The sequence below is a fragment of the Chiloscyllium punctatum genome, chromosome 19 (assembly GCF_047496795.1).
Source record: "Chiloscyllium punctatum isolate Juve2018m chromosome 19, sChiPun1.3, whole genome shotgun sequence".
Taxonomy (NCBI): domain Eukaryota; kingdom Metazoa; phylum Chordata; class Chondrichthyes; order Orectolobiformes; family Hemiscylliidae; genus Chiloscyllium; species Chiloscyllium punctatum.
This window is the reverse complement of record NC_092757.1, coordinates 51,532,678-51,676,856: the sequence shown is the minus strand read 5'-3', so window position 1 is coordinate 51,676,856 and position 144,179 is coordinate 51,532,678. Positions and strand designations below refer to the sequence as shown.

Sequence of the window (144,179 nt, the reverse complement as noted above, 5' to 3'; positions counted from 1 at the left end):
TTAATTGTTTGAATCAGTCAAGGAACAGATTTCTCCATACTGGCCAAAAACAAAAGGACATTGTCAGCGTATAGGGTGATCTTATGCTTCCCCCATTCCTACCTTTGGCGCTACTATTTCAGGATCCCTCCTGGTAGTTTCAGTTAATGGTCCAATCACCAAGGTAAGTAACAGCGGTGGTACAGGACACCCCTGTCGACTACCTCTTCCAATATTAAAGTTATTTGACTTAATACCGTTTGTAATGACTACCGCCTTAGGATCATACAGGACCCATCTGGCAAAGAATCCCTGCAGACCAAAATGCTCTCGGACCTCAAATAGATACGGCTATTCTATCCGATCAAACCCCTTTTCTGTGTCTAGGGAGACCACAAAAGCCGGAATCAATCTTTGCTGGCATAACTGCACTGTGTTCAGTACCCTCCTGATATTGTTGGAGGAGCTACAACCCTTAACAAAACCTCTCTGGTCTTCTTTTATAATATGGAGCAAGACCCTCTCCAACCTCAGAGCCCCCATCTTGGATAAAATTTTGAAATCTACATTCAACAGCGAAATTGGTCTATATGAAGTACATTCTTCGGGGTCTTGCTGTTTCTTTAAAATGAGGGAGGTACAGTATGAGCCTCCCTGAGAGAAGGTGGCAGACAATACTATGTGTAAGAATAGTTGTATTTCTCCAGGAGTGGCTCCACTAACATGTTTATGAACTCCTTATAGAATTCAGTTGGGAATCCATCTGGCCCCGGTGTTTTGCCACTCTGGAGATGCCTTATTGCTTCCTGCACTTCCTGTACCATTATAGGCACATTCAAAAGGGAAGCCTGCCCCATACTTATATTGGGGAGGGCCAGATTTTCAAAAAAGGACTGCATTCCCATTGTGCCATGTTCGCCCCCCCCCTCCGATTGATCCAGCTCTGCAAAGTATTCCCTAAACCGAACATTGATCTTCTTCAATTCCCGGGTAATCATACCAGCCTTCTCCCTAACAGACATAATAGATTGGGAAGCTTTTTTTCTCCTAGTCAAATAAGCCAGATATCTACCAGGCTTATCTCTGAATTCAAACCGTCCTTGTTTGGTATTGGAGATCTCTTTTTTAGCCACTTGTGTTTGTACTGAGTTGAGAGTCCTCACCTCCTCGCTTTCTGGGAGACCCACGATTTGTAAGCTTTTCCTTTTGTTTTTGTTTTCCAGGTCATCGACTTGATCCTGAAGGACCCGAACCTGGCCTTCCAGCGTTCGGATCCTTCCTCCCGAGACCACTGCCACGGTCTCCGATGCCACGGTCCTTTCCTCCACCGCCTCCAGTCTTCGTTTCAGCAGCTGGATTTCCTGCGTATGCTTTTTTAGGATGACAGACGGTGGCTCAACTGCTGCTTGAATCCACTCTCAGAGTTTGGCAAACTCCGACAGTACATGCTGCTGTCCTGCTGGATCCAAAGGGGCCATCTGGGAGTCTGAACCCTGGCTGCAGGCATCCCTGATGCAGGAGGGGAGCACCCTGGCTGGTGTGCTCGTTTAGGCCACTTTCCTCTACTGGACTTCATCCTGGCCTTAAAGCTGTCCCAGACAATTTCAGCAGCTCCAAATAGTCAGTAAGTTTAAATTAATACTTTCTTTCTCCTGGGGGTGGTTGATAAGGAGGGGTAAAGGTCCGCCTTGCCCGGGGATATGGCACAGAGACCAGCACAGCAGACCACTCAGACTGCAGCCATCTTGGATCTCCCTCTTCACTTTTTTAGAATGGCTGGAAGGTGGGAGGGACAGGTGGCTTGCTGGGTTGCTGGGTTGCTGGGTTGCTGGTGGGGGGGGGGTCTGTATCTTATGCACTTTTTTTTCTGTAATTAGACTGTCTTGTAAGTGCTTGTCATTGTTACTGTTTTGCAATGTTTGAAACTGGGATTTGAGGTTTGTCTCATTTCCCTGAAAACTAGTTGAATGGTAGGATTTGGGGCTTGGCCTTGCTGCCCCTCTCCCTTGTAAAGTTATTCTTTTCTTTTACTTTGGGAAAAGGACAATGATGATTTTGTGGCAGGGCTTAGGTCTTGGACTCTAGTTTTTTTTTGTTTTTTGTATGTGTCTTCATTGTTTTTTGGTGTTTGGACTGAGCCCTTGTGAGAAAATACAAGTATCCAGATGAGCTGCTCCTGTGGGGAGGCTCAGCCCTAGGACCAGGCCTCTGTAAAGTCTGAACACCTGTGTGTGTGCTGGGAGGTGAGCACTTGTTGCATCCTGGAGTTCAAGAGTAGAACCCTGCCTTCGAGAGTGGACCAAACTCCCGTGGGTTGACTGCACCTTTACAATGTACTGTGTTCCTGTGAGTAGGCCTGGTTCTCTATGGTTGGGCCAGGACTCTATGGAGACTGGACACCTGCTTGCGGTGGGGTGTGCATTTGCTGCCTTCAGGAGTGGACTCTGCCCTCAGTTGTGGACTCTGTTCCTGAGAATAGACTCTACATTTTGAAGAGAACTGTTTGTCGTAATGAACTCTGCACTAGAAGGGACTCTGTTTGTTGATAATTGACTTTGTCTTGTTGCTTGTTGAGTTTATCACCTGCACTGTCTTCTGTGTCCCTGGGTCTGGCAGGCCTTGCTGGGAGGCTCGTAGGTTGTCCTGAAAGCTGTTATCCCGATAGCTGGAGGGTGGGTAGGCTGTCCTGTGAACCTGAAGGTGGGTAGGCTGCCCTGAAAGCTGAAAGGTGAGTTGGCCACCCCTATGTCAGTTGCCCTGAGGTAATCGGGTGGCCGGAAGGTGCTGGAAGGTGCGAAGGGCAGTCCACAGGCCGGGTGGCGCGTCGGGTTGGGTGAGAGCCTGATGGTACATGGAGCAGACCGAGAGCTGGAAGGTGGGTAGGCCGTCCTCACCGCTGTCACCCCGGGCAGGTACTGGGACGGTCTGTCCTAGAGGTGGCCGGAAGGTGCGAAGGGCAGTTAGGGAAGCCAGAAAGTGGGTAGGCCGTCCTCACCGCTGTTGTCCTGGGGGGGGGGGGGGGGCTGTCCTACACGTAATCGGAAGGTGTGTCGGGGCGGACTGAGAGCCGGAAGGGGCATGGGGCTGACCAAGAGCTGGAAGTGGCGTAGGAGCGGGCAGCCTTAGAATGGCCAGAAGGTGGGAGGGACAGATGGCTTGCTGGGTTGCTGGGGGTGGGGGGGGGAGGGTGCTCTGTATCTTATGCACTGTGTTTTTATATAATTAGGCTGTCTTGTAAGTACTTGTCATTGTTACTATTTTGTAATGTTTGAAACTGGGATTTGAGGTTTGTCTCATTTCCCTGAAAACTGGTTGAATGGTAGGATTTGGGGCTTGGCCTTGCTGCTCCTCTCCCTTGTAAAGTTACTGTTTCTCTGTATACAGCTCTTTATGTTAACTGTTTGTAAACTGTATTGTTTAACAAAATAAAAAAAGATAAACAGGCAATAATAATAGATCCCATTCCAACTCTATTTTGAATTAGTCCCTACCCTCCCCTTCACTGTTTGATCACACAGCATTGCCCTTTGAGAAGGGCACTGCTTGTCACTGGCCACTTAGGTGTTTCCGTTTTTCCTGCTGGTGGAAATTGAAAAAAGATTTGTACACCTGTTGTCTTTCACTGTCTCACACCTACACACACACACATAACGTGGGAGCTGGGGGGAAATATAAGCATTACCGCTTATTAGTAGGTGTTAATGGAGTGCTTTATTTCCTCTTCCAATTCTATTTTGATTTAGTCCCTACCCTCCCCTTCACCTTTTTCACATAAGCATTGCTCACTCTAGGCTTTGCTTGTTACTGGTTCATTGGTCATACAGGTGTCTTTTCTGGTGGTGGAATAAAAGAAAAGAAATACATTAACAGGCGATTTAGCTTCTCGTCAGTTCAGGGGGCTAACTCCAAGCTGGCGAGCCACAGCCTTGGTACACTGCACAGGTAAACATTGACATGGTGACGGGATACCAGCTCGGTCCAGTTATTTCACTTTGCATCATCCTTCTAACTCACAATCCTACCTAATTTAGTTTTATCCACAAACTTGGAGACATCACTTTTGGCCTTCACATACACATCATCGGTGTAGATTGTGAACGTCTGGGGCCACCACCAGCCAGAACCTGAAAATGACCCATTTATTCCTACTCTCTGTTTTCTATGTGTTAACCAACTGCCAGTTTCATGCCAGTGACTCATTACTCTATCCCAGTACAGAGGAACCTCGATGATCTGAATATCAATTATCCGAATTTCGGATTATCCAAAGGAGATCTCAAGGTCCCAATAGAAACATTACATCAAAGAGGTGTTCCCAACATTGATCGTGCCTTTTGCTTGCAATGATTAAAAACGAACTCGGCTTATTGAAATGCTGCTGAGAACAGTCCTGGCTATTGATGGGAGTCCAGGCACTGTGTCCAAATGACTGACCACCCGTTTTCTCTCTCTCTCTCTCTCTCTCTGGCGCTCTACACAGTCGTGTCCACTGAACCCCCCCCCTTCCCCAGGTAATCTCTCCAACATTGTCCTGTAGAGGGCAAAAGTGAAACCTGTCAACAACATGCAGTAAAAAGTTTGTGTGTGTATGTGTGTGCGCGTGCTATTTGGAGACTCCCCCCCCCCCCCCCGCCCCCACCCCACCCCACCCCCAAAGGCAGCAGCAGTCTTACTGTTGGTATCCAGTCTGGCTGCCCTGGTGGGGGGGACAGGGGAATGGGTGTGCATGGGGATGGATGGGTGCAGGAGGGTGGAATGTGGGTGGGGTAGGGGTGGGAGCAGGAGCAGGAGCAGATGGGGGCAGGGTTGGACAGGTTTGGGAGTTTGGATGGGGGTGGGGTTGGAGAGTTTGGGGGGTGGGTGGGGGCGAACTGGGCGGTGCTGTTGGACTGGGTTGGGGTGGACGGGGAGCAGGGTTGGACATAGTTTGGGGGGTCAGATGAGGGAGGCAGAGTTGGGGGGGAGTTGAACAGGGGGCAGGGGCTCGCGTGCAGTGTGCTGCTGCCTAGTCTCCTGAATTGCGGGTGGACTGAGCAAGTACTCGCTCTGTCAATCCCATTGAACTGATTGGCGAGGGGGTGGGTATGGGGGGCTTCAGCAACGTTGCAGGTCCCTTACACACAAGTGTGTATCTGCTCAGAAACAAACCCTGAGACAGAGAAAGGGAGCAAGGCAAGCAAAGCAAGGAAAAAGGAAACTTCCGAAAACTCCAAGTCCCAGAGGAAAGGCATTGAATCAATTAACTGAATAATCAGTTATTCGAACAAAATGGTGTCCGCCCATCTCGTTTGGATAATCGAGGTTCCTCTGTATTACCTTATCCCACATGTTCTCATTTTCTTTATTAGCCTCTTGTAGGGACCTTATCAAAAGCCTCCTGAACATCCAAACATACTTCCCATTGATCTACGTTGCTAATAGCATTCTCAAAAAAACTAATTTGTCAAACATGATTTTCCTTTCATAAATCCATGCGGACTTTGCCAGTTAGATTATTGGTCTCTTATGGTCCCTATGCTTTATAATGCATTCCTGTATGTCCCTACTACTGGTTTTAGGCTAACGGATCTGTAATTTCCAATTTTCTCCATCCCTCCTGTCTTAAATTGCATCTTCAACTTTCCAATTTGAAGGCATCATTCTTGAATCTGTAGAACTTTGAAAAATGATTAACAATGTATCCTCTTTCTCTATAGCTACCTGTAACAACACTCTGAGATGTAGATCATCAGCTTCTGTTGATTTGTTAATTTTCAGTTCCATTGTGTTCTCCAATATTATTTTCTATGAATGCTAATTTATTCCAGCTCCTTATTCTCAGTAGCTCAATAGATCTCTAATATTGCTGGGAGATTTCTTGTGTAATAGTGAAGGCAAATGGACTTTTAGTATTTCTTGCTAAAGGAATAGAGTACAAAAGTAGGGAAGAGTTACTGCAACTGTACAAGGCATTAGTGAGACTGCACCTGGAGTATTACATACAGTTTCAGTCCCCTTACCTAAGGAGGGATGTGACTGCATTGGATTCAGTTCAGAGGAAGTTCACCAGATTGACTCCAAGGATGAGAGGCTTGTCTTATGAAGAGAGATTGAGCAGTTTAGGCCTATATTCTCTGGAGTTTTGAAGAGTGAGAAGAGATCTAATTGATGTATAAGATGCTAAAGGAGACTGATAAAATAGATGTGTTTCCTTGTGTGGAGCAAACTAGAACAAGAGGTCATAGTATTAGGCGAAGCAGTGGCAGATTTAGAGATGAGGAGAAAGTACTTCTGTCAAAAGGTCGTGAATCTGTGCAATTCCCTCTCCCAGGATGTGTTAGATGCTGGGACTCTGAGTAAATTGAAGGATGTGTTGGACTGAGGTGGACAAAGTCCGAAGTCACACGGCACCAAGTTATAGTGCAACAGGTTTATTTTAAATCACGAGCTTTCGGAGTGCTGCTCCTTCATCAGGTGAAGAGTGGGTTGAAGTGTTACAGAGGGCAGGCAGGAAAGTGGAGTCAAGGTCGAGATGAGATCAGCCATGCTAGTATTAAATGGTGGAGTGGGCTCAATGGGATGAATGGCCTACCCCTGCACCTCGTTCTTATGTTCTTAAGACAGACATAAATTAATAGAGTCATAGAATAGAACAGTATGAAAACAGACTCTTTGGTCAATCTCGTTTGACCAATCAGAAATCCTAAATTAATCTCGTCCCGTTTGCCAGCACTGGGCCCATAACCCTCTAAACCCTTCCTATTCATGTACTCATCCAGATGCCTTTTAAATCTTGTAGTTGTACCAGCCTCCACCATGTCCTCTGGCAGCTCATTCCATACACGCACCACCCTCTATGCAAAAAATTACCTGTTAGGTGCTTTTAATATCTTTCTAGCCACCTAGCCTGCACATCGCTGGACACTATGGGCAATTTAGCATGGCCAATCCACTTAACCTGCACATCCTTGGACAGTGGAAGGACCCGAAGGACACCAACACAAATATGGGGAGAACATGCAAACTCCAATCAGTCTTCCCAAGCTGGAATTGAACCTGGATCCCTGACACTGTGAAGACAGCAATGCTAATCACCATTTGGCCCATAATGTACAGACCATATCTCCTCATCAAGTAGGTAGGATGTGTGCTGATGTAACTACTAATTATGCATGGAGACATGATACAAGGAAGCAAAAAGAGATTGTGAAGCATGATAGAGATAGAGGATATGTGACAGGGTTACACCTTAAACTAAACCACAGAAACAAAAGAATAGGGAACAAGGCTGCAGTAAGTGTGTATACATCTCCTAATACAATATTCACTCTATTTATTGGCAACAAAATGTCGGGCAGAACTTACCATAAATCAGCTGAGTGTAAATTTTGGGGAGTTTCATGGAGACTTTCTTTCCAAAGCTCACCTCAATAGTAACACACCAAACCCTCTACAGCACTGCGCTATTTTCTGTTCATCAGTGCTGTCTCCTGAGATTCCTGGTGCCAGTGTCATTTTTAAATCACAGCCTTGCACCAGGTCTAGCACTGTCAGTCAGGATCTACCCTTCATGGTTGCAGTGTTGGAAGAATTGAACTTCAGATGATTTAAAACAAGGAACCGGCACTCGTTGTAAGCACTGTTTACACAGCTGCTGGTTCAAGCAGTAGTAGGGGAAGGTGAAGCCAAAGATTGTACAGATGGGGGCTTCTTGACAACAAATAGTGGTTTGATCTGTGGGCTAGTCATCAGTTATCAGTGATGAAGGCCTTCTGCCTGCCAACAACTTTGTGGTTAGTTCTCAGGTAGCGAACAGCTTGGGGCTATTAACAAGATCGGGAAAAGACATTAGATCTCCACTAGCTAAGGAGGTCTCTTTGTTTTCCACTGTAAAAGCTACTTTAAACCTGAAGAAAACCAGTTGGTGTAAGTTGTGACTTTTGATCAATAGGTCAGAGTGTGACTTTTCCCAAGTGTAAACCAGCCACCTCGTGCCTCCTGCAAACCAGTGAAAGCGTCTTGAGAAGGAAGACTACGAATCAACATTTTGATCATCATAAGCACTACCTTAGCAAACCTTGTGAACAAAAACCATTAAATTGTTTTCCCAGTTTTACCCTCTGTCTATAACACCTATGTATTTTGTTACATGCCTGCGGTGTGTGTATTTGTACATGTGTACTGGGTAGCTTATAAGGGATGAGAGTTTTAACTAGTAGTGTTATAGTTGACAGTTCATCCGTGTTTACCCATAGCTAGAGTCTATTTACTAACAAATAGTAATTCTGCTTTAGCACCGAAGCCTGGTCTGTGCTTTCTGTCATCATGGGTCTAAAAGAATGGTAAATTGGGAATTTTGCATATTGTTTAAAGAGCTTTATCCTTTTTGATAACTGTGCGAATAGTGGGACTTCATTTCCAGTGTGCTAACCTGATGAGGTGTGACGAGAGATAGCTTTGAAAGTCTGCCATAAAGGAGAGTGAAATGGAGAGGCAGGGAGAGTTAGGGAAGCAATTCCAGACCAGAAGGCACAGCGAGCAAAAGGAAGGAGGGGAGATTCAAAGGAGGCCGGAATCAGAGGGGCAGTAAGAGGCCTGTGGTGATGAAAGAGTTTACAGAGATAGGAAGGAGTAGGACCATGGGGGATTAAAAATTTTAAACTTCAGCTAATTAAATTGCATTGGTTTATAAGAACCTCTGACATGTACTGGCGATAGGGCAATGGTGATGACAATGAGTATTGCAGTTGGTTGCACTCTCTTCTCCTCTTATTTGGCCGTGCTTTCAGGCTGCCATCATGGGATGGACCAACCCAAATTTGATTGCATGTGAACTCACAGCAACAACGCTTCCCACACTTTGGCATATTGACAATTTGGCAGGTTGACTCAGAAAGGCCAAAAGGTTGGCCCTGGGAGACTGAGAAGCACTCATAGCCTTGAATAGATTAGGCAGTTCTGTGAGCTGTGCAGATGACAGCAGGATGGTGTGAAGGGACTTTGAGGTTTTACTGAGAGGGCAACACTGTGGAAGGTGGAGTTCAACACAGACAACATTCCTTTGGAACGCTGGAAAAGTAGGGGACAACGAGACTGATGGTAGCACCACACTGAAGATGGAAAAGGCATGCTTCTTTTTTAAAACATTAGAATCAAAGTGGAAGGAGAGTGTGGCTGTCAGTGAAATGTAATGGGAGTGTAATGGAGTGGGGTTGGAAGCAAAGGTCAGGAGAGAAGTGCAGCCAGTAGCCAAAGACAACCAGAGCCCAAGGGAAGAAGGCACATTATTTAAAAATTAATTTTACCTTCTATAGGATTACTTTGCACAGGGTAAAACAACAGGTCATTTAGCCCGACAAGTTTATATTGGTGTTGATGCTCCATTCAAACTCCTCCTCTATCTCATGGCCCTCGATTGCAATGCTTCCCAAAACCTTTTCCCACCATGAGGCAAACTGTCACATCCTTTGGGGAGGACTGAGAGAGCAGGGCCTTAGGGAGGACTGAGAGAGCAGGGCCTTAGGGAGGACTGAGAGAGCAGGGCACTATTCTAACTCAGTCAGGGCTCCAATGGCAGCTATTGCTACCTCAGAGCTCATGACCCCAAGAGTTCAGCTCATGATCCCACTGCAGGTCCCAAATCTTACTTTAATTCCTCCCCTATTCCTTTCATTGCTTGTCCAGTTGCCCCTGTGTTCAACCATTCCATTTAGTAGCAAGGTCCACATTTCCACCACTCTCTGAGAAAGCAGGTTCTTCTGAATTGCCTATCTGATTTCTTGGTGACTATCTTATCTCGATGTTACGCACATCCTCAGAAGTAGCAATTTCTCCCTATGAAATGATTTGTAGCTCGGATTGTGGATGAGGTCATAGATTCGTTCGCCGAGCCAATATGTTTTTCTACAGATGTTTTGTCACCTCGCGAGGTGACACCGTCAGTGTGCCTGGTGAAGTGTTGGTGGTTTGTCCCGTCTAGTGTTTTTGGTGGTAAACATATTGAACTGGACACTATAAAAACCACTCAGATACAGAACTGGAAGTACCAGAAAACAGAGACACATAAATACCAGGCGCTTCAGACTATCGCTTCACCAGGCGTACCTGATGATGTCACCTAGCGAGGTGACGAAACATCTGCAGAAAAACATATCGGCTCAGCAAACGAGTCTACCAGCTTATTTCTCTCTATATCCTCTTTTGCATAGTTTTAAAGATGTCTATGAGGCCATCCCTCAGCCTCCTTGTTTTTCAAGAGGAAAGAAACCCTGTTGATTCTTTCTTTTCCCAAAAACATACTTAAATTTGTAAACAAAGACAAATGCAAATGTTTTTATTTCAATGCAAATATTTCAATTTGGATATTGTGGAAATTGCAAATAAATGGTACAACTGTAACAGTCTTTGTATTTAGCAAATGCATTCCATAACAGATAAGCAGCCTGAGGGCGAGTATTTCAAAATACAAATTACTGAAAGTGCAATCACTATGAAGTCTTCTATACAACGTGTTCCACTCTGAGGTGCCTCAATACATTTCTGATACACTTACTTGTAAGGTGCACAGTATGAGGAGTATTCCTGTTCCCCGCTCCTTGGTGTACCATGACCTTTCCTTCATGGAGTCTCTGTACTGGCTGCCCCAAGCTTTAGTACAGCCCTCAACACATGCCAATATGCCACAGTCAGTCAAGAACAATTCCATCCACTGGAAGATCAACATGCTTCCAGCAATCACAGCCTGTTCATCTTTTATTAGAAAAAAATTACCTTATTTATAAATATCTATGAATACATTTCAAAACAGTTATAGAAAATACAATAAAAATATCACTGTTTCATTTGAGTCATACACTGTCAGGTGCCTTGCTCTAAATGCAAAATTGGAACATTAACATTACTATTTACATTCGAATACAAACTACAAGGAGTTTTATGTGTAAACAGGCCTTTTTTACATTATGGAAGCCAGGATGAGGAGGTGCTGGTGTTGGACTGGGGTGGACAAAGTTAAAAATCACACAATACCAGGTTATAGTCCAACAGGTTTATTTGGTGTTGCGTGATTTTTAACTATATTATGGAAGAAAAACCTTAGATGGTGACCTTTCCTCACTGCGCCTTGGCAGAGGCTGCTCCACAATCTAGTGTGTCCCTCGGCTAATAGCCCTGGACCTTGGAATGTGCCAATCTGCAAAACTTGGTTAAGGGTCAGCTCCTTGCTCTGGAAGACCAATAGGTTTTGAGAAGACCAAACAGCGTCTTTCACCAAGTTGATAATCCTCCCCAGGCACAGTCAACATTCCTCTCAGTGTGCTTCCTGGGGAACAGTCTGCGGAGCACACAGTCCTGTGCCACGGAGCTGTTCAGGACAAACCTCAACAAAAACCACTGCATCGCTCTCTCCCTCCAGGCCTTCTTTACTAAGGCACGTTCCAGAAGGAGAGGTATATCGGTCTCTTTTGGCAAATGGAATTAATAGGAAGTAAAACATGTCACTATGTTGCCATTGCCACAATTATAGTTGAGGATAGGATGAGGAAAAAGGTCTATTTTAATCTTGCATATGTTTCACACTCTGTAAATCTCCTATGTAAACAATTTCAATCGGAATTCTAATGTTAAACTGTCACTTACCTGGAATGGTTCCCTGTTATGCCACTGAAGGGTGTGCCAACCGGATGTCGGATGTTAACAAGATCCCTCACTTGTAAAACTTTCCTGTGGAATCTCCCCATGACTGTAGTAACACTCAAGAGATCTTCTGTTGCTGCTCAGTATGCCTGGTTCAGGAAGACATCCTCTGAAAGCAAAAAGGTTATATTAAACCTCACACGGCCACTTTGAGGGCAGTGTGTGGAGTGGAAAGAGTCTGGATGTGCATAAAACATTGACAGGTAGTGCACTCCTCACCACCAGCCAGTACTTGTTAGAAAGTTCTGGCGCTAAGGCATTCTGCCAAATGTCCTGACCCAGCATTCTCAAGCTGATGAGTGATCTAACCCTTCTAAGTTTTCCCTGTACCTCTATATTCTTTTTATAATAATGGTGACTACAACCGCACACAATATCTGAACTGTGGTCTTACAGAGGTCTCATACTCTGAGGTATAATATAACCTTTTTGCCTTCAGAGGATGTCTTCCTGAACCAGGCATACTGAGCAGCAACAGAAGATCTCTTGAGTGTTACTACAGTCATGGGGAGATTCCACAGGAAAGTTTTACAAGTGAGGGATCTTGTTAACATCCGACATCCGGTTGGCACACCCTTCAGTGGCATAACAGGGAACCATTCCAGGTAAGTGACAGTTTAACATTAGAATTCCTATTGAAATTGTTTACATGGGAGATTTACAGAGTGTGAACCATATGCAAGATTAAAATTGACCTTTTTCCTCATCCTATCCTCGACTATAATTGTGGCAATGGCAACATAGTGACATGTTTTACTTCCCATTAATTCCATTTGCCAAAAGCATATTGAATTTCATTTACTGAATGTATTTCCTGAATGTGACAAGCCACTTTAATCGTGACAGCCTGAAGAGAGATGTTTCTTGCTTGCAGACAACTTCCTTCTTTTCCCTTTAATAACGTTAGAATCATCCTTTTGACCCCTCACTTCCCTGTTTATTTTGAACAGTGACTGTAGTTCACATTATTTCTCAGTTCAATCCTCTCCCTGCTTTTTCTCTTTCAAAAGGAAAGTCCTGCCGTCTGAGTTGAGTGATTTGCTGCTCACTGAGGAACTATAAATAATTCTCACGGTCAGAGGTCCTGAAGTGAAAATGATGACTCGATACACTTATCAGATGGACAATGTTTCAGTCTGATAATGTGCCGGGAAGACAGGGACAGTCAAAACAGCAATGCAATAGATGTGCGTGGCGGAAATAATATTATCATTAATAAAGTGACATACTAATTTGAAAATGCTTTTGCACAACATGGATGAAAGAATGTATGCGGAAGATGAGAAATTCACTTACAATTTGAAATGTTATTAGACTATTATAAGGACAAGGATTCATTTCTGTCTCCCCTCCCTTGCAATTCTCTGTTCAACCATCTAGCTTTGAACTCAAAATCCATCAGCCATTCCTTAATGATTTAACTTCAGTTATTGTATTTCATTCCATTTCCAGATGACTGCAGGGCACAAATAAATTAGCTTCGCACGTTCAGGAGCTCCAAAAAAGTGACCCAGAAAGCACACTGGCATTCTGGAACTTCCAGTCATCTCAAATGTAGAGTTCTTCTGCCTTGAAACTTAAAGGCTTGAAGTAATATTCCCTTGACTAGAGCTCAGCACCTAACAGCAATTAATAAAATGGAAAAACAAGAAATTGACCCATTTGACCAAGGTGCTTATCAATAAGACCTTTATTGTCAGCACATCACTAGGTGATAACAGTCTTGACAACGTACATTTACCAAGCAAACTAACCTCAACAACGTCCAGTTCAGGTGTCTACAACGTGTCCTTGGTGTCACAACAAAAGACAAAGTCACAGAACATAAAACATAGAATATTACAGCACAGCACAGGCCCTTTGGCCCGTGATGTTGTGCTAACCTGTGAAACCAATCTAAAGCCCATCCAACCCATGCTATTCCATTATCATCCATATATTTATCCAATGACCATTTAAATGCCCTTAATGTTGGCGAATCCACTACTGTTGCAGGCAGGGCATTCCATGCCCTTACTACTCTCTGAGTAAAGAACCTTCCTCTGACATCTGTCTATCTATGTACCACCCCACAATTTAAAGCTATGTCCCCTCACGCTAGCCATCACCATCCGAGGAAAAAGACTCTCACTGTCTACTCTATCTAATCCTCTGATCATCGTGTATGCCTCTATTAAGTCACTTTTAACCTTCTCTCTGATGAAAACAAGCCTCAGATCCCTCAGCCTTTCCTCATAAGACCTTCCCTCCGTACCAGGCAACATCCTGGTAAATCTCCTCAGCACCCTTTCCAATGCTTCCATATCCTTCGTATAATGTGGTGACCAGAACTGTACATAATACTCATGAAGCAGTCTGTTCGGAGTCAAACATACCATGTACGCTCGTGTTAATCAAGAAAAGGCGGTTTCACTGGTTTTGACAGGACTTACGATAGCTACGTCACCAAAGCTATGCTTTATGGTGAGGTAGCTGCAAGCAGGGTGCCCAAAGCTCTGATTCAAGGAGGCTGTCAGAGACAGTAAAGACTTCAACATCCATCTTGCCAGCTGACAATGATACAAGTGGACAATACCAACTGTGGGCAGCAATTCCCCAACCATTGCAAATTTTTTTTGTCTCTCATTCGGTCACATGATGAGGGGGTATCACTGGCTGGGCCAACATTTATTACCCTTGATGAGCTGACTTCTAGATGCTGAGGTAACTCTCAATGCCATTATTTCGGAATTCCAGGATTTTGACCCAGCAACAGTGAAGGGATGGTGATATATTTCCAAGTCAGAATGGTGAGTGGCTGTGGCTGTGAGGAGAACCTACATGGTGGTGTTTGCATGTATCTGCTGTCCTTGTCCCTCTAGATGATAGAGGTCACAGTTTGGAAGGTGCTGTTGAAGGAATTTCGGTAAGTTGCTGCAGTGCATCTTGTCGAGGATGCCAGCAGACCCAGAGCAGATGCCAGCCCTGCAAACAAGGTGTCAGCAGCGATCCTCAGCAAGAGATATCCTCACGTGTGGCACTTGTTGCAGCCTTGTCTTTCCAGAGTCAACCTGTTCAGCCTCTGAAGGAGTGCTACAGCTCACCCTCTCCAACCTGACCAAAGATCCAAGGCTGCATTTCTATCATCTCTCATGGAAGGATCTCAGACAAAGAAAGTTTCCCATACCTCTTCATTAACAACTATATGATTTATTCTTTTAAAAACAACTGTTTACTGCTCCCACTTAAATCAATACATAAAGTGAATAAAACTGCTATCATTACTGCACACAGACTCACTAGATCTCCTGCTAAAGGTGATTATCTGAGTAATGGAAAAGCTGTTATGAATCAGCCACATAAAAGTGTAATAAACAATGTACTAAGCTGTTCTCACTTAATATCTAGGTAATTAAAATCTTCTACGATTTGTTGAACCAAGACAGCATCCTCTAGATATTCTGGCTCTGGCCATTGACAGCGATTTCCAGTGCTATTTTCTGACCCCAGTTACCCACAGTGAACACCCGGATTGTTTCCTTCTCTTAGCACAGGGTCCTGTCTGCCAGGATGCAGTTTGTGGCGCAAAATTCATCCTTCTCACCTCCAGCTGCATAGTCAAAAGTTGGATGTTTTCCATTTACAAACAGAAGGAGAATGAAGACTTGCATTTAACTAGCATCTTGCACACATTCAGCATGTCCTAAAACATTTGGCAGGCAATTCCACATTTTGTAATCGCTCCTGTCATGTAGCTGGCCCAACCACTCAGTTTCAAACAAAACAGAGATTATTTACACACAAACAAAAGAAATCCGAATTTAGAATAACATAACTTATCTGAAAACCCAACCGACTATCGCAATTAATAATGCTGTTCCAAACACCTGCAACAATCCCCATAAATACCCCCTTGACAAAAAGGTAAAATCAGACAGAGGTTCTTACAGGAGAGAGAGAGAGGGCAGAGAGATTTAACATGGAACCTCCTTCCAGTGTAGCTGTTTCTTTGGGTTCGCCAACAGCTCCTGAACAGGCAGGCTGCTAAAACCAAACCAGAGAATTGCTGAGCTGGGAGAACTGGCCACTCCTCTTTCATTGTACAAGTGTATTTTGTAAAACGTAAAAGCTTCTTCAAGTAGATAAACACAGACATATCAGAAGCTGTGCATTTACGACCCCTCTGAAAAAAATCCAAGGACAACTTAACCTTGTTAATGGAACACCTCACCCCTTAAAAAAAACCATCAATATTCAAATATGGTTTCATTTCAAAACCCCCTAACCTTACACTGTTAGTGCACTACAACACCCATATACATTACATTGACTATAAACATGCAAACATGAACTACTACGTTAAAAATCACACAACACCAGGTTATAGTCCAACAGATTTAATTGGAAGCACACCTGTTGGACTATAACCTGGTGTTGTGTGATTTTTAACTTTGTACATCCCAGTCCAACACCGGCATCTCCAAATCATGAACTACTACATTCTGTTCCAGTCTGTTTACTCCTGCCACCGATTGCCTCCATTTCTCATCCAAGTCTCGACAATACGTCAGCAATCACCTTTTCTCCTCCTGCCACATGCACAATTGTCAAATTGAATGGCTGTAACAACAAGCTCCATCTAAACAGTCTGGAATTTTTGTCCTTAAATTTCCCCACAAAAGTCAATGGGTTATAATCAGTGCAAATGATTGTCTCAGATACATTACTGGTAACATAAATGTTGAAATGTTGTAACGCCAACACCAAGCTCAAAGTCTCCTTCTCAACTGTTGAATATTTCTACTGATGAATGTTCAACTGCCTGGAGAAATACCTGATAGGTCTTTCTATTGTCTCGTCGTGTTCCTGTAAGAGCACAGCACTGACATTCATATCACTCGCATCAATAGCCACCTTGAATGACCGGGGCAATGGTTAACACAGCTTTCAGTCTGTCAATGCCTTCTGACAGTCGGCCGTCCACTGAAACCTTTTGTCTTTCTTTAGCAATTCAGTGAGTAGAGCAGCCACACTGCTAAAATTTGGTACAAATTTCCGAAAATACCCCATTCAATCCCAGGAAACATAGTACTGCTCTTTTTGTCAATAGTATGGGAGACTTCTCAATTACCTTTGTTTTTGTATTCTGTGGGGCCATTTGTCCATATCCAATAACATGGCCCAGGAACATGACTTGGGCTTTGGCAAATTCACTTTTAGCTAGGTTTACCTCCAAGCCTGCCTTCCAAAATCGATCGAACAAATCTGATAAATGTTGCAAATGTTCCTTCCATGTGTGACTAAAAACCATCAGGTCATCTACAGAAATGACACAATTGGGTAATCCAGAAATGATCTTATTGGTTAGTGTTTGAAATGTGGTTGGCACATTTTTCATTCCAAATGGCACGACTTTAAACTGATACAATCCATTCGGGTGTTATGAAAACCAAAATTGATTTCACTCTTTCAGACAAAGGCACCTGCCAGTATCCTCTGAGCAAGTCCAATTTAGAAATATAAGTTGCTTGTCCCATCTTTTCAGAACAGCTTTCCAAACATGGAATTGGATATGCAACAGGCTTTATAACTGCATTGACTTTGCAATAGTCCACACATAACTGTTGGGTACCTTCTGGTTTTGGCACCATTACTAAGGGCAAGCTCCACTCACTGTAACTCACTTTGACTATGTTGTCTTAGAGCATGTGTTCAATCTCCTTTTGAACTTGTGCCAACTTTAGAGGGTTTTGCCTATAAGGATGTTGCTTAATTGGAACAGCATTTCCTATATCTATATCATGCATAATTAGGTTAGTACTTCCCACCTTATTTCCAGATATCTCTCCATGTGATAGCAATAACTCTTTCGGGTCATTTTGATTTTCCTCTGGCAGATAACTCAATAATTTATTCCAATTTTTGACAACTTCTTCATTGTCCAATTTAATTTGAGGAATGTCCAATTCAGAATCCTCTGAACTTGGTCCTTCCCTTTGTGCTGTAATCAATAACATAGTCTCCTTTGGCTTTCCTTCCCTGTCAAAAATACCTTTTGAGCAGATTCACGTGACACACTCTGTGAGATTTCTTTCTGTCTGAAGTCCTTATCAAATAGTTCACCTCACTCAATCTCTTTTTGCCTTGATAAGGCCCATTAAACCTTGCATTTAAATGTTCATCTCTCACTGGAAAGAACCTTATTTCTGATAGCAAAATTGTGAGTTTTAAATTTTTGTCGGCTTCATGTTTCATTGTATGCTGTGATATTTTTAAATGTTGTCCAGCCAACAGTATTTAACCAATCCCTAAAATTTGACACATAGTCCAAATATGTGTCTCTGAATTATGACTTACCAATTTCTCCTCAATCAATTTTAGTGGTCCCCACACTTTATGCCCAAAAGCTAATTCCAATGGACTGAATTTGGTTGATTCATTTGGTGCATCTCTGATCGCAAAAAGTACAAACAGAATTCCCTTATCCCAATCATCTGAATAGCCCTGACCATAAGCCCTCAACTTGGTCTTTAATGTCTGATGCCACCTTCCTAGTGCTCCCTGTGATTCTGGATGGTGTGCAGTAGATTTGAATTGTTTTATTCCTAAGCTGTCCATAACTTCCTTGAATAACTTTGACGTTAAGTTTGACTTTTGATCTGATGGTATATCTGTGGGTAATCCATCTCTAGTGAAAAATTTGAGTAACTCCGCTACAATCCTTTTAGCGGTGATTTTGGGTAATGGACTGGCCTCTGGAAATCTAGTGGGCACATCCATTATTGTTAACGAATACTGATTCCCACTTTGTTTTAGGCAGGGGTCCTACACAATCAATTAAGACTCTTGTAAAAGGTTCCTCAAATGCAGGAATGGGTATGAAAGGTGCAGGTTTTATTACTACCCATAGTTTTCCAATTACTTGACATGTGTGACATGTTTGGCAAAATTCAACTACATCCTTGTGCAGTCCAGGCCAATAAAAAAGTTTTTGTGTTTTAGCAAGAGTTTTTCTTGCTCCTAAATGACCCCCTACTGGTAGTTCATGCACTTCCCACAATTCCTCCTTTCTATAACCCACTGGCAATACAATTGGATGAACTTCTGCCCAGTTCTCATCTCCCTGAATATATGATGGTCTCCATTTCCTCATTAAGACATCATTTTTAAGATAGTAACATTCAGGGATATGTTTGGATTCTTCCTCTATGTATGCCTTTCGATACAATCACTTTAAATTTTCATCTTTTTGCTATAACTCAGTTAATTTTGCTGAACTAAAGATTTCTACTTTGCCAGCCTTTGCTCCTGTTTTGTGATAAACAGGATCCCTGCTAATTCCAATTCAACTTTATCCATATTCTTTGATCTCTCCAGTTTCGACTGGGGACTGTGCGACCTTGTTACCACACAGTCAGGAAAAATCCCAGAAGTACGTCCTGTAAGACCTCAGTTTCCACTGGCTTTTCAACCACAGTAGGCAGCACTCCTACTTGTGAACCAACTCTATTATTCGCGTAGACCAATTTGTATTCCTGGAACGGAGAGCTTTTCCAGTATTCCTACTATGACTTCTCCACTCCTCACTGGACACTCTAACCTCACTTTATATAGTTGAGCACTTCTTGTCTCACTGTGAACTCCTGTTACTAGCACTTTTTCCAGCAACAATCCTTCAAAGGTACATATCTCCTCATCTTTCAACATCAGAGATTGAGAGGATCCTGTATCTCTTAATATTGTAACCTCTCTACCTGCTGGTCCTTGCCTATGCGAGTAATCTTTACCTTCACAGATACATGGTTTAAGAAGATCTGGTACTTCTTCCCTAGGAGAAAGTGAGGACTGCAGATGCTGGAGATCAGAGCTGAAAATGTGTTGCTGGAAAAGTGCAGCAGATCAGGCAGCATCCAAGGAGCAGGAGAATCAACGTTTCAGAAGAAGGGCTCATGCCGGAAACGTTGATTCTCCTGCTCCTTGGATGCTGCCTGACCTGCTGCGCTTTTCCAGCAACACATTTTCAGTTACTTCCTCCTTAACCAATCTCTGACCAGGTTGTACATTCTGGTACAGCTTTCTAGCCTCCACTCTGCTTTCCTTTACCACTCCAACAAAATTCACTGGCTTATCCTGTTTTCCTACATCTATATTCCCAGCGCTTTTCATAACCCACCAATCCTGTGATTTCACGTGGCCTACTTTATTGCAGTGAGAATACCAGAGCTTTTTAACTTCTTTTTCCCCTTCGAGGGTTTCCTTTTTACTCTGTGGTAAGTTATCCTTATTAACTTCATTGAGATCTACCTTTTCCCTTCCATGTGAAGATTTCTCTTTTCCCCAATTTCTACCCCTCATGGACTGAAATTGATGTTGGAAGTCAAAGTTTGATTTATGGATCACCTCATAACCATCAGCCATTTCAGCTGCTAACCTTGCTGATTTAACTCTCTGCTCTTCCACATGACTTCTCACCACCTCAGGAAGTGAATTTTTGAACTCTTCCAAAGTAATCATCTCTCTCAGAGCATCATAGGTTTGCTCTATTTTTAATGCCCTTATCTACCTATCAAAATTACTTTGTTTGATCCTTTCAAACTCAATGTAGGTTTGACCAGGGTTCATATGATTCCTGAAATGCTGTCTGTAGGCTTCTGGGTACAAGCTCATATGCACTTGAGATGATTTAAGACTTCCTTCACCTCCTCATATTCCCCAGATACCTCCTCTGATAGTGATGCAAATACCTCACTTGCTCTACCTGCAAGTTTTGTTTGGATCAACAAAACCCACATGGTCACTGGCCACTGCATTTGTTTAGCCACCTCCTTAAGTGAGATGAAAAACGTTTCCACATCCTTCTCTTCATCAATGCTTGAATATATTTTAACAGTTTCTCATTGGGCCTTTGGCTACCATGGGTTTGCTCACCCTCACTCTCTCCCTCACTAAGCTTACCTTCAGCCTTCACCTCCATCCTTTTAAGCTGACTTTCCTGTCTAATTGGGAGAAAGTGAGGACTGCAGATGCTGGAGATCAGAGCTGAAAAATGTGTTGCTGGAAAAGCGCAACAGGTCAGACAGTATCCGAGGAGCAGGAGAATCGACGTTTCAGGCATGAGCCCTTCTTCAGGAAGCTTATGCCCAAAACATCGATTCCCCTGCTCCTCGGATGCTGCCTTTCCTGTCTAAGTACCAATTTCTAAAGTTCAAATTCCCTCTCTTTCTTCTTTTCCTCTCTCTCCTTTTCTAGGTCTTCTCTCTTTTTCTTTTTGTTCTGCTAAAGCAATTCATCTTTTCCTCTTTCCTCTGTTTTTAATCATAATTCAAACAGTTTAATTTCTTTTCCCTTTCCCTTTCTGTTGCCTCTTATTCAAGCTGCTTCACTTTCAATTCAATTTTAGCCATCTCAATAGACAATAGACAATAGGTGCAGGAGTAGGCCATTCTGCCCTTCGAGCCAACACCACCATTCATTATGATCATGGCTGATCATCCTCAATCAGTGTCCTGTTCCTGCCTTATCCCCATAACCCTTGATTCCACTATCCTTAAGAGCTCTATCCAACTCTTTCTTGAAAGTATCCAGAGACTTGGCCTCCACAGCCTTCTGGGGCAGAGCATTCCACACAGCCACCACTCTCTGGGTGAAGAGATTTCTCCTCAACTCTATTCTAAGTGGCCTACCCCTTATTTTTAAACTGTGTCCTCTGGTTTAGGACTCACCCATCAGCGGAAACATGCTTCCTGCCTCCAGAGTGTCCAATCCTTTAATAATCTTATATGTCTCAATCAGATCCCCTCTCAGCCTTTTAAACCCAAGCGTATACAAGCCTAGTCACTCCAATCTATCAGCATAAGATAGTCCCGCCATTCCGGGAATTGACCTCGTGAACCTACGCTGCACTCCCTCAATAGCCAGAATGTCTTTCCTCAAATTTGGAGACCAATACTGCGCACAATATTCCAGGTGCGGTCTCACCAGGGCCCCGTACAGCTGCAGAAGGACCTCTTTGCTTCTCTACTCAAATCCTCTTGTTATGAAGGCCAACGTGCTATTAGCTTTCTTCACTGCCTGCTGTACCTGCATGTTTGCTTTCATTGACTCCAAAGATTCTGATGGTATCTCCAGCAGATTTAAAGGCTGAGCTATTTTTGTAATTATCTCTCCTTTCCTCACGGAAGGAGGCAGCTCCAACTTCAGTTTGACTGCCAATTCTGGCAACTTTTCCTTGTTCACCTTTTGGAAAGCTCCCAATGTCACTTCTTCCACCCCCAGAAAACTCTTAGTGACTAAAAGGGCCATTACTACACCAAGCACTTTTAAACCAACTGAATTTAACACTCAGAACAAAAGACACTAACACCTACTGCCTTTGAGTCCAACAACCCTAATCCCAATTTGGAATTAAAGAACAAATCCCGCAAAGAGATCTGTTATGGACCAGGTCAGATCCTCCTCAAAACATTTCAAGAAGGTAGCCCAGACCCTAACTTTTCTAGTTTTAAGCAGGTGTAAAGTGGATATTCCAGGAGTGATGCAGCTGGTCAAACCACTCAGTTTTAAACAAAACAGAGATTATTTATATACAAGCAAAAGATAACTGAATTTAGAATAACATGACTTATCCAAAAACCTAACCGACTATAGCAATTAATAATGCTATTCCAAATGCTTGCAACAGTCCCCATAAACACCCCCTTGTGCAAAAGGTAAAATCAGACACAGGTTCTTACAGGAGAGAGAACCTTCAGTACTGCATCGCACTGTTGATGGTGTTATGCAAGGAAATGGATCTGAAAAAGGTAATTTTGGAGACTGCATTGAGCTCCATCGAATCTGATGATGTCCTACAGGTAAGGTAGAGAATTTTAGGACCCCATGGAATGCACAGTCTTCTCTTAGACTGACCAACAATGTCTAAAGAATGAATGCAACTTATACCTAATTGCTATCATTTCATAAATTGTATCTTGTTCAGATTGGAACCTCTTCTCGTTAAGACTCATTAGTGGTAGATCATTGACCATTGTAAAGCAAATTGGCCCTTAGATCCAGTCAAGGAAAGATGATTAATGACACTCTTTCTAACACAAACTGGAGATATCTTTGGGTATGCCTTGTCATCAGTTTATAGTTTAAAGCCTGTTGCTTTAAATGTGCAAGGTTGCTGTCAGCAACAATAAGATATTTAGCATGTTTCACATATCCGCAGTATTTTTTTTTTTTTTTACAAAAACAGTTTACAACAAACAGTTACATTTACAGCTGCATACAAGAGACAGCAATTTTACAAGGGAGAGGAGCAGCAAAGCCAGGCCCCAAACCCTACCGTTCAAACAGTTTACAGGGACATGAGGACAAACCTCAGTTTCACATAAAAATACAAAGAGACATCAACAATGACATTTGTACATTAGACAATACAGATCCAGCAAGCCCCCGCCCCTCCCATATCCACAGTATATAGTTAAGGTGTCTAATTGAAATTAATCATGTCACCCAGCACTGCGCCAGAGATTAAAGCACTGCGTCTCTGATAGAGTTAACAGTGCAGACAACAAATGATCCAAAACACTGATGCCTTCAAGTCACGAAAGCATTTTCATTTGATCTACTTTTTCTTCCCTCCTCTGTAAAAGACTAACTCCTTGCTTCACTGATTCCATCCAATGCCAGTCAGAGCACGGGCCAATGTCCAGGAGTGGGAACCTAAGAGAACTTACTACCCAAAAGCAGCTCTTGAGCACTCCACAAACTGAACTAACTTGAACCAGACTAAGAATTGTAGTTGGGCCTTCTTGTTGCCATCACTCAGCTACAAATGGTCAAAGCTGAAAATCAAGTTCTACAGCACTTCCAACAAACAGAGGGGTAGTCCTGGGCACCTGCATAGGCCTGGGTCTTTGTTGGATACATAGAACAGTCCCTCTTCGGTAGCTACACTGGCACCAACCCCCACCTTTTCCTCCACTACAGTGATGACTGCATCAGCACCAATTCATGCTCCCACAAGGAAGGTAAACAGTTCATCAACTTCACCAACATCTTCCTCCCTGACCTCAAGTTCACATGGAATATCTCTGACACCTCCATCCCCTTCCTAGGCATCTTCGTCTCTGGCAACCAACTCAACACGGGACATCTATTTCAAATCCATCGACTCCCATAGCTACTCAGACTCTACCTCCTCCCACTCCCCCTCCTGTAAAAACATGATCCCTTACTCCCAATGCCTCCGCCACCACCATATCTGCTCCCAGGAGGAGCAGTTCCACTCCAGGACATCCCAGATGGCTTCATATTTCAAGGACTGCAATTTCCCCTCCCACGTGATCAACAAAGCCCTCAATCGCATCTCCTCCACTTCCCGTCCCTCCACCCTTAAACCCCAACACCCCCTCCCAACTGCGTCAAGGATAGAACCCCCCCCCCGGGTCCTCACAGTCCATGCCATCAATCTCCAAAAACAGCCATTATCCTCCGCCATTTCCGCCACCTACAGTCAGACGCCACCACCAGCGATATAGTTCTCCCCCCACCCCTATCTGCATTCCACAGAGACCATTCCATCCGCAACCCCCTCGTTAGGTCCATAATCCCCACTAACCCACCCTCCACACCGGCAACACCCTTACTACCACAAGAAGTGTAAAATGTGCACACACACCTCCCCCCTCATCTCCATCCAAGGCCCTGAAGGAGCAGTTCAAATCCAGCAGAGATTTTCTATCACATCCACCCACCTCACTTACTGCATCCATTGCTCTCGATGTGGTCTTCTCTACATTGGGGAAATAGGACGCCAACTTATGGAGCGGTTCAGGGAACATCTCTGGAACACACACCAACAGCCCCACCACCCTATGGCTGACTATTTCAACTCGCCCTCCTACTCTTCCAAAGACATGCAAATCCTCTACCTCCTCCACTGCCAAGTCAAAACAACTCGCTGACTGGAGGAAGAATGCCTCATTTTCTGCCTCAGGACCCTTCATCCACACAGCCTCAACACTGACCTCACCAGTTTCCCAATCTTCTCTCTCCCCACCTCATCCCAGATCCAACCATCCAACTCAGCACCACCCTCTCGACTTGTCCTACCTTTCCATTTTCCTTTCCACCTATCCACTCCACCCTCCCCACCCACCTATCACAATCACCTTTTACCTGCATCTATCTATTACCACCCCACCTAGACCCACCCCCATCCCTCTATTTATCTCTCACCCCTTCCCTCTCCACATTCCTGATGAAGGGCTAATGCCCGAAATGTTGACTCACCTGCTTCTCCAATGCTGTGCTTTTTCCAGCACCACACTTTTCAACTCTGACTTTTCATCATCTGCATCCTCACTTTCTCTCTGAAATGGCAAATCACAAATGTTAGCACAGAGTTCAATTCCCTGAGTCCTAGAGGTCAAAGGGCTGTGTCTGATCAAAAACCAAGGATAGGGAAATTCAATTTTCATTAATAGCTGAGAATTTTTACCAGTAACAGACAGGAAGCAATGGCCAAATGGCTAAAAACAGATAGTCCTGGAAACTGCTCCAGGGATATATACATATACACTTCAGAGTGAAGATTGCAGACAGTATTGAAACTCTGTTATTTTCCCTCTGAAATAATGTTTCAATGGACCCACGTAAGACAATAGCTATATATGAACTTGTGTGTGTATATACATATGTCTGGTGGGAGACATTAATTGAGTCGTGATCAGTTCATAAGCCTCTTCAACAACCCATCTGATTTTATACCACATTGGAGTCAGGGTTAGATTCTAATTGGGCCACTTGTCTGCCTTCAATTAGTTAGAATTTCCAGTGCACTAAACATTTCCTGTTAGTACTGAATGTGTACAGGCCATTGCACTCCAAAATAGATTGACCACTTCTGTTAGTTCTGAAAGTACCCATGACCAGATTTGATTTTGATCTATTTTCTGTTATCCTGTTCCTGTTCAGTGGCGTTTCTAAATACCACGGTGTGTCTACCATATAGTTGTCATTATTATAATAAAGTGACAGGGGCAGATACCAGTGACTTCCCCACACTGCTTTAGAGATAAAAAAGAAAATCAATGCAGGCTGTACTAATGCTGAGCCACTTCTAACTGCTGGAATGAATAGGGGCATAGTGACATAGGTGGTTTTGGGCAGCAGATCCTGCGCTGAGGGCATTAGGTGATACAGGACTAATGATATCTCTCACACATGAATTACCTATGGCATCTCAATATTAGAAATTGGAAGAGGCCATTCTGCCCCTTTTGGGCCACTCTAGAGGATCAATAGGCTGAAGGGCCACATACATTTGGTCAGCTGTTGAAGATTGTTCACTTAAAACCGTGTTAGAAACATAGAAAACAGGTGCAGAAGTAGGCCATCTGGCCATTCCAGGCTGCACCACCATTAAGTAGGGGATGGCATAGTGGTTAGCACTACTGCCTCACAGCCCCAGGGACTTGGGTTCAATTCCAGCCTCGGGCGACTGTCTGTGTGGAGTTTGCACGTTCTCCCCAAGTCTGCGTGGGTTTCCTCCAGATGCTCTGGTTTCCTCCCACAGTCCAAAGATGTACAGGTTAGGTGGATTGATCTTGCTAAATTACCCATAGTGTCAAGGGATGTGTAGGAAATGCAGGGTTATAGGGGTAGGGGGAAGTGACTCTGGATGGGATGTTGTTTGGAGGGTCAGTGTTGATTTGTTGGGCTGAGTGGCCTGTTTCTGGATGCTGTGGAATATGATCTTGGCTGATTGTGCAGTTTCAGGATCCCACTCCTGCTTTCTCTACGTATCCTTTGATCCCTTTAGCTTCAAGGGCCACTTCCTGCTCCCTCTTGAATCTATCTAATGAACTGGCCCCAACAGCTTCCTGTGGGAGAGAATTCCACAGTTCACAACTCTCTGAGTGAAGAAATTATTCATCGTCTCAGTCCTGAATGGCTTACCCCTTAGTTTTAGACTGTGATCCCTAGTTCCGGACTTGCCCAACATCGTAAAAATTCTTCCTGCATCGAGCCTGTCTAGTCCCATCAGGATTTTATATGTTTACATAAGAACCCACTCCCCAATTCTTCTAAAAGTGTGTTAGCATGTTAATGCAGCAATTTTTAAAAAATCATTGCAGCATTAATTGTATGAAGAATCCTTGAGAGCAAGGGTTGATGAGTTGATTTTATTGAACTAGCTATCACATCTACCCCATCAGAATTATAATACTATACAATACTCATTACACAAAAATACTATGTTTAAATGTAGAGTATTTTAACAATGCCTATCAGAAAATATGCATTTACTTATATCAAATATCAAACAGATATCAAATATTCAGATTTTCCCAAAACAGGATGGAATAATGTTTGATTAATAAGAATAACTTTGGGTCTCTTAGGGGCTGAGGCAGGAGCAATTATAATGGGGAATAAGGAAATGTTAAAAGGTATTCAATGTTTTTCTTCACAGATAATAGTCAGAAGTCGGGAAGAATCAAAGGTATATTGAGAGTGAATGGCCTAATGTGATTCAAAAACAGGAACTGTAGGCCTGACAACATCTGTGGAGAGAAATCAGTGAGAGTTCTGAAGAAGGGTCACTCAACCTGAAACGTTAACTCAGATTCCTCTCCACAGATGTTACCAGACCTGCCAAGTTTTTTCCAGCAATTTCTGTTTTTGTTTTTGATTTACAGCCTCCTCCGTTCTTCCAGTTGTTATTTAGCTTAAAGTAATTGATGTTATTAAAAGTGGTTATTGTAAAAGCAATCAAACCGCCAATGTGTGTAAAGACTGGAATACAGCAGGTGGATTATCAGCAAGGAATCTAGATAGTCTTTGGGAAAAGTGCTTATGTGTGCTGTAATAATGTGTGTAAAGCCTGGAAGTGTTGGCAACCCTCCAGAGTGAGTTTTGCACTTCATGGTGCTAAGACCGGCTCTACCTATATAAACATGGAATAAACAATCAGTAACCTGATTTCCTGAGTCTTCTTATCATTCTGTCAAGTTGTCCAACAACAGAAAGTAATGGATCACTTTTGTTAACATTCCCACTGTTGGCACCAGGAAGATAAAACACTGTATCAGTTTGCATTTCTGGCTGGCTTCCCACAACAACTGGGCACCATGAATCAACACACCAACTCCCCCCAGCAGGCCCACTGATCCAGCAGAACTGTTTGTAGAGCACAAGGGCTCCCTTTACATGAATGTGCAGCTGGCGTGGAACCACAAGAAAAGATTTACACAAATCCCCAGGAAGAAGTTTTTTTCCCTGCAGCCAAACTCTTTGACTTTGTGGGAGTTGCACACAGGTTTTAAAAGTGGTCTCAAGAATGAAATACGTCCCCTGAAACTTGGGTGGTGACATCCAACCAAGGAACTCTGAAAAAAATACAATGAATGAAAAACCACGTCATGACCAGATGTGTCTTTGAACAAGCAACTGATTCACTGTGCTGCAGGTGGCTGCGCAGATGTGAAAAGGCCCTTCAGTTATTTTTATTGATTCTTTTATGCGATATTCCAACTGTACAGAGAGCCACATCTGTTGTTCAGCCATTATTGTTCTTGAGAGGTTGGCAGTGAGTGGTCTTTTTGTACTGCCGCAGCCTCCCGGATGCAGAGTGATATGGAGGTGGGTAAGTTCAGCATGTGCAACTTAATGATTTTTTGGATGATATCGCCATGGAGTTTGGTACTTTTCCAGATTTGCATTCTTGCTACCTTAAGGTATTTACCACAGCTAACAGTATGTGGTACCAGGTAAGAATTGTTTGAGGCAGTTCACTTCTACCAATCTCCTGAGTTCTGAAGAAAAGTCACACCAAGACTCGAAACCTTAATTCTGCTTCTCTCTACACAGATACTGCCAGACCTGCTGAGTTTCTCCGCACTTATTATTATGGCATGGAAACAAACCCTTTAGTCCAAATAGACCATGCTGATCATAATCCCAAAGTAAATTAGCCCCACCTACACTGTGCTTGGCCCATATCCCTCCAAGTATTTGTTATTCATGTACTTACTTAAATGACTTTAAACATTGTAACTGTACTTTGCATCCACCATTTCCCCTGAAAGTTCATTCCACACACGAACCCCTCTGTGTGTAAAGAAATTACCCCTCATGTCTTTTTAAAACCGTTCTCCACTCACCTTAAAAATATGCCCTCGAATCTTGAAGGCCCCCACTCTAGGGTAAAGACACCTGCCATTCACCTTATCTATACCTCTCCTGATTTTATAAATCCCCATAAGGTCACCTCTCAACCTCCTGTGCTTCAGTGAAAACAGATCCAGCATATCCAGCCTTTCTTTATAACTCAAACCATTTCTGGCAATATCCTGGTAAATCTCTTCTGAACTCTTTCCAGCTTAATAATATCCTTCCTATAAAAGGGCAATCAAAACTAGACACAGTACTCCAGAAGAGTGGAATAATAGGGTAGTTATGGTAGGGGATTTTAACTTTCCAAACATCGACTGGGACTGCCATAGTGTTAAAAGTTTAGATGGAGAGGAATTTCTTAATTGTGTACAAGACAATTTTCTGATTTCAATATGTGGACGTACCTGCTAAAGAAGGTGCAAAACTTGACCTACTCTTGGGAAATAAGGCAGGGCAGGTGACTGAGGTATCAGTGGGGGAGCACTTTGGGGCCAGCGACCATAATTCTATTCGTTTTAAAATAGTGATGGAAAAGGATAGAAGTTCTAAATTGGAGAAAGGCCAATTTTGATGGTATTAGGCCAGAACTTTCGAAAGCTGATTGGAGGCAGATGTTCGCAGGTAAAGGGACAGCTGGAAAATGGGAAGCCTTCAGAAATGAGATAACAAGAATCCAGAGAAAGTATATTCCTGTCAGGGTGAAAGGGAAGGCTGGTAGGTATAGGGAATGCTGGATGACTAAAGAAATTGAGGGTTTGGTTAAGAAAAAGAAGGAAGCATATGGTCAGGTATAGACAGGATAGATCGAGTGAATCCTTAGAAGAGTATAAAGGAAGTAGGAGTATACTTAAGAGGGAAATCAGAAGGGCAAAACGGGGACTTGAGATAGTTTTAGCGAATAGAATTAAGGAGAATTCAAAGGGCTTTTACAAATATATTAAAGACAAAAGGGTAACTAGGGAGAGAATAGGGCCCCTCAAAGATCAGCAAGGCAGCCATTGTGTGGAGCCACAGAAAATGCATCAGTATTTACTGTGGAAAAGGGTATAGAAGATATAGACTGTAGGGAAATAGATGGTGACATCTTGCAAAATGTCCAGATTACAGAGGAGGAAGTGCTGGATGTCTTGAAACGGTTAAAGGTGGATAAATCCCCAAGACCTGATCAGGTGTACCAGAGAACTCTGTGGGATGCTAGAGAAGTGATTGCTGGGCCTCTTGCTAAGATATTTGTATCATCGATAGTCACAGGTGAAGTGCCAGAAGACTGGAGGTTGGCAAATGTGGTGCCACTGTTTAAGAAGGGCGGTAAAGACAAGTCAGGGAACTATAGACCGGTGAGCCTGACCCCGGTGGTGGGCAAGTTGTTAGAGGGAATACTGAGGGACAGGATGTACCTGTATTTGGAAAGACAAGGACTGACTCGGGATAGTCAACATGGCTTTGTGCAAGGGAAATCATGTCTCACAAACTTGATTGAGTTTTTTCAAGAAGTAACAAAGAAGATTGATGAGGGCAGAGTGGTAGATGTGTTCTACATGGACTTCAGTAAGGTGTTCGACAAGGTTCCCCATGGGAGACTGATTAACAAGGTTAGATCTCATGGAATACAAGGAGAACTAGCCATTTAGATACAGAACTGGCTCAAAGGTAGAAGACAGAGGGTGGCGGTGGAAGGTTGTTTTTCAGATTGGAGGCCTGTGACTATTGGAGTGCCACAAGGATCAGTGCTGGGCCCTCTACTTTTTGTCATTTACATAAATGATTTGGATGTGAGCATAAGAGGTGCAGTTAATAAGTTTGCAGATGACACCAAAATTGGAGGTGTAGTGGACAGCGAAGAGGGTTACCTCTGATTACAACAGGATCTGGACCAGATGGGCCAATGGGTTGAGAAGTGGCAGATGGAGTTTAATTCAGATAAATGTGAGGTGCTGCATTTTGGGAAAGCAAATCTTAGCAGGACTTATACACTTAATGGTAAGGTCCTAGGGAGTGTTGCTGAACAAAGAGACCTTAGAGTGCAGGTTCATAGCTCCTTGGAAGTGGAGTCGCAGGTAGATAGGATAGTGAAGAAGATGTTTGGTATACTTTCCTTTATTGGTCAGAGTATTGAGTACAGGAGTTGGGAGGTCATGTTGCGGCTGTACATGGCATTGGTTAGGCCACTGTTGGAATATTGCGTGCAATTCTGGTCTCCTTCCTATCAGAAAGATATTGTGAAACTTGTAAGGTTTCAGAAAAGATATACAAGGATGTTGCCAGGGTTGGAGGATCTGAGCTACAGGGAGAGGCAGAACAGGCTGGGGCTGTTTTCTCTGGAGTGTCGGAGGCTGAGGGGTGACCTTATAGAGGTTTACAAAATTATGAGGGGCATGGATAAGATAAATAGAAAAGTCTTTTCCCTGGGGTTGGGGAGTCCAGAACTAGAAGGCATAGGTTAAGGGTGCGAGGGGAAAGATATAAAAGAGACCTAAAGGTCAATTTTTTCACGCAGAGGGTGGTACATGAATGGAATGAGCTGCCAGAGGAAGTGGTGGAGGCTGGTACAATTGCAACATTTAAAAGGCATTTGGATGGGTATATGAATGGGAAGGGTTTGGAGGGATATGGGCCGGGTGCTGACAGGTGGGACTAGATTGGGTTGGGATATCTGGTCGGCATGGACGGGTTGGACCGAAAGGTCTGTTTCTATGCTGTACATCTCTATGACTCTATGACTAAGAGACCCTCACCAACATACAATCTCAACATAACATTCAACTCCAATACTCAAAGGTCTAAGCAATGTAGGCAAGCTTGCTAAATGCCTCTTTAACTACCCTATTACATGTGATGCAAAATTTAAAGAATTATGTATCTCATCCCCTAATTTGTTGTCACTCCTTTGCCTTTGCTTTGTCTTGGGTTTATCTGTTGATCATTGTTAGAGGAAACATAGAAGAGGCTGTGTTTTTAGATAACTAGAAGGTTTATTTCATGATAGCAGTGAGTACAACTACATTTGGTCAGGTAAAATTACTAGGACCTTAGGGAGCTGCTACAGGTACACCTGATCCTTCCAAAAGCTGAAGTAGAACTCCACCCACAGATTGCGTGACATCAGTTGAATGTACGAAGCAAAGGTAACATGATTTTTAACCCTTTCAGAACCATGTTCTTCTATGTTACAGGGTAGCATAACCAAGAGAAATAGGAGAAGGCCACATATAGGTTGTTGGGGAACTCTAGAGGTGACAGTGTGAGATTAGGTAAAGAAGTCACTTTCAGCGATCCTTTGACTGCAACCAGATAGGGAGAATGGAGCCACATGTGGGGCAGTGCCATTCAGCTGGACAATGGAGAGGAGACAGACAATTGCACAGCCCACAGTGTCACAGACTGCAGACAGTTTGGGAAGGATGATAATGGATAATTTATCAAAGCAACAGTAAGGTATTGGTCATTTGCGACTTTGGTTAAGAAATGTTACAATGCACTGATGGGTTAGATAAGCAAGATTCAGTTGTGGGAAAGGTAAGCACTGGTTTGGGGATTTTGGAACTTCCATCACAGGAGGCACATAATCAGGGAATCTCACTCTGCCTGACCTGCTGTGCTTTTCCAGCACCACTCTAACCCAGACTCGGGTTTCCAGTATCTGCAGTCCTCATTTTTACATAAATGTTGCATCGCTTTAGGTTTCAAAAGAGGGGGCTGGTGAAATGCATTGCAGGGCATGATTTGCGAAACAACATTGTTCTAATAGAAGTGAAAGATTTACAGTTTCTAATTATTCATTCACGGGATGTGAGTGTCATTGGCTAGGCCAGCATTTATTTACCGTCCCTAGTTGTCCTAGAACTGAATTATTTGGTCAATTCAAAGAGCAGCTAAGAGTCAAACACATTTCGGTGGGTCTGGAGTCACATATAGGCCAGATAAGGACAACAGATTCCCATTAATCATACAGGTTTTACCACAGTGGTTACACAGACACTAGTTGACTAGCGCTTAAGTCCATACTTTATTCAATTCGAATTTCATTATCTGCCATGGTAGGATTTGAACTCATGCCCAGAGAACATTAGCCTGGAACTCTGGGTAACCAGTCCAGTGACACGATGTTACCATATGGCTGAGAAAGACAGCTTTTTAATCAATAAGGGAATCAAGGGTTGTAGAGAAAGGCTGGAAAGTAGAGTTAAGAATTTCCAGATCAGCACAGCAGTCTTAATGGGCAGAATGGCCTACTTTTGCTCCTTGGCCACTTCACCAGATTGGTTTCTCAATGATAAATGGCCTTGTAACCAAAATAAATCCTTCTCTAGGAATCTTATCCATGTGCATCATATCCTATCTCATCGAATACGATGCACACGAAGACTAAGTTAGGCTTCTATATCAGGCATGTGCTTGACATTACAAAACATTGCAATGTGTTTCAAGCATATAATCTAATCATAAAGTTTGGAAAATGACCCACTTCATCAGCATTTAAAGACTGGCTTAGATCTTTGAAGTCATTGCATGCTGGTTGTTTCGGGGTCTATTTTAATACAGTTATAAGGAGAAATCCACCAGGGGCTGGAAGATGTGTCTATTTTGGGTCATTTGGACTGTGTGTGCTTGTGGTTCAACTGGTTTCAGTGAAAGAGAAACTGAGGGGAAGAGGTCACGAAGGACAGCTGCATTGATGTTAGTTATTTTACACTTATCCAGGGTCAAAATTCAACTTTGTATTAGGCAGGAGAAAGTGAGGACTGCAGATGCTAGAGATCAGAGTCGAAGAGTGTGGTGCTGTGAAAGCACAGGCAGTCAGGCAACATCCCAGGGGCAGGAGAATCGATGTTTCGAGCATGAGCCCTTCATCAGGAAGGGCTCTTGGACTTGGTTCCAGGCAGGTATAACAGGGGTCAGGTGCAAGGAAGTTGCTTTAACACTGCCATCAGAGAACATTCGCTTACCTGTCTATTGCATTCCTTAGCCTTCCTTTTAAAGTTTCCTTGAAACAGTGTCCCCACTTTAGTATCATTTTGTGCCAAGTTATAAGGATATTTGGTGCATCTACACCCACCAGTTATAGGGGAGGTGATAGCCCCGGAATCTTATCGCTAAACTCTTAATCCAGAACCCCAGGTAATGTTCTGGGCACCCTCATTTGAATTCTGCCGCAGCAGATGCTGGAATTTGAACTCAATAAAATTTTGGAATTAAGAGTCCATTATTGAGGAAAACTCATTCACTACCCCATCCAAAAACCTAGTTCACAAATGACCCTTTGTGGAAGGAAACTGTCAAGGAAGGAAACCCACATGTGACTTCAGATCCATAGCAATGTGGTTGGCTTTTAACTGCACTCTGGACAATTAGGGATGGGCAATAAATTAGGAATGCCCTTATCATGTAAATGAATAAAGAACAACACCAACAGAAAAGAAACACAAGTTTCTCAGGACCCCCTTGAGAAATGCACAATGGGTGCATGACTTCTTGTCACTGCCAAATATTCCTTCATGCAGCAAATGGTTGGGAATTGCAAATCTACATTCTATTCCTCACACTGCTTCCGCATGCAAAGCCAATGTACATGGTGTCAGATTAAAGATCGACTCCAGATTCATCTTATAAGCAGCATCTCTCTCCACCATTGGGTCTAATGTGTTTTACAATTGATCATACCCTGTTAGTCTTTTTAAAAGATACATACTCAATCATTTGGCAGCAACGTTAACCACCAGCCGTTCACGTGAGTGGAGTTGACTGCTTTGATTTAATAGAGAGAAGTATGCAGCAGTAATTAGATCACGGGTGGTTCTGGCTTTTGAGTTATTATGCAGCTGACAGAACTACAATTAACAAATCAGTGCTGTTCCTTCATGGCTTTTGTTGCTTCTGCTACTGCTCTGGGGTCACTTCACAGCAGGGTTTTCCTTTACACAAAATCACACTGAAGTATCTTTTTAACTCCTTTGAGTGTTGATTCTGGTGTCTACTTTTAAAGCTTGTGCTGGTGCTGAACAGCTGCTGAGGTCATAGAATGGGTAAAGGGGAGAAACTCTCCATTGATTGGAGTCATACCTGGCACCCAGGAAGATGATTATAGTTGTTGGAGGTCAGTCATCTCAGCTCCAGGACATCTCAGCAGGAGTTCCTCAGGGTTGTCTCCTGAGCCCAACTATCCTCAGCTGCTTCATCACCAACCTTCCTTCCATCATAAGGTCAGAAGTGAGGATGTTCAATGATGATTGCACCATGTTCAACACCATTTGTGACTTCTCAGGTACTGAAGCGGTTTGTGTCCATATGCAGCAAGGCTGGGCCAATATTCAGTCTTGTGCCAATAAGTGACAAGTTCATGAATGTCACACAAGTGCCAGGCAATGACCATCTTAACAGAAGAGATCAGAACCACCATAAGACCATTAAGACAGGGGGAGAAGTAGGCCATTCAGCCCACTGAGTCTGCCCTGCCAATCAATAATCCACAACTTCACTTTCCTACCTTTTCCCTATAACCCTAGAATATACTTCATGAACCAGTCTTGCCAGTCCACTGGCATTAAAGAATTTCTTGGATCCACTACAAGTAGATAAGGTTGTAAAGAGGACAAGTAGAATGCTCTCCTTCATTGGCAGAAGTATAGAATACCAAAGTAGGGATATAATGATGAAACTGTATAAGTCACTGGTGAGGCCACACCTGGAGTATTGTGTGCTCTTCCAGTCACCACATTTCAGGAAGGACGTTATTGCTCTGGAGAGAGTGCAGAGAAGGATTGCGGCTCTGAGGACAGATTGGAGATTGGGGTTGATGCCTTGGAACAGAGAAGGCTAAGGGGCAAGATGGTTAAGGTATACAAAACTGTGAGAGAGTAGAGATAGAGGTTTTCCTGAGCAGATAATTCAAACACCAGGGTCATAGATTCAAGCTAAATGGCAGAAGGATTAGAGGGGATGTGAGGAAAACAGAGGGTAGTGGGCATGTGGAATTCACTGCTTGAATTGGGGGTGGAGGTCAGAGTCGAGAGTGTGGTGCTGGAAAAACATAGCAGGTCAGGCAGCAACCAAGGCGCAGGAGAAATGACGTTTCGGGCATAAGCCTTTCATCAGGATTCCTGATGAAGGGCTTATACCCAAAACGTCGATTCTCCTGCTCCTCAGATGCTGCCTGACTTGCTGGGCTTTTCCAGCACCACACTCTCGACTGTGATCTCCAGCAACTGCTGTCCTCACTTTCTCCTAGTGGAGGCAGAGAGCCTAAACCCTTTCAAAAAGTAACTGGATCTGCACCTTAAGTGCTGTAAGATGAAGGACTATGGGCCTGTGCAGAAAGATGGGATTAGAAAGGACACCTTTGGGTTGGCATATTATTTCTATGGCTTCTCCTATAAGTTTGTCAAATATTCACCGACGCTGTCATGTCTATTCTGAAAATTCACTGAGGGATTCCTCTGAGGGTTCTGTGCTACTGTACCTTATTGAATGCCTTGTATGAAAAAGAGAGTTGATGTTTTGAGTCTGATGACTTCGCATTAGTTGAAGAAAGGTAACTGGACTCAAAACATTAACTCTGTTTTCTGCCTACAGATGCTGCCAGGTCTGCTGAGTGTCACCAGCAATTTGTTTTCTTTTTGTTTCAGATCTCTAGCACAGTTCTTTGTTCCATTGCATGAGAAAAGGAGTGTTTGGCCATGAGCATCCCCCATACTCATGCCCTACAGTTTAGGAGAAAGGGGAAGGTGACAATGATGTCACGGGTAGTAGGTGCTGCAGGTGAGATGGGGCAGGAAGATGAGGTGGTCACCTTTCCCCTCTGGACAGCCCTCTGTACAGAACAGCCCTCCTTCTGAACGTCCAATGCCCACATCTGAAAACTGTGCACCCTCTCCCTTGATCTCGAAGCCACCCTGAAACATACTATCGTGTATCAGCCAGCGTTTGAGTGGAAAATCGGTTTGGCCATTCACCAGAACTTTTAGCTGGATCACATAAAGCATGGTTAGGTTATGTTTTTACTTGTCGAAAGTTCTCACTATTCCAGTATCATTCTGGAAAGGCAATGAAAACCCCAGGCTTTTTTTTCCTACTGCTAATCCACCTCTTAAAAACCTTTGCTTCCTCCACTCACTGCTGACAGCAAGCGCAAGAGGCCTATGAAATTCTTTGGTTCACTAAGATTGAGGCTCTTTATTCACTTTCCCCTGCTGTGTCCCTCTCTTCTCTGGCCCCATGTGTCCAAATTCTTCTCAGGTTCCTACCCAACTACTCTAACCCACAATTCACTGACCTTCTCCATCCATGCTGTGAGATTTATCTCCTGATCCTCCAACTCTAAAGTACATAGCACTCCACTGTGTCACCTGGTGTTATTATTGATCTTCTGTCCTCAGGTACTATCCCACTTGCCTTCAGGTTTACTGTCAGGATCACCAGCGAACCCACACAAAAACAAACCTCATTCAATCCCTTCATCCTTGCAAACTACTGCTCCAAATCCACGCTGCCTTTTCATTCTTCAGTGCTTGAACATGTTGTTATCTCACAATCCATCCTTACATTTCCCAAAGCCCTATGTTGAATCCATCCAATCATTTTCTGACCTTGTTAAAAATTATGTACAATGTGACTATATGAATGTCAATCTGTAGCTTCTCACCTTTCTTGACCTGTCCACAGCCTTTGACATGGTTTCCCACATTTCCTCATCCAATGTCTTTCTCTACTATTGTCTAAATAGGTAGGACTTCATTAACCTGGTTCATTCCCATCCATCTAATTGTAGCCAAAATCACAGCTTCATGAGCCCACCTTTCCATTTCTGCACTACTACCTTTGGTGATCCGCCCTGCCACCTGAACCATTGACACTACCATATTTATAGAGTCATAGAGTCATAGAGATGTACAGCATGGAAACAGACCCTTCAGTCCAACCCGTCCACGTCGACCAAATATCTCAACCCAATCTAGTCCCACCTGCCAGCACCCGACCCATAACCCTCCAAACCCTTCCTATTCATATACCCATCCAAATGCCTTTTAAATGTTGCAATTGTACTAGCCTCCACCACTTCCTCTGGCAGCTCATTCCATACATGTACCACCCTCTGCGTGAAAACATTGCCCCTTAGGTCTCTTTTATATCTTTCCCCTCGCACCCTAAACCTATGCCCTCTAGTTCTGGACTCCCCAACTCCAGGGAAAAGACTTTGACTATTTACCCTATCCATGCCCCTCATAATTTTGTAAACCTCTATAAAGTCATCCCTCAGCCTCCGACGCTCCAAGGAAAACAGCCCCAGCCTGTTCAGCTTCTCCCTATAGCTCAAATCCTCCAACCCTGGCAACATGCTTGTAAATCTTTTCTGAACCCTTTCAAGTTTCACAACATCTTTCCAATAGGAAGGAGACCAGAATTGCATGCAATATTCCAACAGTGGCCTAACCAATGTCCTGTACAGCCGCAACATGACCTCCCAACACCTGTACTCAATACTCTGACCAATAAAGGAAAGCATACCAAATGCCTTCTTCACTATCCTATCTACCTGCGATTCCACTTTCAAGGAGCTATGAACCTGCGCTCCAAGGTCTCTTTGTTCAGCAACACTCCCTAGGACCTTACCATTAAGTGTATAAGTCCTGCTAAGATTTGCTTTCCCAAAATGCAGCACCTCGCACTTATCTGAATTAAACTCCATCTGCCACTTCTCAGCCCATTGGCCCATCTGGTCCAGATCCTGTTGTAACCTGAGGTAACTCTCTTCGCTGTCCACTACACCTCCAATTTTGGTGTCATCTGCAAACTTACTAACTATATCTCTTATGCTTGCATCCAAATCATTTATGTAAATGATAAAAAATAGAGAACCCAGCACCGAACCTTGTGGCACTCCACTGGTCACAGGCCTCCAGTCTAAAAAACAACCCTCCACCACCACCCTCTGTCTTCTACCTTTGAGCCAGTTCTGTATCCAAATAGCTAATTCTCCCTGTATTCCATGAGATCTAACCTTGCTAATCAGTCGAACCTTGTCGAATGCCTTACTGAAATCCATATTGATCACATCTACTGCTCTGCCCTCATCAATCCTCTTTGTTAATTCTTCAAAAACTCAATCAAGTTTGTGAGACACGATTTCCCATGCACAAAGCCATGTTGACTATCCTTAATCAGTCCTTGCCTTTCCAAATACATGTACATCCTTATCTCTGGCACTAAACTATTTTTCATCATCCTTCAGTGGTATCATTCAAAATTATCAGTTTCTACATTATACAGATGACATCCAACTACACTCTCCACCCCACATGACTTTCCCAATTGTTGTTAAATTGTCAGTCTCCTTGTCCAACATCCTTTACAGTGTGAGCTGAAAATTCCTCTAACTATTTCTTGGGAATACTGAAGCCATTATTTTCAGTTCCCCAAACATATACCTCATTCATAAAATTTGTAAAAATAGATTGCAAACCATTTCAACATGAAAATTACAGAAGGTGCTCCAAAATTCAACATGTCTCCTGACAGCATGTTCCACTCTGAGGTGTCTCATTAGAATTGGCATCGTTATAATATTTACAAGATTCATTTCATGTCAGGCGTATGACACGGGGGGAAAACATTTCAAACTGAAAGTTACAGAAAAGGCATAAGAAAGAAACCTTTCTCCCAGTACCATGTTCTACACCAACATGCCTCAATACAATTTCAATATTCTTGATATTCATAATGTACATTCCTTGTTAGGTTTTCAGCTCAAGGGATTCTCCAGTTTTCAGCTCTCAGCGCATTATGGTTGAAAAGCCTTGGACAGTGATCTTTCCCTATATTGTCTCTGTGATGGCTGCTCCAAGCTTTAATGTTCCCCTCAGCACACAGTTGTGGGCCTTGGGATGTGTCAGTCTGCAACAGTCGGTGGAGGTCAATTCTTTGAACTGGCAACAAAGTAGGTTTCAGGCAGACAAAGACGCACTTGGTTTCACCAAGTTGTTGGTCCCTCAAGTGCAGTTGATGTTTTGCCTGGTGAAGAGGGAGATGGCATGGGTAGGGTGACACTAGGCACATGGACACACAAGATGGCTGCTGGGCCATCAGTTGGCCAACTTGACACACGAGATAGCCACCGCCTCACAATATGGAGAGAAACAGCAGAGCAGATACAGACATTGCCTGGGCCCACCAGAATGCCAGCACAATGCACTCACAACCCAATTGATTAGTTTAATGCGGTTGGGGGTGAGAATACACATGAGTAACAAACACTGCCCACCGAAGTGTCTGCGTCCAGCCAACACCTCTTATAGAAATGCTAACAGCTTGATACAGACTCAATATAAAGTGCTAGTAGCCAGGGCTGCAGTAATCGTCCTTCTCTGGAAGAGCAATTAGCGCCCATTACTACAGCAATGGATTTCCGTTGCAGACATTGAAACTGACAAGGTCTACACTGAAACTGACAATGACCACGCGGATATTAACAAAGGCCTGTGCTGGAACTGACAAAGACTGTATCGAAACTATCGACAATTCTGCAACAATTGCCATAAACAAACTATGTTACAAAGACAATAATCCCATCACTGACCTATTGTATCACAAGATGTATAAAAGTATCTTGACATGTGCTCCAGGTTGGGAGAAGAATCGCAGCTGACCACTGTGCTGTTGGTGTCTTTCTCTCCCTGGAGCTCTGGTATTTCCTTGTGCAATAAACTCTGTCATTGATGAAGGGCTTTTGCCCGAAACGTCAATTTTCCTGCTCCTCGGATGTTGCCTGACCTGCTGTGCTTTTCCAGCACCACTCTAATCTAAACTCTGGTTTCCAGCATCTGCAGTCCTCACTTTTGCCCCTCTGTCATTGAACCCTGACTCTGACTCCCCAGAACACCTGGTGTTTTGCCACACGGCTGCTCAGTTTGAGTTTCATCAAATGTTAATTCTGCTTTCTCTCCACAGATGTCACCAGTTCTGTTGAGTTTCTCCAATAATTTCTGCTTTATTTTTTGCAGATCTCCAGTATCTGCTGTTCTTTGCTTTGTTTTAAATGACATCCTGGTGCTTGTTCGTAAGTTCTGGCAATGAGGCAGTGAAAGTGCTTGGGATACTAACTGAGAGGATCCACCCTCTGCTTTGGCCACGGTGTCTCTGGGATGTTACATGTTGACCACTGCCTGAGGGACTTATGGTCAAAGTTATTTTCCTGTATAAATTTCAGCTACAAGGGAAAGGTGACGCAGCACAGCACTCCATGGCAATATTGCTTTTATTCACTTGTGGGATATGGGCATCACCGTCTGGCCAGCATTTATTGCCCATCCCTAGTTGCCTTTGAGAAGGTGGTGGTGAGTTGTCTTTTTGAATCGCTGCAGTCCATGTGCTGTAGGTTCACCCACAATGCCCTTAGGGAGGGAATTCCAAGATTTTAACCCAATGACAATGAAGGCATGGTGATATATTTCCACATCAAGATGGTGAGTGGCTTGGAGAGAAACTTGTAAGTAGTGGCCAGAACCATCCTGGGGACAAGTGAAATCTGCATGTGGTGTCAATTGGATGTTTGTGTACTGTGGATTTATGTACAATTTGATGCAGTGCACGCAAAAGTGGCTATCAGGATGAAGGCAATGCTGGGTATGTTGAGGCTAATACATTACCTGTGCTTGGACACTGTCCATTTTCAACCACCAGATGAGGTGGAAAGCAACAAGGGTGATTGCTGTGTGTAGCAATGGGCCAGATCTGCATCACATGCATTGAGACGACCTCACGCCTGATGACCAGCTTCTTACCTGCAGGGAGACAGAATGATGCTTTCATGTACCCAGTCTGTTTTCAGGCATCTCTTCTCACTTCCTCCTGCATTTAATGCCAGTCTGGCACATTATGATTGTAAATCTTTCAAATGTGCTTTCTCCTCCAGGCCGTATGGATTGAAAAGAATGCCAAATAGTATTCAATAAGCGCACTGATGTCCTCAAGATGTCTTGACTGCATTGCCAAGGCAACAGTGAAGACAAACCTGCTCAATGAAAAAATGAGTAGCTCAAGAGGTATTCCAATCATTGCTTCTCTCTCTTTAAACATTTGGCATCAGCTATGCAGCACAACAAAGCTAAACCTTTTAATACAAATGCAGCCCGTCGAACAAGAGGATGAGGGGATAAAAAATTTGTCACATCAAGCTCCTTTGAGAAAAATATAAACAATGTTTGACTTACTTAGACACAATGAAGCTCACAGTATGAAAGGAGATGCAAAACTTGAGTGAGAGGAGGAGGAAATCCTAACATTACTAAATCTTTGTGCTTCTAGGAATAGAGTGTAAAGCAGGAGTCAGGAAGTCAACTCTTTACATTTAAAAATCTGCAAGACACTAAGTTAAGGTAATGTTTCTGTGCATCATTCTTTCAAAATATTATAAACATGATAAGTATTCTTTGCAGCAGACTCAAAGACTGAAGCAAGATATTTGCATTGCACATTGAAAGTGTGATCAGCCTCCAGGGCAGCAGTTGCAAAACTATGTGAGGTGTTGGAGCAAGTGAAGTGGTATGATGCAACACTAAGTCCAAAGCAGTAATACTAACATGGTGTAAAAATTCTCAGAAACCTTATCTACCAGGCGGGTTTGAACTGTAAAAACAGAACAGACCAGTGAGTGAAACATTCACTAGAGGTTTCAGCAAGACTTAGAAGTTCAATGAAGCCAAATCTTGAATAGCATGCTTGGGAATGACTGTCTCATTTCAGACCAAATACATACGCCAAGTCAGGTTTACTGTGTTGAATCCACCCTTTGTCACATATATGAAGTCGATCTTGATTCTTGACTAATAAGCGTGGCAAAGCTTACCTGGTGTAGACGCACAGGGAAGTTGAGTTAAGGCAACAATCAGATCAGCCAAATCGCTTTGAACAGCGGAACAGGCTGCTCCTACTCCCTGTGTTTCCATGGCTGTTGGTCTGGCCCAGCTGCATTGAAAATAAAACCTTACATTTAGATAGCACCTTTCACACCCCAAATTTATTTGCAACAAATAAATTGCTTTCCAACTGCAATTGCTGCTGTTGAATAGGCAATTGCTGCATTCAGTTGGTGCACAGCAAAATCCCACACAGCTCTCTGAAATATTCAACAGATAATCTGTTGGTTGAGGGATAAATATTGATCAGGCCACCACGGAGGCACAGAAAAAGTGCGACAAGATCTTTCATATCAGCATGTACTGATAGATGCTACAAGTCTCAACCAAAAGAAGGCACTTCTGATAATTAATGTAGCACCCTTTCAGCACTGCACTGAAGTGTCAGTCTAAACAATGTGGTCCTAGCATTTTGAAATCCAGAATTTTCTGACTCATCCTTCATTCTGGACTGTGTCGGTGCTGCGTTGTTGTGGGGAGTACCTCCATCCCAGGGTCCTTCATCCCAGGGGAAGTCCCACCAATGGCCTGAGTGGAACAAGTTGCAGCAGTTATAGCTGTGATGAGAGGAGCGCATTGTTAATAAAGTCCAACTACTCCAATAGTCACCCCATTACTGTAAATGTACTGATTCAATTAGTAAAATAGCTGATTGATTCCTTTTTCTGCTATTATCCTGACTAAAAGAATTGAACTCAAAATAATCTGTTTCGAGCATAAGCCCTTCATCAGGAATGAAGATGAAGAGTTCCTGATGAAGAGCTTATGTTCAAAACGCCAACTCTCCCGCTCCTTGGATGCTGCCCGACTGGTTGTAGTTTTCCAGCACCACATTTTTTTTTACTCTGATCTCCAGCATCTCCAGTCCTCACTTTCTCCCTGTTTACAAGAAGACAAAGCTTATTCTTACAAGAAATGCCAAACACTGGTTAACATCTAAACTGGGCTTCCTTTACATTTTAAAAAAGTGGGCGGCACAGTGGCTAGCACTGCTGCCTCACAGCGCCAGAGACCTGGGTTCAACTCCCACCTCAGGCGACTCTCTGTGTGGAGTTTGCACATTCTCCCCGTGTCTGTGTGGGTTTGCTCTGGGTGCTCCAGTTTCCTCCCACAGTCCAAAAATGTGCAGGTTAGGTGAATTGGCCATGCTAAATTGCCCATAGTGTTAGGTAAGGGATAAATGTAGGGGAATGGGTTTGGGTGGGTTGCAGTTCGGCGGGTCGGTGTGGGCTTGTTGGGCTGAAGGGCCTGTTTCCACACTGTAAGTAAGTAATATAATCTATAATCTGGACATACATTCATATGGACATGCACACACACACAGTCAACAATCTCCTCAGAGAGGATATTTTAAAAAAGGGCTAAAGAACAAAAATACTTATGTTCGTCAAGAGTTTATAACAAAATATTATGAATTATCACAGTCCACTTTAGTCAAGGGTTTATAACAAAATGTCATGAATTATCACAGTCTACTTTTATAATGTAGTTAGAAAACATCTGTAAAACAGAAAACTTAAGTCCAGAAAGGATTGCTAACCAGACACTTCCTTAGATACATAAGAAGGAAGTGGTGAGTTTTGAGAAGACTTGTAGCTCAGGTTGAGATTCTGGATGTGGGTTTGCTTGCTGAGCTGAAAGGTTCATTTTCAGACGTTATGTCACCATATTAGGTAACATCATGATGATGATGTTACCTAGTATGTTGACGAAACGTCTGAAAACAAACCTTCCAGCTCAGTGAGCAAACCTACATCCATAAGAAGGAAATGTTTGGCTAAACCAAATGTGGGTCTATTTTGGGATTGGGAGAATTTATAATGGGAAATAAGTAACAGAGAAGCTAAATAATTACCTCATACACTTTTCACTGAGGAAGATTCAAGAAATCTCCCTGAACTAGAGATCTATGTGGCTAGGAATAATGAGGAGTTCACAGAAATTAATATTCGTACTATCAATAAAAAAATTGCAATGGAATAATTAACAGGGCAGAAATTTTATAAAGGAGGTGGTTGATCCATTAGTGATCACCTTCAAGCATTCTACAACTATTGGAATGATTCTTGTGGATTAGAAGGTAGAAAATATCACCCTAATATTTCAGAAAAGAGCAAGACAGAAAACAGGGAACTGCAGACCTGTAGTAGAGAAAATGCAAAATCTATTATAAAAGATGGGCTCAGTAGGTGTTTGGATGATAATGGTCTGGTTGGGCACAGTCAGCTCGATATGCAAATTTGAAATCATTTTTCATGAATCTGTTGGAGTTTTTTGATGTAACTAATGGAATTGATAAAGGAAAGCTGATGGATACAGTATACATAGATTTTCAGAAGGCTTTTGATAAAGTCCCCCACAGGCTCATTAGAAATATTATAGCACATGAGATTAGAAGTAGATATATTGACATGAATTAATGATTGGCTCAGACAGAAAATAGACATTAGGAATAAATGGAACACTCTCATGTTGTCAAGCTGTGACTGGTGGATTTTTTGTCCCCCTTAATGAACCTGTTCAGAGATGTTATTACACTGCTCTGGAGCAGGTTGGACTTGAACCCAGGTCTCCTGGTTCAAAGCTAAGGACGTTAGACACATGTAACACATGAACCCTGTGACTAGTGGGGTGCCCCAATGATGAGAATAGGCCCCAGTCCTCAGTATAAATCTCTAATTGTTTCCAAATCTGCAGATTTTGGACTTGTATTCATTGGATGTTAGAAGGATGAGAAGTGACCTTGCAGAAATGTATCAATTTCATAAGTGGGGGTTGACAAGGTAGATGCTGAAAGGTTATTTCTTTTTTGTGGGAGAGACTAGAAGGCATAATTCTCAGACTAAGGGATTAAGACAAAGATGAGGAAGAATGTCTTCTGTCAGTGGGTAGTGAATCTCTGGAATTCTTTACCGCAGAGGGCTGTGGTTAAGACCAGTGGGGGAATCAAGGCAGGAAACTGAAGTTGAGGATTATCACTTAATGGTGCAACAGGCATGATGGGCTGAACGGTCTTGGTCTGGTCTTGTTGAGTTTGCAGAGGGCTCTGCCCTCCAGCATAGCTGTCACCCTTCACAGCTGCCACTGCCATCACTTCCTGCTCATGTTGCGCCGTGATGTCTGCAGATAAAAACACAGTAGTGCTGTTAATTGCATTGGTGTATGTGATAGACATGCATCCTTAACTTCAATTCTCGTCTTGAATGTCCTGAAGGTTGAGAGGAGTTGGAGATAAGTTAGCAGTAAAAATGTAACCATGCCACTGTTTAACAGAATTTCACTCATTGGTGAACACAGACTTAAAAGAGATGTAAGAAAGAGAAATTTAATTCTGGGTTATTAGGCAGTTGCAAGGTCCAATTCTGTCCATCTCCAATGATCAGAAGTGCCACTGATCTCTATGACCTTTTCCTCTGCTGATGTCAGTTGCCTATCAGTTGTACTCTCCATCATGTTTTGTGCTCATTTTCCCTGGAATGGGTAACAGCAGGCCTAACAATGTCTGTACCATATGTGTATACCCAATGGAATGTATTCAATATGGGTGATTATCAGCTAGATATGTCACATTACATAAGGACTGAAGTGAACAGTTCAGAAAGAGTTCAGAAATGATTTACCAGGATGTTGCCAGGGTTGGATTGTTTGAGCTATAGGGAGAGGCTGATAAGGCTGAGGCTGTTTTCCCTGGAGCGTCGGAGGCTGAGGGATGATCTTATAGTGATTTATAAAATCATGAGAGTCATGGATAGGGTAAATAGACAAGGTCTTTTCCTTGCGTGGAGGAGTCCAGAACTAGATGGCATAGGTTTAGAGTGAGAGGGGAAAAATTTAAAAGGGACCGAAGGGGCAACTTTCTCATGCAGAGAGTGGTGCGTGTATGGAATGAGCTGCCAGAGGAAGTGGTGGAGGCTGGTGTAATTACAACATTTAAAAGGCATCTGGTTGAGAAATGAAGGAGAAGGGTTTAGAGGGATATGGACTGAGTGCTGGCAAATGGGACTGGATTAGATTAGGATATCTGGTCGGCATGGATGAGTTGGACTGAAGGGTTGTTTCTGTGCTGTACATCTCTATGACTCTATGATAGATGAAAAGGTGAAGAAATGCATTCACATGCCTGCTTTTTAAATTAGATTTTTCCAATACAAAAGGAAGCCATTTGGCCAATCATATCTGTACCAGTTCCCAGCTTGTCCCACTTTCCAGCCCTATCCCTGTAACCTTCTAAATACATTATTTTCATACATCTATTTCTCTTTTGAAACCTTCTATGGAATCTACCCCCAGCACTCTCCTGGCCATTCCAAACCCTAACAACTCTCTGAGTGAAGAAATTTCTCCTCTTCTCACTCCTAGTTCTCTTGCTGACTATCTTTAAATTGTAACCCCTAGTTTATGACACCAGAACTAATGGAAACAGAATATCCTTCTTTACCCTGTCAAAATTCTTCATAATTTTGAACCCCAATAAGATCACTTTTTAGTCTTCTCTAGTCTAAAGAGAATAAGCCCAATCTCTCTAATCTTTCCTTGGATCTAACATCCCCCATTCCTGGCATCATTCTAGTAAATTTCCTTTGAACCCTCTCCAGGGCTTTAATGTCTTTCCTTAAAAAAGGTGCCCAGATCCTGAACACAACACTCCAAATGTGATTTGTACAGGTGCAGCATCACTTCCTTGCTTTTATATTATGAACCTTCTTGAAGACTGTTTCAACTTGCCTGGCTACCGTCAAGGAATTATACTCTCGAGCCACTTTCAGAGAATTATACCCTGGACCCTTAATTTTGTGAGAATTGATGCGATGGAGTACAAAATTCAATATTTGGGAGGGGACAGCTTGTGAACTGCAGTGCACGGGTGAATTTGTAACTTACCTTTCTTGTTCTGGTTAAGTTATTAAACCACTTCAGGCATGATCTCTGTTGACTTCATCAGCTGCCTCCTATCCACAGCTCCTGGATAGATTCTCCTTGCTCTTGCTCTATACTGCACCCAGGAGTCTGTTTCAAGTGAGGTGTCATTGTAACTGAGGCAGCCTTTGAAAATCCTGAGTTCCCATCTGTTTCCAAAACTTGTCTTCTCTGAATTTCATCTTAGTGTTAGTCCTTTAAACAGACAAAACCAACGTCATCTACAAAATTCCATGCAAGGACTGCCACAGACACTACGTAGGACAAACAGGAAGAAAGTTAGCCACCAGGATACACGAACACCAGCTAGCCACAAAAAGACAGGACCCTCTCTCCCTTGTAGCCCTACACACGGATGAAAAAAACCACCAATTTGACTCGGACAACACATCTACCCTGGGACAGGCTAAGCAAAGACATGCCAAAGAATTCCTAGAGGCCTGGCACTCCAACTACAACGCCATAAACAAACACAAAGATCTAGATACCATCTATCAACCTCTCAGAAAAAGAACAAGAAGTGACATTACCACAAACCCCAGGAACCCCATCCAGGACAAACATATAAATAGAAAGCAGGAGACAACAGCTTCACTTCACTTGGAGGTCGCCACTGATGATGTTACCTAGCCAGGTAATGAAACGTCTGGATATCAAACCTACAGCTCAGCGAGCAAACCTACACCCTAAACCTCAACCTGAGCTACAAACCTTCACAAACCTTGTAAAAATATGTATTGTATTTGCTGAGTTGCACCGGAAATGAAATCTAATCCATGTCAAAATTGATTATTCCAACATGGGAATCCTTTTCTATCTTTCACAACTCCAAATGCCATCAGTTCCGAGCTCCTGGACCTTCTGCTCAGAATCGACTTCTACATTATGGTTTTGAGCTTCATGTGTTCCATTTGTTCTTCTTGTGCTAGACTAATCCCACTTCCTACAAAAATCCGTTTGCTTCAACTACTTCTACATTCGAAGTGAGCCCTAAAAACAAACTTTGTGTTGCTCTTCAATATTTATGCATTCTCACTCATGTTAAGCTTGCTTGGTATCTCACAAGAATGTCATGTTTTCTATTTCCTCTAGATGCTTATGCTTACTGTAACTCAACATGTGCACTTTGATTTTGTTAGGTACTGGATCACGAAGTACTCAAATATTACACAAATCAATTCTGAGCTCGTTGGGTACTTCCACTTTGTATGTAGTTGGTTAAAGTTCCCTAATAAAAAATAAATGTTTTCATTTCCATTTCCCTTTCTTGTTTTAATTTCAGTATTTGTCCTCTTTTGATATGTCTCATGTGGGTTTTTCATCTGTTCAGAATATGCATTCAGCCTGATTTACTTTCCCACCTTTCAAGCAATCCTTGGGTTCATGTCACACTACAGGTGACCCCAATGCACTACTCTCTCTCTCTCTCACTTTCTGTCTCACACACACTCGCACACATACGGGGTGAATTTGTACTTGCAGAATTATATTTTATTTTGCTCAAAAACTGTATGAATCCATGTAAGATTCTGTAAGTCCCTTTTTTAGAAACAGAATCAGTCTGAACATTGGGGCACAGACAGCCTCACACAGGGCAGCTCACACCTTCAATGCACTATCTGAGACAACATGGCACGTATTGTTAAAGTTCACTTGAGAATGTAACTTTAAAAAAAAAGTTCTGGGATTTACATATGAAAGAACTGAAACCAATATAGTAATTCAAAAAATGAGAGACTTAACGAGCAATCCAGGTCTTTTTCAATGTATAATTTCAGTTGCATCACATTTGCTATAAATTCTGTGTCTTACGATCTTATACTCCATAACCACTTGATGAAGGAGCAGCACTCCGAAAGCTAGTGTTTCCAAATAAACCTGTTGGACTATAACCTGGTGTTGTGTGATTTTTAACTTCCTTTAACCTTTCTGATATTACCAACATACAAGGAAAGTAATTTGTCTCTTCCTGTCTGCTTGTTCTTTCCTGAATGTTCTTTATAAGTGCATTTGGTCTTATTTATGTTTGCCATGGTTTTGATATTCCTGTAGATTTGAGCAGAAATGTGTCAGACAGTAAAAAGAATGAAGAGAATTTAACAACAATAACTTGCATTCATAGTGCCTCGAGCATAGTCAAATGCATTCCACAGTGAGCAATGGGGGAAAAGAAATTGCCATAGAACTGAAAGAAGACATATTAAGACAGATTAAGCAGAGAGGTTTGATCAGCTTGGCAGATGCAAGTTCACACAAAGCACACTTTGCTTAATACTGATCTAGACAGAGGCATTCAATGAGACCAAAAAGATTTACAAGAATGCGATCAGAGCTCAGAAATTAAAATTACAAAGTAAGACCAAAGAAGTTGAGTCTTTTTCTTTCAGCGTTGTTTTTGATCCCTGCATCAAGCTCCATTCCTTAGCCACCTGTTCAATCTCAATTCCTGGCAACAGTCTTTACTTTGTTCACGGTGATGTGGACTTTCATGGTTCAGCCAGCCTTTATAACCTCCCTGAATTTATGGACACATAATGCTATTGATGTCAAAGCAAGAAGGTCATTGTTTGGCACTTTCATCTACCAGCCCAAGTATGAATCTTGCTGCACGTTGACATAGAGTGCACGGGTGGCACAGTGGTTAGCACTGCTGCCTCACAGCGCCAGAGACCTGGGTTCAATTCCCCCCTCAGGCAACTGTCTGTGTGGAGTTTGCACATTCTCCCAGTGTCTATGTGGGTTTCTCTGGGTGCTCCGGTTTCCTCCCACAGTCCAAAGATGTGCAGGTTAGGTGAATTGGCCATGCTAAATTGCCTGTAGTGTTAGGTGAAGGGGTAAATGTAGGGGAATGGGTTTAGGTGGGTTGCTCTTCGGAGTGTCGGTGTGGACTTGTTGGGCCAAAGGGCCTGTCTCCACACTGTAAGTAATCTAATCTAATAATGACTTGTGAATAGAACTGAATAGTTGGCAGTTGTCAGTGAATATCCCCACTTCTGACCTTACAATGGAGGGAAGGTCAGGTTGAAGCTGTTGGAGCCCAGGAAACCACCGCAAGGAATTCATGCATTTTGAGATGATTGGCATTCAGCAACTACAACTTCTTTACTTATGCTGATATGTGGACTTAAGATTTCCTAGGATTCCTTGATGCCACTCTCAGTCAAATGCAGCCTGGATGTCAAGGGCATTCACTCTTACCTCATCTCTGAAGTATAGCTTTTTTTATCCATGTTTATACCAACGCTGCATTCTCCCCTCCATTCCCAAGTACTCCTCACCACTCCCAGGGCACCTTCCCATGCATTCACAGAAGGTGTAATACCTGCCCATTTACCATCTACCTCCTCACTATCCAAGGCTCCAGGTTCCAGTTAAAATGGCAATTTACCACTACTTCATTTGATCTGGTCTTCTCTGTTCACTGCTCACAATGTAGTCTCTCCTATCGCTTTGCAGAACACCTACATTCTGTCTGCAAAAATGACCCCAAGTTTCTAGTTGCTTGCCACTTCAACGCACCACTATGTTCCCACACCAACATATCTGTCACAGGCCTACTGCCTCATCACTTTTTCTGCCCTGGTCTGCTATCCATAATCTCCTTATTTACATACCCCTTCTGTATCTCTCACTCTCTGGGCTCTGTTTCCACCTATCCACTCACCATGGTCTAATACATGGTCCAGTAGTGACCACTGATCTCTGTATATGGTCCAGTACTGACTATTGATATGTGCAAATGGCTCAGTACTGACCATCAACTCGTGTATTTGGTCCAGTACTGACCACTGATATCTGTACATGATCCAGGACTGATCATTGATACCTATATATCAAATACTGACAACTGATATCTATATATGGTCTAATACTGACAACTGATATCTGTATATGGTCCAATACCAACCACAGATATCTATATATCTGTATCCAATAGTAAACATTAATTTCTGTATATAGTCCAATACTGATAATTGATCCCGTATGTATTTACTACTGACCAATGAAACCTAAAATTATCCACTACAGTAATCAAGTCTTGCATTGCGGAAACAGACCCCTTGGTCCAACTCATCTGTGCCAACCAGACATCCCAATCTGACCTAGTCCTGTTTGCCAGCATTTAGTCCATATCTCTCTAAACCCTTGCTATTCATATACCATCCAGATGCCTTTTAAATGTTGTAATTGTACCAGCCTCCACCACTTCCTCTGGCAGGTAGTTCCATATGTGCCTTATAAATCTTATTGCCCCTTATGTCCCTTATAAATCTTTCTCCTTTCACCTTAAACCTGTGCCCTCTAGTTTTGGACTCCCCCACCCTAAGAAAAAGATCTTGGCTATTCACCATATCGAGGCCCCTTGTGACTTTATAAACTTCCATGAGGTCACCGCTTAGTTTCTGATGCTCCAGGGAAAATAGTCCCAGCCTATTCAGCCTTTCCCAGTAGCTCAAATTCTCCAACCCTGGCAAAATCCATGTAATTTTTCTGCACCCTCTCAGGTTTAACAACACCCTTCACATAGAAGGACAACCAGAATTGTATGCAGTATTCCAAAAGTACTGACCACTGATACCTATATATATCCAATACTGAATATTGATTCCTGTACATATCCGATTATGGGCTGTTGATATAAGACCATAAGACAGAGGAGCAGAAATTAGGCCATTCAGCCCATTGAGTCTGCTCCGCCATTCAATCATTGCTGATAAGCTCTCAAACCCATTCTCCCACTTTCTCCCCGTAACCCTTGATCCCCTTGATACTCAAGAACCTATCTATCTCAGTCTTAAATATACTCAATGACCTGGCCTCCACAGCCTTCTGTGGCAATGAATTCCATAGATTCACGACTCTCTGGCTGAAGAAGTTTCTCCTGATCTCCACTCTAAAAGGACTTCCCTTTACTCTAAGGCTGTGCCTTCAGGTCCTAGTCTCTCCTACCAATGGAAACATCTTCCCAATATCTAATCCATCCAGGCCATTCAGTATTCTGTATGCTTCAATTAGATGCCCGCTCATCCTTCTAAAACATAGTCCCAGAGTCCTCAAACATTCCTCATGTGTTAAGATTTTCATTCCTGGGACCATTCCCGTGAACCTCCTCTGGACCCCTCCAGGGCCAGTACATCCTTCCTGAGACATGGAGCCCAAAAATGTGCACAATACTCCAGATATGATCTGACCAGATCCTTATAGACCCTCAGAGGTACGTCCCTGCTTTTATATTCACATCCTCTCAAAATAAATGCCATCATTGCATTTGTCTTTCAAATTACTGACTCAACCTGCAACTTTACCTTGAGAGAATCCTGGACCAGAAATCCCAAGTCTCTTTGCACTTCAGACTTCTGAATTTTCTCCCCATTTAGAAAATAGCCCATGTCTCTATTTTTCCTACCAAAGTGCATGACCTCACACTTTCCCACACTGTACTCCATTTGCCACTTCTTTGCCAACTTCCCTAAATCTGTCCAAATTCTTTTGCAGCCTCCCTACCTCCTCAATGCTACCTGTCCCTCTACCTATCTTTGTATCATTTGCAAACTTAGCTAGAATGCCCTCAGTCCTTTCATCTAGATCACTAATGTATAAAATGGAAAGTTGTGGTCCCAATATTGAGCCTTTTGGAACACCACTTGTCACCAGCTGCCATCTTGAGAAGGACCTTTTATCCTCGCTCTCTGCTTTCTACCAGACAGCCAAGCTTTTATCCATGCTAGCACCTTGCCTCTGACACCATGGGCCTTTAAGTTAGTCAGTAGCCTCCTGTGTGGCACCTTGTCAAAGACCTTCTTGAAGTCCAGGTAGATAACATCCATTGGCTCTCCTTGGTCTAACCTGCTCGTTACTTTCTCAAAGAGGTCTAGCAGAGTTTTCAGGCATGACCTCCCTTTGATGAAACCATGCTGACTTTGCCCTATTTTACCATACACTTCCAAATATACAGAAGTCTCATCCTTCACAATGGATTCCAGGATCTTACCCATGACTGAGGTTAGGCTAATTGGTCTGTAATTTTCCGTCTTTTGCTTTACTCCCTTTTGCTTTACTCTTTTGCTTTAGTGATCCTATATATATCCAATACAGACCATTGATTTGTGTATATAGTTGTTGTGGTTCTGTTCGCCGAGCTGGGAATTTGTGTTGCAGACATTTTGTTCCCTGTCTAGGTGACATCCTCAGTGCTTGGGAGCCTCCTGTGAAGCGCTTCTGTGATGTTTCCTCCGGCATTTATAGTGGTTTGACACAACAAACAGTGAGGAGAAAGTGAGGACTGCAGATGCTAGAGATCAGAGCTGAAAATGTGTTGCTGGAAAAGAGCAGCAGGTCAGGCAGCAATGAGCAGGAGAATCGACGTTTCGGGTATGAGCCCTTCTTCAGGAATGAGGAAAGTGTGTCCAGCAGGCTAAGATAAAAGGTAGGGAAGAAGGACTTGGGGGAGGAGCTTCATTCCCCTACGCTCTGGGATTAACGAGTTCAACACATGGCAAGACATCGAACAATTCTTCCGCCGTCTTCACCTCCACGCCTACTTCTTCAACCAGAATTCTCGCCCACCCTCTCACGACCCCTTCTCCCGCCTCCAACACACCCCATCCACCTGGACACCCCGTGCTGGCCTCTTACCTGCCCTCGCTCTCTTCATAGCCAACTGCCGCCGCGACATTAACCGCCTCAACCTCTCCACCCCTCTCACCCACTCCAACCTCTCACGCTCGGAACATGCAGCCCTCCACTTCCTCCGTTCCAACCCCAACCTCACTATCAAACCGGCAGACAAGGGAGGCGCAGTAATAGTTTGGCGCACCGACCTTTACACCGCTGAGGCTAAACACCAGCTCGCGGACACCTCCTCCTATTGCCCCCTTGACCATGACCCCACCTCCCACCACCAAACCATCATCTCCCAGACCATCCAATAACCTCATCACCTCAGGAGATCTCCCATCCACCGCCTCCAACCTCATAGTCCCACAACCCCGCATCGCCCATTTCTACATCCTGCCCAAAATCCACAAACCTGACTGCCCCGGCCGACCCATTGTCTCAGCCTGCTCCTGCCCCACCGAACTCCTCTCTGCATACCTCGACACGGTCCTGTCCCCCTTAGTCCAAGAACTCCCCACCTACGTTCGGGATACCACCCACGCCCTCCACCTCCTCCATGATTTTAGCTTCCCCGGTCCCCAACACCTTATCTTCACCATGGACATCCAGTCCCTATACACCTCCAATCCCCATCACGAAGGCCTCAAAGCCCTCTGCTTCTCCCTTTCCCGCCAACCCAACCAGTACCCTTCCACTGACACCCTCCTTCGACTGACTGAACTGGTCCTCACCCTGAACAACTTCTCTTTCCAATCCTCCCACTTCCTCCAAACCAAAGGAGTAGCCATGGGCACCCACATGGGCCCCAGCTATGCCTGCTTCTTCGTAGGATATGTGGAACAGTCCATCTTCCGCAGCTACACTGGCACCACCCCCCACCTTTTCATCCGCTCCAACGCCCCTCCCCCAAGTCCCTCCTCCCTACCTTTTATCTTAGCCTGCTGGACTCACTTTCCTCATTCCTGAAGAAGGGCTCATGCCCGAAACGTCAATTCTCCTGCTCCTTGGATGCTGCCTGACCTGCTGCGCTTTTCCAGCAACACATTTTCAACAACAAACAGTGAGACAAAGTATCGTACCTCTGATAACAAGGAAAAGACAGACACATAACCTCAACACCAAGGAGAGGGAAGCACTAAAAACACTAAGAAATGACAAGAACATAATCATACTACCAGCAGACAAAGGCAGAATGACGGTCATCCTGGACAAAGCAGACTACATCCAAAAAGCACAACAACTACTTGCAGATACCAACACCTACCAAAAGAGGGAGTTTGACCCCACCCCACAGCTCACCAATAGGATAAACAACACTGAGGAACCTACAAAACACAGACAGATAACCAAGTTTGACCTACAAAGAATGAAACCTGAAAGCAACAACACCCCCAGATTCTATGGACTACCTAAAGTGCACAAACCAGACATCCCACTCAGACCCACAGTATAACTACCAGGGACACCATCACACAAACTGGCTAAAGAACTACAGCAGAAACTCAAACACCTGATCAGCGGATCCAGACACTCTACACAGTCGACACAGGAATTCTTGGACATCATCAGAAATATACACATAGACAAGGAAGAAACTATGGTCTCATTCGATGTAACGGCACTGTTCACCTCTATCGACAAAATCCTTGCCAGAGAAACAATAGCCAACCTGCTGGACATACAGAACAGACAACAGGACGGGGAACCTATCAACAAAGACTGCATACTCAAACTACTGGACCTGTGCCTCACAACTCACTTCACATTCAACAACCAAGTATATGAACAAATCAACGGGACACCCATGGGCTCACCCATCTCTGGATTCATAGCAGAAGCGGTAATGCAAAGGTTAGAACAAACAGTCTTACCGCAAATTCAACCTCTGGGTCAGATATGTGGATGACATCTTTGTAATCATTAAAAACACAGAAATAGAGAACACACACCGGATCATCAACGCCACACTCACAGGAATCCGATTCACTAGAGAGGAAGAAAAGGACAACCAACTCCCATTCCTAGACGTGATGGTACAGAGAACACCTAATGGAGAATTCACCACAAAGGTATACAGGAAATCCACACACACAGACCAAGTCCTGAACTATGAAAGCAACCACCCCAACATACACAAAAGTAGTTGCATCAAGACACTGTTCAAAAGGACCACAACACACTGCAGTACACCAGAACTGCAAAAAGAGGAAGAACACCTCTACAATGTATTTGCCACATTACCATACATTAAAAACATTTCTGAACTGACAGCCAGACTACTGCGACCACTAGGACTCATAACAGCACACAAACCAACAACCACTCTCAGACAACAACTCACCAGAACAAAGGACCCAATATCCAACATGAGCAAAACCAATGTAGTGTACAAAATCCCATGCAAGGACTGCACAAAACACTACATAGGACAAACAGGAAGACAGCTAACGATCCACATCCATGAACACCAACTAGCCACGAAACGGCATGACCAGCTATCCTTAGTAGCCACACACTCAGATGACAAGCAACATGAGTTCGACTGGGACAACACTACTATTATAGGACAAGCCAAATAAGCCAAATAGAGACCAGCCAGGGAATTCCTAGAGGCATGGCACTCATTCACAGATTCAACCAATAAGCACATCGACCTGGACCCAATATACCGGCCACTGCAATGGACAGCTGGAACTGACAACCAGAAGCGGTAGGTACAAATCACAATAAATGCCGGAGGAAACATCACAGAAGCGCTTCACAGGAGGCTCCCAAACACTGAGGATGTCACCTAGACAGGGGACGAAACGTCTGCAACACAAATTCCCAGCTCGGTGAACAGAACCACAACAACGAGCACCCAAGCTACAAATCTTCTCCCAAATTGTGTATATAGTCACAGTAAGGTGTCATGTTAGTGATTTTTCAGCCCTCTGGGACCCTTCCTGATTCTAGTAATTCCTGAAAGGTCACCACTAACGCTCCCACTATCTCTTTAGCTATCTCCCTTAGAACTCTGGGGTGCAGTCCATCTGGTCCAGCTGATTTATCCACCTTCGGGTAATTCGGTTTTTCGAGTACCTTCGCCTTGGTGATGGCCACCATACTCATCTCTGCCCCCTCACTCTCTTGAATTTTTGGAATATTACTGGTGTCTTCCACTATGAAGTAATTATTCAGTTCCTCAGCCACTTCTTTGTTCCCCACTGCTACCTCTCCATTGTCATTCTCTAATGGCTCAATGTCCACTTTTGCCTCTCTTTTGCCTGTTATATATCTAAAGAAACTCTTACATTCTTCCGAAATATTCCTGGCTATCTTACCCCTATACTTAACCTTCTCCCTCATTTTTTTTGTTGCTCTCTGTTGGTCTTTGTAAGCTTTCCAATCTTCTGGTTTCCTACTGCCCTTCACCACATTATATGCTTTCTCTGTTGCTTTTATGCTATCCCTGACTTCCCTCGTCAGGAGTAGTTGCCTCATCCTCCCTCTACCATGCTTCTTTTTCCTCCGAATGAATCTCTGCTGTGTCTCCTGAAATATTCCCAGAAACTCCTGCCATTGCTGTTCCATTGTCTTTCCTGCAGGGCTCCTTTCCCAGTCAATTCTACCCAGCTCCTCCCTCATGCCTCTGTGGTTGCCTTTATTCAGCTGTAATAACATTACCCCTGATTCTATCTTCTCCCTCTCAAATTGCAGAGTAAATTCAATCACATTGTGATCATTGTCTCCTAAGGGTTCCTCTACCTTAAGCTCCCTCATTAAGTCTGCCTCATTGCACAACACTAAATCCAGTATTGCCTGTTCCTTAGTGGGCTCCACCAAAAGCTGCTCCTGACTACTGTTTGGTGGCCTGGACATAACTCCAACTATGTTTTTTTAACCTTTGTAGTTCCTGAATTCTACACACACAGATTCTATACCATCTGACCCTACTTTGTTTCTTACTATGGATTTAATTTCATTTCTTACTAATAAGGGAACCCCACCCCCCCTGCCCACCTGCCTATCTTTTTGGTAGTCAAAAAGTGTGGTGCTGGAAAAGCACAGCCGGTCAGGCTTCAAGCAGCAGGACAGTTGACATTTCAAACATCAGCTCTTCATCTTCCTGATGAACCAGCTATGCTTTTCCTGCTAAACTACGAAAGCAACCACCCCAACACACACAAAAGTAGTTGCATCAAGACACTGTTCAAAAGGACCACAACACACTGCAGTACACCAGAACTGCAAAAAGAGGAAGAACATCTCTACAATGTATTTGCCACATTACCATACATCAAAAACATTTCTGAACTGACAGCCAGACTACTGCGACCACTAGGACTCATAACAGCACACAAACCAACAGCCACTCTCAGACAACAACTCACCTTTTTGACTCTGATCTCCAGCATCTGCAGTCCTCACTTTCTCCTATCCTTTTAATAGGATGTACATCCTTACTCTCATTCCTGATCCCTTGCAGCCACGTATCCATGATGCCTGCTACATCATACCTGCTCATTTTGATCTGCGCCACAAGCTCATTTTCCTTATTCCTTATACTGCATGCATTCAGATATAACACTTCAGTTTTATCTCTACATATCCAATACAGACCATTGATTTGTGTATAGAGTGTAATATTGATCAATGATCCTATATATATCCATGTCTGTATATCCAATACTGACCATTGATTTCTGTATATAGCCAATACTGTGTTTTTTTATGCATTTGTGGGACTTGAGTGTCGCTGGCTGGCCAGCATTGATAGCCCATCCCTATTTGCCCTTGAGAAGGTGGTGGTGAGCTGCCTTCTTGTATTGCTGCAGTCCACTTGCTGTGGGTTGACCCACAATGCCAGTAGGGAGGGAATTCCAGGATTTTGACCTAACCACTGTGAAGGAGCGGTGGTATATTTCCAAGTCAGGGTGGCGAGTGGCTTGGGGGGAACATACAAATGGTGGTGTTCCCAAGTACCTGCTGCCCTTGTGGAAGTGGTCATGGGTTTGGAAGGTGCTGTCTAAGGATCTTTGGTGAATTTCTGCAATGCATCTTGTAGATAGTACACACTGCTGCTACTGAGCACTGGTGGTGGAGAAAGTGGATGTCTGTAATGTGGTGCCTATCAAGCAGGTTGCTTTGTCCTGGATGGTGTCAAGCTTCTTGAGTGTTGTTGGAGCTGAATCCATCCAGGCAACTGGGGAGTATTCCGTCACACTCCTGACTTGTGCCTTGCAGATGGTGAATTGACTTTGAGGTGTCAGGAGGTGAGTTACTCGCTGCAGTATCCCTAGTCTCTGACCTGCTCTTGGAGCCACTGTGTTTATGTGGTGAGTGCAGTTGAGTTTCTGGTCAATGGTAATCCCAAGGATGTTGACAGTGGGGGCTTCGGTGATGGTAATACCGTTGAATGTCAAGGGGCAGTGGTTAGAGTGTCCCTTATTGGCGATAGTCATTGTCTAGCATTTGTGTGGCGCAAATGTTACTTGCCACTTGTTGGCCCAAGCCTGGATATTGTCCAGATCTTATTGCATTTGAGCATGGACTGCTTCAGTATCTGAGGATTCGCAAATGGTGCTGAACACTGTGCAATCATCAGCAAACATCCCCACTTCTGACCTTATGACAGAGGGAAGGTCATTGATGAAGCAGCTGAAGATGGTTAGGTCCAGGGCACTACCATGAGGGACTCCCGCGGACATGTCCTGGAGCTGAGATGTCTGACCCTCCACAACCACAAACATCTTCCTTTGTGCCAGGTATGACTCTCACCAGGGGAGTGTTTATCCCCTGATACCCATTGATCCTGTTTTGCCAGGGCTCCTTGATGCCATACTCAGTCAAATGTGGCCTTGATGTTGAGGACTGTCATTCTCACTTCACCTCTGGAATTCAGCTGTTTTGTCCATGCTTGAACCAAGGCTATAATGAGATCAGGAGCTGAGTGACCCTGGCGAAACCCAAACTGGGTATCCTAATTTCAGCACGAGCTCCCAGATGTTAGTGAGGAGGACTTTGCATGGTCGTCAGGGCTGTTTGCGTTTTTGCTGTTGTCTTTTCCAGTTCTAAGGTCGATGCCAGGTGGTCCGTCCAGCATAACTTCTTTGTTGTGACTTTCTAGCTATTGATACAACTGAGTGGGTTGAAAGCCATGTCAGAGGACAGTTGAGAATCAACCATATTGCTCTGGAGTCACATGTAGGCCAGACCAGGTAAGGATGGCAGATTTCCTTCCCTAAAGGACATTAATGAGCCAGATGGGGTTTTCTGACAATTGACAATGGTTTTTAGTGAATTCAAATTCCACCATCTGCCACGGCGGGATTCGAACTCAGGTCCCCAGAATATTATTCTGGTTTCTGGATTAATAACTGAACGATAATACCACTAGGCCATCGCCTCCCCATGCTCATTTATCTCATTTCAAGTCCAATACTGACCATTGATTTCTGTATATATCCAATACTGATTATTGATCCTATATATAGTTCAATGCTGACCATTGATCCTATACAGAGGAACCTCGATTATCCAAAGGACATGGGCAGGGAGTATTTTGTTCAGTTAATCGAATTCCGGATAATCAAATGCTGGATAACATAGTTGAGCCAAGCATCGAGACCTTGCAATCGTGCTGGATAATCTGATATTTGGATAATCAAATGCGAGTTAATCGAGGTTCCTCTGTATATAGTCCAATACAGACCATTGATTTCTGTATATATCCAATACTATCACTGATCCTATTTATAGTTTAGTACTGATCATTGATCCTATATATAGTCCAATACTGATCATTGATCCTATATATATAGTCTAATACTGATAAGGGATCCTATAAACAGTCTAATGCTGACCATTGATCCTGTGTATAGTCCAATACTGATCATTGATCCTATATATAGTCTAATACTGAACATTGATCTGATATATTGTCCAATACTGACCATTGGTCCTTTATTTATATATCCAATACTGACCACTGATCCTATATTTAGTCTAATACTGACCATTGATCCTATATATAGTCCAATACTGACCATTGATCCTATATATAGTCCAATACTGACCATTGATCCTAAATATATATCTAATACTGATAATTGATCCTGGAATCTTGATCAAATGGGCCAATGAACTGAAGAATGGCAGATGGAGTTTAATTTAAATAAATGTGAGATGTTGCATTTTGGGAAAGCAAATCTTAGCTGGACTTATACACTTAATGGTAAGGTCCTAGGGAGTGTTGCTGAACAAAGAGAGCTTAGAGTGCAGGTTCATAAGTCCTTGAAAGTCAAGTCGCAGGTAGATAGGATAGTGAAGAAGGCATTTGGTATGCTTTCCTTTATTGGTCAGAGCATTGAGTATAGGAGTTGTGAGGTCATGTTGCAGCTGTATAGGATGTTGGTTAGGCCACTTTTGGAATATTGCATGCATTTCTGGTCTCCTTCCTATTGGAAGGATGTTGTGAAACTTGAATAGGTTCAGAAAAGATTTACAAGGATGTTACCAGGGTTGGAGGATTTGAGCTATAGGGAGAGAGGCTAAATAGGCTGGGGTTGTTTTCCCTGGTGTATCAAGGGCTGAGGGGTGACCTCATAGATGTTTATAAAATCATGAGGGGCATGGATAGGATAAATAGACAAAGTCTTTTCCCTGGGGTGGAGGGGTCTAGAACTAGAAGGCATAGGTTTAGGGTAAGAGGGGAAAGATATAAAAAGGACCTAAGGGGCAACTTTTTCATGCAGAAGGTGGTACATGTATGGAATGAGCTGCCAAAGGAAGTGGTGGAGGCTGGTACAATTGCAACATTTAAAAAGCATCTGGTTGAGTATATAAAGAGGAAGGGTTTGGAGGGATATGGGCCAAATACTGGCAAATGGGAGTAGATTGGGTTGGGATAACCGGTCAGCATGGATAAGTGGGACGGAAGGGTCTGTTTCCGTGTTGTACATCTCTATGACTTTAACACTGGTCATTGATCTATACATAGTCCAATACTGACCAACTGATGATGCTTAATGCCAGTATCTGCTCCAACCAGGTCCCCATGAGCATGCGCAGTGGCGCCGGGGATGGGGTTGCGCTCGCCCCCTGGCTGCGGGAACGTGCAGTTCGGGAGCGCGCGCCGACGCCAGAGCCCCAGGCGTTGAGGAGCGCGCCTTTTCCCATCGCTGATCAGACTCCGGTCTCGCGGGTGGCGGTTGGTCTCGCAGGCTCCAGCCGGTGGAGCCATGAGCTCGGAGCGGTCAGCGCCGGCTGGTTCCCCTGCCCCTCCGTGCTCAGAGCCAGAGGCTGGGGCGGCCGATTACCGGGACTGGGTGAGGCGCAGTTACCTGGAGCTGGTCTCCTCGAACCACCACTCGGTGCAGGCTCTCTCCTGGAGGAAGCTCTACCTCAGCCGGGCCAAGCTCAAAGCATCGAGCCGCACGTCGGCTCTCCTGTCCGGCTTCGCCATGGTGAGTGACCCCGGTGGAGGGGGGTTGGAGAGGGGCCTAGGGTCATCACCCCCACCTCACCCCCGCCCCGCCCTGCCCTCGCCCCCCCGCCCTCGCCCCCCCGCCCCCGCCCCCCCGCCCCCCCGCCCCCCCGCCCTCGCCCCCCCGCCCCCCCGCCCCCCCGCCCTCGCCCCCCCGCCCTCGCCCCCCCGCCCTCGCCCCCCCGCCCTCGCCCCCCCGCCCTCACCCTCAACCCCCGCCCTCGCCCTCGCCCCCCCGCCCTCGCCCCCCCGCCCTCGCCCTCGCCCTCGCCCCCCCGCCCTCGCCCTCGCCCTCGCCCCCCCGCCCTCGCCCTCGCCCCCCCGCCCTCGCCCCCCCGCCCTCGCCCTCCCGCCCTCGCCCTCCCGCCCTCGCCCTCCCGCCCTCGCCCCCTCGCCCTCGCCCCCTCGCCCCCCCGCCCTCGCCCTCGCCCTCGCCCCCCCGCCCTCGCCCTTGCCCTCGCCCCCCCTGCCCTCGCCCTCGCCCCCCCGCCCTCGCCCTCGCCCTCGCCCCCCCGCCCTCGCCCTCGCCCTCGCCCCCCCGCCCTCGCCCTCGCCCCCCCGCCCTCGCCCTCGCCCCCCCGCCCTCGCCCTCGCCCTCACCCTCACGCCCTGCCCTTGCCCTCACCCCCGCCCTCGCCCCGCCCTCACCCCCCGCCCTCACCCCCCGCCCTCACCCCCCGCCCTCACCCCCTGCCCTTGCCCTGCCCTCGCCCCCCGCCCCGCCCTCATCCTCACCCCCCGCCCTCGCCCTCACCCCTGCCCTCGCCCCTCACCCTCCCGCCCCTCCCCCCTCACCCCCCGCCCCCCCGCGCCCGCCCCTCACGCCCCCGCCCCTCACCCCCGCCCCGCCCTCACCCCCCCTGCCCTCACCCCGCCCCTCGCCCCCCTCACCCCCGCCCCCCGCCCCGCCCTCACCCCCTGCCCTCCCACCCGCCCCCGCCCTCGCCCCCCCGCCCCCCGCCCTCGCCCCCCGCCCTCGCCCCCCGCCCTCGCCCCCCGCCCTCGCCCCCCGCCCTCGCCCCCCGCCCTCGCCCCCCGCCCTCGCCCCCCGCCCTCGCCCCCCGCCCTCGCCCCCCGCCCTCGCCCCCCGCCCTCGCCCCCCGCCCTCGCCCCCCGCCCTCGCCCCCCGCCCTCGCCCCCCGCCCTCGCCCCCCGCCCTCGCCCCCCGCCCTCGCCCCCCGCCCTCGCCCCCCGCCCTCGCCCCCCGCCCTCGCCCCCCGCCCTCGCCCCCCGCCCTCGCCCCCCGCCCTCGCCCCCCGCCCTCGCCCCCCGCCCTCGCCCCCCCGCCCTCGCCCCCCGCCCTCGCCCCCCGCCCTCGCCCCCCGCCCTCGCCCCCCGCCCTCGCCCCCCGCCCTCGCCCCCCGCCCTCGCCCCCCGCCCTCGCCCCCCGCCCTCGCCCCCCGCCCTCGCCCCCCGCCCTCGCCCCCCGCCCTCGCCCCCCGCCCTCGCCCCCCGCCCTCGCCCCCCGCCCTCGCCCCCCGCCCTCGCCCCCCGCCCTCGCCCCCCGCCCTCGCCCCCCGCCCTCGCCCCCCGCCCTCGCCCCCCGCCCTCGCCCCCCGCCCTCGCCCCCCGCCCCCCGCCCCCCGCCCCCCGCCCCCCGCCCCCCGCCCCCCGCCCTCGCCCCCCGCCCTCGCCCCCCGCCCTCGCCCCTACCCCTGCCCTTACCCTCCGCCCTCACCCCCTGCTCCTGCCCTCACGCCCCCGCCCCCACTCCCTCGCCCCTCGCCCCCTGCCCGGGATCCCCATCCGCCTCGTTAGAAACAAAAGCCGCCTGTAAATTATCACCCATTAGTGTGTGTGACACACCCAGTGCTCAGCTTCACTCAACACTTTACCCTATCACTACAACCGGGGCTCAGAGGGGAAGAGATTGGGGGGGGGGGCGAGGGAGGGCATGGGGAGGATGGTCCTGGCACGGTTTGGGAGGGCATGGGGAGGATGGTCCTGGCACGGTTTGGGAGGGCATGGGGAGGATGGTCCTGGCATGGTTTGGGAGGGCATGGGGAGGATGGTCCTGGCACGGTTTGGGTGGGCATGGGGAGGATGGTCCTGGCACGGTTTGGGTGGGCATGGGTCCTGGCACGGTTTGGGTGGGCATGGGGAAGATGGTCCTGGCACGGTTTGGGTGGACATGGGAAAGATGGTCCTGGCAAGGTTTGGGTGAGGAGGAGGTGGTGGGTGTAGGGAAGAGAGACAGATGTCTGGCCAAAAGTTTTGTTTTGGGGGCCCAGGGGTAAGATGTCTGGCCATACTTTGGGGGTAGGGGAGAGAGATGTGTAGTCACCTTCTTATGTGGGGAATGGAGAGACAGGGGTGGGGGTGTCTGGCTACATTTTGCAGATGGGTAAATGTTTGGCATATAGTTTAAGAGGAAAGGATAGTTGTTCCTTTGTATGACCGTGCATGCTGTATTATGCAGACTTGAATGGCTGACAGGATTGCATAGGTAGGGGGAAATATGTGGCCATATAGTTTTAGCAATAGGTGGAAGTGGGTACTGCAGATGCTGGAGATCAGAGTTAAGATTAGAATCATTCCTGATGAAGGGCTTTTGCTTGAAATGTCGATTTTCCTGCTCCTTGAATGCTGCCTGACCTGCTATGCTTTTCCAGCACCACTCTAATTTTGACTCTAGTTTTAGCAATAGCTTGTCGGCCATGGGTATTTGATGTCCCGCATTAGATTGCTTGCATTAAATGCTCCGGTAGTCGTTATTTCACTTTGCGCTTCTGCAAATACGAAACAAAATTGTTAATTTTTAAAAAAACTATGATTTTCTGATGGTCATCTCCTGAGGGGTTGGAATGTGGTTGTTGAATAATTCATCTCTGCCTATTTGTGATTTGGTGAGTTGGTGGTGTGGCGGGTCAGCATTGCAGTTTGTGATGAATGCTGTCGATGAGTTTGATTAAGGATACCATGCTGAAGGCATACATTTTAGCCAATGCCTTATTAATTCAGCATTTTAAATTACTACACTTGGACAGTTGTGTAACCTCTCAGCCCGAGCTTTCAAAGGGCACTTGCAGAAATCTTCATTGTTATGCTACAAATGACAGTAATGTGATCAACCGGTGACATCATTGTGTGATGTATAAAATCACACAACACCACGTCATAGTCCAACAGATTTATTTGGAAGCACTAGCTTTTGTAGCACTGCTCCTTCATCAGGTAGTTGTGAAGCAGAACCATATGACACAGTGTTTTAGCAAATGATCATGTCATTTGTATGCCACTATAATCTTTTGCTGTAAATTTTGTCTTATGGTCTTGTTTCACAACCACCTGATGAAGGAGCAGTGCTCTGAAAGCTAGTGCTTCCAAATAAACCTGTTGGACCATAACTCTGGTGTTGTGTGATTTTTAACTTTGTCCATCCCAGTCCAACACCGGCTCCTTACATCATGTGTATAATGTATGTAGAAGTTTGTTTCCTTGGACTGGATATTGTGTGTTTCGGGTCAGATGACTGGCCAATAACCCTCCCTCCTATTGCCATTATACAGAGGGTAAGTGGATGCTGATCTTGGGTGGAGGATGAGCTTTGTCCATTGGGATACCCCTTGTGAAGATGTTAGCCCCCTTCTTTTGACTCCCCTTACCGAAATCCATCTGATTTGAGTCTGTATAGCCTTTGTCGTCCTGTCTGCAGTTTCGCAGTGCCTCCTGCAGAACTGTGGCTCCATGGGGACTATTGCAAATCAGCTAGCAGCTCCAGAGATCAGCAGCTATCCCATTATCCATCAATTTATCCACCGTAGTGTTATGGCTGGAAGTTAAATATCTTCTGGGCTTATTGGTTGGCTGCTGACCTTTTCTTTCCGTCTTTCCTTCTCCTGCTAGTTATGTAACTCTAAGATTTACCAGAGCTCTGTGTGACGTCGCTTAATCTGTTATCAATATTACTATCTCCTCTACAGGTGCAACTTCCCAACTAGCAAATTAAAAATCTATTTAAAGATTACACGTTATGTCTGTTTTTTGCTTTTGAACTATTCAGCGCTTTGAATTTAACAATGCAGTTAAGAAAGCAAAATAGGAATTCTTTACTGAAAATTTCAAATACCTGATCATTGACATAAATTTGGATAAGCAATAGACTGTAATTGAATTTGAATTTCTCCAGGATTCAAATGATATGTAAAAATTGCTGGTTGTTGGAAATCTGAAACTGAATCAACACCAGAAATGCTCAGCAAGTCAGGCACCAGCTTTAGAGCAAGGAAGATAAGGTTAACATTCCAGGCTGATGATCTTCTATCAAGTATTAACCATGCCTACTACTTTTCACAATGCTACTTGATCTGCTCTGTGCTTCCATTGATTTCTGCCTTCACATTTTGCCTATATTTGGTCACCTTGTGATTTGCACTGTTTCAGTGCCAGGAAATGAGTGATTTTCTCTGTCTGTACATCATAAAGTGTTTTAATATTGTCATTTCCAAAGTGCAGGTATTCCCAGCAGCAGGGTTAGGCTGCCAGCAGACCTAGTTTTAAAAAACTAGACCGTTCCTAAAGGCTTGCCTCTGCATTGAGGTTGCTTGAGAATGGCTGTGTCAGGACCATACAGTACTATCACATCATTGTTGTCATATAATTAAATTAGTCACAATCTGTATAAGAGCAGCATCAACCTCTTTCGGTGAATACATAAGTTCCAATCTTTGCAGTGTTATTTTAGAGTCAGAGATGTACAGCATGAAAACAGACCCTTCGGTCCAACCCATCCATGCTGACCAGATATCCCAAACCAATCTAGTCCCACCTGCCAGCACCTGACCCATATCCCCCCAAGCCCTTCATATTCACATACCCATCCAAATGCCTCTTAAATGTTGCAATTGTACTAGCCTCCACCACTTCCTCTGGCAGCTCATTCCATACATGTACCACCCTCTGCGTGAAAACGTTGCCCCTTAGGTCTCTTTTATATCTTACCCTTCTCACCCTAAACCTATGCCCTCTAGTTCTGGACTCCCTGATCCCAGGGAAAAGACTTTATCCGTCTGTCCGTCCGTCCGCCCGCCTCATGATCTGTAAACCTCTATAAGGTCACCCCTCAGCCTCTGACGCTCCAGGGAAAACAGCCCAGCCTGTTCAGCCTCTCCCTGTAGCTCAGATCCTCCAACCCTGGTAACATCCGTGTAAATCTTTTCTGAACCCTTTCAATTTTCACAACATCTTTCCGATAGGAAGGAGACCAGAATTGCACACAATACTCCAACAGTGAGTGGCCTGACCAATGTCCTGTACAGCTGCAACATGACCTCCCAACTCCTATACTCAATACTTTGACCAATAAAGGGAAGCATACCAAACGCCTTTTTCACTATCCTATCTACCTGCAACTCCACTTTCAAGGAGCTATGAACCTGCACTCCAAGGTCTCTTTGTTCAGCAACATCCCTAGGACCTTACCATTAAGTGTCTAAGTCCTGCTAAGATTTGCTTTCCCAAAATGCAGCACCTCGCATTTATCTGAATTAAACTCCATCTGCAACTTCTCAACCCATTGGCCCATCTGGTCCAGATCCTGTTGTAATCTGAGGTAACCCTCTTCACTGTCCATTTTGGTGTCATCTTCAAACTTACTAACTGTACCTCTTATGCTCGCATCCAAATCATTTATGTAAATAACAAAAAGTAGAGGGCCCAGGACTGATCCTTGTGGCACTCCACTGGTCACAGGCCTCCAATCTGAAAAACAACCCTCCACCACCACCCTCTGTTTCCTACCTTTGAGTCAGTTCTCCCTGTATTCCATGAGATCTAACCTTGCTAATCAGTCTCCCATGGGAACCTTGTCAAACGCCTTACTGAAGTTGGCTTATACAAAGCCCCTGTTACTTGAGTAGTGATTGGTCAGCTTCAAGTCAGTGAAACATTGTGGTGACTGATCATTTTTATGATCATCAGGCTACCTTGTTTGGTTCCTGAAGTCATAGAGTTGTACAGCATGAAATACCCTCTTTGATCCAACTTGTCCATGCCAACCAGATTGTCCACATTAATTTATGATGTGGAGGAGCCAGTGTTGCACTGGGGTGGGTAAAGAAAAAAATCACACATTACCAGGTGATAGTCCAACAGGTTTATTTGGAAGCTCTAGCTTATGGAGCGGTATTCCTTCAGGTAACCGTGCGACAGGATCATAAGACACAGAATTTATAGCAAAAGATTACAGTGTCATGCAACTGAAATGATATATTGAACAAACCTAGATTGCTTTCATCTTTTTGAGTGGGTTGCAGGTTTCAGTTCATTAATATGTAAATCCCAGAGCTTCTTTTAAGTCACATTCTCGAGATAGTTTAAGGTTTTATTTTAAAATAAGTGACATCTCAGACAATGCATTAAAGTTATGAGGTTAGAGTCTGTCTGTATCCCAGTTTTTTTAATAAATATTTTTATTGAGAAGATGATTTTGAAGTTTTTATGAAAGTATTAAAATCACTACAAACTAATATTATAATCTTGCAATATAACAACAATAACAGTAAACAAACTGCTACTCTACTCCACAACAATTTAGGAGGAAAAAAAACTCTGCACATACTACAGTTCAATAGATAACTAAATCAAAAAGAAAAAAGAAACTAAATTAAATCAAGTTGAACCAAGGCAAATTAAATAAATTAAATTACAACGCTCAGCACAATCCCACCAAAGCTCCCCTTCACCAGGAACATCAGTAGGCATACCCATATTTGTTCAGAATTCTTCTTCCCCTGGGCCCCCAGCCTGCCAGACACAGTCCCCACCGCTACACAAAGGTCCTGACCAATATAGCCGATAGGTCTGCATTTATTTGGTTCAAAGAGGGCTGCCACGTCCGAAAAAAGTTCAGTTTTCTGTCAACCATATTTGTAAGGAAGTCCAGGAGCATAACTAACCTATGCGACCCCAAGAGTCCCGGGGGATTCTCTGACACCCAGCTCATCAAGATGTTCTTCCTCGCACAAAATGAAAGAGTACTGAACAATTTCTTCCCATGCACGTCCAAAGAGGGGAGATTTGGTAAACCCAAGAGAAGGGATACCACATCTACCTTGACCTCAGTTCTCAAGACCCCTTCCAAAACACTTGGTATAGCACTTCAATACGTACGAAGCTTGTGCCATGACCACAAGCAATGCGCAAGAGTACTGACATCTATTTTACATTTAGGGCACATTGGGTACACCCCTGTCTTAAATTTCACAAGCCGCTCCAGTGCCAAATAAGCCCTGTGGCGTGCCTTCAATTGCATAGTCTGCGTTCTATTGCAAATCACAATCTTCCTTATGTTCTCTCAAATATCCTCCTACTCCTCTGGTGAGATCTCCCCCAATTAATTCCTGAGCCCAGATTCCACACAGCTGCTCGATATCCTTCGAGACACTACCTCTTCTAAATGATAGAGGGTGCTGACCGAGAGAGTGCTCGTGGACCGAAGTACCCGCCTCTCCATGTCCAACTTCTAGGGACTAACCACTAATATAGTCTTTTTCTGTATAAAGTCCCTAATCTGGAAATAACAAAAGAGGCCCCTCCTAGATAGTTCATATTTCTGGCTCAGCTGCTCAAAAGGTATCATGACCTCCCCATCAAATAAATCTCCCAAACAGGAAACTCCTCTGGACTCCCAGAGCCTAAAGCCGGAATCCATCAATCCCGGCCGGAGTTCTACCATTCCTAATATGGGAGTAAAGGGAGAAGTTTTTTTGTAAATTGCCCTCACTTTGTCACATCATTCTCCATGCTTTAACTGTGTTAAGGTCAACTGGATTTCTGCAATGGTCCATAACAGTCCTCATCTTGTTCATGAACAACAGTTTAATGAGGGGACAGTTTGCCTGGGAGGCCTTGGTATCCAGCCAAATTGTCTGTGGGTCCTGGCAGGCCCAGTCAGCCACATAGGATAGTAGGGAACCTAGTTGGTATTCCTTCAAGTTTGGAAAATACACCCTTCCTTCCCCTCATCCCCTGTAGAAGCTGCAATTCGACAAGCTTAGTAAGAGGCTGCCAGTGACGCCAGATAAAAGAGCCAAACCAACTGTTAAGCCTTCGTAGTGCTTGTCTGGGCAGCATCAAAGGGAGCATTTGCATGGGATAAAATAAGTGAGGAAGAACATTCATTTTAAGCAGAGCTGTTCTACCCAACCAGGATATTGGAAGATCCTCCCAGCAGTGAAGGTCCTGTCTTATCTTCTCTAGCAACTGCACAAAGTTAGCTTTATATAATTGATCGAAGGCAGGGTGATAAAAATGCCTACATACAAGAAACCTCCCTGTGTCCATCTGAAAGGGAAGTGGGTTCCACCCCCAAGATCAGGTCCCCAATAGGCATGGCCTCCGCTTTCATAAAATTGATTTTATAATCCAAGAAAGAGCCAAATAAATTAATTAAATGGGGCACAGATATCACTGGGTTAGTTAGAAAGAGGAGAACATCAGCTGTGTAAAGGATGATCTTATGCCTTCCTGATCCTACCTCTGGGGCAATTATATTGGGGTCCTTCCAGATGGCATCTGCCACTGGCTCAATCACCAATGTAAAAAGCAACAGGCACCCTTATCGGCTGCCTCTGCCAATACTAAAATTGTCAGACCTTATAACATTAGTGAGAACCATTGCTTTAGGGTCACTATATAACACTGCCACCCACCTAGCAAAGACCCCTCCAAGACCAAACTGTTCCAGGACATAAAAGAGGTACGCCCACTCCACCTGTTCAAAGGCTTTCTCTGCATCCAGGGAGACTACCAAGCCCAGAATTGAACCTTGTTGGCATACCTGAACCATATTTAGCACTCTTCTAACATTATTAGAGGAGCTGCGACCCCTAACAAAACCTGTCTGGTCCTCCCTTATGATGAAAGGCAAGCCTTCTCCAGCCTCAACGCCAGCATTTTCGACAAAAGTTTAAAGTCCACTTTTAATAACGATCTAGGCCTGTACGAAGTACAATCCTCTGGGGCTTTCCCTCTCTTGAGAGTAAGAGAAGTATTTGTTTCTCTCAAAGAGGGTGTGAGACAGTCCTGACTGTACAAATAGTTGTACATATCCAACATTGGCCCGGCCAGCATGTCTATAAACTCCTTATAAAACTCACTCCAAAATCTGTCTGGGCCAAGCACTTTACCACTTTGGAGCTGCCTCACCGCATCCTGTATCTCTTGGATTGTCAGAGGGGCATTCAAAAGAGATGCCTGCTCTGAAGTTACACCTGGGAGATCCAAGGTCTTAAAAAAGGACTCCACCTTCGCCAATCTGTCCTCATAGCCCTCTGACCGGCACAACCCAGAGTAGGACTTCTTGAATGTTGCTTTAATCTTTTTGGGATTGCAGGTGATAGTACCAAAACACACACTAATGGATGTGATCAATTCGGGGGCAATCTTCTTTCAAGCCAAGTATGCCAAATACCTACCCAATTTATCACCATACTCAAATAACCTCTGTTTCGCAAAGGAAATCTCCCTCTTTGCTGTCTGGGTTAATGCAGCATTCAGAGCAGCCCTGAGGCCTGTAATCTGCTGGAACTTAGTTATAGATGGTCTGTCAAAGTATGCTGTCTCAGCAGCCTTCATCTGAACCTCGAGCATAAGCTGCTGCTCTCCCTTCTACCGCTTCCGAGTCACCGAGTAAGAAATAATCAAACCCCTTGCATAAGCCTTGGCAGTCTCCCAGACCATTGACAGATTATTGGCTGTACCTGAATTAATGTCCCAAAAAATTTTTAATTCTCGCAAAAAATACTCATTAACCTTGCTATCCTTCAAGAGGAAAGGATCCAAGTGCCAGTGCCGCGAGCCTGTCTCATCATCACCGGCCTTAATCTCCATGTACAATGCCACGTGATCAGAAATGGTTATGTTCCAAATTCTGCAGGGCAGTACCAATTCAAAAAGGCTGATGGGGCAAAAAATATGTCAATTCTAGTATAGCACTTATATGAGTTAGAAAAAAAGGTGAGTCCCTACCCTCAGGATGAAGACATCTCCACACACCACTAACCCCAGCTCCCTGTTCAGGTGCACCAACTGCCTGGATTGTATCCCAATCTTGAATAAGACTGATTCTATTTTCAAAACAGAAATTTATAAAATATTTCATGGATTGACTGCCTGCAGTTTGTGTACTTTTTGAGCAAAAAATAGAATGCATCTGTAAATATAATTCTGCAAATGCAAATTCATCCCATAAACTTAAATGTGTGTGTGCATACATGAGAGAAAGAGTGTCTGCGTGTTCCTGTGCAGGAGTTTGTATGTGTACATGCTCGATAAGAGATGTGTGTCATGGAGTATAAGCCTTTGAGAGGGTGTGAATTGAGAGTGTGTGTGTGTGTGTGTGTGCGCGCGCACACGTGAGAAAGAACTTGGCTATCAGCTTCTGCTTGGCTGATAGCCAAGTTCGGAACCTATGAAGGTGGCCTCAACGGGGACCTTGGGTTCATGTGAAACTAAAGGTGACCCCACTACACTACACAGACTTACGGATTGACGCACGCATTTACAGACTGTCGCACACATGTGGGTGGCACGGTGGTACAGTGGTTAGCATTGCTGCCTCACAGTGCCAGACACCTGGGTTCAATTCCCACCTCAGGCAACTGTCTGTGTGGAGTTTGCACATACTCCCTGTGCCTGCGTGGGTTTTCTCCGGGTGCTCCAGTTTCCTCCCACAGTCCAAAAATGTGCAGGTTAGGTGAATTGGCAATGCTAAATCGCCCGTAGGCTTAGATGTAGGGGAATTAAATGGGTACTTCAGATCTGTGTTCACTGGGGAAGACACAAGCAATCTCCCTGAGGTAACAGTGGCTGAAGGACCTGAACTTAAGGGAATTTCTATTTGCCAGGATTTGGTGTTGGAGAGACTGTTAGGTCTGAAGGTTGATAAGTCTCCGGGACCTGATGGCCTGCATCCCAGGGTACTGAAGGAGGTGGCTCGGGAAATCGTGGATGCGCTGGTGATTATTTTCCAGAGTTCAATAGAATCGGGGTTGGTTCCTGAGGATTGGAGGGCGGCTAATGTTGTGCCACTTTTTAAGAAGGGTGGGCGGGAGAAAGCAGGAAATTATAGACCAGTTAGTCTGACCTCAGTGGTGGGAAAGATGCTGGAGTCTATTATAAAGGATGAAATTACGGCACATCTGGATAATAGTAACAGGATAGGACAGAGTCAGCATGGATTTATGAAGGGGAAATCATGCTTGACTAATCTTCTTGAATTTTTTGAGGATGTAACTCGGAAGATGGACGAGGGAGATCCAGTGGATGTAGTGTACCTGGACTTTCAGAAAGCTTTTGATAAAGTCCCACACAAGAGGTTAGTGAGTAAAATTAGGGCGCACGGGATTGGGGGCAAAGTACTAGATTGGATAGAGAATTGGTTGGCTAACAGGAAACAAAGGGTAGTGATTAACGGCTCCATTTCGAAATGGCAGGCAGTGACCAGTGGGGTACCGCAGGGATCCGTGCTGGGACCGCAGCTTTTTACAATATATGTAAATGATATAGAAGATGGTATCAGCAATAACATTAGCAAATTTGCTGATGACACAAAGCTAGGTGGTAGGGTGAAATGTGATGAGGATGTTAGGGGATTACAGGGTGACCTGGACAAGTTAGGTGAGTGGGCAGATGCATGGCAGATGCAGTTTAATGTGGATAAATGTCTGGTTATCCACTTTGGTGGCAAGAACAGGAAGGCAGATTACTACCTCAATGGTATCAAATTAGGTAAAGGGGCTGTTCAGAGAGATCTGGGTGTTCTTGTCCACCAGTCAATGAAGGCAAGCATGCAGGTACAGCAGGTCGTGAAGAAGGCTAATAGCATGCTGGCCTTCATAACAAGAGGGATTGAGTATAGAAGCAAAGAGGTGCTTCTGCAGCTGTACAGGGCCCTGGTGAGACCACACCTGGAGTACTGTGTACAGTTCTGGTCTCCAAATTTGAGGAAAGACATTCTGGCTATTGAGGGAGTGCAGCGTAGGTTCACGAGGTCAATTCCTGGAATGGCAGGATTGCCTTACACGGAAAGACTGAAGCGACTGGGCTTGTATACCCTTGAGTTTAGAAGACTGAGAGGGGATCTGATTGAAACGTATAGGCTTATGAAAGGACTGGACACTCTGGCAGGAGGGAACATATTTCCGTTGATGGGGGAGTGCCGAACCAGAGGACACAACTTAAAAATACGGGGTAGACCATTTAGGACAGAGATGAGGAGAAACTACTTCACACAGAGAGTGGTGGCTGTGTGGAATGCTCTGCCCCAGAGGGCAGTGGAGGCCCAGTCTCTGGATTCTTTTAAGAAAGAATTGGATAGAGCTCTTAAAGATAGTGGAGTCAAGGGGTATGGAGATAAGGCTGGAACAGGATACTAATTAGGAATGATCAGCCATGATCATATTGAATGGCGGTGCAGGCTCGAAGGGCAGAATGGCCTACTCCTGCATCTATTGTCTATTGTCTATTGTCTAATGGGTCTGGGTAAGTTGCTCTTCAGGGGGTCGGTGTGGACTTGTTGGGCCGAAGGGCCTGTTTCCACACTATAAGTAATCTAACTTAAAAAAAACTCTTGTAGACTGTCGCACACTCTTGCGGACTGTCGTGTGCTCTCACGCACTCTCTCACGCTTTTACAGACTCTCTCACTCCCACAGACCCTCTCTCTCAAACACATACACATATCCACACTTTCACCCATGCGCACACATCTCACAGGCTTATACTCCATCACACTCTCACACACTTTACTAAGCATGCACCACACGCAAGCACACTCTCATGCGCAGTCACACTCACTCGCACACACTCATATTCTCTCTTATGCATGCGCACACATTCAAGTCTATGGGGTGAATTTGCATTTGCGGGATTATATTTGCAGATGCATTCTATATTGTTCAAAAAGAGCACAACCTGCAGGCAGTCAATCCATGTAATATTTTATAAATTCAAGACTGGGATATGGACAGACTCTAACCTCACACCTTTAATGCCTTGTCTGAGCAGCGATATCACCTTTTGTTATAAAACCTTGTTATCTCAAGAATGTGACTTAAAAGAAGTTCTGAAATTTACATAGTGATGAACCAAAACTTGCAACATTCTAAAAGATGAACAACTTAACAGCAATCTAGGTTTGTTCAATATATCGTAACAGTTGCATGGAATCTTTTGCTATAAATTCTGTGCCTTAGGACCCTGTCCCGCAGTTACCTGATGAAGGAGCAGTGCTCTGAAAGCTAGTGCTTTCAGATAAATCTGTTGGGCTATAACCTGGTGTTGTGAGATTTTTAACTTTGTCCACATTAATCTCCTCCTCCTGCCAGCACTTGGCCCATATCTCTCTCAACCTTTGCTATTCCTATACCATCCTAGATGCCTTTTAAACTTTGTAATAATATTGCCCTCCATTACCTCCTCTGGCAGCTCATTCTAAGTATGCACCACCCTCTGCATGAAAAGGTTGTTCCTTAGGTCCCTTTTAAATCTTTCCCACTCACCTTAAACCTATGCCCGCTAGTTTTGGATTCCTCTACCCTTGACAATTCACCCTATCCATGCCCCTCATGATTTTATAAACTTCTATAAGGACACCCCTCATCCTCTGATATGCCAGGGAAAACAGCCCCAGCCTGTTCAGTCTCTTCCTATAGCTCAAATCCTCCAACCCTGGCAATATCCTTGTAAAGCTTGTCTACGTTTTTCAAGTTTCACGACATTTTTCCCATGGCAGGGAGACCAGAATTGAATTCAGCATTCCAGAAGTGATCTAATAAGTGTCCTGTACAGCCGCAACTTGACCTCCCTTCCAACCTCCACCACCTCCTATATTGATATCACTGTGATTGTGTGGACAGCATGGCAATAATTCAATTTGCAAACCCCATATCACTTTCATGACTTATGAACTGAGAATTTCATTGAAACCTAACCTTCATATACTGTGGATATTCTAATCAACCCTGTTCAGAAATGTTGTTATACTCCTCTAGAGAAGGTGGAACTTGAACCCAGCACTCCTGGCCCAGAGGTGGGGAACTACCAATGCACAACAAAACCCTCATCTGTCATCTGCTGAATTCTCGCTTTTAGTTGCTCAAGGAGACATTTCAGAATTTGTCGACTAAATTTTTCATTTGTGGACTTTTGTCCTATTTGATAGATAGTGATGGACACTAGCATTGTGCCAACGGGGTGGCACGGTGGCTCAGTGGTTAACACTGCTGCCTCACAGCACCGGAGTCCCAGGTTTGACTCCAGCCTTGGGCAACTGTGAGAAGTTTGCACATTCTCCCTGTGTCTGCGTGAGTTTCCTCCGAGTGCTCTGGTTTCCTCCCACAGTCCAAAGATGTGCAGATCAGGTGAATTGGCCATGCTAAATTGCCCATAGTGTTAGGTGCATTAGTCAGAGGGAGGTGGGTCTGGGTGGGTTACTCTTCAGAGGGTTGGTGTGGACTGGTAGGGTCGAAGGGCCTGTTTCCACACAGTAGGGAATCTAAACAAAGAGCCCCAATAACAGTCAAATATTCTTGTAAATAAAACAGTGAAAGCTACCACAAAGCCAAAGTAATAGTCACATTTATATTCTGAAAGTGACGTTTAGTTTTGTGGATAGAATTTTGAGATGCTAAAAGAAACCCAAACACCCCTTTAAGACAAGAATGACAGATGAACTTCAGTTCACCAATCTTTGCATCTTCACACCAGCTGGAGTTCCTGCATATTCTCATTCTTTAGAATTTCAGCCAGCTTATTTGTTTTTCCAAATAGTTTGTTAGTTCAGTGGTGACCTCTCCAGAATCCTGGGGCTGATTTTGAATCTTTTTTTGGTCTATTTGGCTACTTCTGCTTTTAAGTGTTTTCCTTGTACTATTCTGCTGTGGTGTTTCTAGTTTTTTATACGACAATAGTTGAGATCTGTTGTGGGTATAATTTATATAGTGCAGTGTCAAAGGGGCAAACATCTGACTGGGTTGACCATCTCTTTGTGATGTACTTAACTATTGCTGCTGAGTTCAACACTTAGTGAGGATCTTAGTCTCCTTGGATAAAGACCTGATCTGGTTCCAAGATGTTTTCTTACTTTCTTTGAGTCCTACTGATCTAAATTTATAATTTAATTTGCAGATATTTATTGTAGAAATAGTTTGATGTGAATCAGGTTGTAAGTTTGCTCATTGAGCTGCTGGATTTATTTTCAGACGTTTCATCACTATGCTCAGTAACATCATCAGTGAACCTCTGGCGAAGCATTGGGGTTCTGTCCCGCTTGTTGTTTATCTGTCTCGGTTTGTTGTGGTGAGTGATATCATTTCCAGTTCTGTTTCTTGAGAGGTTGGTAAATGGGGTCCAAATCTATATGTTTATTAATGGAATTCCAGTTTGAATGCCAGGCCTCTAGGAATTCTTACATTTGTCTTTGTTTAGCCTGTCCCAGGATGGATATATTGGCCCAGTCGAACTGGTGTCCCTCTTCATCTGTGTATATGGATACTAGTGATAGCTGGTCATGTTTTTTGATGGCTAGTTGGTGCTCATGTATCCTGCTCATCTGTCCAATGTAATGTTTGTTGCAGTCCTTGCGGGGTATTTGGTATATGACATTTGTTCTGCTGGTTGTGGGTATGGGTGGTAGGTTTGTGGGACACCAGGTACCTAGGGGTCGGAGTAGTCTGGTCGTCATCTCTGAGATGTCTTTAATGTATGGTACGGTGGCTAGAGTCTCTGGCATGTTGTGTCTTCATGTTTAGATTTGTTGTGCAGGAATCAGCAGACTGCACTTATTGGGTACCCGCTGTTCCTGAATACGTTGTATAGGTGTTTTTCCTTGGCTGCTTGTAGTTCCTTGGTGCTATAGTGTGTTGTGGATCATTTAAATAACGTCCTGATGCAGCTCTGTGGGTGTTGGGATGGTTGTTCCTGTAGTTGAGCATCTGGCCAGTGTGTGTGGCTTTCCTGTAAACACTGGTCTGCAGCTCTCCAGTAGCTCTTCGTTCTACTGTGACATCTAGAAAGGGGAGTCAGTTATTGTTCTCTTCCTCTTTGGTGAATTTTATTCCGGTAACGATGCTGTTTATGTATTTGTGGGTTTCTTCTAATTTGTTGCGTTTCATGATGATAAAGGTCATCCCGACACACTGGCATACAGGGTAGCAAAGGGACTGCAACGCAAACTGAAAAACCTACTGGAAGATGCAAGCCCTGATATTGGTGATTTGTTTGTAAATGTTGATGTTGAAGGTAAAGTGGGTAGAGAGGCACAGGTCTACTAGTTTGACGATGCTGTCCTTGCTGATGGAGATGGTGCTGTCAGGTGTTTGATAAGCACAGTCCACCGATTCCTGCACAACAGATCTAAACAGGAAGATGCAACATGCCCAGTGACTCTAGCCACCGTACCATACATCAAAGACATCTCAGATGATGGCCAGACTACTCCAGTCCTGAGGCATCATGGTAACCCACAAACCTACCACCACATTGAAACACCTCCTGAAGAATTTAAAGGGCCCTATACCCACAACCAGCAGAACAAACATCATATAAGAAATACCCTGCAAGGACTGCAACAAACATTACAATGGATAAATGGGCAGGAAGCTAGTCACCAGGATACATGAGCACCAACTAGCCCCCAAAAGACATGACCAACTATCACTGGTATACATACACACAGATGAACAGGGACCCCAATTCGATTGGGACAATTCATCCATCCTGGGACAGGATAAACAAAGACACGTGGGAATTCCGAGAGGCCTGGTATTCAAACCTGAACTACATTAACAAGCATATAGATTTGGACCCCATTTACCAACCTCTCAGAAGCAGAACCAGAAATGATATAACCTACCACAACAAACCGAGACAGATAAATGGCAAGTGGGACAGAGCACCAATGCTTCACTGGAAACTCACTGATGATGTTACAGAGCATGGTGACAAAACGTCTGAGAACAAATCCACCAGCAAGGCAAGCAAACTTACAACCTGAGTTCTCTAAAATCTCCGTTTAACGTGAAGTTGAACTTGAGGGAAAATGATTGTGTTGATAATCAATTTTCTGTCTGTTATTAGTTCTCCCGCACTTCGTCCACACTGCTGAGTTGCTACATTGATTTGCCAGGAGGAGTTTCATTGTGATTTTTCTGCAATCTTCAAACTCAGACGAAAAGCTAGATATTTTAGAGAACTGAAAATGAAGAAAAAGGGTAGTTGTAAACAGCATTGGGATAAGGTTGTGTATACTGTGAAATGGTGACACAGTTACTGAAATAAGAAACTTCAGGAAGGCATTCATCTAGTCTAAACATCAAAGGGAATGTTTTTGGTGGAGATTGACCAATAAGTCATGTGGATTGTAATGATTTGGAGTTATTTCAGCTTTACTTCAATGCAAATTATTGTTACTTGGATGCAAAGTTCAGAATCAAACTCAAATACAGTTTTGGAGATATATAATGATACTTTGAGATCTTGTCCTTGCCAACAATTTCAGTACTGGCTGAGCTGTAGCTTGTAAATCTATGTTCTATTTCTTCATTTTAATACTTCATTGCGTAACTGTTTCTTTATTCAAGAATGCCTTTCATTAATTTGTTTGTAATTCAGTGTCTGGCTGCATAGAGTTTTACAGATGCCTTGGATTAATAGCTTTTTCTGTGGAATGCATAGAGGATATAATCTGTGATATGATTTATGACCCATGTGTGGGTTGATCTGGCAACCTACGAGTAACATTCTGCTCTGGGAGTTGGGGGTTGGAAATTTAGATTTTCTGAGTGTCTTTTCTTTAGCAGCAGTAAAAACCAACTTGAACCGACGTTTAAAACAATGGAATTTGAAAATCTGAAAATGCTATGAGATGTTTTCGTACAATTTGTGAACTGGTCTGTCATGATAAGTTGATTTATCATGGTTGCACATTGATCGGGTTTTTAATAAGAATTTACATCGCCATGTAGAATCATATGATATTACAGCACAGAAAGAGACCATCAAATCCATTAAACCTATGCCAGCTTTTTAAATGAGCTGTTCAATTTGGTTCCATTTCTCAATTTATTCCTATAACGAAGCAGTTTAGGAATTGAAATTGGATGTCCTCACTCTTCGTTCCATGGAAATTTGTCATGTGAATGATATAACTGTCTTAATCCTAACTTTGAAATCTGTGTGGAACTTTGACACATAAATAAAGTGCTCATGTTCTGAATTTACATATTGTTGCAGGCCACATGCCTCTCCTATCTCTCTGCCAAAGTGGGTAATTTATTCAGCTAATCATATAAAAAATTTCACAAATATACTTTCGTTCACCCGAAGCCATTGTTGTCCATAGCTAGAAGAATATTAGTCCAAGTTTAAAAATTATGATTCCAAAATCACTCTACAATTTCAGCAAACAATTCACAGTGTGGAGTTCGGTATTGTTAGAGGCATTGTCTTTCAGGTGAAATGTTAAAATAAATTGCCGAGACCGTCTCAGATTTGAAAGATATCTGCGATTGCCACAAATTATTGAGCCACACGTTTTGCCAACAGTCCGACAGTCATAAATGCAAATGGGCATTTGGTGGCTCAGTGGTTAGCATTTGTGTCTCTTAATCCCAGGGACCCAAAATCGATTCTACCATCTGGCGATAGTCTGTGTGGCGTTGGCACATCCTCCCCGTGTCTGCGTGTCCTCCCATTTCTCCCCTCAGTCGAAGCAAAACGTTCAGAGACAAAGTATAGTTTTACTTCCTTCACCTTTATTCCAGGCCCTGGAGGGAGAGAGAATGATCGCCCATGTGCACAGAGACATGAATTCTCGGTCTTCTCTGGAATAGCAGTTTCTTAATGAATTATATCATCATTTTACAGCATCCAGATAGGGCAACGTACAATATTGATTGGGTGACCGTTACAATCAGCAAGTGTCAATAGCAAAGATTAAGCCATCTGCTGTTAAACAATGAATGTTCTTAACCTTAACTGGCTTCATGTAATGAATACTTTTCAACTTGTTAAACTGTCCTTACATACTGAATCTTTCCAATATTGTTAAATGGCTATACATAATGAATGCTTTTCCACCTTGTTAACCGATGCCTCCAGCACCCCATTGTTAACTGTAAGTTCTTATCTGATCTGAGGCATGCTCAGCTGAACCTCTTGTTTCACAAAACTCAGAACTTAACTCTTTCCCTACCTGCTTATACCTTATATATTTTCTCATGTTTGGGTTTTATCCAGGTGTCCAGTTTCTTCCCACAGTCCAAAGAATTGCAGTTTAGGTGGATTGTCCACGCTAAATTGCCCATAGTGTCCAGGGATGTGCAGGCTAGGTGGATTAGCCATGGAAAATGCTAATTACAGGGATAAGGAGGTGGATGTGTCTGAATGGGATGCATTTCAGAAGTTTGGTGTGGACTCGATGGGCTGAATGACCTGCTTCCACACTGTAGGGATTCAATGAATTTAGAAATTGATCTGACATCAATTGCTGTTAGTGGTCAAGAATTCTAAACTTCTGTTGTTTTTAACAACCTCTCACCTGAAATAACTGGCTGAAGTGTCTAAATCTGGCTCACCCATCATCTGTTTGCTTTCCATAGCCAACAGAAATAGTTCTGTCTATTCACACAAAAAGTTCCCCTTACTTTCAGACCATATCATGCAATATTCTTCCAAATTCCAAGAAAACAACGTTGCATTTGAGTAAGTTCTCCTGATAATTTAATGCTTGGATTTCAGGTGTCAGTCTGGTAGATGCAAACAGCAATCTGTCCAAGGCATTATATCATTCCTTAGGCCTAGTAACCAGAGTCAAGCACAGTACTCCTGGTGTGGTCTCATTAGCACATTGTAAGTCTATAGCATAAAGGTTATGGGGAGAAGACAGGAAAATGGGGTTGAGAAACATATCAGCCTTGATTGAATGGTAGAGCAGACTTGAATGAATAATTCTGCTCCTATACGTCCAGTCTTCTATTACGTTCAAAGAAGTAAAATTAATTCTGTATCCTAACACATTTCTCTGAATGTGAATCGATAGAAAAAGGGGGAGGTGCAATGAGACCTGGTTCTCCTTGTACACCAGTCACTGAAAGTAAACACGCAGGTACACCAGATGGTGAAGAATGAAGACAGTATATTGGCCTTCAAAGTGAGACGATTCAAGTGCAGGAGTAGGGATGTCTTGTAGCAATTGTATGGGACCATGGTGAGATCACTCTGGTGTGCAGTTTTGGTCAGCTTATCTGAGGAAGGAGGGATCAGACTGATTACTAGGGAAGAATATTCCCGGTGAGTGGAGAGTCCAAAACTAAAATGCCACAGTCCAAGGATATGGGAAAGGCCATTAAGGACAGATGAGAAATTTATTCACATGTGGAATTCTCTACTACAGTAAGTGGTTGTGTCCAAAACTCTCTGTTTTTGAGAAGGAGTTAGACATAGTTCTTATGGCTAAAGGGATCAAAGGATATGGATAGGAATTGGGAGCAGAGTACTGAGTTGGATGATTAGCCACAATCAGATTAAATGGTGGAGCAGGTTCAAAGGGATAAGTGTCCCACTCCTGTTCCTAATTTCTAAGTTTCTATACCAATATTGACAGAGTAACCTGTAATTTGTTTTATTTTTATTTTGTAGACCTTTTGTATACAAGTTGATTTCTTCATTTCTCTGGCAGTTAAATGGTTGTATATCAAATATAACCTAATGGCTTTAAAGCACTTTGGAATGTCCTGAGAATGTAAGTGGCGCTACATGGCAATTATTTTTTATTCACTGTTGCCTTTGGGAAGATGGTGGTAAGACCTCATCTTGGTTACATCTGAGTAGCCATTTCAGAGGGCAGTTATGATTCAAGCATATTGCTGTAGGATGGGCATCTCCTATAGGCCAGGCCAGTAAGGATGGCAAATTTCCATCCATGAAGAACATTTCTGTAAAATCCTGCATTGTTAGTCCAGTATTTGAGCTGTAACATGACAACAGTATTACATTCCAAGATCATTTTTGTTCAGGGGATTGCATTTGCAGTCTAGACTGGGTGAAGTTCAAATCTCACCAGTAGAAAACTGTGCAGGTGTTCAATTAGTAACTTGTGGGTAGTCTGAGAAAATGCTAGATTGCAGTGAAAACCTACCTAGTTTACTGGTATCCTTCAGGATAACCAGACCTCCACATGACATAATCTTGCACTATATAAATCACTTTTAATGCATTGAGGTATATTTGCCTTGCCATTATTATCTATTTCTAAAATAAAATTTGGCACAAAGGTGGCCAAAGCCACTTTGTAAGGTAAAAGTCATTACCTACTTAAGCGGTGCCATTGCTATTTCCCTCGTATTACAGTGGGCTAGTAGACATCACATAGGTAAGATCTTAATTATTAACTAATATAGGCAACAGAGGTATTAGATAGATTCTTTATCTCAGAGGCTCTGTCATGAAAACCCAGTTACTTTAGTTGAGCGGTATGTTAAAAAAAGATTGTCTTCTTTCTATTATCAATAATGCCATAATCCATTTCATAACTTCAGCATGTATTTTGGAATTTGTTCCCATTTGTCCTTTTTTTGTCAGAACTCTTCTTGCTCAATATTGTTTTTGTTTATTCATCTTTGCTTTATATAGGATTTCATTCATCTTTTATGGACTTGTTTACAGGAAAATTTGAGCAATAGTCCATAAACTGAGAGTGTGTTGGGGTGGAAGAAGTTCTCGACCTAAACTTACTTTTTAAAAAAAATTGCTGTTTGCAGAAATGAAAATATTTAGTACCCAAACCTTCCTGATCCAATATAAAACAAAGAACTGAGGGTGCTTAGATTTGAAGCAAAACAGAAATTGCTGGGAAAACTGCTGATAAGGAATTTTTGATGAATACAGCAGGTTGTTGGGGAGTGGGGTGGGGGCAGGCAAAGGCAAAGGAATGAGCAAATAGGTGGACACTGAACCTAGAGAGAGAAAGAGAGAGAGAGGTGGGAGGTATGGTTGATAGTAGGCCGGGGAAGAAGGAAAGCTGATAATGGGGACAAGGAAGTAGATAAAAATGGGTTGGCTTTGCTGAAACCAGCATTATGGTGGGACCTGAGGTGTCGGCATAGGAAAAGGAAGGAGGTGTTTAGACTCCAGGATTATTGAACTTGATACTGAGTCTTTGAGTGTAAGGGTCACCAAGCAGAAGGTGCGGTGCTGTTTTTTTCCAGCTTGCACTGTGCCTCACTGGAGCACTGCAGCAGGCCCAAGACAAATGTTGGCCAGGGAGTACAATGGTGTGTTGAAGTGGCAGGTGACTAAAAACTTGGGGTCATTTTTACAGACATAGCGATCACCTAGTCTGCATTTTGTCTCCCCATTGTAGAGGAGACACATTCTGAGCAGTGAAAACTGTAGTCTAGATTGAATGAAGTGCAGGCAAATTGCTTCATCAGGGAGCTGTGTCTGGAACCTTGGATAGTGAGGGAGGAGGTAAATGGGCAAGTATTACAACACCTACAATAGCATTGGAAGGTGCTGTTGTGAGTAGAGGAGGAGTAGACCAAGAGTATTCTAGAAGGAACAGTCTCTGAGGGAATGGCCCCTTTGAAATGCTAACTGGATGGAAAGGGTATATGTGTCTGGTGGTGTTATCCTGCTGGAAGTGTCAAAAATGAAAGCTAATGATCCTTTGGATATAGGGGCTGGTAGATGGTGAGTGGGGACCAGTGGTCCCTTATAGTGCTGTGGTAGGGAAGAGAAGGTGTGAGGGCAGAAGTACAGGAAATGAAATGGACATGGCTCAGGGCAGGGAATTCTATGGTGACGGGGAATCCTCAGTTGAGGAAAAAAATGGGCATTTCTAATGCCCCTCTGTGGAAGGTGACATCATCAAAACAGATCTGATGGAGAAAGAGTAAGTGTGAGAATGGATTATAGTCCTTACAGGAAGGTGGAGAAGAGGGGGGGAATGTATTGAGAATCGGTGAGTTTGGAGTGGTTTTTAGATTAGATTACATACAGTGTGGAAAGAGGCCCTTCGGCCCAACAAGTCCACACCGACCCGCCGAAGTGCACCCACCCAGACCCATTCCCCTACATTTACCCTTGCACCTAACACTATGGGCAATTTAGCATGGCCAATTCACCTAACCTGCACATTTTTGGATTGTGGGAGGAAACCGGAGTGGCCATCTCCTGAAGTAGATACAGAGATGTCGAGGAATGGAGGAGTCAGGGATGGACCAGGTGAAGTTGAGAACAGAGTGGAAGTAGAAAGCAAAATTAATAAATTTTTCCAGTTCCAACTGATAGGGGAAGCAGTACCAATTATGTCATCGGTGTACTGGAGAGAAATTCCAGGGATGGACTAGAGTAAGATTGGAACAAGGAACGTTCCATGTAATCCACAAGGAGACAGGTCTAACTGATGCCCATGTGGATATTCATAGTGCCACCTTTTCATTGAAGAAAATGAGCGGCATTAAAGGAGACATTCAAAGTGAGGGTGGACTAACCCAGGTGGAGGAGGATGGGGACTGTTCAGGCCTAATTTTCAGGAAGAAGCAGAAAGCCCTGAGACCTTCCTGATGAGGATGGTCATGTTAAGAGATTGCATGCCCGTGGTGAAAAGGCGGCAGCTGATGCCTGCGAACTGGAAATTCTGAAACTGATGTAAAGTATCAGAAGACTTGTAGATGTACATCAAGTCAGAGGTAAGAAGAAATAAGTTCCTTGGGGCAGAAGCAGGCAGAAACAGTGGGTCTGCTCAAGGAGTACTGATTCTAGATTTCGGGAAGAAAGTAGAGGTGGGATTTGCAGGATTGGGTGACTGGGAACTTGGAAGCTTTGAGACGGGGCGGTTATTCTCAAAATGACATTGCACTCTGACCCTGCCGATCTGCTCTGTGGGATGTTCTGCCTCTAATGAACATTTGGCCGTGATTCCTCCCTCAGTTCATTGTGAAAAGCAGCTGTTTACAGGATGTGTGTGCACAAGATGCCTGTTACATTTGCCAAGAGTCCATGGATCTTGAAGTGATTTATTGATTGAAGAGATTCAGATGTTTCAGTAAAAACATGGTAGATTGTGGAATTTATCTTTAGGTATGTGATTGTCAGTTTGTGGAACATGCTGAAGGCATTTCATAACATATGTTTTTGAGATACACAACTTTAAGTGTTTCTGCTGAGTGCACAGCAATTTTGAGGATGTGATGCTTTTGATGATAGAAGCAGATTTCCTTTTCACTTTAATAAAATCTTTTTGTCACAACTGGTTGCTTGATTCATCAGCAACACAAAATGTTTGCAGGCATTCCAGGCACTGTGAAGTAGGACTCCACTGCTTAAAGACTAGTGTTCACTTTATAAATAATTTCTTGCAGTTAATGTAACTCAGTATTCTGCACTCTGTATAGCAAGCAAAACTAAAAGTTTAACAGTAAATAAGTCAATTTATATTAGCAGCATAGGTATTAGTCTAATACAATATATCTCTAGTTGCAATCTACTCTTAACAAAACCAATTCAAGTTGACTATTGCAACTTTTTGGCTTTAATTTCCCACATCTGTGATATTTAAACTTATTTATTGGATAATTCATATTTTCAAAAAAAAAGTTACCTCAAGTAGCTGTGTGCGCAACAGGAATTCAAATTTGTCTCGGTATATGAATCCATTTTGCATCATGCATGAAAATCTCACTCCATTTAACATAGTTTTTACCCTCTGCAGCCATCCTCTTTGTGTTGAAATTAAAATTTCCTCACTCCAAGTTCATTTCTAGGCTCTCAAAAGTGTAGCACCATGTTTCTCTCTCAGCTCTCTCCTACAACCGTTTTTTTAAGAATGCAAGTTTTGTTACTTAATCACTTCCGTCTGATTTGCTTCATCACCTCTATTACTCTTTTTATGTTTTGTGCAATGTCACACAGAATAGAACATTTCCTTTTGCCGCCTGTCTTCCTATACACTAATCCAAAGAGCTACTGTGAGTTCTAATGCACTTTAGATTTTTCTAAACAGCTTTAATTTATAAGGGTATCAGACTGTGTTTCCAGGATCAAAACACTTTACATTATTTATAGTAATGCCCCTTTGATGGTTGTATAAATTATTTACTTGTCATATCCTCAATCCCTTTTTAAAATCAAATTGCCACTGAAACCCATTTGTATGGCTCACTTCAATGACTTTCAATGGTAGCCAAATACTTGAGTCTACTAAACCAAGAAATAGACCAATTTGGCCACCACCAACTGCCCTGAAAAGAAAACGGACCCATATCACTGATTTTTTTTTTAATGATGAACTTTTTGATTGCCCTAACAAAAATACCTTACTTGAAACATAATGTGAAAATTCACAGACCAGCCACTCTTTGAAAGAGAGAAGATATGTTTGTGCTACAAGTTTTATGATGGGAATATTAAACTGTTAGACTTATACCAGTATTAGTCTTAATTTTTCATTTTTACCTACCCATCAGTGAAATCCAAGGTTCCTTCTCACTCTGTGTATTTATACCTTGCAACCTGACCTCACTTGTACCTGAAATAACTTACACGGCTTTACCATTTGTCTTCTGGAAGTGTTGACACGTACTGGGTGCAGGGAGAAAGTGAGGGCTGCACATGCTGGAGATCAGAGTCAAAACATGTGGTGCTGGAAAAGCACAGCCAGTCAGGCAGCATCTGAGCTGATGAAGAGCTTATGCTCACAACGTTAACTCTCCTGATCCTCGGATGCTGCCTGACCAGCTGTGCTTTTTCAACACCACAAGTTTTGACACTGACATACTGGGTGCAGTTTTTAAAGAACCAAAACTTGCCCTCAAACAAGGTAAGTAACTCACAGACTGCTTCAATAGCATGTTCCAAATCTGTGGCCTTGGACACCTAGAAGGTCAAGACCTGCATAAGTGGGAGAGAATCGCCACTTGCAACTTCCCCTCCAAACCATACACCACCACCTAACTTTCAGACCAAAGTGATGAAAAGCATGGAACAGATTCCTGTACTCAACAAGAATTGTTATTTATTTGTGCAGTTGAGTTATAACTACAATTAAGCCGTTATATAGGCATATAACACAACTAACTAAAACTCTAACCCCCTTTAAATTCCCCCTTTTTTATATATACGCATAAAGAAATAAGGAAGATAGATTATTGGTGATAGAAAAGCTCGCAGAGCGCTTTAGAGAACATCTCCAGCACCAATCAACTCCACCGCCCTGTGGCCCAACATTTCAACTCCCCCTCCCACTCTGCCAAGGACATGCAGGTCCTGGGCCGCCTCCACCGCTGCTCCCTCACCACCTGAGGCCTGGTGGAAGAATGCCTCATCTTCCACCTCGGAACACTTAAACCCCAGGGCATCAATGTGGACTTCTCCAGTTTCCTCATTTCCCCTCCCCCCACCTTACCCCAGTTTCACACTTCCAGCTCAGCACCATCCTCATGACCTGTCTTACCTGCCAATCTTCCTTCCCACCTATCTGCTCCACCCTCCTCTCTGACCTATTACCTTCATCCCCACCCCGGTCCACCCATTGTACTGTTTGCTACTCCTCCCACCCTCCTCTTTGATATATCACCTTCATCACTACCCCCATCTACCTATTGTACTCTTTGCTACCTTCTCCCCAGTCCCAACCACCTCCCATTTATGTCTCCACCCTGGAGGCTCCCTGCCTTCATTCCTGATGAAGTGCTTTTGCCCGAAACATCGATTTTCCTGTTCCTTGGATGCTGCCTGACCTGTTGTGCTTTTCCAGCACCACTCCAATCTAGACTCTGATTTCCAGCATCTGCACTCCTCACTTTTGCCTAGCCAATAAGCTGGAAAGTCAGTTCAGTGGTCTTTGCTTCCTAGTTCTAATCTTGAGATGACCTTTCTTTGACTCTTGTGTTCAGATGACTTTCTCTGGAAGCTTCCACTGGTTTGTAAGACATGATAGTGACTGATTCACCTGGAAAAGTTCCTTCATTTATCAGTTCCAAAATGAGAGCTCACAGCAACTACTCAAGAAACAAAACAGATTTTCTTCAAGCTTAACTGAGGCTTTTAAGTACAGAGAACAAACAGGCAGCTTCTGCTGAGATGAACGACAGCACATACTTGTGTCTTTCTTTCTCTCTGTGTCTGTGTAAATTGGTTCCAACCTGCTCAGCTCGCTTAGAACCAATTAGCTTCAAACGTAAACACCTCCTGGGCTCCTGATACTCTGCAAACTGCAGGAACTCAAACTCTCAAACACCGAGTTCGTCTGAAGTTTCAAATTCCTTGCTTTCAAATTATGTAGCCACATTGGTACATACCCTATTTTTGTTTAGAAAAGAAAATATTGCTCCTTGCAGTCCATAGTTTTTAAAGATACAAAACTAAAAAAACATGGTAAATTCAAGTTAGTACCTCACAATCACCTGAGGAGCATGAAGTGTAGAGCCAACCAGTGATTCCCATATCTTGTGAAACAGAAAATAAAAACATAAAAGCAAATACTACATTACTGGTTAAGTGATTTTTGCCATGTGCACTGATTATTCTTCAAATGTAGTTTGAGCTGTAAAACACTTTGGGACATCTTGTGATTATGAGAAGTGCTATTATAAATGCAAGTCTTTCTTTTATTCAACACCTCTCTCACTCAAAAAGATACTCCACGTTACACCCTGCAGGACCACACGCAGTCTGTTTGCCCAGACAGTTTGATTCAGAGAGCCCAGTCCATCATGTATCTACAGAATTAGAATTTTTTTTTCCCGGGCTGCTGCCTGACTGGTGGATAAATTCCAAATTCGGATACTAAGATCAGCTAGCACCAGAAGGTGACTTTAAATAATTCACAAAAGTAGTCAGACTTGGTATTTAACTTAGTTTCTTTTTATGCTTTCCTTGTCTTAACTTATTTTGCCTCTTGCCTCATGGGTGAGTCCCAAATTCAAACTTCAGGAGCATCCATCAATATATTCAATGTATTCATAGAAATGTATTCAAGTCTTGCTTGCTAATTTGTAATGGATTAGTTTTAGGCCCAAGAGATACTTCCAGGCTTCAAGTGTGGCAAAGATTGCAGTATGAAGCAAACATATGTTACTTAAACTGAATAAATGGGAAACGTAACTCCAAAACATAGAGAGATATTCATCTATATTTTTCAATTGGTAAAATAGCACTCTGGCCAAGTCAAAGTATGAATCTAATCAATAATTTACTTAGAGTGCATTTATTTTGCTGCATCCAAATTGAATTAAAATTTAAATTAAGGCGTACTTCTGAAATTTCTCAGTGTACCTGCCAAACCGGATTGTTCCTTAACCTTGTGATGCCCAATAAATAGTACTGACCAGTCAAAGGTGTGGCTGTGGTGAAGTTGTTCGTTGCACACATCAATAGAAGATACCATATAGGCACACAATAACGACAAATGTATTTTATGTGTGTTTTCTTAACAAGCTTACGGTAGCCAAGAGTGAAGCACTTGTAATGATCAACAGGTGCTTGAACACAGCTTTTCATTTGACTATTACTAATAAACAAATAAAAATGGTTGAAGTGCACAAACATCTTGTAATCTCAGTACAGTCAGTTCTTCTGTCACGCAATGGTTGCATTCTTGTGCAATCCCGTGCTATAGAAATATTGCGCTTTAGAAATGGTGTTTAAAGTGTTGGTGCTGTAATTGCATTACAGCCAGTGCACATTTTTAAAGTTTGTGCTTTAGAAACCACATCTCCAATTCATCGATCACATTACAGTGAATTCACATTGACAAAACACGCATTATAACAAAACGACCTGTACTCATAATTCACATGTCCAATGACTGGTTCAGTTGCTTAGATATTATGTGCCAATCAGAAATGCAATTAATGACATATGGACTCCAATTATTTGCTCATGACTAAGATTTTGGACAGTTCAACTCAAGGCTTCATGTCCATTTGTTATATCATTTAACTAAAACTCATCAACTGTTCCAAAGTTTGGTAAAACAGATCTCGCTCACTTCCTGTCTCCTCCAGTCCAGGAGAAGGGACATAACAGTAAAGTGCGAGCTGTATCTCGCAGCTTCAACTCCAAAGAAACCCTGACTTCAACAACTGAAAACAAAATCTAAAATCTAAAACCCTGAGTCTGTGTGGCCCTAACTTCACCCACTGAAGCTTCTTCTGTCGCCTTAAATTTCTGTCGCCTGAAAGCAGTTTGTTCTGCTTTCCATGGCGCAGACACCTTGGTCCCAGGTTTACAACAAACCTCTTCAAAATACCTGTTCAAAGCCTCGGCCATTTCATCATATCCCATAGCTAAATTTCCCTTCTCATCCTGTAAAGGGCAACATTTACTTTAACCACTCTTTTTCATTTTATATATTTATAGAAACTTTTGCTATCTGTCTTTATATTCTGTGCAAGTCTTTTTTCACGTTTTTATCTTTCTTTTCTTTACAGCTGTTTTTGTGGCTTTCGGTTGACCTTTAAAGGTTTCCCAATCTTGTAGTTTCATGCTGTTTTTGGCCACTTTTTTTGCCTTCTCTTTCAATTCGATAGCCTCTCTTTACTCCTTACGCACCCTAGGCAACATACTCCTTTTCTTACAGTCCTTCTTTTTCACCGGAATATACTTTTGCTGAGCTTTTTTGAAAAATTGCTTCGGAAGTCCTCTACTGCTCGTCAACTGTACCACCATAAGATCTTTGTTTCCGGTCTACTTTTGCCAAGTCCTCCCTCATTCTATTGTAGTCCTCCTTGTTCAAGCTCAGGACCCTGAATTTGGATTTTATCTTCATACTCTCCATCTGTATTCTAAATTCAACCATACTGTGATCACTCCTTCCAAGAGGATCCCTAATTATGCCATCATTAATTATTCCTGTCTCATTACACCAAACCAGATCTAGAATAGCTTGCTTCCTCATTGGTTCCATTACATATTGTTCTAGAAAGCTACTATGACTGAGCTGGTTTGACCAATCTACATGTAGATTAAAATCCCCCATGATAATTGCTATACCATTTTTACAGGCATTAGTTATTTCTTTGTTTATTGACCATCTCAATGTGATGTTATTATTTAGTGGCCTATAGACTGTGTCAATCAGTGACATTTTCCTCTTAGAATTTCTAATTTCCACCCAAATGGATTCATCCTCATTGTCCATAGAACCTATATCACCTCTCAGCGTCGCCCTGATGTTGAACCTTGAATATCAGAGGTACACCACTGCCCTTACCTTCCTATCTGTACTTTTGAATAGTCTGGTACCCTTGGATGTTTAACTCCCTTTCATGACCATCCTGTAACCATGTCTCTGTGATGGCTACGAAATCATATTCATTCATGATGATTTGTGCCATTAACACATCAACCTTGTTACGAATGCTACGAGCATTCAGTTAAAGTGCCTTTTTGCTAGCTTTCTTACCCTCCTTTCTGACATCTCCAATAATACCTCCTGAGTTATCCTTCCTTTTTGCTTCTTATATAGTCTGCCTTGAACTTAAACCCTCCTGCACACTTTGCTAACCTGCTGCTTACCTTTTTATTTACCTCCATACTTCCTGTCATTTTCCCTTTCCCTTCTCACCCTCCACCCCGACTCACTAGTTTAAAGTCCTAATGATCACCCTATTTATCCTTTTCACTAGAGCCCTAGTTCCAGATCGGTTCACTTGGAGACTATCCCATCGGTACAGATCCCTCCAGTTCCAAAACTGATGCCAGTGCCCATGAAATTGAACCCCTCTTTCCCATGCCACTCCCTTAGCCATGTGTTTACTTCCCTAATTTTCTTATCTCTAAGCCAATTTGCATGTGGCTCAAGCAAGTAATCTGGAGATTATGACCCTTGAGGACCTGTTCCTTAATTTTGTTCCTGTAATCCCCAAACAGGCCCTCTATTCTAGCCTTGCTTATGTTGTTCGTCCCAACATGGGCCACAACAACTGGATCTTCTCCCTCCCACTCCAATATCCTTTCAAGCTGGTCAGAGATGTTCCTGCACCCTGGCAGGGGGCAAGCAACACACCATGCAGGTCTGATCCGGCTTGCAAAGGAACTCTCTGTCCCCCTAATTATAGACTCTCTATAACTACCACTTGTCTTTTTGCTCCCCCCTCTTAAATGGCCTTCTGCACCATGGTGCTGTGGTGGGCTGGCTCATCCTTCCCGCAACCACACAGGGAGCAAGTATCTTGTACCAGTTGGATAGGGTCAAAAGCTGAGGCTCCTCCATTCCTGAACTCAGGATCCCCCTACCTGCCTCACTTGCAGTCACACCCTGTTGTCTCTCATCACTGATTGAATTTTAATTACTTAATCTACCAGGCGTGACTGCCCCTGAAACAAAGCGTCCAGGTAACTCCCCCTCCCGGATGTGCCGCAGTGTTTGAAGCTCAGATTCCAGATCATCAACTCTGAGCTGGAGCTCCAGCAACCAACACTTGCTGCAGATGTGGTCACTGTCGTTCTCAATGGGATCAGCCAGCTCCCACATCATACAGCTACAGCACATCATCTGCCCAACCATTTCTGCTTAGTTAGTACTTTATTCCTTTATATAAACTTGAGTTAAATACTTCCTAAGACTTCTCTGCTATGATCTTTTTCAAATAACCAACAAATATATACATTAAAAAAGTAAATCCTTAATCAATTACATGGGACAGAAAAAAATAGGAAAACCTTACCTTACCAACACACCACAGAATAGTTTTTTTTTGGTTAGAGAAGGATGGTGGGTGGGAGACACTACGTGCGTAGTGTCTCTGGTGCAGGCGCTATCCAAACGTTTTCCTGGCACCCCCCTGGTCCTCGCTGTCGTGTCTCCCTCTGCTGCTGAAATCTGGGGATAGGTAATAAATGCTGGTCTAGCCCTTGATGCCCACATCCCATGGATTTTTAAAAAAGCCTACCTGAAAATCAAGGTGTCTAAAAATTCATTATTATTATGATCTTTCATGTGTCAATATAAGTTGAGTAAAGTTTATGTTATTAGAACTGGAACAGTTTAGGCCATCAAGAATTGTGAAAGGTTAATGCCACTGATCTCAGAAGGGACTGGTAAGATTATCTCCAAAGTCCAAGGAAAAGAAACTGGGAGGAATTCATTAACCAAAACACCTAGAGTTACGATATGAGTGAAATTTCTGTGGAATTAAATATTTGTTAAAGGATAGTATTGAAAAACAAGTTAAAACCTTGTTTTGCTATTTGTATTAAGATTTGTTTCATATCTTTGTTTTGTGTAGTGAATGTGTTCTATTGTTAAAAAAACATCTGTAGATGTATGTGCATATGTGTCAGTGACTAACTATAACACAATCACATCACTATTCACAGTCCAAGCCGCCCAAACTAAAATCTTGAAATATCTGAAATCAGCATAGCCTTGCTTCTGTGTGTGCTGGATCTGAAGTGCCAGCCTTTTCTTCTGCTGTACCAGTTACAGCTGTCACTCTAATTGTACAAACCCCCTGTAATGCTTAAACATCGCATTAACTTCATTCTTCCCCCTCCAGTAGAATAGTGTGAACAGATACAGTAAAGTTTGAATGTTCCTTTTTCTAATTTTCCCATCCACATCAAAGGTGATGTTTGTGCTTTATGGTTCTGTTAACCCCTGCCACGCTTTGATAATTCGATAAGTGGCTTTTGTTATGTGCCAATCGTTCATCAGGCTCCCTCGGCAATCTCAAGGCAATTAGGCAGTAAAAGGAACAAAATTGAGAAGCTTTTGAACAGGCATTAGTATATTACAGTAATCATGAAGTGTAACTGTCAGCTGTGACTCAGTTGGCAACAATCTTGCTTGTGAGTCAGAGGGATCCGGCTGTTCTTGTACATGAATCACTAAAGGTTAGCATGGAGTTATAGCAAATGATCAGAAAAGGACGAGTACCTGGTGTACTCTGTGCCGTTTTGGTCTCTGTACACAAGGAGGGTTTTATTTACAGTGAAAACAGTTCATAGAAGGTTCACAAGACTGATTGTTAGGATGAAGTGTGTCCTATGAGGAATAGTTGAGATGGTTGGGCCTTTAATGGCAGCTCACTACCACCATCTCGAAGGCAATGCAGACTACAAAATCTTGTCAAAGGTCATCGCCAACCGGGTCAGGTCTGCTTTGGGATCGGTGATCCACCCGGACCAAACCTGTGCTGTACCGGGCAGGAAGATCTCTGAGAGTCTTGCACTCCTCAGGGACACGATCGCCTACGTGCAGGACAGGGGGGTGGACACCTGCCTCATCAGCCTGGACCAGGAGAAAGCCTTTGACAGGATATCGCATACATATATGAGGGATGTCCTCTCCAAAATGGGCTTTGGGGAGGGAATCGGAAATTGGATCAGACTGCTCTACACCAACATTGTCAGTGCAGTCTCAATCAATGGGTGGGAATCAGATAGCTTCCCTGTAAGATCTGGAGTCAGGCAGGGATGCCCCCTCTCACCCGCCTTGTTTGTGTGTTGCATAGAGCCATTTGCCGAATCCATCAGGAAGGATGCAAGTCTGAGAGGGGTGACTGTTCCTGGCAGCGGGGGCCTGCATGTTAAGGCCTCCCTGTACATGGATGACGTCGCTGTTTTCTGCTCGGATCCGCTGTCCGTGCACAGACTCGTGTGCATCTGTGACCAGTTCGAACGGGCCTCGGGGGCCAAGGTAAACTGAGGCAAGAGCAAGGCCATGCTCTTTGGGAACTGGGCCGACCAATCCTCTATCCCCTTCACCGTCAGGACTGACCACCTGAAGGTGCTGGGTATTTGGTTCGGGGGGGCTGGGGCGTGCGCCAAGACCTGGGAGGAGCGGATCAGAAAGATGAGACAGAAACGAGGCAGTTGGGGGCAACGGTCACTCTCCATCGCGGGGAAAAAACCTGGTCATCAGGTGTGAGGTACTCTCAGTATTGGTTTATGTGGCACAGGTCTGGCCTATCCCCAGGACCTGTGCCGCCGCAGTCACCCGGGCCATCTTCCAGTTCATTTGGAGATCAAAGATGGACCGGGTCCGAAGAGACACAATGTACAAAGACCGGTGCAATGGGGGAAAAAACACTCCCAATGCCACCCTCATCCTGATGGCCACCTTTGTGTGTGGCTGCATCAAGCTGTGCGTGGATCCCCGGTACTCAAACACCAAGTGTCACTACGTACTGAGGTTCTACCTGTCCCCGGTGTTGCGAAGGATGGGCCTGGCCTCGCTGCCGCGGAACGCTCCGAGTAGTTGGGTACAGTAATTCCCTTGTTATTAACAGTAATAGTGAGATAAAGTCAAATATCCTACAGGAGGTTTGAGTTGAAGATACTTCTGCTTGCTGGATTTGCAATTTGGTTGAACAGAAAAAAGACTGTTGTGGAATGGATAGCCTTTATTCTTGTAGGGTGACGTTAATGGATGGTCATATTACAGAGGACTCAGAAATGTGATCACAGCCTCTTTGTGCAAATAATTCTAGGAATGCGGAGTCCAGATTTTGATCCTTTTCTTATACTTTCCACATGGTAATATGGATTACCAAACTCATCAAGAAGTAACAAAGCTCTTGAGGACCCGGGTTTGAGTAGTGAGCTCGGTCTCCACAGTTTTGTTCCTTTGTGCTCCACCGTATCCTTCTTTATTTAAAATTGGGCATCACAGAGAAATCTAGGTTAGCTTAGAAATGCTGTCTCACCTTCATTAGTCAACTTCATTAATAGCAGTGAAGTATTGCATCGGGGAGAAGCCATAATGAAGATTGCATCTCTTATCCATTGAAGCTGATTGACTTTCCAGTTACTGCATCAAGCTTATTATGGTCTGTGTGGGGCATCCTTTTTAATACTGAGTTTAGCCTTACATGCCATACTCGGCCATGTTGAAGTTTGAACTTGGTCTTTTGTTCCATTTCCAGTCTGTTGGCATGATTTCTTCCATTCAATTCTGAAATATTGCCCCTTATGTCCCATATCTCCACCCACACTTTCTTGCAATAATTAAAGAAACAAATCAAAGTTTCATCACCCCAAGGGTTTGTTTGTCCATCTTGTGCATTTCTGTGCTTTCCTTCCAACCCACACAAAATTCTGTTGTGGCTATACCACATTGTTTTATTTCCTTTATTTTTGGACTGTAGATTAAAAAGGGAAGATTGTGCAAAGATATAGCTGCAGTTTTAAAACTCATGTTTGCTGGAGCACATTGAGAGTTGTGTACAAAGTATCTTTTTTTTTCTGGAACAGTGGGAGCAGAATTAGACCCTACAAAGCTAATGGTTGAATAAAGGGAAAACTGCATGTCACTGAAGTTCTGATTGGCTCCTGACCAGATGACCATTGCTTGTGTGGGGTATTGCAGCAGAGAACTGCATACCCTCAAAGAGAAAAACATCAATAAGTTTCTCGCTGTCTGTCTCTCCTGTGTGGTGATATTAGAAAATCTTCAGTAGTAGCTAGCTTTCAACGTTCCTTTCTTGGCAAAGCTCCTGCTGAAGGAGAGAAAAAAATGTCTTCAAAGTCAGTGAAAGGATGAATTCAAACCAATTGTGTGCAAACAACCTTGTCTCAGCAGAAAAAACTAAAAAGGAACAGAAAAGAAGAGAAAGAAAGCATATCGTCGAAGTCTGGTCCACAGAATAGTGCTATGGAACGGTGTTTCCCAGAGTTTTGTTTGTTTTTGTTTCCAGGCTAAACATTCATGTTTTGTCTATTTGTGAAGTAGAAATTTAAGAAGGGATAGACTTTGTTGTAGTGCTATATGACAGCAATTCATATTTCCTAATTGCCATTAGTTCATGCCTAACTTAGAACTTAAGACCATTCTGATCAAAGGCAAACAGTAACCTACATGAAAATAATTACAGTACATTATTCTTAGAGTACAACAGGATTATGGAACTGACACCACTCTTTCCATTTTCTTCCCATTTCCATTCCATTTGGTGGCATTGTTCTATTACAGCATTATGAATGCCCTATAGCTTATCTTCAATATGGCTGTAGGTGGCATCCAATTTTAATTCTCAATTTGGGCATCATGTGGCTTGGAAAAACACTCAACCCTCCAAATACGCTCCAACTATTCAGCATGTTACTCTGTTGATCTTCCACTTAACTGAGTTGACAGTTGGCTCCTCAGCATCTGTTTCAAAACATGGCTGTCAGTTTTAAATCCCACAATGGCTTCACTTCATCTCAACTTCATTATTTACCAAAGTCTTGCATATCCTCTGTTGCTCCCTCTGTGGTTTAAAACAACCTCTTCAGCCACACGAGTCACTCTTCACTATCTGCTTATGTCCACTAATTTCATGTAAAACATCTTGGATGTTTGTTGCATCATAAATATTTCGCAAGTATAAATTGTAATTGCTTAGTACTCTTCCGCACAGTTTATCTCACATAATTATCTCTAGTTAAAGACATGAAAAGAGCTTTAAGGCCAGTCCAGTTCTGGCACTCAAGGGAGCAACATTTGTGCTTGTAATTATTGTTTTTGTTGTGTGTATCAGCAAGCTACAGTCTGATAAAATCCCAGTAGTCAATTACAAGATGCTTAGATTGACTCCTATATAATTTCCAGCACCACACACTCTTGACTCCTATATAATCCCCTCTAATTGCTGTTTGAGATGGCTTGTGCCATTAACTGCAATCGGAATGCAGAGGATATTTTACACATAATAACAGGCAGTATTTGGGTTGCTTTGTGAATGTAATATCTGGTCTGTATTCTACTAATTATCTTGGATTTAGCAAGCTGAAGTGGCTTACAATTGTCAAAGGCAATCGTTTGGCATCAACTCTTGATAGAATGAATGATAATGGCCACTGAAGTGAACGTTTCCTATTTGATTCAGGTGACTCTTCGAGCAGTTTAAATGTTTGTATTTTCTTTAAATCATTAATAGAATGTGGGTGTCACCTGTTGATTGAACATTTATTGCCCGTGAACTGAATGGCTTGCTAGGCCAATTTAGAGGACATTTGAGGGTTAACCACAATGCTATATATCTGAAGTCATGTGTGGATCTAACCAGGTTAGAATAGCGGATTTCCCTCCCTAAAGGACATTAGTGAGCCAGATGCATATTTGTGATAATTCAGTGGTTACATGGTCACTAATAGACATTTTAAATTTCAGATTTCTATTAAAATCATATTTCGCCATCTTCCAATTGTATAAACGTTAGTCTGGGATTCTGGGTGACTAGTGATGTTACTGTTATATATGACATTATCATTTACAACTAAGTCACTGCTTCCCCTTACCTTAGATACATTCTTTCTTCATATAGTTCAAAATAAGTTTTGAAAAAAACAAATGCAGTTTAAGTGAAAGGGGTAATTACAAGCTTTTGGTTTGCTCCAGTTGATTGGCAACCTTAATTTCTTTCTCACCCACTCTAACCTGTCTCCCTCTGAACATTCTGTACTGCACTCTCTTAGGTCTCACCCTGACTTTATCAAAACTGCAGGTCATGGTGGTGCTGTTGTTTGGCATCGCAGCATCTGCCTTGCAGAGACTAATCCTCAATTTCAGATATTTCCTCCTATTTCTCCCAGACCAAAACATCACTATTGGACATCAATCTGTTATTTCCAGGGCTGTCACTGACCTCATCTCTGGAGATATCCTCTCCACAGTTTCCTATCTTATTGTCACCCAACCCTGTGCATCTTGCTTCTACCTTCTTCACAAAATCCACAGATGGCTACCCTAGACTACCCATCATTTCAGCTTGTTACTTCTCCACTGCACTTATTTTTTCTACTTTGACTCTTTATCGCCTCATGTTCAGTGAGCACACAAAACGCATCACTCTCTCCAGTGCTACTACTTCCTGCTGTCATTCAGATTGGAAAAATTAATAACTTTTTGCTCCAGTTTCCATCATCCTCATCTTCACAGGTCCACCTTTTGACTCCACGCTTTCCTGACTTCTTGTTTTCATTTTATGAGGATAAGCGGCTCGCTAGCGTCCACTACAGATCTACTGAGTTTCACAGTTACTTTGGCTACACCTCCTCATCCCCTGTTTCCTCTAGGGATTCCATTCCATCTTCCCAATATCTGTCACATCTGATTCAATTATACTACCTTTCACTGCCTCTGCCCCCGTCTTTCCTTACTTGACAATTTACACTTCTGTCTTCACCCCTTACTTTCTCATAGAACAGAGATAGGATTCCCCTTGTCCTCATTTCACACATACAAGTCTCCACAAGCAAAGAATCATGCTCTAACATTTCTGCCACCTCCAGCAAGATACAACCACCAATACATCTTCCTCTACATTCCACTAAGACCATTCATTCCACCATACCCTGTTTACTCCTCTATCAGTGCTAATACTTCTTTAGACTCCTCTCCTCTGTGTGATTGCAGAAGGTGTAACACTTACACTTTCCCCATCTTTGTCCAAGGCCCCAACCACACATTCCACATAAAACAGCAATTTATTTATACTCTTATCAATCTCATCTACTGTGTTTGCCGCTTGCAATGCAGAATCCTTTGCATTGGCAAGACCAAAAGTAAATTGAGTGACCTGTTTGCAGAACATCTCTGTTCTGTCTAATAGAATGACCCTAACCTTCTAGTTGCTTTACATTTCAACAGACCATCTTTCTCCTCTGCTAACATCTCAGTGTAGAAGCAGATATGATGGCAATGTTTAAGAGGCATTTAGAAAGACACATGAGCAGAGAGTAGAGGGTGATGGACCATATTCAGGCAGGTGGGATTAGTTTAGAATAGCATCTTGGTTGGCACAGGCCTGGTGGGTTGAAGAGCATGTTCCTATGCGGCACTGTTCTATGTTATGCCTGCTGCATTATTCCAGCAAAGCTCAGTACAAGCTGGAGAAACAACACCTCATTTTCCACTTGGGCACTTTACAGCCTTCAGGACTGTCTGACTCAATATGGAATTCAACGGTGTTGTTTTGGTTTTGCTTCTTTTCACACCTATCATTAACATCTATTTTACATCCTCATCGATCCTTACTGCTAACAAATCTTTTGCCTTTTGCATTCTGTTTTATTTGTAATCTGGTCCACTTGCTTCTCTTCCCCTTCTGTCAACAGCATAAAAGCCACCACTTTCCAAACCCTTTCGGTTGTGAAGATGTGCCATATTTGCCTCAGTGCTGTCAATGTTGCTGAATTTTTCTTGCATTTTCAGTTTCTATTATAGATAATGCTTGCTTTAATAGCAAGAGATCCATATGGGACATGAGGAAAAAACATTTATGCAGCGGTTATGATCTGGAATGCAATGCCTTGGAGGGTGATGATATCAGATATTATAATTATTTCCAATAGAGATTGGGATCTGAATGTTATCAGGAAAAGCAGGCCGCTTGGAGTGAATTATTTAGCTGTTCTAAAGACCTGGCACAGATGTGATGTATCAACTGTTCTTCTGTGCTGTCTGATTTTCTGATTATGGTGCAGCTAGAGACAATTAACGATAGTGCTTCCTGACAAACACAAATGCTTGAAGAAATCGTGTTGTGGTAGCACTGGGCAGGCCACTCATTACATGTTTCTGGTGAAGTCTTAACTGTATCAAACTCCTGTCAAGAAGTAGACCACTAAGTACTGATTCCTGGAGATAATTCCACAGGCAAGGGAAATGTTGCTCTGGGTGAGGATTTTATTGAGCATGGAATGGGGCATTATCATCTCCATGAATCTGTATGGCTGCATACAAGGCAGTCTGTCACTGGTTTGCTGTGTATAACAATATCTTGTATTTATGTCATGCCTTTAAGGTAATAAAGCATTCCCTCACAGAAAAATTTACGGGAAAAAGTGAAAGGATCTTGCTGTCAGACTTTTAACAAATTTACTACTTGACTGTAATGCTTTCTTTACCCTGTACTGGTTGGGTGTAATGGAACAAGAATGTAAGGAATAGGAACAGGAGTAGGCTATCTGGCCCATCAAGCCTGCTTGGCCATTCAGTAAGATCATGGCTGAGCTTTTCGTGGTTCAGTTCCACTTACCTGCCCATTCGCCATAACCCTTAATTCCTTTCCTGTTCAAAAATCTATCTTTGTCTTAAAAATATTCAACGAGATAGCCTCAACTGCTTCAGAGGGCAGGGATGCACAGATTCACAGCCCTTTCGGTGAAGAAGTTCCTCCTCAAGTCAGTCCTAAATCTGCTTCCCCTTATTTTGAGGCTATGCCCCCTAGTTCCAGTTTCACCTGCCAGTGGAAACAGCCTCCCTGCTTCTATCTTATCTGCTCCTGTCATAAGTTTATATGGTTTTATAAGACAACCCCTCCCCGCTCTCTCTCTTTCTCTTCCCCACCCAAAACTCATTCTTCTAAATTCCAATGTGTATGGTCCCATTCTATTCAATCTCTCCTAATAAGCCCACCTTCTGAACTCTGGAATCAACTGAGTGAACCTCTTCTGCACCCCCTCCAGTGCCAGTACATCCTTTTTCAAGTAAGGAGACCATGATTGTGCACAGTGCTCACCAGCACCCTAGACAGCTGCAGCATAGACTCCCTATTTTTAAACTCCAACCCTCTAGTGATAAATGACAAATTCCATTTGCCACCTTAATTATCTGCTGCATCTGCAAACCAGCAAAATGAAAAATTTTGAAGATACTGAAAATGAAAGCTGGAATTGGAAACCTGAAATTTGAAGCACGTACCTGATAAGTTATCCCTCTTTTTCTCCCACAGGTGACGCCTAATGTATTGTTTGCCCTGTTTTTAGTTTTAGCTGTAACTAAAGAGAATTTCACTTCTTGCATTGGAAAGGTTGATTAACCATAATTATTCATGTTTGTTCTTGGTATACTTTCTGTTGAAGTGCCCAGTGTTTGATTGGAAGAGAGAAAATCAACTTACACCCAAATAAAAAGGAACCTTTCTGCTCATTGTGCCTGGCATCACCATGCTACTTGTCCTTTTGAGCTTCATTTGGTCCTTTTAAAGCTCCAACTTTGCTATTCCGCATCTTTTTAATTCTCCCTGCATTTGCAGTGAGCCCAAAATTCCACCAACTTCTACTGTATCTTCATCATTTCTCTTGACCTCAGGTCTGTGCTACAAAGTCATCTCCTGTATTTGCGAGCTACCAGCTTTTAAAGCTCATTTTTGCTAGCAGATAATCACTACCTGTGGATGTTTTTTTTCTCAACTTAGATGCCCTTTTTGCTTTTCCCTTTATTAAATTTACACAAACATTTGTTAATTTTCAGCATACGCTGAAAAAATAGGGTGATAATCCTTGTGGACAAAAAAGTTCATTTCATATCTGCAATTCAGGAGAAAAAAGGATCCGTGAGTTAACAGTTTATCAGAGGGTTATTTTCATTTGCTGTGCTTCTGTACTGACTGTATTGTGTAAAACGTTTCCTCATTTTGGGGACTGTGCGGTGTATGATGGTTTTTAAAAAATGCTTATCATAAAACTAAAGGTTATTTGAATAAAGTAAAATTCGTGTTTATAGTTGTCTTCCAAATACAGGGTTAAACAAATCGTTAATTCTGCATTCTAATTCTGTTGTGGATTACCTACTATCTCCCACCCTATCTAAACTTGAGCTCATGTGCAACTCTGCTACCCACTTCCTGCCCACTAGTCTCATTTTGTGAGACATGATTTCCCACGCACAAAGCCATGTTAACTATCCCTAATTAGTCCTTGCCTTTCCAAATACACATAAATCCTGTCCCTCAGGATTCACTCGCAACAACTTGCCCACCACCAACATCAGGCTCACTGGTCTATAGTTCCCTGGCTTGTCCTTAATACCTTTCTTAAACTGTGGCACTGCATTAGCCAACCTCCAGTCTTCTTGCACCTCATCTGTGATTGTCAATGATATAAATATCTCAGCAAGGGGCGCAACAATCACTTCCCTGGCTTCCCACGGAGTTCTAGGGTACACCTGATCAGGTCCTGGGGTTTTATCCACTTTTATGCTTTTCAAGACATCCAGCACCACGTCCTCTGTAGTATGGGCATTTTTCAAGATGTCACCATCTATTTCCCCACATTCTATATCTTCCATGACCTTTTCCACAGTAAACACTGATGCAAAACATTCGTTTAGTATCTGCCCCATCTCCTGCGGCTCCATACAAAGACTGCCTTGCTGATTTTTTACCTCATTGATTTTTGAGGGAGCCTATTCTCTCCTTTGTTACCCTTTTGTCCTTAATGTATTTATAAAAACCCTTTGGATTCTCATTAACTCTAACTTTTTAAAATAAAACTATCTCGTCCCCTTTTTGCCCTCCTAATTTAAAGCCCAATTTAGCCTGTGTTGTTCCAAATTGTGGATATGGGTGGGATTCTGACCTAAACAATGTATTTCATAAATATTTTGCTTTATCTACCTGCCTCAATTGTCAGGAGATTGTGTATTTGGATCACCTACGTGTTTGTTCATTCATATACACTCAAACTGAAAACAGTATTATGAATTACCTCTCTTTTCCAGCTTAATTTTCTGCCCTTTTACCTATTGTGTTAACTTGTCAAAGCCTTTTTGAAGTTTCTTAGTATGCCTTCCTGCTTGCAAACTGCTTCACTTACCTACCAATGCCCTTGAGAAGGTAGTGGTGAGTTGATTGCTGCCTTGAACAATTGTACACCATATGTCGTAGATACACACCCACAGCTGTTAGATGTGGGATTTCCAGATTTTTAACCGGTGAAGGAATAGTATTATAATTCAAAGTCAGAATGTTGTTTGTCTTGGATGGGAACTTGATGTCCTTATTCTTCTGTCATCAGTAGAGGTTGTAGGTTCTGAAGATACTGTTGAAGGAACCTTGATGAATTGCTGTGTTCATGTTGTCGTGATGTTCACTGCTGCTACTACTTTGTGTTGGAAGGAGTGGATGGTGGGTGGGTGCGTGCATCTGTTCATGCTGTAAACTAAAATGGGCCTAGTCTTGATGTCTGGGGTGCAGCACTTCCCGGTCTCCAGTCCCATTAATGCTCATTTGCTCTTTCTGTTTGTAAGAAGAATTAGATCGATGCTGCAATACACAGACCTAGCTTGTTGTGCCACTTTGTGGGGTGCAAAAGGGATGGACTGTTTGTTTAACAGTTGTGGACTGTTCCACTAATTATCAGGAGAATTGGTATTGGGAGTTATATCACGATAACTATGCAGGTAGCAAGGGTAAAAATCTAACCTGAGAGGGGATTCTTTGGTCAAATTGAATTGGGATTTTTAAATTATGGCCCAGGCAGTTTTCTTTTCACTTATTGACTATTTAAGCTTTACAGCACTAAGTGTGTTTCTCATATCGAATAAAAATAGGCAATTCATTTCATGTTTCTGGAAGTGAAAACTGGAGTCATAGGGGAGAACAAATACCTGAAATCATTTAGTGGCTGGAATCTCACATCACCTGGTCAAAATTTGCTTCATCTCTATTCCTTTCTGCATTATGGAACTTGAACCTACATCCATGTTCCAGTTTGAAAAATGACAAATTTCTTGTATCTTTTCCCCTTCATAGTAATTTTTAAAAAAATCTTTTGGTGACCTCATTCATTGACATAATAACAAATTGTGATTGGTTCCACTACATGTTTGTTATTTTCTGGATGATTTCTGAACTTTTAAAGAATAAATATCAGTCAGTTGTTCATATGGATTCTGACAGGCAATTTAATATCACTAAAATATAGATGATTAAATCTGATTTTTCAGCGCTTTTATTTTTGGCTCCAGAATTTTGCTGACGCAATGAGCTCAAGTAATGCAGACCCTGTAATATTATCCACATAGAATGCTGTAGGACAACAATGATGCTGAGATATTGCAGTTTGAAGTAACTGGATAATCTCTATAGAATAAATGGGCTGGCAGATTTGGTTCTGCAAATCTAAACTATCTCCCATCATTCCAGCAGTTTCATGGAATGTCCAACTTTTCCTTTGTGGTCGTTGCAGGTTTTTGTCGAGCTGTTGTGGGTTGTTGAACAGCACTCTAAAAACAACCTCAGTAGCCTGTGTTAATTCACATGGATACCATCCCACATGTCAAATCCTGTTTATCTTATGGGGCATCATGATCCTGTTGGTCCAAAATTCTGCACTTCTGCATGTTCTCCTGTGCTTATTGTGTTATGTTTTGGCCTTTTCAAAATAAATTTCATTCATTTTTCACTACTACTGTGTGGTTCATTTTGAAATCTTCACTTTTTGATACAAAGTTGTGCATTTCCATTGATATGAAGTGGAAAATTATTATACCAGATAAAGTATTTGTGTATTTTTATGTTGTCTTGGTGACTTGTGTTGGTTGATGCCCTTCATATGAAGCATGCAGTAACAGTATTGAGGGCATAAATAGTATACTTAAACTCTGAGGCTACTTCTTTCTGCACATCCCAGTCTGCCGAGAGTATTTTTTACCTCATCATTGTGTATTAATATTGCTGTGGAATTGCCAGGATCTATCAAACAATTCTCAATGAGGTTTCTTTTTTTTTGCAGGTTGCCATGGTTGAAGTGCAGCTGGAGATGCAGTACAACTATCCCAAGTTTCTGCTCATTGCTTTCAGTGCCTGCACAACAGTACTGGTTGCTGTCCACCTCTTTGCCCTCCTGATCAGCACATGCATCCTTCCTAACGTGGAAGCCGTCAGCAACATTCACAATCTCAATTCTGTCAACGAGTCGCCCCATGAGCGCATGCACTACTATATCGAGCTAGCTTGGGGTTTCTCAACTGCACTCGGCATTTTACTGTTTCTCACGGAGGTGGTACTGCTTTGCTGGATCAAGTTTCTACCGGTAGACAAAGCTGTAATGAATGACAACGAAACTGGTCCAGTCCAGGCAGGAGACGGACACACTGGGTGGAATGCAGCTTTGGCATCCACTATCATCATGGTACCCGTGGGCCTTATTTTTGTGATTTTCACAATACACTTTTACCGTTCACTGGTAGGGCATAAAACAGAGCGCCACAATCAAGAGATTGAAGAGCTGCATAAACTGAAGGTGCAACTGGATGGTCATGACCGGGTCCTGCAAATGGTTTGAAACAGTTGAAAATGACAAAAATAAAAGATTTAATTCCTCGACCATCCTGGGATCTGGGGCTTCTACAGAAGCTCTCATTGCAAGTGCCAAGTGGTCGCATGTTTATTCAGGAATCCAGGTTTACAGCTGTGGCTTTTAGTTATCTTTGTGGTCACAGCACTTGCTGCGTTGTCTAATGAAAAAATATACCAAGGCTCATGCAACTTTCTCACTCACCAAATTGAGATGTAAAACTCGAAATCTGAGGCTATCCAAAAATACTTCAGATTACACAGATACTACACCAACTGCTGATAAAGTATGATTTGAACTAAAAGGATGCTGATTTTTGTTTTAATGCGTAATTCCTTACAGGCGTAAAAACTGAACTATCACTCCAGATTGAAATGGATGAAGAGATGTTGTTCAACGCCAGGTTTTCCCTAATGCTTGTATGTTTTTTAACAGTACAAAAGTGAATGCAGGTCAGGAGTTTGGCAGAAGGACAGGGTGATGGATTTGATAACTAGGAAAACTGAATGGAGGATCCAGAAATGAGCTTATGGAATAGTGTTTGGCCTGTTTGTCGAATATGGAAACTTATCACTGTAAATTCTTCCCCTCCCTATTCTACGCCAAAATTGCTAATAGTGGTTTTTATAAGTATGAAAACAAAACCAGCTTTTTTTTTTCTGGGTTCTTGCAGGTGTAAACGATATCCAACGCTGTTCCCAACTGGTCTGAAGAGTATTATAGTGAAATAGGACTGCCACTTGATCTCTGCTTTGCAGCATTACTGCTTTGAGCTAATGGTATCAAGAGCTGGCTGGAATGCAGACCCAGCCTGTGCTCCTTATTTCATGGCAAAGTTTACTCATGCTGCATTGTGCTGTGCCACAGTGCCTCCATTTTATTTATTAACAATAAGTGATTCAAATCTTGACATGAATCACCTCTACTGTGATGCCCCAGATAATGATGCATAGGGTGTCCACTGTTATGATCACAGCAAGTAATGTCACTGCTGATGTGGATTGAAATGGAGGCCTGTTGTCTGTTACATCCCTTGACAGAAAGGGCAATTGCTCATGACAAAAAGGGGAAATATTTTCTGATGTAAATTTAAATCCAGCTGTGGGCTATTTGGACATTGCTTACTTAATTTGTATTCATGGGATTGTCCTGCACTGGAGAGCTTAGCCCTTTATTCAGTTAAAATTTGAAGTCTTTTAAAAAAAATGTCTTAATATCAGAGGTGCCAGTAGTTATTAGCTAAATTTGCACTGCTGCCTCACAGCTTCGGGCGACTGTCTGTGTGGAGTTTGTACATTCTTCCTGTGTCTGCGTGGGTTTCCTCTGGGTGCTCCAGTTTCCTCCCACATTTCAAAGATGTGCACCTTAGGTGAATTGGTCATGCTAAATTGCCCATAGTGCTCAGTACATTAGGCAGAGGGAAATGGGTCTGGGTGGGTTGCTCTTCATAGGGTTAGTGTGGACTGGTTGGGCCAAAGGCCTGTTTCCACACTGTAGGGAATCTAATCTAATCTAAAATTAGATATCACTTAAAATATGAGTTACAAGAATAAAAGTGATATTTTCTTGTATGGGCTTTGTAGTAAATCTGGAGTAATTAAAAGCTGGCCAGTTTGAATTATGAATACAAAAAAAATCAAAATGAAAATGATACAGACCCTATCTGTATCAGCTGCCTTTTTCAGAGGGTACGAGCTGATTATGAAAATTGGTGACATTTTATTGTTGAGTCTGACGTGGGCTGAATGGCCTTTCTGTGCCGGAATGAAACTATCACTGATTTGCGCTAAATGTTCTTTTTGAACTGATCCAGCATTTAGTCTTGAAGTTTAGTTCCTGATGAATAATCCCTTTCGAAAGGGAGAGATTTGGCTCGTAAGAGCAATTTCTATCTGAAATTTCCAGGAGGAAATTTGGCTGTAGCATCCATACTTCTCAGTCAGGGTTCAGGAGAGATGAAAATCTGTCAATTGGACTGTACACATTGCAAAATAGAAATTTTGAGGGCTATGAATTCAGCCCTGTTGCACACATCAAATGAGACCAATTGTTGCACGTTTGCTGTTTTGATGTTTACTTGTACAGCTTTTATGTGCTTAACTACAACTGTGGCCTTTTTACTGAAACTTTTAACTTCATCTGCTTTGATATGCAACTATTTGTGTTTTTTTTAATGCATTATTGTAGTCTGTTCCTTGGATCAGGCAGCATGTAATCATTTCTTAAGCTTTCTGTGTACAATGTATTGCCAACTTTATGTTTCATATGTGAACACCTAATTGTCTTAAATCATTGAGGTCAAAAACTTCTGTTACTTGGATTGGAGAGCACTGAAGTGTGCCCTGTGCTTTATTATAAAGCTTATAGTTACAGTAACTTGTAAGACAGGTACAGTTGGTAACTTGTCTGAATTCTGGACAAACAAAGATTTTGCCTTTTTTAAAACAAATTTTCTCTTGTACAGTACTTTATTCACTATTTTCTGCTAGCAAACCTTGTACATACTTTGTATGTGGTACCATTATTGTTTTGCTACCTTGGCAATTTGTCCTGTAGCTGTTGGAGAATTTAAAGTTACATTTCAAACAGAGTATTGCAAAATAAATTATGTAGTGTCAAAAACATGAGAACTTCAATTTCTGACTTGTCATTTTGTGAATAAATTAGCCCATGGATTTTCCTCGTCACATTTTTCTTTAGTACTCAGAGGTTCATGGGATTTTCTGGCTGAGCAAGCATTTCTTTTTGACCCCTCATTCTCACCCCTTGAGAATGCCTTGAATTGCCGTAGTCAATTTGATGTAGGTATACTAACAATGCTGTTGGGCAGGGCTTTCCAGAATTTTGACTAGCAAGGGCAAAGGAATGGTGATATGTTTCCAAGTTAGGATGGGGAGTGGTTGTAGGTGCTGATATTCCCTTGTTGCTGCGCCCTTATCCTTGTATGGTTGTGGTTGTGTGTTTGAAAGGTATTATAGAAAGTGCCTCAGTGAATTTCTGCAGTGCATTTTGTAGACGGTACATACTACAACTCAGCATTGGTGGAGGGAATATATATTTGTGGATATGTTGTGTATCACGTAGATGGCTTTGCTTTGGATGGTGTCAAGCTGTTTGAGTTTTGTTGCATTTGCCTCCTCACGGAAGTTTGGAGCATTCTATCACGTTTTCAACTTATTCCATGTAGATGGTGCACAGACCTTTGGAGGCTGGATATGCATACTCACTGCAGGACCCCAAGCTTCTGACCTGCTTTTATGGGCACTGTATTTATATGATTACTCCAGTTTGGTTCCTTGGTGATGGTAACCCCCAGGATGTTGATAGGTAATGCCATTAAATGTCAAGGGTTAAATACTGTATTGTTAGAAATTGTCAAAGATCAGCACTTGGATGGTGCAAATATTAGGCAAAAGTGAGGACTGCAGATGCTGGAAACCAGAGTTTAAGATTAGAGTGGTTCTGGGAAAACACAGCAGGTTGGGCAGCCTCCGAGGAGCAGGACAATCAATGTTTCGGGCAAAAGCCCTTCATCAGGAATAGAGGCAGGAAGCCTCCAGGGCAGAGAGATAAATGGGAGTGGGTGGGACTGGGGAGAAGGTAGCAAAGAGTACAATAGGTGAATGGGGGTGGGGATGGAGGTGATAGGTCAGAGGGGAGGGTGGCGCAGATAGGTGGGAAGGGAGATTGGCAGGTAGGACAGGTCATGAGGACAGTGCTGAGTTGGACTTCACCAGTTTCCTCATTTCCCCTCCCCCCACCTTACCTCAGTTCCAACCTTCCAGCTCAGCACCATCCTCATGACCTGTCCTACCTGCCAATCTCCCTTCCCACCTATCTGCGCCACCCTCCCCTCTGACCTATCACCTCCATCCCCACCCCCATTCACCTATTGTACTCTTTGCTACCTTCTCCCCAGCCCCACCCACCCCCATTTATCTCTCCGCCTTGGAGGCTTCCTGCCTCTATTCCTGATGAAGGGCTTTTGCCCGAAACGTTGATTTTCCTGCTCCTCGGATACTGCCTAACTTGCTGTGTTTTTCCAGCACCACTCTGATCTAAACTCTGGTGCAAATATTACTTACCACTTGTCAGTCCAAGCCAAGATATTGTCCCAGTCTGGCTGCATTTGGACATGGACTCTTCAGAATCTGAGTCATTATGAAGACTGTGCAATCATCAGTCAACACTTCCACTCTAACCTTATGATGGAGAGAAAATCATTGATGAAGCAGTTGAAAATGGTTGGGCTTAAGACACTACCACTCTACCAGTACACTGGGTCATTGTGGTACAGTGGTAGTGTCCCTACCTCTGAGCTAGGACTCCTGTGTTCAATTTCTATCTGCTTCAGAGGTGTTATATAGAAAGTATCTATCCTCAAACTCCTGCAAAGGTGTTGTGGAGTTCAGCTGATTGATCTTCTAAAAGCCACAACCATTGTCCTTTGTGCTATATATAACTGCAGTTAACAGGAGTTTTGCTTGTTGCCCATTAAGCTCAATTTTGCTAGGGCTTCTTAGCGTCATAGAGTAGAAAAGAGGCCCCTCGATTATTAATCTGTATCAATTAATTACTTGAATCTCATTTTCCAGCACTTGTCCCACAGCATTGAGTATTATAACATTCCAAGTGCTCATCCACATACATGTTTAAGGTTGTGAGGTTTCCTGCTTCTAACGCCCTCCCAGATGGTGCATTCCAGATTCCCACCACCCTCTGTGTGAAAACTAGACAGCGTTTTAGATAGATGGAGATCATTGTCGACAATAGCATAAACTTACAAAGGCATACTGCTAGACAAGGTGAGTGGGTGAAACTGGCAGATACAGTTCAATGTAAGCAAGTTTGAAATTATCCATTTTGGACCAAAAAAGTGATAGATCAGAGTACTTTCTAGATTTAATGAAGTTAAATAATGGATGTTCAGAGAGATTTGGGAGTGCATAGATATTTAAAATATCACAAACAGGTGCAGAAAATAATCAAGAGAGCTAATGGATTGCTGGACTTTATATCTAGAGGACTGGGGTAAAAGGATGCAGATGTTATGTTGCAGTTATGCAAAGCCCTGGCTAGACCTCCCTTGAAGTGCTGTGAACAGATCTGGGTACCGCACCGTAGGAATAATTCCATTGGTCTTGGAGTACAACATTGTTTTCAAGAATGGAACTGGACTTCAGGGGTTAGGCTGAGGTGAATTATAAAAATTAGGCCTGTCTTCTCTAGAATTTAGAATTTAGGAGTTTAAGAGATGATCTGAATCAAATCCTCAAGGTATCAACAGGAAAAGATACTGTAGCTAAAGATAAGCTATTTCAGCTAGTTGGGGATTATAGAACTAGGGGGCATAGTCTTAAAAATTGGGGCCAGACCGTTCAGGAGAGATGCTAGGAAACACTTCTGCGCACAAAAAGGATGGCAGATGTTTGGAACTGTTTCCACAAGTAGTAACAAATTCAGTTGTTAATTTTAAATCAAATAAATAATCTTTTTGTTAAGCAAAGATTTTAAGGGATATGGTCCAAAGGCAGGTAACATTGACTTCGGCCACGGATCAGCCACAATCTCATTGATGCAGATTCGAGGGGCTGAATAGCTTATTCCTATGTTCCAATAAAACATTTTTCCTCAAATCCCTTCTTATTATTGACCCTTTAACTATAGGCATGCTTCAGGGACACAGATTTGATTCCAGCCTTGGATAACTATCTGTGTGAAGTTTGCACATTCTCCCCATGTCTGTGTGGGTTTTTGTTGGGTGCTCTGGTTTCTGCCCACAGTCCAAAGATGTGCAGGTTAGGTGGATTGGCATGGTTAATGCGTGGTTAGGGAGTTATGGTAGGGGCGTGGGTCTGGGTGGGATGTTCTTAGAGGATGGATGGGATGTTCTTATTCAGTAGAGACTCAACGAGCCAAATGGCACTGTAGGGATGCTATGATTCAATGAAACAGCTGCTTCCTATCCACCTTGTCCACGCTCTCGATCTATATATACCTTCCTCAAGTCCCCTTTCAGCCTTCTCTGCCTTTTTAAAAAAAAACAACCCAAACTATCCAGCTTATCTTCATAGCTAGAATGCTCCAATCCAAGCAACCTCCTGATGAATCTCCTCTGTATCCCCTCGAGTGCAATCAAATCCCTGATATCATACTCTGTCAAATGCTGCCTTAATGTCAAGGGCAGTCACTCTAACCTCCCCTCTGGAGGTCAGTTATTGTCCATGTTTAAACTGAGACTGTAATGAGATCAGGAGTTGATTGGTCCTGGCAGAACACAAGCTGTGGGCCAATAAACAGGTTATTGCTCACCAAGGCGGCTTGGTTGCACAGTTGTCGACACCTTCCATCACTTTACTGATGATCGAGAGTAGACTGCGGCTCAGTTTGTCCTGCTTTTTGTGTTCAGTACATATCTGGGCTATTTTCTACATTGCTGAGCAACATGGCAAGTCTTCAGGACTACTGCTGGAATGTTGTTGAGTCCCATTGCCTTCTGCCTTTTCTTATATCACATAGAGTGAATTAAATTTTTGATACTTGGAATTTCTGGCAGAGGCTGAGATGGATCATCCATTTGGCATTTCCAGCATAAACATATTATAAAATGTTTTCCCTTATCTTTTGCACTGTTGTCCTGGGTTCTCCCATTGTTGAGGTGGCGATATTTGTAGACCCTCTTTTTCCAATAAATTGTCCATCATTCCATTATAAGATGCATCAGCGGCGCAGAGCTTTGATCTGAGCTGTTGATCATGGAATTACTGAACGGTCTCTCTTACTGCTTATATGCTGTTTAGTGCGCAAGTAGCCTTGTAGTTTCACCAGGTTGATATTTCATTTTTAGATGTGCCTTGTAGTGTTCTCGGCAGGCTATACTATGCACTTCATTGAACAAGGGAAGTTTCCCTGGCTTAATAGAAATGCCTCAGTGCGGGATATGCTGGGCCATAAGATTTCAAATTATGGTTTGAGTATAAATCCATTGATGGCCCACAGGGCCTCATGAATGCTGAATTGTGCATTGCTAGATTTGTTTAAAATCTATCACAGTTGGCTTGATGGTAGTGCCACATTACACAATGGTGGGTGTGTTAAGTATGGAGATGGGATTTTGTATCTGTCAGGACTGTGTGGTTATTGCTGCTTTTGATACTGTAATAAGCATCTGTGGCAAGCAGATTGCTGAAGGTGAGGTTAAGTATGTTTTTCCCCTATGTTTCTTCACCACCTGAGGCTGTGTCATTCAGGACTCTACCAGCTCGATCAGTAGTGATGCTGCGATTCATGTTTGATAATGGACATTGAAGTCCCCCTTGCCTATTTGCCATTGTTGTGTCCAGTGCCTCATTTGATGCCAGGTGGTCTGCCTAGTTTATTCCTTTTCTGAGCTGTGGATGCAATCATTTAGTACAGTGAAATCCTGGGTCTCTGGATTAGTAGTCTAGCAACAATGCCACTCTCTTCCCCAATTGCAACTGTCTAAATTTAATTGCCTTTTTTTAAAAATATCTTTACTGAAAATTTTAACATGTTTTAACAATTTTACAAAAGAAAACTTTAAAAAAAAACCCAAGTATAAACATTGGTATACAGTTAAATCTTAAATAAATGATAATCAAAATCTGTCAAACAAGAAAACAGAAATTCCAAGAGAAAAAAAAGACAAGACTCAACTAACTACTCATCTAACTTACAACTAACCAGAGTGTATCATTAAAATTCTTACATTATTCAAGAGAAAAAAAACCCAACAGATAACACATAAATTGAGCAGTGATATACATGCTTGGAATGTGTTAACATCAGATCACAACAAAACCCGTATTTATCCAAAACATCCCGAGCATAGAGCATATAAAATTCACAAAATAAAAGCTCTTTAGTACATTCAGATCAATATAATAAAAAACTATTTCTAAATAGTAAAACAAAAGTATAAAATGTATTGAAATGGAGATCTTCCCCCCCCCCCCAATTCCCAGGGGGCATTACTTCCTTTCCAAAAAACCCATCCTAACCTGTCCCAACCAGTGCCCCACCCTTGACACAGGCACCCCACGATAGGATAAAGAAAATTCAAGTATACTACTGAACTAGAACTAACAGTGAGTACCCTATTCCCCCACCCCACCCACACCTGGATATATTTAGTAATGTTAATACCATATATGAACATATATGACTATAAAATTACAGTCTCAGCAAATAATAATTAAATATATTAATACAAAATAACAGGGGAAAACAACCCCGCTCCCAAGGACATAGATAAAATAAGATAAGGTAGCCACCTCCCCCCCCCCCCCCCCCCCCATCTACATTAACTAGATCCCCTGGCCTTTATATATTTATTTTTTAAAAAAGGGTGAGAAAGGAAATCGCTAAGTAAAGGATGAATACATAAACCCTTCTTCCCACCCCCCCAGAGATAATATTAAACAGTAAGATAATGAAAGGAAAAAAAAGTGGGGGTGGTAAACCAGGGTGGGGGTAGGGCAAAACTCTTATAATTTGTCTAGGAGAGTCCAAAAGTTCCTTGGCCTTCTTCGGTGATCCAAAGTTATACATGGACCCTTCATGGCTAAAGCGTAGTATAGCTGGGTAGCGCAAGGAGTATTGAATGTTTAAATCCCTTAAACACTTCTTTGCTTCATCAAATGCCTTCCTCTTTCGGACCAAAGCTGGGGAAAAGTCCTGAAATAACATAATCTTGGATCCTTTATAAGTCATGGTTTGGGAATCTTTCCCAAGACTTCTGGAGGCTTCCAAGAGCATCTGCCTCACCTTCTAGTTCTGCAGCCGGAACAGGACCGGGCGGGGGCGCTGGTTCGAGCCAGGCCCACGTATTGCAACCCAATAGGCCCATTCCACCCTTACCTGGCCTGATCCAGCCTCCAGATTCAATAACTGCGGAAGCCACTGTTCAAGGGACCTTGTAAGCTGGCCTTCTTCTTCCCATTCAGGAAAGCCCAGCAAACGAATATTTTTTCGACGACCTCGATGTGGTTCTCTAAGGTCCGGACTTGCTGCTCGAGAGTCCGGACTCGATCCACGGCCAATTCTGCAATGCCCTCGGAGGTCGCGGCCTTTAGCTCCGCCCCTCTGACTCGGCATTCAATTTCTTCGATGTCTCGGCCATGCTTTTGTAGCACGGCCAAGAGTGAATTCCACCGACTTCCACCACTCTTCAATAAAAGTGTTGATCTTCGCATCGAGTTTAGAGATTATTTCCACGAGGCTCGCCACCGTGGAAGTCCCCCGGGGTGGCTGCGGACGCCTCAGCTGCAGTTGGAGAGGGTGGGGGAGGGGCTCCTGCCTGCTGAGAGCTGCGGGCTCCCTTCCCCCAGTCATTTTTACAGGAGACTGAACTGTATAAATTTAGTACTAAACCACTAATTACATTAAGTAAAAACTATTTTTAATTGATTTGGTGTGTGTGGTGGAGGAGGGTGGCCGACTTTGCCTAGGTCTTGGGAGGAGCACTATAGACTTAGACTTGCTAAGTTGCCGCCATCTTGGTTTCCCCCCTTAATTGCCTTTCTACAGATGATTCGAATTAGAGTTGTGAATTTGCCAGACACTGCTCGAGTTTACATTCCCACAGAATGACGAGACCTTGCCAAACATTCCCTGATGGTGAAATCTTGGTTTCAACCTGGCAGAGATCTCCATTACACTTGAAAGAAAGCTACTTCCTGAGCAAAAGGATACAACTGTTAAACTGACAATACATAAACAATGTGGGGAGTGCTTGCTTTTAGAAAGTGAAAAGACCTTCAACATAATCTCTCTTTGTACCGGTAGGCAGTAAGACCTGTCTGCGAGAAATATAATCTTAAGTATGGTAATGCATTCAAAACCAAGACTTAGAATGTTGGGATAAGTGCTGGCTTTTTGCTGAAGTGTCTTTGTGAAGTTAGTTTGTTGCATCAAAATTCTGAAGGTCCAAAGCCTTTACCTGGACTTTGGGTTTGCCCACGTCCCTCATTACAAATGTCAGCTGTAGTGACAGACTGGTGCATTTGTAGAATTCTGCTTTGCTCCTTTCTGTGTTCTGGTCTTCTCAGGTCTTTTTGAAGAAGATGTAGCATAACTTGAAGCGATAAGTGCCTCTTTCCCCAGCATTGTAATGCCTCACGTGATTAGTGGGAGTTGTACACCAAATTCACAAACAAAACTTATAAAAGGCATGATACATGGTTGGCCCTTGGCAACTTAATTCAGTGCCTCTGTCGGCTGAGGATTCTTGTAGGTTTTGGGTCGAGGTCTAGTAATGACCAAACCAGGGACTAACCTGAGCTCTCAACGGTCAACTTTAATAAAACAAAATCGTATTTGTTTTCACTACATATTAAAAGCTTTTTTAAATATGTAGCATCGTTACTCTTGATGTTTTAATTCTCTAGTTCTTAATGAAATTTGCTGTGTTTGAGATCATCTCTGTCTTTGGCTGCTGGTGTCCTTTTTAATGCTTTGGCAACGCTTTGTTCTGTAAGTTGTAGCAATACCTTTTTTGGTCAAAGAATGAAACTGTGCTTTTTCTTTTTATTAATAAACTCAAAGCTATGCAAAGGTCATGGCTTTAAATTAACACTAGCAGCCTAGTTTGCTACAAGTGGATTCCTTTCACCTTCTATTAATCCTTTTCCCAATAGCTAGTTAAGGTCTGGCAGCAGAGAGTTACTGCTCAGTGGTATGGTAATGTAGTAGCAATTGGTCTGCTGGTATTTTAATGAATAAGAAAAATGTGTGCGTGTTGGACCAAGCCAGAACTAATATATGAATAGACTGAATATTGGATGGAAATTTTATGTGGAAGCACAAAATAATGGAAATAACCCTGTGAACTATTCAGCAATTAGACAAATATGGGTAATGTTTCAGGCCAGATCTGAAGAGTATTTGCATGCCAAAATAGACTTCTACTCAACTAGGCAAGATGCACAGACTGTTACTAATCACATCACTCAGATGGTCATACTGAATGTGTTGAACTTTCTGCTCCAAGTAGCAGAGCAGACAGTATAAAACAATGTGGAGGAAGCTTTGTGTTGATGCCCAGGTTGGAGAATGGGCAGACTGAAGTGATGCCATGGAGGATTGAATCAGTACTGAGGTGGGGAGGGGGTAAACCAGATTGAATGGATTCTGATGAGGGGCAAGTGGGGCCGTTTGAATTGGATGCCGGGATAGGATTGAATGGGTGTTGGAGGTATCTTTCTAGGGATTGGGTGAACACCTGGGGTCAGGCAGCATTGGATGCGCATGGGTTGGGGAGACTGGGTCCTTCAATGTTTTGGCTGGGAGAGAGTGGGGAGGAAGAGATCGGATAAATGTCTAGAAGATGGAAGTGTTTGTGGGTGGAGAGATTGAATGGACACCTGTGGGAATTAGAGATATCTGGGGTATTAGGTGTGATCGCATACATTTCTGAGGTAGCAACATATCGATGGAATTATTTGAAATTGCCTGATCAACTGCAAAGTCTTTCCTGTTTCAATATTTTTGTAATTCCAGTGCTGATGTATGTTTCTGACCTTGTTACTTTCTCTTCGTTAAAAGGTTGATCTACTTGAGTCCTGGTGTGGGTAGAAGAGATATTAATAGAGTGAAACATTGTAAATAGCTTCTCCCACTTCGTCCCATTTGTAACCTGTCTATACATCTTATTTGTTATTCCAATGATTTAAATCCAATTTGTTTTTTGATTTGGATAAGTACATAAATAAGAAATGTTTGGAAGGATATGGGCCAAGCGCAAGGAGGTAGGACTAGTTTAGTTTGGGATTATGGTTAGCATGGACTGGTTGGACCAGAGGATCTATTTCCATGCTATATGACTCTGTAAGTTATTTTCTTTCATTTTAATGTTTGTTTGAGGCATGTTATTACTGAGGAACAGCAGAACTTCTATCTCAGGCAGTCAGTCATCTATAAGCATCACATCTTCATTGGTACTTCTGTTGCATCAATTGATATCTCCGTTCACCATTCCGTGGCCCCTCTGAACAAAACTGTGCATCGGTGCCAAATTAGAGGAAGTATTATAATGTAAGTTAATTGAATTTTAATGAATTACCCTTGAGACCTTCAAGCAGCAAAGACTTTCGCTGACCTGTGTTTGAATCTGGCCCTTGTACTGAAATGCAGAATTCGGCCAACACAGCTGAATCCACCCCCTGTTCAACTTCACATTTTCATTTTTATTGGTGTTCGTTATAAATCCAATATTGTAGAAACTGGAGGCCATCTGCTTAGCGAATGTCATACTTGACTCTTTCTGATCAGGTTTCTCTGTCCCTGTCCTGGTAAAACACGGTTTGTAGCAGGGTTACCGATAGCATCCTATGTGATCACAACAAAAGCAAACTACCGCTTCACTAGCTCACCAACCTGTCTGCACCTGTGACATGGTTGACTTCACCATTCTCCTCCAAAGCCTCTCCATTGTTGTCCCACGAGGTGGAACTGCAATCGCCTGCTTCTCTTCTTTGCAGCCAGACTATCATTTGCAGTAGTTTTCGTTCTGCTCCTGCACAGTTAACTCTCGTTCCCCCAGTGATCCATCCTAGCTGCTCCTCAGCTACATTATTGTAAATCAGTGTGTAATTTTCAGGTATATGCTGCCAAACGCCAGTTCTGCCTCACCACCAGCCCTCTTACCTTGTCACTGTGATCATACTGCTCATCCGACAAGACAGCAGGAATCTCTTCCAGGTAAATACTGAGAAAATCAGAGTCATCCCCACTCCAAACTCTGTTCCCTAACTGTCAATGTTGTCTGTATCTCCCTGGTGATGGTCTAAGACAAATCAAGTCTGTGTAACCTTGGTGTCACATTGGATCCTGACTTCGACTTCCCATCTCTCATTTGTGCCACTGACAAATGCACCTATTCCCCTGCCCCACTCCCATAACAGCAGAATAATTCATCCCTATTTCCTCTTGACTGCTGCTGAAGCCCTCTGACATGCCTCTGAACTTAACTATTTCAATGCACTTGAGTTGGCCTCACACTTTTGAACATCCTTACTCTTGAAGTCATCCAAAACACTGCCGGTATCTTAACTTGTACCAAGTCAACAACCTACATTGGCCCCCAGTCAAGTAACACCTTGATTTTTACAAATTCTCACCTTTGCTTTAAAAGCTCTCCATGGTGAAGTATGTTTTTGTTGCTTCCTTCTCCACCTGCGACAAACGTAGTCTAGATGTTCTGTTCTTTAGGATTTGATTAGCTTAATCATGTTGCTGAGTCTCTCTGGCAGATGGTCATCAAAGTTCTCCACCCAAAGTACAATAAAGGCAGTTCTATTCTGTACTATTCTATTCTATTTTGTACTATTTTCTTCTATTCTATTCTGTGGCCTTGCCACCCTCCAAGTGGTGCGCAATATAGAGGGGTACTGACCAACCAGTTGGGAGGGGAACAGTACATGGTAATCAGCAGGAGGCTTCCTTGTCCCTGATGCAATGAGACCTTATGGCGCCTGGAGTCAATGATAAGGACTCCCAAGGAAACTCCTTCCCAATTACATACCACAGCGCCACCACCACCAGTAGGACAGGAAATAACAAAGAATGGTGAGATGGTGCCTGGAACATTGTAAGGTAAATATGGCTATGAGGGTTTACTGCTTAACTAGTCTGTGAGACAGCTCTCCTGGTTTTGGCACTAGCCACCAGATCTTAGTGAGGAGGATTCTGTATGGTTGCCAGGACTGTTCGTTGTTATTGTTTCCGGTGCCTAGATCAATGCCAGGGTGGTTAATCTGGTTTTATTCATTTTTGAGCCATTTCAGTGGTTTATTACAACTTTGTGCTTCTTGACGATTTCAGAGGACAGTTAAGAGTCAATTACATCATTGAGATTCTGGAGTCACACATAGGCTAGGCTAGTGAAGGGTGGCAGAGTTCCTTCCCAAAAAGACATAAATCAACCAGATGGGATTTTCCACAATCAAAAACAATTTCGTAGTCACTATTACTCTTGTATTTTATGGATTCAAAATCTGCCATGGTGGGATTAAAACCTGGGTTTAGATCTCTGGTTTACTGGTCCAGCAGCAACATCACTACACACTGCCTCCTATAGTGGGAGGTGGTTCATGGGCTATCAGATTAGCATGTAGTTAGTTGTTTGTTGAGGTAGTCTGGTTAGGTCAGAGGACGGGCTAGGCAGAGGATTGGTGTGTGCCATTTGAGCATCTGTTCTGAAATTTAAGGATTTATCCCCAGTCCCTTTTCAGAAAGTTAATGAATCTATTTCTACTACTCTTTCAGGCTGTACTTTCCAGGTCATCACAACTTGCTTAAAGTTCTCATCTTTCCTCTAGTTCTTTTGCTGGTTACCTTGAATTTGTCTCCTTTTGTTGTTGGAAGAAGCTTGTTTGTTTATTTACCCTTTCAAAGCCTTACCCCCTCCCAAAGGTCTCACCTTCTCCTTTTACGTAGAACAAGTCCAGTGTTTCAAGCCTCACCACGTAGCTGAGCTCCCTGTTCTACGATTTTGTGAAATTCTAACTACTGTTGCTCCAAGACACGAATGTGTGTCCAAAACTGGATACACAAACTGGGGCAAAACTGATGATGCATAAAAGATTTGCATAATTTCCATGCTGTACTTAACGTTTATAAAACCAAGGATTCCACTTGCTTTTTGTTTTGTAAATCAGCCCTCTTAACTCGCCTTACCATCTTCAAAGCTATGTGTAAGTACACTTTAAAAATGTATAATTTGGTTTACATTACCTCTCCTCATTCTTTCCACTAAATTACATCAGTTCACATTTCTTCCTATTAAATTGAGCCCATTTAGCCATTTCACCCTCTGTCCTCCTGGAAGTCTGTTATTATTCCCCTTGCTCATTACTACATTTTTTTATGTCATCCACAGACTTTGTCCTAACTACTCAATAAATCCATGAACTATCAAATAGAGCAGTGGTTCCAATACTGATCCCTGGGAAATATTGTTATCTTATTCCCTCCAGTTTGAAAAAAATGGCTTTCCTAATGTCTGCTTTCCATCTCTCTGATTATGTTTTCATGCTGCTGCCGTCACCTCAATCCCATGGGCTTCAACTTTGCTTGAAGTCTATTTTGTGATTCTTAGCCAAGTGCCTTTCTAATATACATCGACTGCACTAATCCTGTCAACTGCTTTATGATATCAATGTACTTAATCAAATCAACACCAAATTGCCTTTCACAGCCAAAATGGATGTATTATTGAGTAAGTTATATTTTTCCAAATGACAGTTATATTTGATTCCAATCATCATCTTTTAAAATGTTTCCCCATGCAGTGGTGGTATCACTGAATAGACTATCGTTTCTGGGCTTATCTCCTTCTATGAACAAGGGTGTAATATTTGCAATTCTCTAGTTCTCCAGCATCATCCCTGTTTCTAAGGAGGGCTGGTAGATTGTGGCCAGAGCCTCTTCAATTCCACAGTTATTTCCCTCAATAACCTGAGATGAATTGGAGGATTTTCCTGCCTAAGTGCTCAGTTATGTAATGATACCCCATTACATCACTGCAAACCAATCCCTTTCTCCTTCCTTTACTGTGCATTAGTGAAGACAGATATTTTATACATCTATGTCCTGACATATTTCCTTTTAGCTTCCTAATTAGTCCCATGCTGGCTTTGTTTTCCCATTTACTATTCATCTGTGTATAAAATTAGAATTACCTTTTTTGTCACATTTACATCTCTGGTGTGGTGGGTGTGTTGAATGCACTGTCAGCCGTGATAGTAAAGTCAAATACATTAGGGACATTTAAGCGACTCTTGGATAGGCACATGGAAAATCGTACAATGTATGTAGATTTGTGTATCTTAGTAGGCTAAAAGGTTGGCACAACATCAAGAGCTGAAGGGCCTGTACTGTGCTGTACTGTTCTATGTTTTTCTGATGTATTTCAATCACTACACAATTGAGTCATCTGGGGAGCTCTAGCTTTGAAAACTGTTCTTTTTATAGGAATATCTAATCTGTACCTTTACCCTTTCCTATTTGGTGGTCTCTGCCACCTACAAATGGACCCCGCCACAAGAGATATATTTCCCTCCTCGCCCCTATTCACCTTCTGTAAAGATAGTTTCCTCCATGACTCCCTGGTCAGGTCCAAACCCCCAAAAGCCCAGCCTCCCCTCCTAGCACCTTCTCCTGCCACTGCAGTAAGTGCAAAACCTGCGCCCACACCTCCTTCCTCACCATCATCCAAGGCCCCAAAGGAGACTTCCACATCCATCAAAGTTTCACCTGCACTTCCACATGTCATTTACTGTATCCTTTGCTCCCGATGTGGTCTCCTCTACGTTGGGGAGACAGGACGCTTACTCGCAGAGTGCTTTAGAGAACATCTCTGGAACACCCGCACCAACCAACCCCACCGCCCCATGGCTGAACACTTCAACTGCCCCGCTGCTCCCCCAAGGACATGCAGGTCCTGGGCCTCCTCCATCGCCACTCCCTTACCACCCAATGTTTGGAGGAAGAATGCCGCATCTTCCGTATTAGGACCCTCCAACCCCAGGACATCAATGTGGATTTCACCAGTTTCCTCATTTCCCCTCTCCCCACCTTACCCCAGTTCCAACCTTCTAGCTCTGCACTGTCCTCTTGACCTGTCCTACCTGCCAATCTTCCTTCCCACCTATCTGCTCTACCTTCCTCTCTGACCTATCACCTTTACCCCCACTTCCATCTACCTATTCCACGCTCAGCTATCTTCTCCCCAGCCCCACCTCCCTCCCATTTATCTCACCACCCCTGAGGCTCCCACCCTCATTCCTGATGAAGGGCTTTTGCCCGAAACATTGATTTTCCTGCTCCTCAGATGCTGCCTGACCTGCTGTGCCTTTTCAGCACCACACTCTATGACTGAGGTGTCAGTGGGGGAACACTTTGGGGCCAGCGACCATAATTCTATTAGTTTCAAAATAGTGATGAAAAAGAATAGACCAGATCTAACAGTTGAAATTCGAAATTGGAGAAAGGGGCTAATTTTGATGGTATTAGGCAAGAACTTTCAAAAGTTGATTGAGGGCAGATGTTCACAGGTAAAGGGACAGCTGGAAAATGGGAAGCCTTCAGAAATGAGATAACGAGAGTCCAGAGAAAGTATATTCCTGTCAGGGTGAAAGGGAAGGCTGGTAGGTGTAGGAAATTGAGGGTTTGGTTAAGAAAAAGAAGGAAGCATATGTCAGGTAAAGACAGGATAGATCGAGTGGATCCTTAGAAGATTATAAAGGCAGTAGGAGTATACTTAAGAGGGAAATCAGGAGGGCACGTGATAGCTTTGGCAAATAGAGTTAAGGAGAATCCAAAGGTTTTTACAAATACATTAAGGACAAAAGGGTAACTAGGGAGAGAATAGGGCCCCTCAAAGATCAGCAAGGCGGCCTTTGTGTGGAGCCACAGGAGAGGGTGGAGGTACTAAATGAGTATTTTGCATCAGTATTTACTGTGGAAAAGGACATGGAGTATTGAATGTAGGGAAATAGATGGCGACATCTTGAAAAATGTCCATATTACAGAGGAGGAAGTCCTAGATGTCTTGAAATGCATAAAAGTGGATAAATCCCCAGGACCTGATCAGGTGTACCCGAGAACTCTGTGGGATGCTAGAGAAGTGATTGCTGGGCCCCTCGCTGAGATATTTGTAGCATCGATAGTCACAGGTGAGGTGCCCGAGGACTGGAGGTTGGATAATGTGGTGCCACTGTTTAAAAAGGTTGGTAAGGACAAGTCAGGGAACTATAGACCAGTGAGCCTGACCTTGGTGGTGAGCAAGTTGTTGGAGAGAATCCTGAGGGACAGAATGTACATGTATTTGGAAAAGCAAGGACTAATTAGGGATAGTCAACATGGCTTTGTGCGTGGGAAATCACATCTCACAAACTTGATTGAGTTTTTTGAAGAAGTAATAAAGAGGATTGATGACGGCAGAGCGGTGAACGTGATCTGTAAGGCATTCGACAAGGTTCCCCAAGGGAGACTGGTTACCAAGGTTAGATCTCATGGAATACAGGGAGAACTAGCCATTTGGATACAGAACTGGCTCAAAGGTAGAAGACAGAGGGTGGTGGTGGAGGGTTGTTTTTCAGACTGGAGGCCTGTGACCAGGTAAAAACAATGGCTGTGGATGCTGAAAACCAAAGTCTGGATTAGAGGTGCTGGAAGAGCACAGCAGTTCAGGCAGCATCCAAGGTCTGTGACCAGTGGAGTGCCACAAGGATCGGTGCTGGGTCCACTACTTTTTGTCATTTATATAAATGATTTGGATGTGAGCTTAAGAGGTATAGTTAGTAAGTTTGCAGATGACACCAAAATTGAAAGTGGCATGGACAGCGAAGAAGGTTACCTCAGATTACAACAGGATCTTGATCAGATCGACCAATGGGCTGAGAAGTGGCAGATGGAGTTTAATTTAGGTAAATGCAAAGTTCTACATTTTGGGAAAGCAAATCTTAGCAGAACGTATACACTAAATGGTACGGTCCTAGGGAGTGTTGCTGAACAAAGAGACCTTGGAGTGCAGGTTCATAGCTCCTTGGAAGTGGAGTCTCGGGTAGATAGGATAGTGAAGAAGGTGTTTGGTATGCTTTCCTTTATTGGTCAGAGTATTGAATACAGGAGTTGGGAGGTCATGTTGCGGGTGTACAGGACATTGGTTAGGCCACTGTTGGAATATTGCATGCAATTCTGGTCTCCTTCCTATCGGAAGGATTTTGTGAAACATGAAAGGGTTCAGAAAAGATTTACAAGGATGCTGCGAGGGTTGGAAGATTTGAGCTAGGCTGGGGCTGTTTTTCCTGGAGTGTCAGAGGCTGAGGGGTGACCTTATAGAGGTTTATAAAATCATGAGGGCCATGGATAGGATAAATAGACAAAGTCTCTTTCCTGGGGGGGCTATAGAAAACACCCATAATGTAGTTGCTCCTTTCCTGTCACCAACTTCTACCCATACTGACTCAGTAGACAAACTCTCCTCGACAACCTCCTTTTCTGCAGCTGTGATAAATTCTCTAATTAACAATGCTAATCCCCCTCCCTGTTCTTAAGTATATAGCTTTGGCTCCTTTACTTGAAGAAGGATGTAGATTAGATTACTTACAGTGTGGAAACAGGCCTTTCGGCCCAACAAGTCCACACCGACCCGCAACCCACCCATACCCCTAACCTAACACTATGGGCAATTTAGCATGGCCAATTCACCTGACCTGCACATTTTTGGACTGTGGGAGGAAACCGGAGCACCCGGAGAAAACCCACGCAGACACGGGGAGAATGTGCAAACTCCACACAGTCAGTTGCCTGAGGCAGGAATTGAACCCAGGTCTCTGGTGCTATGAGGCAGCAGTGCTAACCACCGTGCTGCCCTAATTGTAATTGTATTGGTGGCACTTCAAAGAAGATTCACTAGCGTAATTCCAGAGATGGAAGACTTGTCATATGAGGAGAGATTGAGCTGTTTAGGGCTATACTTGCTAGAGTTTATAAGAATGATAGGAGGTCTAATTGAGGTACATAAGATGCTAAAGGGAATTGACATAGTAGACGTAGAAAGGATGTTTTGTCATTTAGGAAAATTACAACAGGTCATGTTTGAGGATAAAAGGATAACAGATTTAAAACAGAGTTATGGAGAAATTGTTTCTCTCAGAGGGGGTTGTAAATCTGTGGGATTCATACCCTGGATCATGATAGTCATCAAGATGGAATACATTTCAGGAAGAGGTGGGCAGATTTTGAATTAGTAATGAGTTAAAGGCTCTGGGGAGTGGTCAAGAAAGTTAAGGACAAGATGAGATCATCCATGGTCATCTTAAATGGCAGAGCAGTCTTGAGAGGCTGAATTACCTCCTCCTGCTCCTAGTTCTTATGAAAGGATGAAGGAACTGCAGAGCTTTGATGGTAGCACCACCTTATGGCCACTAGTGAAACTGCAGCTGTGGTTCCCTTCTATCCCACTAGGAGGTGCAAGCTGATCAAATTAAAAGCTGACAGGGTAGGTGAGTGGAACTGAGTATAATTCTACATTTGCTTTGAAATGATTGATATTTTGAGTGTCTGAAACTTCCCTTGTCCATTCATAAGATCGTTAGAGTTTAGAATAGATACAAATGAGTCAAACGTGATAATACTGTAACTGGTGGGGGGTAGATTGCAGAGTCGAAACAGGATCTGTTCAGTCCAGGTGGATTGGAATTGAAGTCGAGGTGAAAGTGAGGACTGCAGATGCTGGAGATTAGAGTCGAGAGTCATAGAGTCTCTCATAGAGACAGCATTTCGGTGACAGTGACCACAACTGCCTCATCTTTACCACAGCCATGCAGAGGGATAGGAACAGACAGTATGGGAAAGTATTTAATTAGGGGAGGGGAAATTATACTGCTATTAGATAGAAGCTGTGGAGTATAAATTGGGAACAACTGTTTCATGGGAAATGCATAACAGAAATGTGGAGGCTGTTTAAGGAACACTTGTTGCGAGTGTTGAATAATTTTGTCCCACTGAGACAGGCAAGGAATGGTAAGGTGAAGGAGCCTTGGATGACAAGAGAAGAGGAGCTTCTTGTCAAGAGGAAGAAGGAAGCTTACCTAACATTGAGGAAGCAAGGATCTGGCACAACTTTAGAGGATTACAGGGTAGCTAGGAAAGAACTCAAAAATGGACTGAGGAGAGCTTGGAGGGGGCACGAAAATGCCTTGGTGGGAAGGATTAGGGAAAACCCAAAGGTGTTCGACACTTATGTGAGGGATAAGAGAGTGATCAGAGAGGGGGTAGAGCCAGATAGTGAAAGGAGCTTGTGCCTGGAGTCTGAATGTTTTACTTGAGTTTTTTGTTTCAGTATTCACTAGAGGGAGGGACCTTATTGATATAGAAAACACCATGGACCAAGTTAATTGGCTTGAACATGTTGATATTAAGGAAGTGGATGTGCTGGAAATTCTGGGAAGCATCAAGATAGATAAATCCCCAGGGCCAGATCAGATATAGGAGAAAGTGAGGGCTGCAGATGCTGGAGATCAGAGTCGAGAGTGTGGTGCTGGAAAAGCACAGCAGGTCAGGCAGCATCCGAGGAGCAGGAGAATTGACATTTCAGGCATAAGCCCTTCATCAGGAATGGGGCTTGAGGGTCGGGGCTGTGAAATAAATGGGAAAGGGTGGGGAAGGTAGCTGGGAAAGTGATAGGTGGATTTAGCTGAGGGCGAGGGTGATAGGTCAGAGGGGGGAGTGACGGACGGGTCTAGAGGGCAGTGCCAAATTGGAGGCTTGGGACTGGGATAATGTGGGAGGAGGGGATCTGAGGAAACTATTGAAATCCATATTTATCCCGTGTGGTTGCAGGGTCCCAAGGCAGAATATGAGGCGTTCCTCCTCCCGGTGTCAGGTGGTAACGGTTTGGCTGTGAGCCACTCTCCACGAGACTAGTACCAGATGATTGGAGGAAGGTGAATGTTGTTCCTCTGTTCAAGACAAGGAATAGAGAAATCTCAGGGAATTACAGACCAGTCAGTTTTTCATCTGTGGTAAACAAAGTACTGAAAAGGATTCTGAGAGATAGGGTTTATGACTATTTGGTAAAACATAGTTTGATTAAAGATAGTCAGCATGGCTTTGTGAGGGGCAGGTCATGCCTCAAGCCTTATTGAGTTCTTTGAGGATGTGACGAGACAAGTTGACGAAGGCCGAGCAGTGGATGTGGTGTATATGGATTTCAGCAAGGCATTTAATAAGGTTCCCACGGTAGGCTTATTCAGAAAATTAGGAGGTATGGGATACAGGGAAATTTGGCTGTCTGCATACAGAATTGGCTGGCTGAAAAAAGACAGTGAGTGTTAGTGGATAGAAAGCATTCCACCTGGAGTCTGGTGACCAGTGGTGTCCCACAGGGATCTGTTCTTGGGCCTCTGCTATTTGTAGTTTTTATAAATAACTTGGATGAAGAAGTGGAAGTGTAGGTTGGTAAGTTTGCCGTTGACACAAAGGTCGGTGGTGTTGTAGATAGTGTTGAGGGCTGCTGCAGGTTACAACAAGACAGTGACAGGATGCAGAGCTGGGCTGCAAAGTGGCAGGTGGAGTTCAACCTGGATAAATGCGAATGGATTCATTTTGGAAGGTCGAATTTGAATGCTGAATACAGGATTAAAGACAGGATTCTTGGTAATGTGGAGGAACAGTGGGATCTTGGGGTCCATGAACATAGATCCCACAAAGTTGCCACCCAAGTTGATAGGGTTGTTAAGAAGGCGTATGGTGTTTTGGCTTTCATTATCAGGAGGATTGAGTTTAAGAGCTGTGAGGTTTTGCTGCAGCTCTATAAAACCCTGGTTAGACCACACCTGGAAAATTGTGACCAGTTCTGGTTACCGAATTATAGGAAAGGTGTATATGCTTTAGAGAGAGTGCAGAGAAGATTTACCAGGATGCTGCTGGATTGGAGGGCTCGTCTTATGAAGAGAGGTTGAGTGAGCTAGTGCTTTTCACACTGGAGAGAAGAAGGAAGAGAGGTGACTTGATAGAGGGGTACAAGGTAATGAGAGGCATACAGTAAATAGCTAGAGACTATTCCCCGGAGCAGAAATGGCTATCACAAGGGATTATAATGTTAAGGTGATTGGAGAAAGGTAAAGGGGGATGTCAGAGGTAGGTTTATTACTCAGACAGTGGTGGGTGCATGGAATGCACTGCCAGCAGTGGTGGTAGAGTCAGACACATTTGGGACATTTAAGCATCTGCTGGACAAGCACATGGATGGCAGTAAATTGAGGGGTGTGTAGGTTAGGTTGATCTAAGATTAGGATAAAAGATCGGCACAACATCCTGGACTGAAGGGCCTGTACTGAGCTCTTCTGTTCTGTGTTCTGTGCAGTCTCATCAATGTCTTTGTACAATTGCAACAAACTTCCCTGCTTTTATACCCTATTCCTTTAGCAATAAGTGCTGACATTCCATTTGCCCTGCTGTACCTGCAGACTGGCTTTCTGCAATTCATACACATGGACGCCCAGATCACTCTGGACTGGAACATTTTGAAATTTTTTTTTTCCATTTGCCTTTTTCTGCCTTTTTGATGTTTAATTCACAACATCAAATGATTTGACTGTTGTTTTTATGCTATACGTGCGCCCCTAATTTTAAAATTATTAATGGTTTGGAGAAATACAATTGAACATGGCACACTGTGACCTCTACCTCCATTGTAAATGCCTTTGTATGTAGCCAGTGACAGCCATTAAATAAACCTCATCTTGTAACGGGTGAGAGTGGTGCAGCTGAAAAGTTGTGGAATTTCAGTGCTGTAAGAGAGCCAACTATGGAAGAGACAGCAACAAATCTTTGCAACTTTGAATTACTAGGCAAATCAAAATATTTCATATGTTTCCCACTTCTAGTGGCTGTAGAAACGAAAGGAGACCTAAGAAACAATTGGAGTTTTTTGTCACTATGGCACAATTATGAAGCAGCCTCTTTAAAAACTGAGCAGATACGAGTTGCAACATTGTTCATAGATAACATTAATATGGGAATCAAAGTGAACTCTTCAATAACTGCAAAAACTGTAGTGCTGCCCTGCTCCCCTCAGACACCTAGGCTATGATCTAGGCTGTAGCACCTTCCATCACTTTACTGATGATTGAGAGCAGACCAATGGAGTAATTGGCCAGGTTGGATTTGTCCTGCTTTTTGTGTACAGGACACGGCTGGGCAATTTTCCACATTATCGGGTAGATGCCAGTGTTGTAACTATACTAGTGCAGTTAGGCCAGGGAAATGGCAAGTCTTGGAGCAGAAGTCTTCAGTATTATTGCTGGAACATTGTCAGGGCTTGTAGCCTTTACAGTATTCAGTATCTCAACCTGTTGCTTGATATCACGCACAGTGTATCAAATTGACTTAAGACTGGCATCTGTAATGCTGGGAACTATTGGAGGAGGCCAAGATAGGTCATTCATTCAACATTTCTAGCTGGATTATCTTTTGCATTGATGTGCTGGGCTCCCCCATCATTGAGAATGAGGATATTTGTGAATCTGCCTCCTCCAATGAGCTGCTTGGTTATCCACCTTAGAAACAGAAAATTTGAGCAATAGGTCATTAAGCCTTTTGAGTCAGCTTTCCCGTTCAATATGATCATGGCAGAATATTCTACTGTTCCCACAACCCCCACCTCTCTCCCCTACCTCCCCCCTGCCCAATCCTCTGATCCCTGTAGCCCCAAGTGCTATATCCAACTCCTCCTCGTTATCATACAACCACTTTCTGTGGCAAAGAATTCTACAGGCTCACTACTCTCTGGGTGAAGAAATGTCTCCTCATCTCACTCCAAAATAGTTTACCCCTTGTGCTTAGACTGTGACCCCTCGTCCTAGACTTCTCCCACCCTTGGGAGCAACTTCCTGCACCTACTCTGTTAGAATTTTCCTATGAGAAAACCCCCTCGTTCCCACAACTGCAGTGACACATCCCTGTTCCTGTATTCAAATCCTCTCACTATGCAGACCAACATACGATCTGCCTTCTTTACTGCTGGGTTTAGTATCCTTATCTTCAGTGACTCGTGCACGAGGACTCCCAGGTCTCATTGCACATTTTTCCCCTCTCAAATTATAGCCATCAGATAACAATCCACCTCCCTGTTTTTGTTCCCAAAGTGCATAACCCGAGATTTGTCCACGTTATGTTTCATCTGCCATGCATTTGCCCACTCACCCAGCCTGTCCAAATCATACTGTAGCATCTCTGCATCCTCCTGACAGCTCATCCTCCCACCCAGCTTTGTGTCATTGGAGAAATCCCATTTAGTTCCCTCATCTAAATCATTAATATATACAGAGGGAACTCGATAATTCGAATATCAATTATCTGAATCTTGAATTGTCTGAACAAGATCTCAAGGTCCCATAAAAACGTCATATCAAAGAAATAAGTGTATTCGGATTACCTGTACTGAAGAACATGTGAAAATGCTGGCAAAAACAAAGAAACTCAAGCAACAACGACTGGAGTTTTGTTTTTACGTAAGGGTAAGTTACACAGGCCTTTGCAAAAGTAGGTGATTTATTCCCATTACTTTACTGGGCCGTTCATGAAAACAGAGACAGAGAAAGTAAATACACGCACAAGGTGGTGCTTCTGTCGTTCCATCGTGACACTTGAGTTCAGCAGAAACTGACAAATGCTCTTGTGATCGTAGAAACTGTTCAGGACCTTGCTTAATCAGAACATCACAATGTTGTGATTTCCATATATTTATGTGATGGTAAGGGTTTAACCTGCAATTTCCAGAATGCAAAGATTAGTTTATTTAAATAGCAGACTCATCAAAATTATAAATTTGAACAAACTCTCCAGTAGAGCACAGCGTTAGATCAGTATGGCTTCCCTTGTTTAAGGTCAAATCAATTATCCAAATAATCGATTATCTGAATGAAATACTGCCTGCCCGACTTGTTCAGATAATTGACGGTCCAAGTACAGATCCCTACAGTACCCCACTGGTAACTGCCTGCCACTCAGAAAACGACTCGTTTATCCCTACTCCTTGCTTCCTGTCTGCCAGCCAGATTTCTATCCAACTCAACTCACTATCCCCAATCCCATACACTTTAATTTTACACATTACATCATTCATGAATGGACGTGGCAAGACTCCAGAGTTTACAGATCTTGAGGACTTGACCAGGTAAATGCTGAACGAATGTTTTCTAACTTGAGAGAATCTAGAACTAAGCCACAGTTTAAAAATGGTCGTCCATTTAAAAACAGAGATGTGGAACTTTTTTTTCCTGAGGGTTGAGTGCCTTTAGAATTTCCTTCTTTAAAAAACAGAGGATGAAAAATCTTTAAATATTTTAAAGGCAGGGCCAGGTAGCTTCTTCATTACCAAAGGGATGAAAGATTATTGGAGAAATGCAAGAACGTGGATCAGCCATGGTGTAGCAGGGTCAAAAGGCTGAGTGGCCTACTCTTGTCCCTTGTTCATTTGTTAGACCTGTTCCTTGGAATTGTTTCTCTATCTATCACTTGCTGCCTACTCTGTTTGGCAATCAAGGCCTGTATTGTATCAAGGCCTTACTGGTTGGACATTTTATTTTTAGACATCCCTGGTGCTGTCCCAGCATGCCTTCCCACACTGTTTGAACCAGGCAGCAGATCATGAGGTGTTCTCACCACCTGCACAGAATACAGGATGATCAGCAGTACCAGAGGTCAACTGCTCCCCAGCAATGGAAGTGGGTCAGCAAACAACAGTTACCATGGCAACAGCATCTGCCACAGTCATCACACATCCCAGAAATCTAATATCATCCTATGAACAGCCACCGACAACATACACAAGTACTGTTAGGAGTCCAACGTGATTTAAAAACTTTTATGTGCAGAGATTGATGAAAGTGGAGCTGATTAGAGTTAACATACTGTATCATTAATGAATTGTCATTTTCTTCACAAATGTGTACTTTGGCAACCTTGCATAACATGCAGCTGCAATGATAGGGCACGTAATTGTTTTTGTGAAAGGAAATACGTTTGGAGAAGTATAATTATATTTCATGTAGCAGCTAGCTTGCCATAATCTTATGACCTCTACCTTCACTATAATTGTGTTTGTGTAGTCTTTGGTAGTAATTATACGCACATCTCTTAGAGCAATAATAGCCTGATTAGTATACAGGAGTGAAGAGAAATTATGTAAGACATTTATTAAATTGAGCAAGGTTTTAAAAAAAATTAGGTAGTCGAGGTTACATGCGGTTTAATATGGCAACGATGGAGCAGGCAATGTTCGAGCTCCTCAACCTGTCAATCCGCTTGTTTTTTAACCCCCTTTTTTTCAAAGAGTTGAAAGTGTCTGAGAGCCGGAGCAGGCTGGAGGCCCAGAGTGGCTGAGAGTTGGAACAGATCGGGATGGAGCAGGGTGGGCTAGGGCCTGGAGTGGCTAAGAGCCAGAGCAGGGCAGACTGGAGGCCTGGAGTGGCTCATACCAGGAGCAGGACGAGGTGTAGGCCTGGAGTGGCTCATACCTGGAGCAGGACGGGCTGGAGGCCTGGAGCGGCTAAGAGCTGGAGCAGGGCAGACTGGAGCACTGAAACAGGGCGGGGGTGGTTGTTGGGCTGGGGTCTGGTGTGGGTAGTCAGTGGCTTGCGAGACTGATCAGACCACATGTGGAAGCCCCTGCACCAAGCTACTGCAATGTAATGCTTATCTGTAATCTGTTTATCTGACTGTAATGTTTATCCTTTTAACTATGCCTTATTTCTAACTTACACTATAAACCACAGTAAGGAATTGCAACTTCTTTTATTCCTCTTTTTATATCTAAGGTGGCACAATGAGAGGTGACATTGTAAACTTTTCATTGTATTCCCGTACTTCTGTACTTCAGTACACACGACAGTAAAGGATATTCTATTCTATTCTAAGGGCCAGTAGAGGTGGCATCAGTCCTAAATAGGGACTTACATTGAAACTGAAGACAAACCTACAGCCATTTGATAAAGGAAGCTTTGATCTGATCATCAGCTCCTTGATGAGCTGGGCTTAAGGTTATGTGAAGGAACGTGGACAGAAAAGGATTCACTTCAAAGGACCCTTTCCAGTCCATTCATCAAATATTCAACTGATGCTTCTTGTGGAGATATTGGAATGCGTCTTCTCTATACAAAAACAAGTAAGCATGATATGGAGACGCCGGTGTTGGACTGGGGTGGACAACGTTAAAATCACACAAGTTATAGTCCAACAGGTTTATTTGGAAGCACTCGCTTTCAGAGCACAGTGGGGCAGGATCATGAGACACGGAATATATAGCAAAAAATCATGGTGTCACGCAGTTAAAATGATATATTGAACAGGCCTAGATTGCTGTTAAGTCTTTCATCTTTTAGAATGGGTTACAGGTTTCAGTTCATTAATATGTAAATCCAATAACTTCTTTTAAGTCACATTCTCGAGATAACTTAAGGTTTTGATTAAGAAAACTTAACATCTCAGCTCAGACAATGTATTAGAGGGGTGAGGTTAGAGTCTGTCTGTATCCCAATCTTGAGTCAGAATGGTTCTATTTCCAAAGTAGGAATTTATAAAATGTTATATGGGTTGACTGCCTGCAGATTGTGTGCTTTGTGAGCAAAAATAGAATGTATCTGCAAATACAGTTCTGCAAATGCAAATTCACTCCCTCACATGCACACACACAGACATTCTCAGATTTGAGAAGTTCTCAGATTTACATATTAGTGAGCTAAAACCTGCAACCAATTCTAAAAGATGAAAGATTTAATAGCAATGTAGGCTTATTCAGTATATCATTTTAATTACATGACTGTGATTTTTTGCAATAAATTCTGTGATTTATGATCATCCTCCCCCCCCCACCCACCAATTACCTGATGAAGGAGCAGTGTTTTGAAAGCTAGTGCTTCCAAATAAACCCCTTGGACTATGACCTGGTGTTGTGTGATTTTTTAACTAAAAACAAGTAAGTCTAGGATAAACGTGAGGATGCCAGGATAAACTATGCCTATTTTGGAAGCAGGCCAAATAGGCATTGAATCCTGTCTAGGAATTTCCAGGGCCTTCCATTTATGGATTTTGCCAGGCCTGTCACCCACGCTACCTTCTAAATGGAGATCTTGGAAAACATTCCAGTCTAATTCTAAGCAGGATAATAAATGGGGCCTGTAGCTGAAACATGTCTCTGTACTAACATATTAGAAAACAGCTCAGTCATTGCAAAATAAATACTATTAACAGAAATATATTACATTGCACAGTTTGAATTTGTACTATTTACAAGTATTAGAGTGAGTGTGAGAGTAGGAGTTGACATGGACTTGCATCAAATCGCAGGGGATATATAGCCCAGAGACAAGGAATTTGCTGTTGATAATACTCCCACTTCATCTACCTCACTTCAGCTTCTCTTCCTTTTCAAAGCGCAGACATTACTTGTCTCAATTTCTGTAATATTAAGTTCCAATATTCTGAAAGGTAAAGTCACCACAATCTTACCAAGCCATAGGACTGCTCTTTCATTAAAGAGAGATGACTGATAGCGCTTTAACCTGAGGGTCCCCACGCCATCCAGCTAACTAAGCTAACCAGCCACCTTCATGTTCTAACTGTTCTCTGCAAGGACATTTCCCATTCCTTTCTGTGTTCAATTCATTAGAAGTTATCTTTTTTATATATTGGTAAAGTTACCACAGTCCCAGAGGACCACACAGTGCTCTCTCCTTTGATGGTCACAATGCCTCAGGCCAAGGGTAAGGTTGAGAGGTACTGGGTTACCTTCATTGCTAACCTCAGTGGTTATGGGAATTGAACCCATGCTGTTGGTGTTGTTAGTTATGTATGGTCTAACAAATGAACACATTCTCAACACAGTTAACCTGTTCAACTCATTCATAATTTTAGATCTGTACTATTTAAAAGTACAGTCTCTGTCAAATTCCCTCTGAGCTTTCAATCTTCCTCAATTCCTGTAACTGTTTAACCTCGTACCATCCTTGTGAATCCTCGCTTTTGCACTTCCTCCATGGGTGTTGATCCAAAGTCAAAAGATGCCATTTACAAACAGGCCTCCTTCTGTCTATACCATAACTCTGTGATTGTTGAATCTTTCCATGTTGTGAATAATTAATCCTTACTTTATAGCTCTTCAATAATTACGCTCAGTTTGTGCCCTTTGTCAGATCATGTATGTCGCTATCTAATCCAGCAAAATGACTCATTCTCTCCCTCTGCACAGTGTCTATAAGTGTACAGACTGGTGCAGCTACATCACAATTAGAATGCAATTATATAACAAGTGTGTTAAATAACTGAACAAGTGATAAAACCATGTAATATCATGTGTTAATTAGAGAACTGTCTGCAGTTTGGAGCTCCACACTAATTAATACTTTATAGAGGGCAGAAGCTGAGTTCGTTAAGTTGCTGCCTGGTATGATGAGATATCAATACAAAAACAGATTTGAAAATGTTTTTATATTACAATAGGGAAATACAGTTAAATTGTTAAAATTATTAAAGGATAAAAATGGTCGATGAAAGCAGACTATTCTCAGAAGTCAAGAAGCAGAAGATACAAAATTAAATGTTCAACAGGCAGCAAGAAAATGTACTTGATTCAAAATGTTGAAATTGTGATTTCCATTTCTGAGCTAGTAGAGGCCAACTTTCAAGATCAGATTGGATGTTTAGATGAAGGGATTGATGGATTATAGTAACAGGGGAGGGCAAATCTTATTAGAATATTTGCTTATGTGAAGGATAAAAGTCAATGGGCTGGTTGGGCCAAACGTTTATAGAAAGAAAAGACCTGCATTTGTACAATACCTTTCATAGCTGAGATGGAATTGTAAGATCTGTCACTCCTGCAGTAATAATGACCCTTTAGGTAGATGTTTTGTTTTAAAAATAAGAACTTCTTCATGTTTAAATTTTTTTTAAAAACTGACAAATGTCAGGTTCAAAATGCTATTGAGGATCGAGGTGACTGTAGAAAGAAAAGAGGCAATTTTATAAAGGGTATCATGGGTAAAGAGAGAGAGAATTAGTATAAAAATAAATTATTGGCCAAGTAAAGAGAACCTGAAAGTTTTTCATAAGCATTTAAATAGTAAAAGGACAGTAAAAAAAAGGATGGAGATGATTAGGGACTAAAACTGAAATAGTCTTGTGGAGACAGAGGATGTGGCTGCGGTACTACGTGAGCAGTGTCTTCAGAGAAGTAGCTGCTAAAGTTGCAGTAAAGGAGGTGATGGTAACAACGCTTGATGAAGAGAAATTGAGGATGGTTTCAAAAGTCCTTGAAGTAATAATGTTACCCAGTCCTGATCAACTGGATCCTAGGTTACTGGAGGAAGCAGTGAGCCCAAACTGGAGAAATGTAAATGTTACATCACTGTTCAAAAATTGACAAGGCCAGTCAGCTTAGAATAGCAAAGCTGTTAGAGACAATATTCCAGAATACAATTAATTCCTGCTTGGAAAAGCATGGGCTAATAAGGAAAAGCAAGAGACTGTGTGGCTAACATGATTGAGTTATTTGTTGAAAATAGAAAGAGTTGATGTGTATGTGGACTTTCAGAAGGTGTTTGATAAAACACACCTGAAGCAGACATTTGCCAAAATGATGGAAGTTTCTTTTACATGATGAGGTGTTGGAATCTGGAAAGCACTTCCTGAAAGAACTGGTAGAAGCAGCAGTGCATACCATTGAAAGGTGTGTTGCAGCAACTTTCCAAGTCTCCATCAGTAGCCCCTTCCAAACGCACGACCTCTGCCATCTCAAAGGACAAAGGCAGCAAATACTTAGGAATGCTACTCCCTGCAAGTTCCCTTCCAATCCACTCACCATCCTGACTTGGAGTGATATTGCTGTTTCTTCACTGTCACTGGGTCAAAATACTGGAACTCCATTCCTAACACACTGGGTGCACCTAAATCATGTGTACTGCAGTGATTCAAGAAGGCAGCTCACCAGCACATGTTCATGGCCAGTTAGGAATGTTTGCATTGCCAATGGCACTCATCTCAAGAAGGAATACAAGCTACCAGTAACCGAGGTTCTGCAATACCTGCCCTAGACTTCTCCTCTCATCCATTTCTCTCTCCCCTTTTACGATGCTTCTTACAACCTACTTCTCTGTCCTAATATCTCCTTGTGTAGCTCAATGCCACATTTGTTTTACAGCACTCCTGTGAAGCACCTTGGATCATTTTACTATGCTGAAACTATTACATATGCACAGGTCGCTGTGAATGGAATTTATGGAGCATTCCTTAACTCTTTTGAAGGAAATTTATTCATGAATTTTCATTGCAATTTTAAATTATTATGAAAATTATTATTAGACTAAACAAGAGTGTTTCATGCCTTTGATAGTAGCACTCTCACTTCTCAGTCAGACAATTGTGGATTCCAAACCTCAACCCAGAGACTTCGACATCTAATTTAGCTCAATATTTCATTGCACTTCAGTGCAATGTCGAGGGAATGCTGTATCATATGAAATGCTGTCTTTTGGTTGACAAGTTAAACTAAGGCCCTGCCTGTAGCAAGTGGGTGTGCAGTGTACAACATTTCAATGAAGAGAGGAGAAGTTCTATTTGTTTATCACTCATTCGACAACACTGAAACCAGCTTCCCTTTCTTTTACCACATTGGTGTGAGGGACTTTCCTGTAGCTACATTGGCTGCTCCATTTCCTATAACATTGTGTTACAACACGGGGTAAACCCCTCTGCTAACTTAAACCAGCCACACAGAAAAGATTTACCCCGTGCTGTAATCTGTTAAAATTCGAGAGGCAAAGACTTATCCCAGGGCTCACTATTTAAAGTAAAAATTAACAACTTTATTCTTTAAATCCAACAGAGAATATTAAAACCAACAGCTTTCTTTTTCTTAAACCCATCTTTCACTTCCCACTCTACAATACTAGTGTGACTAGAGAAATTCTCGATTAAGATTTACAAAAAAAAATTCAATTTTCAAAATCAGTCAGCTGTCGAATCTTCTCTTCATATCTTCCTCTGCAGATTTTTCTCTGTCGTTATTTTCGATGATCTGCTGTGTAAACTTATAGACAGATGTCTTTCAGAGAGCTGTTCTGCTGGCAGTCTGTACTTGTTGGTGGCTTAGCAGTTCTCCCCCTAACTGTTCAAAATGTCCAGTTTTATACCCCAAAACATTGCATCATTTCATTGGTTTGAATATTATCAAAATACTGAATTCAAATTTGATTGGATTGTGGTATCTTGGGGCATAATTTAAACTGATTGGTCGAATTTTAATTTTTATTTGTTTCATGGCAACTGAGATGCTTCTAGCTGTTTTGAACACGTGTTACATTATTATCTTGTTCCAGACCCTCTGTGCTTTATCCTTGCTAGCTTCCAATCTCTCTTAAAGGTACAGTATACCTCTACAAATTAATAACTATTGACAGCATTTTAAAAATGCATATTTGGCCCTGAAATTAGCAACATGATATGGCATTACAGCATCCTTCACAGAAGTTGAATTGGATTTGATTTTTAGTGATTTGGATTGGTTAACTTTACCATATTGGCTGTGGCTCAACTTATAACACTCTGCCTCTGGGTCAGAAAGTTTCAAGTTCAAGCCTAAGTCCAGCATCTGCACATGCGTAAAAAGCAAGGCTGACTCTCAAATGCACAGACAATGCTGGAGAAACTCAGCAGGTCTGGCAGCATCTGTGAAAAGAGAAAAACAGCATTAACATTCTGAAGAAGTTATACTGGACTTGAAATGTTAATTCTGTTTCTCTCTCCACAGATGCTGCCAGACTCAGTGGGATTCCAGAATTCTATACGTTTGTCTCAGATATCCAGCAGCTTCGGTATTTTGGTTTTTAATTGTGGAAGGTAACTTCCTGTTTGATGAACTGAGGTCTCATTTGCCTGTTCTGGTGGCTGTCAAAGACTCCACGGTACAATTTCTAAGAAGGAGAGCAGGGGAGTTATCCCTGACATTCTGATCAATACCCATTCCTTAATTGAAAATCACCAGAAAGCTGATTATTATCACGTTGCTGTTTTGGAGAATCTGCCTGTGTGCACAAACTGGCTGACTGGTTTCCTGCATTGGCCGCACTTCAGAAATACTTCATTGGCCTTAAAGTGCTCCGAGATGTTGGGGTGGTCATTAATTATGCTATATAAATGCAAGTTTTTTAAAGAACTTTGGGGGACACTGAGGTTGTGACAAATGCTATCAATACGCAAGTTTTCTATCTTTCAAGAGCTTTGGGACATGCTGAGGTTATGATAGTCATACAAATGTAGAGATTAGGTGCACTTTTGTCCCTCTCGCTCCACCATTTAATAAAATCACAGCAGGTTTGTTTGTGTTCATTTCTACCTACCACCAATAACCTTAGATTCCCTACCTACTAAGAATGTATCTACAATGTTAGAGCAAATTACTGCAGATGCTGGAATCTGTACTGAAAACAACAAATGCTGGAGGTCATAGCGGCTCAGGCAGCATCCATGGAAAGAGAGCAAGCTCACGTTTTGAGTTGAGATGATGTATTCACTGCTGCCTTAGAAATATTTAGTGAGTCCATCTCCACTGACTTGGAGCAAGAGAGTTTGCAAAGTCTCACAATTCAGAAACTTTCCCCTGAGCTTTGTCCAGAATTTTAAAAATTGTGCCCCCTGGTTCAGGACAGACCCACAAGAAGCAACACCCTTACTGTGTCCACCTTGTCAAGACCGTTCAGAATATTATAAACATAATCAAGTCACTCCTTATACTTCTAAGCTCTCGTGGAACAAGACCGGTCTGTTCAAGCTTTCTTCATAAAAGTATCTACTCATTCTGGGTATCAAACTGCCTCTGAACTACCATATTTTTTCTTAAGTAAGGAGTATCAAACTGCCTCTGAACTACCATATTTTTTCTTAAGTAAGGAGACCAAAATTGCAGGCACTATTCAAGATGTAATAGCCTGTATCACACTGTGCCTACTGATGTGTTTAATTCCTGTTGTAATAAATAATAGTATCCCATTGGTCCTCTGGATTATGTGTTGTGCCTACGCGCACAAGAACATTTCAATCCCTCTGCTCCTCAGGATTCTGTAGACATCCTTTGTTTAGTAATACTCTTATGCTTTTTTTATTCTCTCTGCTAAAATGAATAACTTCTTATTTTTTGACACGACAGGTGGTTCCTAGGCTGCTAATAGGGACAGTTCACAGGTGGATTTGTATGCAAGTCGGAACACAATGCAGGACAATATAAGGTAGCCATTTGTAAGTACAGGAAATGTTTCTATGTCATAGAATTATATGGTGCAGAAGAGGCCCTTTGGTTCATTGAGTCTCAACTGCCAAAAGTGTACTACTACCTACACTAGTCCCACCTCCCCACACTAGTCTCATAGTCTTGAATGTTATAACACTTTAAGTGCCCTTCCAAGTGCTTTTTAAAGGTTATGAGGTTTCCCTCCTCAATTACTTTCCCAAGCAGTGCATTCCATACCTTCTGGGTAAAAATGTTTCTTCTTCACATTTTCTCTAAACCTCCTGCTTTTCACTTTATTACAGTGGCCCCTTGTTATTAACCCTTCGATTAAGTGAAACAGCTGCTTTCCAATTACCCTGTCCATGCCCCTCATAATCTTGTCCACCTCTATCAGGTCCCCCTTCAACGTTCTCTGCTCCAAAGAAAACAACCCAAGCTTATGCAGTCTCTCTTCACCGCTGAAATGTCCCAGTCCCGGCAACAATCTGGTGACAAAATCAGAAATTGCTGGAAAAACTCAGCAGGTCTAGCAGCATCTGTGGACAGAAAGCAGAGTTACGTTTCAGATCTAATGACCCTTCTTCAAAACTGAAGGTTTTGTTCTGAAGAAGGGTCACTAGACCTGAAACATTAACTCTGCTTTCTGTCCACAGAGGCTGTCAGATCCTCTGAGATTTTTCCACAGTTTCTGTTTTTGTTTCTGATTTCCTGCATCTGCTTTTCTTTTCTTTTTTTTGTTTTAACATCCTGGTGAATCTCCTTTGCACCCCTAACCAATGCAGTCACACCCTTCCTATAGTATGGTGGCTGGAGCTGCACGCAGTACTCTGGCTGTGGCCTAACCAAAGTTTTGTACAATCTACACCAGGACTAATAAAAGCAAGCACCCTGTCTGCCTTCTTACCCACCCTAATAGCCTGTCCTGCTACCTACAGGCATCTGTGGGCAAGCATCCCAAGATCCCTCTATTCAAACTACACCTGTCAATGTGAGTAGAAAGGAATACATGAGTACAGTTAAAAGTGTACAAGGTCGCCATTCTCTGGTTACAAAATCAGAATAGAAAAAAACCCAATTTTTTAATATAAGAACCAATAAGTAAGAAAACGTCCAGACTTAAAGTCCAAAGTCTTATCTCTTTCAAAGTGCTTGTATATAAATAGATCAAATGTGTGGGCAACATTCTGGCAAATGGAGTATTCCCCAAATTATGTTTATACTCTCATACAGGGGTGTAATTCAAACAGAGAGATCTTGGGTTACTTGTCCATAAGAGGACAGATGACAATAAAATCCATCTGCAAATTCCTATATCTTATTCAACAACATGGTTTCTTATCTATTGATGTTCCCTCCGCAAATTTATGCCTTTCACAAGCTTTGGGATGCACTGAGGTTGTGACAGTAGCTATAAAAACGCAAGTGCTTCTTTGTTTTTCCCTTGCCAGAGACTGCAGATGCTGGAAACCAGTTTCTGGATTAGTGGTGCTGGAAGAGCACAGCAGTTCAGGCAGCATCCAAGCAGCAGTAAAATCGACGTTTCGGGCAAAAGCCCTTCATCAGGAATAAAGAGGGGGCCCCTATATTAGGCAGGGGTGGGGTGGTGGAGAAACAGCCCCCCTGCAGGGGAAGGGGGTGACTCT

General features: G+C 43.1%; 1 protein-coding gene and 1 long non-coding RNA gene across 2 annotated transcripts; one reads left to right on the top strand and one right to left on the bottom strand.

Annotated features, from left to right (window-relative positions):
* Positions 1-44,410: 44,410 nt before the first annotated feature.
* LOC140491342 (uncharacterized) lies at positions 44,411-62,718 on the bottom strand. Its single transcript, XR_011963287.1, has 3 exons — positions 62,567-62,718; positions 47,589-47,819; positions 44,411-45,827 (listed from the first exon to the last, which is right to left on the bottom strand). It is a non-coding gene; the product is annotated as an uncharacterized lncRNA (long non-coding RNA).
* On the top strand, positions 62,361-110,353 carry orai2 (ORAI calcium release-activated calcium modulator 2). The gene is made up of 2 exons (XM_072589381.1): positions 62,361-62,689; positions 107,160-110,353. Exons 1-2 carry the CDS (start codon positions 62,465-62,467, stop codon positions 107,709-107,711), a joined length of 777 nt encoding a protein of 258 aa, XP_072445482.1. The 5' UTR covers positions 62,361-62,464; the 3' UTR covers positions 107,712-110,353.
* The last annotated feature ends 33,826 nt before the right edge of the window (positions 110,354-144,179 follow it).

Coding starts and splice junctions, on each gene's coding strand:
- orai2 (XM_072589381.1), top strand. CDS start 62,465: ATGAGCTCGGAGCGGTCAGCGCCGGCTGGTTCCCCTGCCCCTCCGTGC. Junction 62,690..107,159: donor TCCTGTCCGGCTTCGCCATG/GTGAGTGACCCC, acceptor TTTTTTTTGCAG/GTTGCCATGGTTGAAGTGCA.